This window comes from Hibiscus syriacus, unplaced genomic scaffold, assembly GCF_006381635.1.
Source record: "Hibiscus syriacus cultivar Baekdansim isolate YM2019G1 unplaced genomic scaffold, ASM638163v2 tig00116951_pilon, whole genome shotgun sequence".
NCBI lineage: Eukaryota > Viridiplantae > Streptophyta > Magnoliopsida > Malvales > Malvaceae > Hibiscus > Hibiscus syriacus.
The window spans coordinates 2,341,618-2,485,796 of NW_024063482.1; the positions used below are offsets into that span (position 1 = coordinate 2,341,618).

Genomic DNA, 144,179 nt, shown 5'->3' on the forward strand with positions numbered 1-144,179 from the left:
GTAAGCTTGAAAATATCCCAAGCAAGGATGCTTAGAACCTCGACGGAAGCTAGACAAGAGAACTAGCACAAGAAGGAAGATAAGAAAGCTTTGAGAGAAGAATGCTCTTATGATTTCTCAAAGTGAATGAGTGAGTACAAATGAGGAGGGGATGCCTCTATTTATAGCTAAAGCTCCCCTCAATGAATGGCTAAGATCTAATTACATCGACGATCGAGATTAAATCTTACCTACCAAAAACAAGTGGGCATTATCTATACAAATTTAAATGCCACCTAAGTCTTTGTGGCTTCTAGAAGGTCTAAAACACCACTTGGGCTGCTCTTAATGGGCTAACCTCGGTTGTGGGCTCGTGGTCTATGACATTAGTACAATACTAACATATGTATTGTTATAAATTTGTGATTTATACAGATCATGGTTGATTTGCAATTGAAGCAAGTCAAGTATAAAAAGGGTATATTGTGGACAATAGTGAGGCAAAAATATTTTGAAAGATGTAAAGTGTCAAGGTGAGTGCAATACATGCATGAAATTATACATGGATGTTTTATACATCATAAGGAAGACTTGCGATAAGTCGACCTTGTTTATATCAGCATGATATTATGTCATTTTTATAAATTGACATGACATTGAGATGTCACTGTATGAAATTATAATGCATTGATTATGGAAAATGTGATATTTTACCATGAATATTTTTGGGTATGAACTGCCCCATTGTTAAATTATGATAATATACTTTGCCATGGATGATCAAATAAAATTGACTATATGCTCAAGTATGTTATTGAGGATCAGTGGTATTAATGGCATGCCATAGAGTCTAGCAGCTGCAATATTAGGTAGTACTAGAATGTCTAGAGAAGACACATAGTGCAGGCCTCAAAGTGTCTAGCCAAGACACGGTACAAGCACTACGATGTATTATTAGGTGAGCAAAGCTCGACCTCAGCACTTCGGTGCAATATTTGACTCCTATATCGGGTTTCTCATACAGTTATACTATGGGCTATTAGTTATGGTTTAATGGTTAATAAATTGTAAGTATGCAAATAAGCTTACGAGCTTATGAATAATGGAAAATATATTGATAAAATAAGCTTATGAGCTTATGGAATTTAAATGGTAAGTAGTTTGGTAAAATAAGCTTACGAGCTTATGGGATAAATGGTAAGAGATTTTATATTATTTTGATTATGGTAAAATATTGGATATGTTAGTAAAATGATTTTATGGAAATTGATTCTTGACATTGAAAGTCACACATTAATTGTATTGCACTGTTAAATGTTTTAATTACCTCACTAAGTATATACTTAGCGTGTGATGATTTTCACGCGTAGGTAAAAAGCAGAATAAAAAGTTCAAAGTGATATCAAGCATCGAGAGGTATATTTCAATATCAGTAAGACATCCTAAGATGGAATTTGATTTTAGATAGTGGCATGTAATTTGAAAATGTTAAATTTATTTGTTGAATAAATTTTGGAAATTTTTATAGTGATGAAAGGTTAATTTTTATGAATTTATATGTATTTTCGGAAGTTACTGTAGCAGTTACTGTATCGTGAACAGTAACCACGTTTTTAAGCAAAATTTCCAGAATGATTTTGGGGTACCGATTCCCCCAACAGGGAACTGATTCCCCTACTGTTCATCGTCATTGTTCACTATTCATTAAAAAAATCTTTTGAATTAAATTCATTACAACAAAGCTTAATTTTTATGACATGATATTTTTATAATATCACTTACCATTTTAAGAAAATAAATTTTAAATCGCAATAGAAAATTGGAAATGGTTTTAGAAATTTGGATAACATCTATAATCTGTATAGGTATAATTATACGGGTTATGGGTGTTACAAAAACAGTCTCTTGAACCTTATCAGTAGGAGATTGAGACATATGAGGATTTCTTTTTTGGACAGAATCATCAGTGAGAGGTAAAAGTTGAGTAACAGGAGAATTTTCTTCACTAGCAGAGAAAATAGAGGAACTAAAGAATCATCTTTGGAGAGTTGCTCATGCTGACTAACTGAAGCTTCTCCAGAATGGCTAACCTTAGGATTGGAAAGTTTCTTGGAGGAAGAAGAATCATGCTTTTGGTGCTGCAATTCTTCTTGACTATCAGAAAACTTAGCTTCTATGTTAGTAGTAGAGTCTGACTTTTTTCGCCAAAGTTTTGATGTGGTAGGAGCAGTAGATTGTTTAGCAGGGCAATTTTTCTCAGAATAACCAAATGAAACACATTTGCTACATCTACTTGGAAACCAGGGAACTTCAACATAGATTAGAGTAGTTTGACCATTTGCAAGTTCCACTTTAATAGTTTCAGGAATTTCCTTATTAGCTCCTATCTCTACACAGACCTTAGCATAGTGGAGTCTAGTCTTCGAAGCAGTGATAGTGTCCATAGAAATTATAGTTCCTAGAGCACTAGTAATGTAACTAAGGCCAGCTTGAGTGTACAATTCCAGTGGAACATTATACAAGTTTATCCAGATAGGTAAACAAGATAAATCGAAATCCAATCTATTTATATTAGGCTCTCATTTCCTTAAAATTAAAGGCTTGTTAAGAACGTGCCATGGTCCATGTTCAAGGACCTAGTCTCTATCAGAATCAGAATTGAAGGAAAATACATAGAGATTGTTACCCGCTTGACTGACTTGGACTCGTGCCCCTTTCGAATGAATGTTCCATCATAGGTTGTTGATGATTCTTTACAGAGTTGAGAAATTTGGTGCGGCCCCAAGTAATTGACCAACTAAGGATGATTTCCAGTCAGCAATTCCAGCCTCGAAGACCTCCGGAGGCGGGCAGACGATCGGCGAATTATCAGTCGATTTGGGGGGAAAATAAGTTAATTTTTAACCTTCTTGACATCTGAAAAGCTTCTCCGATCCATAGTGAGAGAGGAGACGATGAGCAGAGGAGAGTAGAAAGAGGATACTGAAGGATGGTGGCTAGATCTCCGACGACGCGACGAGGAGACTCAGACTCCGTTAGTCCTGCTAATGTGCGCCTGGAGAGGTTCATTTGTGTGCTTTACCAAAAAATGCTTTTAATTTTACGTGTTATCTTATCACTCCTTTTATGGTTAAAGTACTACAATAATTCACAATTTTAATTTTTACAACCTATCTAATATTAATTTAAATTCACTTTCGAATCAAGGTAAAATTAATCAAAATTAAAAAAAGTACATATTAATTCAAAATTTTAATGGATTTATGATGATTTGAATATAATCTTTTAAGTAGTTAATAGTTAGAATTGATTTTAATAGAGTTGACAACTATTTTAGACCTAAACGGAGAATAAGTAGAATGTTAGACATTTAAAATAAAATTTACCCTATTTATTATAATATTAAAAATTTATTTAATTATTTTAAAAAATATAAAACTGGTGTACATTGAGATGGGTTTAGTAGAAGGCGTTGTGAGCTAGAAGCATCTTCCTCTATTTCGGTCACGTAGACCAATGGCACTTTCAGATATACGTGCCTTCGATAAGACATATTTATTTGATAACTCATCTTATGTGACCAAAATAGAAATTAATAACATTTTCTTTTATTTTAATTAAAAATAGATAAAATGAATATTATTCTCATAAATTGCTCCTTTTATATTTCTTTATCAAATAATATTGGTAGGAATTTAAAATATAATATTAGTAGGAATTTGAAAGATATAATATCAAAATTTAACCTTAATGTTTGTTTGAATAATTATTTTATTCCCTACTTTCTAGATACTTAGGGTGCGTTTGGTTCACGGAATGTAAGATTACCAGTGGGAATAAAAGATTACCAGGGAATAGGATTACGGGGAATGTTGCATTTTGTGTTTGGTTGGTTTAGCAGGAATGTAAGATTACCATGTTTGGTTAAAGGAATAAAAGATTATTGGAATGTATATTTGACCAAATTGTCCTTATTATATATTTGTATAATATTACAAATTGTAAAATATTTATATATTTTTCTTTAAAAAAATTAAATTCATAATATTTATATAATTTTTTTACAAAATTAAAAATATAAAAAATGTTTAATGAAATGATAAAAAAAATTTAACCCCTGAACTTCATATAAAATTTTAATTATAGATTTTTTTTGTAAATCTAAAATAATTTAAGGATAAATTTGTAATTTAACCTTCGTAGAATTTTTATTATTTAATGACATAAGAAGGATATTTTTGAAAAAAAATAAAATTTTAAGGGCATTTTAGTCCAAAATGCCGGTAATGTTACAATACCTAAGGGAAGGGAGATAATGACATTCTCGGTAATATACCCAAAAAAATCTACTATTGGTAATAAAACATTACCGGGAATGAGATTCCCGGCCAACCAAACATGGGAATGTGGGATTCCCACCAAACACCCCCTTAAATGCTTAACATTGTAATTTTGTTCAAAATAATGAATTTTAATTAAATCTAAAATCATTATTTGATTAATTGTCGGCTATATCACGTAAGTAAACATTTATTATTTAGTTAATATTATCTAATAAAATAATATTATATACCATCATCTTATATTCTTATTAGTAAAAAATGAAGAAAATATAAATTACATTTAGGGACTTGAATAAAAAATAATTCAAAAAGAAGTTAAATGCGTAACCACTATGTCAAACTAAAAACTGATATATCGTTGATAAAATTAATATTTAATTTAAACAATAATTAAAACTAATTATCTACTTTTATTAAAATATAATATTAATAAAAATATATTTATAATATAAAATAATTTCAACTAAAGTTCAACGTATATATATTAATCTTGTCAATAATATGATAATTTCTTAATTAATTGTAGTGGTAAAGAATTGAACTTTTTTCTCAATTATTTTTAGTTCAATCCGTTAAATATAATGTATATATTTTTATTTTCTAGTAATAAGATGATGATATATGTTTTCATTTTATTGGATAATATTAAATTATTATATAAAAAATATTTATTGACATGATATAATTAATTATTAGTTAACTAACTATTTTCATTCAAAATAGCTATTTTAATTAAGACAGAAATATTAAAAATTAAAGGATAAAAATGTAATTCTACGTTATTAATTTTTTTTAAAACAAATGGAAATTGAATTAGAGATTTTGACTAAAGATATCTGGTTAGTATTTTGAGAGATTTAAAAAGATGAACAAATCAAGTGATTTAGCATAACAGTGGGCCAAGGTGGAGCATTCTATCCAATGAAACGCCATAAATTGGCTATCCACCCGCCATCTCAGCACCATCTAGATCAACCCAACGAGTGGTTTCCATGGCTGCAAATGTGGAAAACAAATCTTCTCCACATCTCTTTCCAAATATTATATCTATAACATATTTTCAAACCCAAGTTGCTTCATTTCTTCCATTTCATGCTCTGCTACTGACCACAACTGCAAGCCATGGCTTCAGCTTCCTCCACTGCATTATCACTCTCTTCCTCGTCTACCTTCGTTGATCACAAGGCTTTAGCTCGTCAAAAACCTCTTGCTTCATCGCCACAGTGTCTCACTCTTCCTCCTCTCACCTTTCAGTCCCAGATTCGTCCCTCCATGAAGACTCTTTACTGTAAGTTCTAATGAAAACCATGTCACATACATATTTCATATTGTACTCAAGCACTATATCAAATGGAGTTTTAAGTTTTACCCTTTTCTTCAGATCAAAATATGGCACGGAATGTGGTGGTTATGGCCACAGGTACTGAGGCTTCAACGGAAGTGGTAGCAAGAACAACCGAAACTCCAACGGAACTGGTAACAACAACAACTGAGACGCCGGAGATTACCAAGATAGTTCAAGAAGCCGTAAGAGTTTTGTTTCTTTTTGTTCATTTCTTTTCCTATTACTATACATGTACATGTGTATGATTTGGTTTTCACTTTCCAGTGGGATAGAGTTGAGGACAAGTATGCTGTGAGTACACTTGCTTTAGTCGTTGTAGTTGCCCTATGGGGCTCTACTGGAATAATCTCGGTGAGATTCTTAAAACTGCAGATTTGTGTCAACTGATTAAGCACTTGAAAATTTAATTTGTTAAAACTGGGAGTGTTATCTGTAACAGGCAATTGACAGGCTTCCTTTGATTCCTGTCATTCTGGAGCTCGTCGGTATCGGTTACACCGCGGTAAGCCGGTTTCATTCAAGTTTAGTAGGAAGATCAAAGCATTATGTCTGGGAATTTCCCACTTTCTTATGATTCTTTTACTGTTTATGTATCCTTGCAGTGGTTTGCATACAAGAACCTTATTTTCAAACCAGACAGGCAAGTCTCAATTTTAACATAAAAAAAGGGGTGATTTATACAGTTTGATGGTATTAATTTCTTCTTGTTTAAACTTCAGGGAAGCTCTGGTGCAGAAAATAAGCGACACATACAAAGAAATAACAGGAAGCAGCTGAAGTGGGTTGAGAATGCTGCTGAGATGAGGTGTTGCAGCATCAACTTGTGGGAGCTTAGCTTGTTTCATTTTGTTAGCACAAATTTTCTGACCAGAATAAGACAATGTATTTTGGTAATTTGTGATGAGCAAATTGAAATGCATGTATATTTTTTATTTCCCCCGCCATATAGAAATACTTTCTGATGCTAGTAATCACCTTCTTTTGTCACCTGAAATACAGGAAAAACTACATCAATTGTATAAATTTTCTAGTGTGTTTTAGTTTTTGCTTCGCTTCGCTTCATGGTTGAGGTATGAGATCGCCATGGAGGCGTTGCAGGTGTTATTCTCAAATAACATGAGAATTCATCTTCTTCATAGAAGGACTACTGGCGTCTCTGTACATGAGAAGGCTCATATCCTTAAAATCCTGCAGGAAAACTAGATTATTCGAGATTTGGTTCAGTCAACAACTCTCAATGCGATTCCTCATGGAAATCTCCGAGTTGTTCAATATGATGGGGAGACCTTATTCCCTGAGCAGGAAGAAGGGTTTCAGTATACACATATGGTAACAGATACATGTAATGTTATTACTTCTTCTTGTATTCCCAGGGAAAGGTGATCTCGCTGGAGAACATTTGTTCAGCATTGCTTCCCTTGTTATTAGTAATCTTAGAGGTTAAAATCGTTTACATAACTGGGTCGTTAAATTCCAAATGACATGATAACATAAACAAAACCATGAAACCTTAAACAATTATTTTAGACATTAAACATTGAGTGTATCGATATTATCTTAATGTAAAAATAAGTGTCCAAAATATACTCAGTTAATTTATGGTGTTTAAATATTTTTTCATTAAAAAGCAGGTGTCTAACGTTTCGAACGTTTTATCTTTAGGTGTCTAACATTTTTTACATTATATTTTTATGTATTTGAGTTGTAATCGCCTTAAAAATAAGTTCTTTTAATAAAAAATATTAATTTTACTTTTAAGAAAATATTTTTTTTAAAGATATAGTAACGACATGTATCACATAACAGTCGAATTTAATGACATTATAGTTTAAATACCTAAAAGTGTAACGTTGAAAACGTAAGACATATTTTTTACAAAAAAAATATCTAGACACTAAAAGTTTTGGGTATAAACTTTTAAACAATAGATTCTTTAGCACCATATTTTTTTGGCCACCGTTGGTAGTGAATCACCACCTATCACCAATCGTCTTTTATAATAAGATATGTATCAAGACATTCGTATTTGACTCTTCTTTCATTTTTTTATGACTTATTTTCCACGGAAACTAACTAAAGTCAATGGAATTAGACAAACAAACAAAACAAAACTTTACCATTTTTAGGGGTTTTAAGACTTTTTTGATTTGAGAGGTTTGAGGTGTTTGTTTAAAAGTCTGAATAGTTATAAACATTATTTCAAAAAGAAAAAAATATACTTCAAAACTAACCTCATCGAATGGTTACGAAAGAGATCGAAATATTAACACGTCAAACAATCAATACATACATAAAGTTCAGCACTCAAAACAACATCATTTTGAACATCTATAATTGTGCCAAAACTACATTGTTTTGTTGAGTCATCACAATGTTAAAAAAATCTATCTTTGTTATCATATTATTAAATTTAACGATCGATATAATTATAATCAAAATTAAAATTTAATACTTTAATTAATGCAATTTAAAATTTAATGATATAAAAAATACATTGCCCAAGGCTCAAATAGGGGACTCGAGCCCGATCGGGTCGGGTTTTTTTTTAATTTCGGGTTCATATCGGATTCGAGTTTAGGGTGAAAAATATCTAATCCGGAAAAAATATTTTACCTTATATATTTAAGAATAATTACAATAACATCTCTATATATTATTTTTTTTCAATTAAATCATTGTTTTTATTAAATAAAAATATTTTTTATTATTTCGAGTCTGATCGGATCGAATTTGAATTTTATTTCAAAAAATCAAGTTGTGTTCGGGTCAGGTCGAGTCGGGTGAAGGTTGTAAAATTTTTAGATCAAATATGATTGACCGAAATTCAACCTAAATCCGACTCATGTCCATCCGCTCAAAGATATCGTGTATAGTTAACCCAAAAAGTAATTTAAAAGGAATATGAGATTAAGCTATATTTTTTACAATTAAATTGACTTTTATTTCTAAAATGCTAGTAATTGGAGAGTGGCAAATAAATAAATAAATTTCTTATTTGAAACGAAACCCTTATTTTGTCAGCTGTAGACACGAGCCATTGCCTAAAATCAAGGGCCAACCCAACCTATTGTCTCCCATGTTCTTGAAACAACCTTTTCAAGACTCCATGCTTTAAATACTTTATCTATTTAACTACAAGTTTCAAGCACCACTTTGTATTCCCTTCCCTCAATAATAAGACTTTTTCTCCCTGCTTCCACTCCAAAACCCTAACCAAGGTACGTTTCTTCCATTTTCTACTGAACTCTTTTTATCGCTTTCTCTATTTTCATAGATCAAACGTTTACTCTTTATCAGCTTGTGTTTCCATGGCCGTTCCTTTTATTGGATCTTATTCAATCCTTTACTAGAACAACTTATGAGCAAGCTTTGGACTTTGGTTTAGCAAAAAACTTTGCAAAGCATTAGAAGGAAGAATCGGATATTTAAGAAAGTTGCTTCCTTTTTTCTCTTGCGATTATTGTCTTGTACTTGATTGTTGCAGCAGCTTTAATATAGATCAATAGTACTATAAAATAAAGTAACCATCTTTTCTGATACAATGATAAATAAGCATAAAACACCTATGGGTGTCGTTAAAGCAGAGTGTATTGGATCATTTATATCATTTTTCTGCACTCTTTTTGGGTGATTCTTGGTGTAAACTGTAAAGTAATTTTGTTTGTGTAAAATTGTTTTGACTTTTAAGAGGGTATATTATTTTGTTATGAACTTCAGATAGAGATGTTGATCTATTATTAGATTATTGCCTTACTCTTGAAGATCATGGTAGCTTATGTTTTTGCCATCTTTTTTGCGATCTATTCTGTCAGTTGCATGGCATTTATTATCTGAGCAATGGAAAAACATATAGTTTTTTAATGTTGATGCAACCTATTCTTCTTGTGAAAAAGATGAACGGAGAAGATAAAAATGAAGTACAGCAAGTGGAAACTCCGCGTAAACCACCCCGCCTAAACGAGAGGATTCTTTCGTCTATATCGCGGAGATCAGTTGCCGCACATCCTTGGCATGATCTTGAGATTGGTATTTATATAATGAATGAATAATCAGATTTAATGTTATAGCTAATATTCTCCTAATGAATAATCAGAGTGGGGAACTGACCTGTATCGAAAATATTGTCTGCAGGACCTGAAGCTCCAAACATTTTCAACTGTGTATGCATTCTTTCTAATTTTAACAAGTCTAAACAATATGAATCCAATTGTATCCCCAACTTGTTAATTCACTCATATTAGCACATCTTGTTTGCTGATTGAATTTCTTGTTCAACTCAACTGTACAGGTTGTCGAGATACCAAAAGGTAGTAAGGTCAAGTATGAACTTGATAAGAAAACTGGATTGATCAAGGTATGGAAATATTTGCATCTTTGAAGATAAGAGATTCCTATAACCTGTTCCTCAGCTACTAGGCCAAGGCTTTTCACGTCTCCCAAAGATTTCCAGTTTTTTTCCTGTTTATCTGAACATTTGCCTCTATTTCGGCCGAGAACTGGAAATTTTTAACAAGAGAAGAATTTACTTCTCATAATAGAGTCATGGTCCTCCCTAGTTTTCCGTTTCTTGCATATCTTGCGACATGGTAATATTTTCTTACTGTTAAAATGAATATCAGGTCGACCGGATTTTATATTCATCTGTGGTCTACCCTCACAACTATGGTTTTATCCCTCGCACACTATGTGAAGACAATGATCCCATGGATTGTTTGATTATCATGCAGGTAACTTACTAGTAAAATTCCCAACAACTTATTCCTGAATGTTAATATGCACTACTCATAATTTAATCACTATAAAGAATCTTAACTGTTTCATTGTTAACCATTGCTTCTACCACCTGAGCTGCTAAGGAATACCGTGACTTATATCTTTCATTAAGTGTATTGTGCCATAACACTTGACTGCTGCATATCAATAGTGATCTACAAGTACTCAAATTATTTTATTTCTTCAAATAGGAGCCTGTTCTTCCTGGATGTTTTCTGCGAGCCAGAGCCCTTGGATTAATGCCCATGATTGACCAGGTATTTCACTGAAGTTTAAAGCTAACCTTTTGACAGTTACTCCATTCAGTTTGTGTGATATATGCTTCATAATTCTCACCCAGGGGGAGAGAGATGATAAGATCATTGCAGTTTGCGTTGATGATCCGGAATACAAGCATTACAATGACATCAAAGATCTTCCCCCCCATCGCTTGACTGAGATCCGTCGTTTTTTTGAAGACTGTATCCTTTTCAATCTCAAATTACAAACTCAACTCTCAATGTTTCATGTGTTTATCAAAAGAATGTTTGGTTTTGTTCCCTGGTGTGAGGATTACTGCTTTCTTAACATTGCACAGACAAAAAAAACGAGAACAAGGAGGTTGCAGTCGACGAGTTTTTACCAGCAACCGCTGCTGTTGAAGCTGTCCAGTATTCAATGTATGCCTTGAAAAATAACAATTGCACTTCCAAGGATGGTTATGCAAAATCATATAGGGAATTCCTATGTCAAAAGCTATGGACATTCTCACTTTTGGTTCATACATCCTTGGTCATTTATTACTATGCAATTTTCTTACGCTTCTACTGAGGTTATTGTGTTGACATGGTGCAGGGATCTTTATGCGGAATACATCGTGCAAACCCTGAGGCGATAGGCTGGGAAAAGAGGCGTTCTGAACGATAGCCATTTCGCGTTGGATTAAACTGTCATTTGACAAGAAATTATAATTGGAATTGTATCACTACTAGAATTTGATTTCAAAATATTTGGTGTTTATCAGCTTCAACGTTAATCTCCTAGCACCTTGTTAAATTATAAAGCCACTGAGATATTCAATATATGTTTCCATTTTCAATTGGTCTAGGTGGTACAGTTTTAGTTCTTTTGATCAAACGAATACGGTAGAACGTAGTCAATGAGATTCAAGATTCAAATTTCACCATGTTATGATATGATTCGGGGTTATTCCCCCATTATATTTTTAGTCAAAAACAATTCATGCAAAATTAGACGTCATTTGGTTCTAGCTTCTTTTTTTCCCCACAAAAGCATAACATTTATGAATGACAACTCTAAATTATACACCCCACAACCAACAGGGGAATAAAGATCTATGAATTGTGATACACCCCACGACCAATAGGGGATAAAAACCTATGAATTGTGTGATACACCCCACGACCAATAGGGGGCTATTAAAAAAAGAGTTTGGGAACAATGTACCAAAATAATCATTGTCCTCAATATGGTCATGATGAATACCATTTGTTTAAGAGTTCCAAGAGAAGCACCGCAGCAGAGTCCTTAGCCTTCTTAACACTGGGCATTGGCTCGCCTACACATTCATCGGTCCACCCCCTGTCACTGGTATTAACTTTGACAGCAAACGTAAATCTCTTTGCATGGGCCGGCCCCCCTTCACTCACACACCTAAAAATACAATATATCAGTTATCTCTGTTGTCCAAGTACAAAAGGAAGAAAAGGTACCGGCTCTAATTTCTTACCGATAGGAGGGCATAGGCCAGTTTCGACGAAGGCAGATATCATTCAATGTTTGTCTTGTAAATGTTTGGTTGCCATTCTTTTTCCCATTTTCCTCAGCGTTCTCCTTAGCTTCAGCTGTTTCTTTCTCCTTCAAGACAGCAAGCGCATTCCTTGCAGCTAGTTTCTGTGCCATCTTCTTTTGGGGATTCTGAGCAACTCCCACTTGGACACCATCTATGAAAACCTCCACAGTAGCCAAATTGCCACTTCGACTGGCTTTGTATTCCAAGCCTTCAGCTTGTTGCTGGCATCGCTCTTGTAGTTCCCGGACAGGATGCATTGGCAATGTCTCTGGAGTCACCATGGGATGCAACAGAGGTTGAAAAACCTGGAAAGCAAGAACAAATTTTTTTCCTTATCAGATACCTTGTTTGCTGTAAGAGAAGTAGGGAGGAGCAAAAAATTCATTCCCAAACTAACCTTCCAGACAACTGCAGTGTCACGTCCGCTGTCAAGAAAAATGGCACCAGCAATGGATTCAACAATATCTCCAAGTACTTTTGGAGCTTTGCAATCTCCTAAACCGAATGAGTTGAACCCTGGCTTTAATAACTCGTCCTGAACTTCCTTCACAAATTCCCGAATCTGAAACAGAAACCAACAATACCAAAGTCAGGAGAAACCTACCTTTGTGCCAGAAAAGCAAGTTGATTGGGGGGTTAAAACTACCATCCATTACATATGAAAAAATGAAGGAAACAGACAGCAAACCTGTTTCTCAAGAGCACTTGATCCATGCCGAAGGTGCACATGCAGCTGATGCTTTACCGCAACACGTGCGAAGTTTTCATTGTTTACAGCAGCAGCTCGCAAATCAGTCAAGCGGCCTGGAGGCAGATTGGTGTATGTGAAAAATAGATGTCTCGTGATAAGATGATCCAAGACTGCATCACCAATAAACTCCAAACGCTGGTAGCAGGATACTCCAGATGCTGGACGTGAAGCATGAGTTATAGCTTCTACCAACAAGGCCTTATTTTTAAACTTTAAGTTCAATGCACCATCTAAGGCATCAAAGTTTACACTCTTAAGTATGGTTTCTTTAACACTGGATGGCTTCAATATAGATTCCATCTCAACAGGATCGGACTCCACCTGGATCCCAATCCATTTCATGAGGTGGTTAGCTGCACTCTTGCCACCTTCAACATAATATACTCCAATTAGCGCTTCAACAACGTCTGCTAAGGTCTTGCTAGAGAGGACTCTATAAGAACTTGAGTCACTCTCAATCTCACCATCTTCCATATCATCATCGTCAAACCCGTCACCATTTACTTTTCCTGGTAAAACATCAACAGTTGCATGTTCTGGATCAAATAAGGACGTGTTTCCATCTTTTGTATCCTCGTCAAAGACAGGCAATACCCCAGGAGCAGCCCATCTAGATGGTGCAAAGCGATCCGCTTGGATATATGATTGAAGTCCCTTGTTTAGTGAATATTGATACAATACCATGTTACTCACCATTTGTTGCCTCATCCTGGTCAGTTGTCCCTCATGTTTATCGGGATATTTAAGAAACAAAAAGCGACTAACAACCCATTTCAAGTAAGCATCCCCCAGAAGCTCTGCCCTTTCATAGCAAAATGTCTCCTGACATGAAGCGGCAGTCAAAGCTTCCAAAATCTGAATATACAAAAGAAAGTAAATTTATTAAAAGTCCGCTATCATCTGAAAGCTACTCAAAAGTGACCAGCCAGAGAATATATCACGCCTTTGAAGCAGGGACTGGAAATTGTATTATGTGCTTAAGTTGAATTGCAAGAAGCATGCTCTCAACCCTCCTCATAATAGAGGGCAATCTCTGGGCACCTCTAACAAGTGATCCAGGAAGTGGATGGACAAAACACAGCTCAGGAGGAAGAAAAACATAGTATGTTTTGTCAACAGCCTCCTCTGATTCACCTTCATATGGTAAACATATTACGTTAAGCAACAAAAGGACCATAGCAACATAGTACATCTAGATGCATGAAGATATTTGGTAAATATACCTTCTGAGTGATCAAATCGAGGAGACAAGAGATTCTTGCAGTATGAAACACCACGACCTCTTATTAAAGCTTGCCTTTTGTATCTCAACTCAACTCCATACCTGGTAACAATATAGACAGGACTCAATAGCCTAATGCACACTCTGTTGTGCGGGAAGAAACAAAAAGCATATCTGATCTGTAAGGACATTCACTACTATCAGGTAGCATGTGACAAAAGCTCACATATTCTACACCCAAAAGTAGTCAACCATGTCCCTCACGGTGTAAGACATGCTTTTCTATTCTTCACGCACAACTGAAGTTGCATTTAGGTCATCTCATCCATTAAAGAGAAGCAGCAATTAATAGGCAGCCAATTGTTACTTCTAATTTTAATATGTAGGGAAGAAAGAAGGAATTATAAAGGTAAGAAATGTCAAATTCATACTTCTGCTTATAGTAATCAGCATATGAGCTGTACTCTAGAGGACCAAGATAGCCCTCTTTCCTCGGAAAGGAGGTCTCTGCTGTCATGTCATAGCATATTGAATCTACATAAAACCTCTTCCCTGAATGAGCAGCTGTTACTATTCTTCCAACAAGATGATCTGCATGTGTGAAGCCATCAACCATTATCAATTTTCCTTTGGTCAAATCCCCTTCTTGTACCTCAAGCACATCACGACTAGGAACCACCCCAGTCGCTTTAACAACATCATATGGGGCTACGGCTCCTCTGATACCATAAGTAGGATGAGGTTTGTGCCCAAAAGCCAGGCCATTACGCAATTTCCCAAATCCATACTCCCTTCTGTCGCCACCAAGCGTCCTCTCGTTTGTTCCAAGGAAAACATCTGGCCTAGCTCTCTGAAGGGGATTGTTCCATGCATCTGTAGTGATTATATTATCAACCAAATCCCAATCAACTTCCTTTATAGGATCTACACACTTATCGCCAACCACAGGGACAAACAAATATGCCTTGGCAGGATCCCAAGGAGTAGTGGAAGGATCAACATCCACATCCAGTACAATGCTCATCAGTCTTACATGAAAACTTTTAAGGGATGCCAGCTGCACATAAGCAGACTTGTGAGCTATATCATAAGTATAATCTAAAGTAAAAACAGCATAAAAACCACAAATTGTAATCATTATCCAAACAAATTAAACAGCAACTCACCTGACTTTCAGTAATATCTATTGATCCCCTGAAGACAAGAGATGCCTTGGTTATCATGGCTCGAACGATAAATAGATCCACCGACATCGATAACACCTAAACAGACGGATGCTATTCGAAATTACTATCCTATTTACCAAATGCATGTTATGCTTAACATAAAAACAAACAAAATTACCTCTGCATCCAGCTCTTTTCCAAAAAGTACTGCAAAATCTGAGACTTTAGTTAAGAATGAATCTTTTGAAGAGCCATTATTTACACATTTGATTGTATAATAGTAGAGACGAATTAGTTTCAAGTCATCAGCGCCATCTCTTCCATATAATATCCATTCTCCCTGTGGACAAGGAAACTTTTCAATAAACTTGCAAACTAAAATGCATATTAGTTAAAGGACATGTTTGTTTCTCCCACAACATCTTTACCCATAAAAACAAAAGTAGGCAAATCCCTTTACAATACATCTCTACTAGACTTTAGTCTCACCAATATTGGCGGCAATGAATCTAATTCTCATGCAATCAAATATAAATGCCAGATTGCAAATTATGATCCTCGTTTTGTCTATGATTTACAAGCCAAAGTCGGGCATTACTTTTCATAAGGATGTTCGGCAACCAATGTATGCAAACACCAATTCATACTACTATTTTTTTTTTGAAAGACCTCGTACTACTATTTAACAAGAACAAAAGAAAAGGCATTTTGCACTTTCATATGCAGACAATGTTGCAGGGGCATAATTTTGTAGTACTTCATTTTATTATTTCAGTTTTATTTTATAATATTTATTAGTTATTTTATTTATGATAGATGGCCAAGGCTAGGGCAGTTAAGTATTTTTTTAGTATCTTTAGGGTTTAGATCTAGGGTTATGATTAAACTTTCATTGCAAGAACGCTAGCCTATATAAATAAGTTCTAGGCTTTATGGCCAAAACAATTGTTCTTATTAATTTCTTTTGATTATTATAAAGAAACTAGAAGCTTTTTTTAAAACCCTAAGTTTTCTAAAGTTCCATCTCCCTAATCATTTGTCCAGCCTTATTTCTTTCTATTGTTGCTGTTTTATTCCCTAACCACATCAGATATGTATTGAAATAAGGTGTCATACAAGCAACAGTAAAGAAAAATAGACATATGTATCAGTATGTATATTAACATGAGCAAGCAATAAATTGAAAATAAGATAAAAGAACATTGATGGTCATGGGAAGTCAAATCCATGGAGGACACTAACCTGGAGTATATCTGCTACACCTTCAGGATAGAACTCTCTATGTCTAGCAGTTCCAGGAAGTGGGTCTCCTTCATCATTCTGCTCAGCCTTCTCTGCTTCTTCGCCACTTCCTTTGTCTGGCAAGAGCATATCAGTAAATGCTCCCATCTCATGGAGCTTCTTGCAAGCAGCCAAACATACAGCCTACATGTTACAAATGTTATCAATATGAGGAATACCATTTATTATATGTTTGATAAAGAAGTAGATAGTGGCAAGACAGCATGCCTGCTGGGCAAGACGCATAGAACTGCACATGGGACCCTCAAGCTCTTCAAATGGTGCATTACATGGGAGCTGAAGCTTGCAAGAATATTCAATTGGACCCCCTGGCTTCTCATGCTTCTTCATGATAAACTCGGGACGGAGTATTGAATATCTAAAAGCCAAAAGAGATGGCAAAGTAAATGAACAAACGACAAAAGAAACAGCAAAAAATGTCCATATCTTATAATGAGTACAATACCTGTCACTGGGAAGCTGAGAGCAGTAAAAATGAACAAGTCCAACAGCAGAATTTAAGCTAACGATAGCACCAGTTGATTCGACCTGGTACACCATACCTGGCACCCTATCCACTGAAATCAACCTCGAAGTATCCTTCAGATGACTAAGGTCAGTTCTCTGAATTGCTTCTTTCCGCAAGGTCTCCTCACTATTCCTTGCATTCCTTAGGAATGTAGCATGTGATACATTTCCTCTGTAGACAATACAAAAGTCAAGTTTGTCTGATCAATTATGGCAGAAAGAAAATGCTTAAAGACCAAACCCAACACAAGTACCTCTCAATCATCAAGATGTAATCTGACCCAGGCTTCCTTGCACGACCCCTAGACTGAATATATGCCAAAACAGTTTTCGCAAGATCAAAACGAATAACAACATTGCATTGCCGAATATCCAATCCTTCCTCAGCAACACTAGTCGCAACTAACAATGTCACCTAACAGCAGAAAGAAAAAAAATATTTTAGCAAACGTCTACAATTCCATGATTCAGATCTTTCATCAACTGTAGTGAGGAAACATGAGATATGAACATACACGACCATCGCGGAATTTAGCAATTGTATCCTGCATTTGTCCAGTCCGCATTTCTTGACTATTGTTGTGCCCAATCAAACTAGCACACCTGATGAAACCCAGGGATGGAAGCTCAGCAAAAACCTGTTCATTCAAAAAGATTTAACTTCATTACTAGGGTACTGCAAAGGGATGAAATATATCATTGAACATGATAAAACAAGTCAATCCTTTTACCTTAGGAAGAACTAAAGCAGCCACAACTCGCTCAACAAAGATGATCGCATGAAAATCCTCCGTGTGCTGATACTTGAGTAGTATTTTAATCAAGGACTGTACTTTTGGGGTCACTTTACCATCTGCTACAGCCGCTCCAATTACCACATCCACATGCTCTCCACCGGAGACAACTGTGAGAAAACGTTACATGAGTTGAGAATACACACCAAAATGTTCTTAAATTATCTTCTGTTTAGAAATACCTTAGATGATAAAAAAATTCCTTAGGAAGACAAAAAAACAAAGCACAAGCAAGTCAGCAATGCATGTGGTATCTTTTACTTAATTTTGTGACAAGTACATATTCAAAGTTAGCAAAGATCACTTTGTCTTGAATCATCTAGGTAAGTTTAAGCCGATTGCCTATATTCAGCCTTTAGTTGATAAATCAGTTTTTCAAAATCAGGAACAAATCAGCCTCAAATTGTGCTGGCAAAGTAACAAGAGAAAAGTAGACAATTAAACAAAAGATGCACCATGACTGTCAGGGAGCTCTCCTTCCTCAATCTCGTCAGGGTCAGTCCCATCTTGAGCATTACATCTCTCTGCTTCTGCAATGTTCATATCTTTTTCAGCAACGGCTCCCTCCGATAATTGGCATTGTAAGAGAGAAACGACTTTGTTTAGGTAAGATTCTTGAAACTTGACATCAAGCTGGTAGTTTGCCCTCTCATCATTTTGTAATGCTGTCAAAAATGACTGTGCAACCTGCGAAAAGGAAAACAAAAGAACCAAGATCATTTTTGCACAACCACTAAAATAACTTAATTACTTTAAGAGATAATACCTTGTAAGCACACCATTGACCCAATTCACCAAGTGCATAATTAATGGCCCTCAACTTTTGTATCAAATTAGCAGCTCCATCACTTTCTGTTCTTTCAGATACACCATAAACTTGGTGAAGCTCTTCCTTGGCTCCTGCATCTCTAGCTCCCATGAACTGCCATTTACTTCTTCTAGAGCTCGACTGTGCCGCTTCTTCAACTGTCTTTTCCATTTGTTTTATTTGTTCATGAAGGGACCATAAACTGGCTGCTTTGTCATACTCTACCACAACTTCTGAGGGCATTGGCACATGTTTCTCAAGTTCCTTGCGGTCTTTTATTGTACAGACTACAGAATCCAGCTTGCTTTCTAGATTACGAATCTTTATTGCACAATCGACTTGACTTGAAACACCTGAATATATTCAAAAATATGTTTAGGGGGGTGGAATTCTTACAATAAACTGAAAGAAAATTTTTCAAGAGAGTGTGAGACGCCCTTAGTCTTGATGAAATATAAATTCGAAGAAGCCATCGCTAGAAAATAAAAATATACCCTTCAAGTTAACAGGAGAAGCAGTCATCCCAAAAACAGAAGGTCTCTTCTCCTTTGGTGTTGTATGATAGAATTCAGACATAACCAGTGAATACGGATGTTTCTTCACAGCATGATGACACTCATCCAGAATAAGAAGATTGATTGCTTCCATTTTAATTATGCTGTGCCTCAAAATATTCAGCAGAATTTGCGCTGTCATAACCAAAACCTGCAAGAAAACATCAATTCAGCAAATTATATACACAAAATCATATATGCAAAATCAACATCTCCCAAAGCCTAGCGCAATGATAAAACCATTCTGGGATATGGATGCTAGACAGTCGACTAAAAATTGTTCAATTACATACAGACTGACAAGAATTTGGCAGTACATAATACCTTGTCAAGAGAGTTTTTTTTTTTAATTTATATCCATTAAAGCTCCTTTTAGTCAAATGTTCTAATAAGGGCTTTACCTTCTTTCCCCTCTTTTTTTTATTTTCTAAATGGGATAATAGTATACCAATATTATTACTACCACTTGATTCCAATACAATACAGTAGGCGTACAAGGATCTTGCTAGATTTGAAAACTATATCAATATCATCCCATTCCTTCAACAAAATTGAGCAAAATCCCAAATCAGAAATTTACAACTAAACTGAAGAGGTGAAGCTGGGCAATAGCAAAAGTATTAGCACATATTGAACCTATAACATTTTGCAACGCTCATTATATTGTCAGATCTACAAGTTACTAAAGTAACATACTGCAATTTGCTTTAGTGCCGACTAGCATTACAATAAGGATTAAGGAAATTACTTAGAACATTGAAGAAAAGCTCAAATGAAGGTAATGCAGGAATTTTCACAAAAAGAAATTGAGAAGCTACCTGTTTTGTTTCAAACTCACGCTGCCACCTACGAGCATCCCAGAAATCCTGACCCATCTCCCCACAATAATGGCCTACTTGGAAACCAGTTCGCTCACGAATAACTTCAGCTTGCTGGAAAATGCAAATAAAAGATAATCGGAACTAAACTCGGAAACAACAGAACCGACAAATCTTAAAAGAACATTAAACTTCTACAAATTCTACTACCTGGTAAACTAGTGGAACTTTGGGAACCAAAAAGACAGAGAGCACTTTTCTGTTCTGTTTTTGTAAATCATCAGCAATACTTTTGATGAGGAGAACAGCAATGAGTGTCTTCCCTGCCCCTGTTTCAAGAAATGCAATTGTGTTTTTCCTTTTTGCCTGTTCAAGAACATCCAATTGATATTGACGAGCTTGCTCCTCCAAACCTTTTTCCTTTGGCTGTTCAACTTTCTTCTCCAACTTTCCATTGGACTCCTGAGTTTTTTCATTAGCCGCTTTCGCTTCTTTTTGCTGATCTGCTTCCCAAGTTCCCAACTTAAAAACCATCTCATTGGAACCTGACCGATCCCTCTCCCAATAACCCCTTGGTTCTCTATCTCTCCCATCCCTCCTATTACCACCATAATAATGTTCTCTTCTCCTAACATGCTCTCTATCTCTCCTAACGATATCATCCCAATCACGAACCCTTTTTCGAGCAGAAGATCTCTCCCTTTCCTTGGGGTAATACTGACCTCTACTAGAATACTGCCTATCACTCCTGCAGCCTTTCGTACGAGCCCTCTTGCCACATCTCTCTTCACTATCTAAACCCCTATCCCTTGACTCAGATGACCTTTTATCATCTCGATGAACTCCATTATCCTTAGTAGAGTAATCAGACAAATTCGAATTACTACCATCACAGTTCTTCTCCTGCCCTTTGCTTTCAATGTTGTTCTTTTCAACACCATTAGGTGTTGGAACCAAGTTCTCAGGCAGATTCTTGGAAACCAAAGAGAGCTCATTGGTACACAATCCATCCCCTACAACGGAGTCATGGATTCCACTTCCGTTTCCATTGACAACAGAGCTATTACAGTTACTTTCCACTGCAGGAAGGCCACCGCCGTTTTTGATGCTATCGAGAATGTGATCAATCCCACCAAAGAAATCTTGACTGGAAGTATTGTCAACTGAGTCTTGGACTAGAGGGGCATCGAAATCAACAAAATCGTTAATCAAGTCACACGGTATGTCCTCGCAAGCATCCAACCAGTAAGATGACCCGTTGCCACCAGAAACCCTACCCTCATCCTCCATTGATCAATTACCCAGAACTAAAACACTCCCCACTTCAAGACAATAAACAAAGAGTAAAACACCCGAAAATAAACAAGAACCAAAACTATAAAGAAAACCCAGAAGAAAGAACAAAGAACTGGGGGAGAATAAGTAGGATCTTAATTAGGTTTTTGACAGAAGCAAGAGTTTTTATAAAGATTCTGTAAAAGAAAAAAGAGAGATATAAAAAGAGTTAGTGAAGACACAGATTAAGAGTAGATAGACCGCAGGAAACACGCAAGAAGTATATAGTTAAGGACGGGGATTCATTTGAAAAGAGAAGAAACGGAAAATTCATGAGAAAAAAAAACAGAAAACCCCCACCTAAACTTTTTTGTGTGTGTGATTCTTAGATTCCACGGTCTATCAACGCCTATTCTGTTATCTTCCGTTTCTCTCTTTTATTTTGACTCCTTCCTTCAAGCGTGCGCCTTTTCTCAGTTGCTCCTTTCTTTGATTCTTCTGGGTTTTTGCCTATGTTTCTCTGCGAAACAACGATGGAGAAATAAATATAAAGTATTGAAGAAAACCCCCCAAAACTACGGTTTTTTTTTTCTTCCTATGGGGTCTTTACGCAATGTTTTTTCACTTACAATTTACACAGAAACTTCGGTCACTTAGGCGGTTCTGTTCTTTTAAGTTTTAACTCTCTCAAACTCGAAAGTACAGAGAAACAGTGATTTCAAGTCATTAGACCAATGATTGTATGCCACGTTTGTTCCAATAAGGTTTTCTGTATTACGTGGAGGTTTCTAATTGGATAGTAGAGTAGGGTTTTTGAAACTATGCTGTTTCACACTCTATTTAGTTGCGTTACCGTGGGGAGCGGGGGGGCGAAGTTGATTCTTTTCTCATTTTTACTTAAGAAAAAAGTAAAGACACGTGTCGAACAGTTGGAGTCCACTAGTAGAATCAAAGCGAGCAAAAAGATAAAATAGACCTATTACTGAATTGGTTCCTCTATAAAATAATCATTAAAACTATTCTTTTTTATATTTATTATAAATTTATAACAATATCTTCTTATAACTTTAATATTTATTGTATTTTTTTAAAAAATTAATAATTAAAATAATTATTTAACAATATTAGATCTGAAAAAAGTTGGTCAAAGATGATGGAACATTCTCAGCCGTTTGATTTATTCTTCAAAAAGAAAAAGGAGAATATAATTAGTTTGGTCATGAAGACTTTGATCCTATGCCCTAAGATCTTCCCGTGTGGTGGCCTTTGGTGTAAGTGATTGGGGGGTGATTTTTTAAAATGTGGGCCCCCCTGTCTTTCTATGGGCATAATAATTAATATTTATTTCTCACACATTCCATATGAGAAATCTTGTCAAATCTGTACTGTGTGATTTTCAGAGATATTGCATTTCAACATGTATTTTAGGACACGAATGTTTGTTCTAATTTATTATTTAAAATTTTGAATAGTTTATAAGAATGCGTCTTGTTGAAATTATTTCAAATTATTTAATATTTATTGAAAAATAATGAATTATTTGGATTTAGTTATTTAAATAAAAGTAAAATAGTAGTGAGGCGGATTGGTTATTAATTAGGGGATTAAATGGATGTGGGGAATTGTGAAATGTTAACTCTTTCCTCTGTCTAAAACCTCAGACCAGATCACCATTTGATGCCTTGGGACCAATTCATGATTTATTTATTATTTTTAATTTGTCTATGATAAATATAAATTATATCTAAATACTCAAAATTATTTGATATTAAACATTTATATATATATATATATATGATGTTTTGATTCGAAATCTAAATAAATAATAATAATTCTTTAACTATTAAAATTATTTAATTCGTGTCATACTTATTTATTTATAGATGGGATAGTGAAAGGGAACAAAATTAGTGGCAGTAGATATATTTTGTGTGAGCGCTGCAAGAGATGCATTGGAGCAGAAAGATAAGATGCAAAGTAATAGGTCATTTTCATGAAACAAGTTGACATGGAGATGTGCTTGCTGAAGCTGATCAAATGTGATTGGGGAAATCAATTTTAAGTAATGTGGCAAAAAAGTTGATAATGAAATGTCATACCACCCATTCACTATTTGTACAACAAAGCATCAAAACTATACATCTATAAACATCACACACATCAATCTACATGATACATACATTGTGACGCGGCTATAATTTTACTAATACTGTGTGCCGCCTTAAATTTGAATGAATGTTTGATTGTATGATGAGATAATTATGATATATATTATATATATTTATAATTGATTGTCCTTATATTCAATGTTATAATAAATTACAGACGATTAAGATTAAACCATATCGCATCTTACACAATTCATTTACATTAAGTCACTAACTTTCTTATTAATAATATTATTTAATTAAGGACAAATGACGTTAAGTTAAATTTGTTGATGAAACAAAATATCATTATTATATAAAATACATAAATATATATATTTAATATTTTTCAAATAGATGTATTTGTTATAGGTTAATGATCTATATTCGGAGTTTATGATTGTCTTTATTAATAATATTATTTTTTAATGTTTGAATTCTTTCTTTAAAATACTTAACGGAGTTGGTTCAAGTGGTAAGTAACTTGATATCGCTTAAGTAAGTTTCGAGTTTGAGTCATTGTGTATACAGAAAATCTCTGCTAAGAAACTCACTCACCACAGTTAGGTGTATGACTCGGGTCGGTCTGGATTAGTCAAGACGAAGCCTTAGAAACCGAGAGGACAACCAAAAATAAATAAAAACTCTCTTTAAAATACAATTTCCTTATTAGATGACTATTGTATTCAATATCCGTAATAAACCTTTAAATTCATTTTGAAAAAGGGGGGAAATAGTTTTAAATTTGTTAATCATTGTAATATACAATAACAAACGTAAAATGTTATATGAGAAAACAAAATTTTAAAATTTTAGAGAAAAATGAATTTATAAAACTTAATATTTTCCTAAAACGCTTCAACGACTCTCTATGGAGATTTGAATTTCTTTTATTTTTTTATTGAAAATGACATCTTAAGAAAAATACATATTAGTATTTTAAATGACATAATTAATAGTTTTAATCATTTGAAGTAGCTAACAGAATTAAAAAAAATAAAAGGATTAAATTAAAATATAAAAACTATACCAGAAATTGAAGCATAGCAAAGGAAGCAAAACCAAATCATCAGGCCACTTCAACGTATTCATTTCATGGGTTAAAAACAGCATAAAATGGGTTCTGCGTCAAGTTGGGCCCCGTTGCACACTTCAGTGACCACTACCAGCCCGTTGGTAATAGGATGTTCTAACTATTTAAATTTGAGTGTCAACTATATCAGCTTATATCAATATATTCAGATATTAGGTTATGTCGGTCGAAAACGATTTTAAGATAAGAGTTTAATTTGCACTTGTATTCTTTCACTTACGAGGACAAAACTCCTACCACTACAACCATAAAGTTATTATTGATTTCGATTTTATTAAAAAGAGATATTAGAATTTATAATATAAATGTAAATTAAACATATAATTAGAATATTATTTTATAACCATTTACATAAAAGAATTAGTCATTTGAGATTATACAATGACTAAACAAGAAAAAAGATTTAAAAAAATTCAAAAAGTTCGATCAAAAGATAGATACGAACATATATGGTTGCATGATAAAACGAATTATAATAGGGGATCAAATTACTAAAGACCATCGATACTAGTAAATTAGAATCGAGCATTGTGAGAAAACTATCTACGAACACAAATAGCGTATCTAAATTCAATCCGATGGTTCAAAGCAAGAAAGATCAACATAATAATAAATAAGTGTCATCTTGATTAGTTGAGATACGTCAAATCTAACCCAAAGAAAATAAACGAAAACAATCCATCAAAATTGATAAAAAAAAATGTACAAAAAGACAGAGAAAATATACCGTAAAGATTGGTGAAAGCATATAATAAAGGTAGAGGAAAATGTATCATAAAATTATATATAATAAAGAGTGTTATAAAGACATAATTATTAGAAACTAAAAATAACAAAAATACATATAAATGCAACATAAAATAAAGAAAAAATAAATAAAATCAGGGGCCGACAGTTAATATTACAAGTGATGTGGTCGTCTATCGATGAAAAATGAAAAATTAAATACAACGCTAAAAAAAACCTAGAGAAAAATGCTAGGTTATGATAGTAAGATTCGAAGAGTAATAGTAAGGTCTTATAATACAAGGTAGAAGGAAATTATTAGGTAGTGAAGTCATGGTCACGTAAGATACTTTTTGGTTTTATTTGGCAGAGAATTGGGGTGGAACTAAAATATTATCATTTTATTGGGGTTCGACAGATATATTAAGCAGTGGCACGTTTAATTTGGACCACCATTATCTTCTGACATTATGTTTCTCCCTTAAACTTTGCATTAAATCTATGCTAACTAGGCCATGCATGCATATATGTACATACAACCAGTCATCATTCAAAACCCAAAATTATTGTTCCTCTTCATAATTGTATGAACTTAAACTTGTTTCAGCTTTTTTTTCTTTTTACTAATTTAGTTGCTAAGTAACCAAATATTGATTCTTTTTCTTTCATGGTTGGAGTGGACATTGATGACTCATCAAGGAAGCTGGATAGGATGTCTAAATGGGTTTGGGCTATTTACTCGAATATTATATATGGGTGTTTATTGGATTAAGTGATAAGAAATTTGATATATTTTGAATTAAAATTTTAAGTTTAAATTTTATGACGTTGAAAGAGTTGTCTTATTTTAGGGTTTTGATTAGGGATAATCATTTGACTTGGACTAGAGAGGTTTTGATTCGTCTTGATTTTATATGGTTGGTTTTATTTTTGAAAATTCAAGTTTAGGTAAAAAAAATTTAAAGGATGAGATCGAGTTGAATCGATACTCAATTTAACGTAAAAAATTATATGATCCAACTGATTCAAGAATAATAGTATAATTGATCTCTCTACCTATAAGGATAATTGTTATTCAAGAATAATAGTATAATTGATCTCTCTACCTATAAGGATAATTGTTATAATACTAATCTATGTACATTTTTTCATTTATGTCCCTTATTTTACCTAATAAAAACAAAAACTATATATATATGGCAAAATCCACGAGATAATGTTATCTAAATTTTTATTTCACGATATAATGCTTTGGACATATTATTTGCTGAGATAGTGTGAATTCTACAGTGAAGCCGTAGGTCGCCATGCACTCCGGGCGACCAAGGAGTGAGTGTGGGCTATCCAGAGAGCACCAAGGAGTGCGAGCTATCCAGGGAGCAGTGCATGACCCATGCACGTCGAATTTTCTTTGTGTAGGTCGCCAAGCAGTCCCGGCGACATGGTAGGTCGCCATGTATGCCCGGCGACCAAGCTGGCGACCAAACTTAACAATGCTCCCTCGTGCATACGTTGCATCCATAGCTGGGAGATTGCAGCCAAGATTTAACCCTCTGTTCCCTCATGCATGCGTTGCATCCATAGCTGGGAGATTCCTGCATCTATAGTTGCATTATTACAGCGTTAATTTAGTTGTTAAATGCAACAAATATTGTTGTTGAATTGCAGCCTTTCAATGCTCAATAGTTACACGATTCAATGCTCAATATTATTTGCTTCAACAGTCAAATTTAATGATGCTCTCCAACGCTCATTTGCTTTATATAGAGGATATGGGGGTTTAGGGTAAAAGCATAAGCAGAAGCAGCACATATAGAAACTTTATCGAGAGAAAGAAAATGAAGAAGAAGAAAAGAAGATAAAGGCTCAAACATTCTTTTTTTGAGGTAATTTTTTATTGTTTAATTTAGTTTATTATATAAAATTATTAGTTTGTTAGCTTAGGGTTTAGGGTAAAACTAAAATTTAGTTAATTAATTTGTTAGTATAAATTATTAGTTTGTTAGTTTAAGTTATATTATATTAGTTTGTTAGTTTAAGTTATATATTATATTATATAAAAAATTAGTTAATTAGTTTCTTAGTTTAAGTTATTAAATATAAAAAAATTAATTAATTTGTTAGTATCTTTAAACATATATTAGGTTGTTTGTTGAAGTTATATTATAAAAAAAATTAATTAGTGCTTACTTAGTTTGTTATTTTAACTAAGTTATATTATAATAAAGAAATAGTTTATTAGTTTAAGTTATATTATAATATATTATATTATATAAAATTAATTTGTTTAATTTATTGTTGTTTAAAGAAATATTTTGTTTACACATACAGGGCATTATTCCACAACATTTGCCCACGTACAGATTGATTCGAAGAAAGAAACAAGAAAGGGAAATAAAGGAAAGGAAAAAGGCACAAATAATCGGGTAATTTATTATTTTTTGTTCTCCATTTTTAGTTGTTGTGTATGTGTAAATTAGTTAGTTAGTAAGTTTATATTAGATAATTTGTGCGAGATAATTTCCGTTTAAAAAAATATTGTGTTTAAAAATATTTAGTGTTTTTAAAAAAAAATATTTTGTTTAATTTATATTATATGTGTAAATTAGTAATGAGTAAAAATTAATTGAATGAAATAATCCGGCCAACGCATTATCTCGTGAAATAATTCTTTCGAGAATATTATCTCGACAGTTTTGCTTAACAAATGTGTTTGATATTTTAAAAAAATAAAAAAATATTATCAAACTAATATTATTATTAGTAATCATTACTAAATGATTATTATCAAATATAAATCATTAAATATTTATAATAAATAATTATTAGTAATCATGACTAAATCATATTATTATTAAATCATTAAATATCAAATCATTATATTAATAATAATTATTAAATCATTATATTAATAATAATTATTAAATCATTATTAGTAATATTAGTAAGCAAACAATCAAGTTAAATAACAATTTTTTTTAATCGTTAATATAATAGTATATTATATTATATTTAATTATTTAATGATTTATGAAATTATCTTATATAATTTTTTAATATAAATTTATTGATTTTTTTATTTGTAGAGAAAATGAGTAATAACTTTTTCACGATTGTCCATTATAATGACAAATTATGGAAAATGAGGTCGGAGTAGTTTTTCAGTCTGAAAAACCAATAAATATGATGTTCAAAAAAGACATCACATTTATATAAATGAAGCATAAGATATAAGAAAAATTCGAGCTGCAGTTGATGGTTTGAGGTATAGGTTTATGATATGCCTCAACCCAGTCAGATATGTTGCAGTTCCACTTAAAGAAGATGATGATATTGGAACCATGGTTGGATTACATGAGTCAACCAATATAACAGTTATTGAGTTATTTGTTGATGTGCGTAACATATGTGATGTTCCTGGGTCATCAAGAGGTGTGGCTCAAAAACCATATGAAATGACTTTATATAGTTAGCTTGAGGAGCCAACATAAAGGTTCCCGAACAGTTTTATGGCACTATTGGAAAGTGTAAATGAAGTCGGAGGGACATCTGCAGCAGCAGAGTATGAGACGAGAAACATACCAGAATTGGTTGTTGATATTGATGCTGAAAATCGATGGGGGAGAAATTCATGATGATTCAAGCGAAGATAAAGAAACCGAAGAACCCGTTTTGGGCGACGATGAAAATATTTTCGGTGGAGGTGCAATTGATGAAGTTCTGGCACCGTATGAAGCTACTCCTCACATGTACGAGATAGACTATGATGCGATGAGGGCACCTGAATTCCCAAACATGCCACATTTACCTCCGTACCAAATGATTGAATCATTCGATAATTTTGGTGAATTTTCAGTTGGGGTGCAGTTCAGAGGAAAAAATGAAGCTACCCTGGCGATTAAAGAGTACTGCATCAAATGCCATGTTGATGTCCATGTTGCAGAGTCCAATCAGAAAACCCTATACGTGAAGTGTAAAATATGGCTCATAGTGCAAGTGGAAGATCTGAGTGTCGAAAAATCAAAGGCACGATGTTTGGGTCATCACGAGGTACAATGGTCAGCACACATGTTTGCAAAACTCCATCGAACAATACCACCGACTATTGGACTCCGATGTAATATGCGAATACGTGAAGGCGATGGTTGAAAAGGATCCAAGGATATCTTGTTCAGTGTTAGCTGCATCTATTCGAAGCCAATTTGGATATCAAGTAAAATATGGCAAGGTGTGGAATGCGAAGATGAATGCAATAAAGCTGACGTATGGAGATTGGGATACATCGTACAATGAGCTACCACATTTGCTACAAGCAATGAAGCGATTTATCCCAGGAACCATAGTGAAGTCTCAAACCATGGCCGCATATGACGAAGAAGGTCAACTTCTGGCAGGGAAGAAAATATTTCATAGACTATTTTGGGCATTCAAGGCATGTATTGAAGGATTTCCATTTTGCAAACGTATGATCCAAGTAGATGATACGTGGTTGTATGGTCAATATAGGCATGTACTTTTAATGGCAGTTGCTCAAGATGGTGAGCAGAATATCTTCCCAATTGCATTCGCCATTGTTGAGGGAGAGACAATAGAGGCTTGGGATTTCTTTATGACCAATCTACGTCAATATGTCGTTCGTGAAGATGGAGTTTGATTGATATCCGATAGAGGAACGGGTATTTTGGCGGCAATTGAACGACCAGGAAGTCGTTGGATACCTCCATATGCATATCCGACATTTTGTATCCGTCATATTGGCAAGAATAGTATCGACCAATTTCATAACGCACACATTCATAGCGAGATAGTCAGCATGGGTAAGTTATGCAAAGTTGTGCCACATTATTAAACTCATGTGACATTACCACCGGCATCCCATTTGTTTGGACCCCGAGTTGCATTGCCACATCCTCCAAAGTTATCATACATTCGCCACACGACAAATGAAACGTGTGTGTTTCTGGTCTCCAACGTTCAATCAACGCACTGATCAAACATGAGACCAACTTGTAATCTCGCACAAATGTTACATACCAAAATCCAGCCTCTTACAAGTTTTCTTCTATCAATGGGTGTGGCTTGGGCACTTTATGTAGCCAAAGACGAAGGACTCGCTGCTCGTCCTCCTGCAATTAAATATTTCAAAAAATTTATCACAATCATAAAATAATATTCAAATATTTATTAATTATAATTCATTAAACAAATATTTTATTCACCATTATTCCCAAATGACTTGAAATATGTTCATTGTCAAGTCTCAGCAGTGGAATTTGGTCAGCCATTGGAATGAATCTGTAAAAAAAAATTAAACAACAATATTTAAAAAATCATTATTATAATCTAATATAAACTAGCTAACTAACTAATTTACAACACAACAAAAAAATTTAATATAATAACTTATAATATATTAAACTAATAAACTAACAAACTAAACTTTTTAAAATATAAGTTAAACGTAAATTTCCCCTTAAACAACTAATAAACTATTCTTTAATATAACTTTAACTATTCTTTAATATAACTTAAACTAATAAACGATTTTTAATTATAATTTACTACTAAAAAACTAATTAACTAAATTTTGTATATAATATAAATTCATCAAACAAATATAACTTAACTATTTAACTAACACAAACTAATTACATATTTTTTTATATATAACTAACAACTAACAAACTAACTAATTATTTTTATTAATATGTAACTATCAAACATACTAATTAAATAATTTTTTATTTCTATATGATATAACTTAAACTAACAATAATATAATTTAAACTAACAAACTCATTATCTAATTTTTTGTTTTACCCTAATTTATAATAATAAACTAATTAACTAATAATTTATAACAAAAAACTAATTTAAATAATTATTCTTTTATATAACTTAAACTAATAAACTATTTTTTTATTATAATAAAAATTAAACTACTAATTAACTAATTAACTAATTTTTTTATATAATATAAATTTAACAACCAAAATATATATAACTTAACTATTTAACTAACTACAAACTAATTAAATATTAGACTAACTAACACACTAATTAATTATTTTTTTAATATATAACCATCAAACAAACTAATTAAATAATTTTATATTTATGTATGATATAACTTAAACTAACAATAATAAAACTTAAACTAACAAACTAATTAACTAAAATTTTGTTTTACCTTAAACTAACTAACTAATTAATTAAAATTTTGTTTTACCTTAAACCATAAACTAACAAACTAATAATTTAAAATAATAAACTAATTTAAATAATTAAAAAACTTACCTCGATGTTGTCTTATCCCTTTCTTCTTCTTCCTCGTTTCCCTTGCTCTCTTCTCCCTTTCTTTCTTTTATGTTTCCCTCATTAACCCCATCCAATATATAATACAACCACCCATCTCGTTTGCTTCAATTATTCACCCTCAAATTGTCATTCACGTGAGTTGAAGGACTGCAATAATGCAGCAATAAGGGCTGCAATAATGCAGTAATAAGTCCTGCAATAATACAGCTGAATTCACGCTGCATGGGAGCAGAGGCGCAGCGAGAGCATACCATAGGCATGCATGGCGACCTATCCCATGCCACGTACGGCCCATGCAAAGCACCAAAGCAGAGCAGTAGCTGCAGAAATCACGAGGAGCAACGTTGGTCGTCGGGCGTGCATGGCAACCTACAAGGTCGCTGGGAGTGCATGGCGACCTACAAGGTCGTCCGGAGGGCATGGCGACCTATGTGTTGGGACGTGCATGGCACATGCAGACGTTAAATCGTCCATTATCTCTGTGCAGCTCGCCGGGAAGCCATGGCGACGTAGTAGGTCGCCCGGAAGGCATGGCGACCTACGGCCAACACTGTGAATTTCACTCTATTTCAGCAAATAATATAGGGAGTGCATTATCTCGTGAATTATTTATTTTGAAAGCATTATATCGTGAGCTTTGTCATATATATATATATATATATATTTTGTCGAGTTAGGTGTGGATTAAATTATGTCGGGCGAAACTTAGGTCAGATCATCCCTAATTTCGATCCAGTTCACGGTATAGTTGGAGCTTGTGCGATTAGGACATCAAAGATATATACAAGACCTAAAGGAAAGAAAGAAAGAAAGAAAAACCAATTGTCTCCTATGTGTAAAATTTTGGTGGAAAGAAAATAAAGAGTTAGGTGTAAGAGATAAACGAGGGCAGCTTGGGTAGCTCGAAGCTTTATTGAGCACAAGATATATTAAGGCAACTAAAGGAATAAAGAAGAAACATGGCAGCATGTGAAGTGATTAGCTGCCCCAAGACATAGACAAATGAAGAAGAGAGCTTTTACCCAGAACAAAAAAATCGCATATACACAGGCAATTTATATACACGCATCTATGTTGAGTAATTATATCTTTGTTGCAAATTCAAAGGGATTTCCAGTTTTCAAGAAAACTAAGGTCCATCAAACAATTGAAGCATGAACAGACAGCATATTTATCTGCAACAGTGGCTGTTTATGAAGAGAGCTACAAGGTATAGCTAATGGCCAAGCAAGATGGGGGAGTATCTGATGAGAAAAATAAAAAAGGAAAGCGACGAAACAGGCAGACTCAACGGTTTTCAGAAGGCAGCTGGGGTGGGCCATTACACTACTGCTCTAGTACTAGTGTGGAGTTCATACAAGAGAAAGTAAACAACACATTAAAACAATTAATCTTTAAAACTGTAGAAGCATAATAGCATTATATGAAATTTTGTGTATTAGTGAATGAATCTTATAGCTTACTTTAGTTTTCCCTAGAGTCTGGGGCATGACAGATGTTGCAGAAATCGTCAAATCCTCAATGGAATGGGATAGCAGTAGTTGATGGAGACCCATCCATTTGATGCTTTTCCTTATGCAGTAGCAGCAGCTTAAGAGCAAAAGTATAATGCAATAAGATAACGGCCAACTGGACTATATGGTTGGGGGGGGGGTGAGGAGAGTGGTCCTAACCCTCTGTGTCTATATTACATATATAAGCTGCAACCCAACAGTTGCAACTCTAAATAAAATTTTACCAGACAGTAATAACAAAAAAAAAAAAAGTAGTGGTAGTACTTACAACACTGATTAACATTAATTTTATTGACTGTAAAGAAACAAAAGAAGATGGTGGCGCATGAAGCATGAGGACCTTTCATCTGAATAAATGATAAAAGAGAGTGGAAGAGAGAGGTCCCCCCATTTTAGGGTTTTTTGTTTTTTTGAAATAGGCTGGCTAATGCTTTAGCTTTAAAAAGAGCAGGCTAAGTAAGCAGTGAGAGAATCACATCCCCTTTCTTCTCTGATTATCAGCTTAACTCATGAGATTTCCTCGTAAGTTATCGGTAAGCGTTACTTACTACCTGTTTCTGTATGTATGTATGTAATGTATGTATGTATAAGAGATGGTGTATTGGTGTTCATATGCAAAGTGTTCAGGGAGATCATATGAATGCAGTGTACTGTTTTGACATTTTTTGAGACAGCTGGCAACTGCTGATATAAGAGTACTTTGCTGTGTTTGCTTTTGCAGTTTCCTTACTCATAGATGTATATATCCTCCTTTAGATTGCCTGCTTCCTCTATCATCATGTGCCTCAATCTATACCCAGTCTCCAGTTTGTTTTTTTCTGCATTTTTTGTTACAAACATACCATACAAATTTCATATAAAATAAATTGTACTATCATCAGAGATGAAATACATGTGTATATAAACAAATAATTAGGTCAAATGTCAAATTGAGGGAAAGGTTAATTCCAATATTTTATCTTTATTTGGGTTTTTCCTTTTTTTCTTTAGAGTCTAGTGATTAAAATGTAGTATTTGTTTAAAATATATCTTAACTATTTACAACATATATTTTATAGACTTATATGCTCGAACCTGATTTTTTTTAAAAAAATATTATTTTTTATCACTAAAATTGCTCAATAATTTTTTAAATAGTTTATCTTGATTCAGAAATAAACCTACTAGGTAAAGTGTCATGATGAACTTGTTAACCCATTGCCTGTGAGATATTTGTTGGCCAGTATCTGTATTTTAAAATGTATTTAATTAGAGTTTAGTTTATTACCAATAAATCTTGAAATTATAGATATCTAAAATTGATTGCTTCTCAAAATGGTACAGAAGAGTGGGGCTAAGTGTCTGGTTGCTACAGTGAAAAACTGGCATGCCAAGTCAAAAACTGCGGGCAGCCAGCCTTTAAACTTACACAAATACAGCAAATCAATTATTCATTTATCTAAACAAAAAAACTATAAACTGTGTTGTAGTAGGTTGATCTATATAAATTTATGGTCGGATCTTCTCGATTCTAATTTAAAAATTGAAAATTCTCATTTAATTTTGATTCATTTTAACATTTGGTGATGTTTCACTTATCTTGAGTTTTGAGTAAAAGTTGGTCTGCAGTTTAACCTAACATTAATATTTTTAAAAAAAAAATTATTCTGTATTTATCCCTAATATCTCAAATTAGGTTTGGTTAAATATTTTTTTACTTTAAATTTGATCATGCTCCAACCCGATTCTCTCATTCATAAAATGGTAGAAATTAAGCATTTTAGTTGCAATTAAGTGAAGAGGTGAGAGTCTTACAGATCGCTGGTTCTCAAAGGTCTTCAATTACCAGACAGGGGAACAGAATATTCTGTCCTATAACCATCCACAAATTTTGACATTGCTACACCCATTTATCTTTTTTTTTTTTGGATAAATGAAACTAGATACTATTGAATTTTAAGTAATGTATCATTTATATCATTAAATTTTAAATTAGTTCAATTATAATATTCAGTTTTAATTTTAACTTCAATAATATCAATGGACCGTTAAATTTTATCAGACACGATGATATAGACTAGTGACGGAGCCACAACTTGTTGAGGGCGGGCACATGACTATCCTGAAATCTGAATTTTTTTTATTATACTTATTTTACTAATGGTGTCCACTATGAAATTTTATTTACGTACACCCATTAACAAAATTTGTATTATTAACATATGTGCGCACACCCTAAAAAAAAATTCTGGATATGCCACTAAATGATGTTTTTTAGACACTGAACTTTAGAGATATATTGAGTTTGCCACCAAATTTTAAAAAGATATAAATTTTATGCACTCAACTTTTCAGATTGCTGCTGGTAGCTACTCGTTGCCCATCAGTGATTTTCATTTGTATCAAGATCGATATCAAAATGTCACATATCACTCCTTTTTCTTCTTATCGTATTGATTTTTCATAAAACTCACACAAAATCGATGAAATCTATCTAAAGATTCGACGTGCTAATACTTCAATCTCCTCCTATAGTCGTCTGGTAAGGCTAGTTTTGAGGTATATTGTTCGTTTTCTCGAAATAATATTTCTTATCATTCAAATTTTCGAACAAATACCCCAAACCCTTCAAAATAGAGAAAAGCTTTTTGTTTAATTTCATTAATTTTAGATATTTCGTGGAAAATCAATCCTAGGAGAATAAAGAATAGTGAAATACAAACGTTTTAATGGTGATCTTACTACGAAAGTCTATGTGTGTTGGATGACGATTCATTGCCGGTGGTGGCTGGAAAAGAACAGTGACTAAAAAATGAACTATTTAAAAGTATAGTGATAAAATCGATACATCTCTAAAGTTTAACGTTTAAAACAACATCATTTTAAGCATCAATAGCTGCAACGGTCCAATAATTTAACTGAAATCAAAATCAAAGTTTAGAGATATAATTAAAACAATTAAAATTTTAATAGCATAATCGCATTAAGTTTAATAGTACGTGGTCTACCCTTATTTTTAATAGGATTCGTTCATTGTGTACGTATCTAGATAAATAAAAATTTATTATTATCGTTTACTACATTATCGTTATGAAATTCAAAAACATATATTAATAAAAACATGTTATTAACTGATAATTTCAATAACAAAAATTGTAAAGTTTGATATATTAACTAAGTCAAGCACTTCATCTATCCTTTTGGCTTAAGAAGCTACGTACTTTAATACCTATCTATAGTCCATGTATTAATAGCATTCACCAAAGTTTAATTTAACATTAATCACCCAAAGTACCAAGTTGCAATATGATCCAAATCTTATTATTATTATTATTTTCAATTCAAGTAATTAATCCACTTGTCGTCTTAATCGAAGACAAAGACCGTTAAAAAAACATCAGTAATTTTTGGTTCTTTTTGCAGGACCAGCACACAATGAATGACCGAAAGTCAAAACTTATCGAAACCTAACTAAAGAAATGCTGGGTTAAGTTAAAAGTAAACAAAATTTAGGGTAAAGCATGTTGAATGTGAAATTACGTTGCTAGGCTTTTATCTTAACAAAGCATGGTTTTGAGAGTTGAACAACTGGAGAGAGTAATGTAAATAATTCCATGTAAAGGACAAGCTCCCATACATATTTATTCCCCCCACCTTCTGATATATTTACCTAAAATATCAATTCATGTACTTTCTTATTTATAAGACGAGTAATGAATTTAAAAATATTTTTAAAATATATATATTAATCATAAAAAAATTATTATACAGATAAATATGAATAAAATTTCAGGATGAATTTCAAGATGAACACTTATTTACCTTCACGTCTCATAGATCTTACCCTACACATGGTTTAATGTTAATTAAAATTATTGATTTAATTTGCAGATGCCGTTTCGGGAAATGTGCATAAACCATCATGCTTAATTCTTGAATGTGTTAAATTAGGAGTAAGATTTTTTTATAATCATATTGTATTTCTTTAGGTATGATTATGCTTCATGATTATTCAACGTGATTATATTGGCACAAAAAGAAGCCTAATTCCTCCACTTTCTCCTTTCATTTTCTGCTTTCTCTCTAAGCCAAATGCTTAGGTCAACAACGAGAAACAACTCTTCCCTGCTGATTCTCCCATGGCTATAATTTGTCTTCTTTAGGGTTTTCTTTTTCCAGATCCAAGAAGAAGGCACCGACCCTCAGTCGGTTTTTGTACTTAGGGACCTGTCTCTTGCTCCCTTCGCTCCTCAAAGATCTAGAACAAACAAAATCATAGTTACCCAGAAAACCGGTATTTGCAAACTCAGGTCTAGTTTTTAGTTTTATTTCATATGCTCCAACCTTTTTTTCCTTCTATTTTCCCATCAATCTTATACTTGAAGTAAAATTTGGTGGTGGAGGTATGAACTTTGTGCAAAAGTACTCTAATTATCGAGATCAGTGAAGATGACGAGGAAATCTTAAGAGAATTTCCCATCAACTTGGATTCTTTTGAAGATTTTTGCTATCGATTTCGGACAAGAAACTAGAGAGGTGATGGAGTTGTCACTGGGGAGCAGTAGTATTGAAGAATCGAATACTGCAAGTAGGTCTATTGAGAAAGAATATATGTTCGATAAAGTCGTCACGCCCAGCGATGTAGGCAAGCTGAACCGCCTTGTTATACCGAAGCAGCACGCCGAGAGGTACTTCCCCCTCGACTCTTCATCGAACGAGAAAGAGCTGTTATTGAATTTCGAGGACAGGAACGGCAAGTCGTGGCGGTTCCGGTACTCGTACTGGAATAGCAGCCAGAGTTATGTGATGACCAAAGGGTGGAGCCGTTTCGTCAAGGAAAAGAAGCTCGATGCCGGTGATATCGTGTCGTTCCAGCGCGGCGTCGGGGACTCGGAGAAAGACCGGTTGTACATTGATTGGAGGCGAAGGCCTAATGTGCCTGATCCCGCAACGTTTGCACATTTTCAGCCGCAGAATCAGTTCAACTTCCCTCAATCGGTCGGCCGGTGGGGTGGAATCTACTCGCTTCCACAAAGCTACGAGCCTTTGCATCGGTTGAATTACAGCATATATCCTTATAATCATCACCATCATCAACAACAACAGCTACTGCAACAGCAGCAAGCAGTTACTTATGGCAATGTAGCGCAGTACCATCTAAGGTCATCATATGGATCATATCATCATCATCAAATTCGGGCAGTGCAAGAAGGGAGAAGAGATCCAATGGTGATCGATTCAATACCAGTTGTTCAGGGCAATACAACAGCGGCTAAAAGGCTAAGGCTCTTTGGAGTGAACATGGAGTGCCCTACTCCTACAAATGACGAATCTTCCTCGGGGCATGATTCTCCTTATAATTTCCCTTCCTCTTCTCTCCAATCAAGACTGTCCAACAATAATATCCCATTCTCCGGAATGCAAGCTGAATATTCAAAGAAAGGAAAATCTTCCTTGTCCTTTGATTTGGATCTATGATCCATTGAAGAGAAAATCACAGTGAAAGGTTGCATTTTCATTCTTTTTTTGTTTGCTTTCCGAAAGGCACTGGATTGAGGAAAGAGGGTATTGAAAAGATGAGTTTTTTTTTTAATTTCTTTAAATATTGTTTAAGTACATGAGTTAGTTGAGGTTTGGGATATGTGAAGAGCTAAAGATGAAAGACGATGCAACACATGGAGTTGAAGATTGTGTATAACACATATACAGATTTATCAGCATATTCCCAACTTGTTATTATATAAAATATCATATTTTTCCATTACTAGGTCCTGCCCTTTCCTTACTGCATCCCCAGATTTCCCCCAGTTTGATTGGTGTATATATACACACACATATATGTATATATTATTTGTTGCTCTCTTGTTTAGTTAACTTATGATCATCTGTATATGTTCTTTCCCTTTCCCCTCCCTCCCTCCCTCATCCCTGACTGACATCATTACTTTGTGCTGCCAATGCATGGTAGCTGTTGTATGTATATTATATAATATATAAATATATATAGCTTGAAAAAAGACCTTTAGTTCCCCCCCCCCTTTTTTCTACTATTTCTTTCGTTTCTCCATGTTAATTTAATAGTGTGTATATATATATACTTGACTTGTTGCTGCTGAACATCTAAGCTGCAGGCATTGCAGCAGGTAAAGCACAGAAAAGCCGCAGCATCTGTAAAAGGTATTATCTGTATTCTTATTGATAAGTTTTTTTGAAAATTTTCCTACATATAAACCATTTGTTTTTCAAGTTAGATTTTTCCTTTACTTACTTTCTTGATAATTGGTGTACCTTCTCTCTACAGCCATGATCAGATGATCTTGTCTGGGCTGTTACACACAGAAAAGTTCTCTTGTCTATTGAGACTGGACTTCGCTCGATACTTGTAAGAATTCATATATATATATATATATATAGCTTTGTTTGAATACATTTACATATATATATATATATATATATATGTATTCGCTTCAAATATTGTCAGCGCATTTATTAAGTAGTAATCAATGCACCAACCTAATGAGTCTTTATGTATTGGTTAAATTACTTGTATGGGAACTCTATCTCTTACATAGTTTGTTACTGGTAAAGTTCCCATTTTTACATGTTCTTTCCGGTGATTTGCAGCTCCAGGTAATGCAGTTTACTAGGAAGATTAATTAAAATAGTAATATGACATTAAATATAGCTCTACAAACGCTAAAGTATAAGTTTTGGATGGATATCCATACGAGCATGCTGAATTGTTCAAAATATTGATTAATAAACATTCCGGATCAATTTCTTTCACTACTGGTTACTGAGTGATACGGCTTCAGAATTGACAAAACAGTAGTAAAGCATTAAAATGCGCTGAACTCAGCCTTGTCCTTCTGTAGTTTATTAGATGGAAAAACGCTGCTGGAATCAATGTCATTCAGATGAGTTTCCACTTTGATATACTTATTTCTAGCTTTGTTAAGGGCATCTGTTAGAGGCACTGTGTCTCAATTAGAAGTATTGATGTTTGCCTTGGCCTTAATGAGTTGTAGTTTGACAGGTTTTTGAAGCCATCTTTGATGTCCTTCAGTCATTATGAATCATGCATTATGCTATGGCCATAATTGGTAACTGGATAATTCTATATTTCTAAGATTAATAGGTCATTTGCATATAATAACCATTTTCATTTTTATGAAATACTTGTGTTCAATACTTAGATATAGATATACAATCTCAACATATCCTTCGAATATATAGAAAAACATCTAAACATATCCATATTTGGCACTTACACTCTAGTTCTAATAACATAAGTTGACATAGAATGTTGGAACAATATACACTTATATCTAAATTGGTGATAGACATACTTAGTAATTTAATAGTAATATGGAATACTCGACTTTTCATAATGCAACTGGCATTCATTATGCATGTAAATGCTAAAAAGTTTCATTTCAAGAGGGTTAAAGGCCGTTCTAATATAGTTTTGCTTAGGCCCTAAAAGGTAATCAATATTTAGGCTTATATTTATTGTTTCATTAATTTGACAGATCGAAAGGAAAGAAAAAAATACTATATATATATAGATAACTGTTTGGGTTAAATTGACATGGAAATGAAAGAAACTTCCATTTAAAAATGAGGTTAAAACAGTATTGTTTTGCGTACTCATGGCCTTTCCAGACTTCCCTAGCATTGCAGCTTCATACTGTATACATATGTACTAGAGACACAGACTGCCTTACAAAATTGCATTTCATTTGGACTTGGCTGCTAACTGTTCCAACACACAAACACACATATAAAATTTTAACAGAAGATATTTCAATGTCTTCATCGCTTTATTCTTTGTTCTGAAAGATTCCAGTTTCATTGGTATAGGAAATAAGATATAACTAGTTTGTAGAGCATGGGATATTGAATCCTTTTAATCACTGCGTTAGCTAAAAACATTCAACATGAAATCATGTGAGTTTATTGTCTAGATGGTGATTCAAACATCTGTATGTACTTGTTGTTAGCCAATTGACAAAACACAAGTTTGTAAACGTGACTACTTGAACTCGAATCATTTAAAAAGAATTATATTTTCTTTTACCATTGGTATCACTCAATGAATTCTAAATTGTATTAGGGTATATATATTAAATATATAGTATGATACTAAATAAGATAGCCAGCCAAGATGGGTGAAATTATTGTTAGAAAAGGATTAATTAATTTCACAGTCCAAAGATTCCTAGCTACCCAGAAATATAAAGAAGAAGAAGGTAATAATAATAATGGAAAATCCAGCACACCACACCCTATAAAGAGAGCTGTACATATAGGTTAGGTTTAACAGGCAGCATAATTGATGATGATAAAGATGCCGCATGCATGTGCAAGGTACGAAGAAGATAAAGAGAAGTTTCTTTCATTTCTGATTTCACTGTTCAACTTTTACTTTTACTAGCATCATTTATCTGTTCTTTATTTCTTCTTGTTTGAAGGTTAAAAATTTCTTTCCCCATTTTGATAATGTTTGAAGCTGTTGCCTGCAGGAGGTGAAAGTAAACGTCGAAACTGTGTTTTGGTGTTGTATCTGTATGCAGGTAGGTATAGGAAATTAGGAAAAGGATGGTAAGCTGAAAGGTTGCATAAATCACGTTGTTGTTTATCTTCGTTTTAATGGCATAAGTTTGATAATAATGGATATTGGAGGGGATATGTGCCTACATTCTATGCATTTGAACCTACCATTTTTTTTATACTAATAAAGATATTATTTAAATTAATACTAAATTGATATATATATATATATATATATATATATTATTAATTTAAAAGTAAAATGTTTATACTATTTATATTTAATATATTAACGATGAAGTTTGCAATAAAGTTATCTGTATTTTAATTTGCTAAATCAAATAGTTAAGAATTAAATATTTTTATAAAAGATTATTTAATTCTTAAAAGGATTCTGTTAACAGCCTCTTGAATACTCTTAAAAAGTTATTAGCTATTGCATTGAATATATTTAAATGGACTTTTATTAAAAATAATTAAATTCTTAATAATTATATTACAATATAAAATTCTAAAATATTCACCATGATTAGAAAACAAATAAAACTCAAATCTTAAGCATAAATGTCATTTTCCAACAAAATTAAACTGAAAAACCGAGACAATACGAACTAGTTCATGCAGTATTGGAAAGGATAGCTAAAGAGCAGTAAATATACGGTCAGAAACAAAACAAAAGAATATTGGTGGGACGGTAGTGCCATAATCGGATGAATTTACAACATGGGGTGACTCTATCATGCCCGCAAATGATAAGCTAATCCCTTCATTGCTACAAAAACTGGGAATTCCATGCTTCCCAAATTCCTCAACTGAAATCCATTCATCAAACAATTCCCCACATCTGTTTCTTGCGTAGCAATCTACTTCTGAAAGCTCTTCTAACCCTTCAAACACTTGATCTTCACCCAAATTTGACAACTCCTAAACAATGGATAACCAAATTTGATAGTTAAACAGACATAAAAAAAATATCAGAAAGAAGAAGAAAAAAGTACGTACTTGTCCGGAAGTGTAGCAGTGAGCTCATATTCATGCATGATCTGCAAAATTAAATAAGAAAACATTAGTAAATGGAATTGTAGAAGATGGTGTCTGAAACTAGAGTAACATGATGTAATATGAAAAAACTTGAACCAGATAATCACAGCCGAGGTTTTCGTTGTGTAGGTAGTAATGGTGGAGGGTTGGAAATCTGCTGGATGGAAATATATATATATATATATACCCTGCCATACTGATGTTTCTTTTTTCCTGCAAGTAGTAAACAAGACGCAGAGAAAGAAACAAAGGATAAAAACAATTAATATAAAGAAAGGGAGGGTACTGTCTGAATGAAATGATAAATTGATGGTCAAAACGCAAGGACGAGGAAGTGAGGTAAGAACTGGACTTTATGTAATCAGCGCTGTGAGAAAGCTCCTCCGAAACTACGTTATTTGTTGTGCCTTTGGGCCATAAGGTTCCAGTTTCAGGACTGATCAGCAACTTGGGGTGATGCTATATGCTTACGTTTTTTCTTTTGCCTTAATGTCAAAATTCAACTCTAACTTCCTTAAAAATTAATCCCTTCGACCTTATTTCTTTTATTTTAAAATATTTTAATTTTCAACGATTCATTTTAGATTTAAAATAATATATAATTAGACTAAAATTATTAATTGACTAACGACAAAGTTATCTCAGACATTTTCAGGACCCTGAGCGAAACTAAAAAATTAGGTCCTTATAGAATAAAAGTATATTCTATTATTTTGAACAATTAATTTAATATTTCACTAATAAATGTTAGAAAAATAATGAAATTAGGGTCCTAAATTATAAAATTAAAAGGTGAGATTGAAAAAAATTAGGAGTTTCAATTATGAAGGTAAAAAGTGAGATTGAAAAAAATTAAGGGCCTCACTTATAAATATAAAAAGTGTGATTGAAAAAAATTAGGGGCCTCAATTATAAATGTAAAATGTGAGATTAAAAAGAATTAGATGCCTCTATTATAAAGGTAAAAAATGAGATTACAAAAATTAAGGACCTTAATCATAAAGAGAAAATAAAATGAAAAAATTAAGAGCATCGATTATAAAAAAATAAGATTACAAAATTTGGGGCCTATAAAAAATGGAGGCCCTGAGCAACTGGTCAGAATGCTTCCCTTAATAGTTGACTCTAAAAGCTGACCCTATTCCCATATATAATGGGGTAAGAGAGAGGTAGGGTAGTAGGCTGCCCCCAACGCTAGGTTGAAAGCAACTTCCGTAGAAGACCTCCAACAATTATGAAATTGCCCACCGTAGGACTCGATCCCACGACCACAAGGTTAATAGTTGACTCTAACCAACAGTTAATATTTGTTGATGGCATGTCACTGTCATATGTCTAAAGTAATAACGTATCACATGTCACGTGTCTAAAGTGATAACATGACATGAAAATGGAGCTCATACCACGTCATCACTTTGGACACATGACATGTAGTGACATAACTTGGCGATAGAATTTAGGGGGTAACTTAAGACTTTAAAAAATTAGAGGTTTAAATTAAAATTTTCAAAATTTTTGAAAGGTTCAATTTATTTTTTTTCAAAAAAATTGGGGTATAACTAAAATTTTTGAAAATTTGAGAGGCTTAATGAGAATTTTTAAAAATTATGGGAGGGTTTAATTAAGAATATTCAAAAAATTTAAAGCTTAATCTGAATTTCTAAAAATTTTGTGGGAGCCAAAATATTTTTAAACAACTTTAAGGGACTAAATTATGACATGTGTCATGTTATTGCTTTAGACACATGACATGTATCACGTTGGTGTTTTAAACATGTATCATATGCAATGTCAACGCTTTGGATACATGACTTGATATATCAAAAGGGATTGATGAGAGCGATTGTTCTCTAAAAATTTTAAATTTACATATAATTTAGATATTTTTTGTATTTTTATTGATAATTTATTTTTGTCCCCTAGAATTTTATAACTTCATCCCGTCATTATCCCATCCATTACTCTTGTAGTATGTTGATGAGGTTTCCCGACCAGGTAGAGCCTGGAAGTGTATATGAGAAAGTGAACAATCCTAGATAAATGCAGTGGTACATAATATGTATATACATTACAATTAATCATAATTAAAATAACATGGTCTTGAAGATACTTAGGTTTTTAAACTTAACTACAGATACATCAGCTCATTGTAAGGACAAGTCTTTATAAGATCATTGTTCCTATTTCCATCACAGATGAGACACAAGCATAGCGATCTAAACCATGCGTGTCTTACCATAATGTAATGCTAGATTCACACACAACTCTAAAACTATCGAATAAACATAACTTGCCAAACAACAAATATGAACAAAATAGAGCCTACTATCACATTTCTAACATATACTGATGGTGGGTTCCGTTTGCCCCTTAGCTGGGACATCTCCACGAAATTGAAAGAATTTTTCCTACTGTTGCCAGCCGATACTTCAGATCTTGAGTTCAAGACCAATTTGGTATTCCTGTCCCGATCCATTTTAGGGCTTTTGTTGGTTTGCACAACTGATTTCTTGTTTTGGACTGGCTGAACAACAGGACTATGTATGCCACTCTCTCTGGTCTGCAAAAGGAAAGCGGGTGGAGTAAACAACAGTTAGTAGAGTTGTAAAGAAAGCTTTGTTATTTCAATCCACATTTGAAGTGGTTAAGTTTCCTTCTACTGTTTAACTAACTTACCCTGTCTCTGGACACTACTTTCCCTGAAGATTTACCCTGTAATTGGACTCTTCTTGGATACCCCTGTGCCACTGACTTGTGGGATTTTGGCTCAGGTTTGCAGGCTCTTGAGATAACTGACCTTTCCTCCTTGACCGATTCAAGACCATTGATCTCATAGGCTGTAACTGTTGCCGATTCAACCCCGGAATCCATTATCAGGATCTCATCATGATGAACACCAGTTTCCATTCGCTTCTGATTGAGTCCTTCCGAATGGCCATGGTGAGTTTCATCAGGCATATGAACTAGTTGATCACACTGTTATACAAGACACAGAGGTTATGTCAAGTTTTCCAGTGTCCAAATATGAAACTCAACAAAGATGCGAGGAAAACAAAAATAATTATACTGCCAGGACTGCAGAAAAGCAACATTGTATGACCTCTTCAACATGTCGACACAACTATAGACTTTCTAATTCCCTGGAGATTCCTAATACACCGTAGGAGAACATAATTAGAAACTCAAAACTGTAATAAAATGTGACAGTGTCAGACATTATTCAAGCAATTGTTCTCCTACAGTACTGACTCAGTTTTTAGGCCAACTCTCCAACGGTAGCTACTTAAGATAGTTTCTTTACCCATGCATTGTCCCATTTAGGGTCAGTGTCGTGTCTATTCCCAGCATAGTCTGTTGCCCTGTAATCAAGGCAATATATGTGCTCAGCCTCTACATTGGTATGTTCTTCTTGGTTACTGAAGAAAGAATCCATGAATTCCCTTTCTTCCTCAATGGTGTCGAATTGAAGTTGCCACTCATTTTGCTCTTCATCAACCAATGCATCAGGCGGTAGGAAATCCAGATCCTCAAAGGAGATGCCTTCTTCAATCATGATCTGCTCATTATTGACACTGGCTGGAGGGAGATCATGTGTGCCCCTGGATGGTGAGAGATCAGAAGCAAATATTCCCTCATCTTCCATCTGCATCTGCATCTGCAAAGCCATTTCATAATCCATACTCTCGGACTGCGGTTGACGAACCACCTAAGTATGAATCATTGATAAGCAAGCATTAATTTCTGTAAATGCTGGCTCGACACACATGAAATAAAGTTTATTTGTTACTCAGAGAAAAGGCTGATTGTAAGTCATGTTCATTCTCACCTCCATAGACGTAAACCAAACAGCATCTTTGGGGGAACTAGAAGCCGCAAAATGTGCACTTGTCTGACCGACATTTGAAATCAAGTTTTCAGTTTTCTCAGCAGCATTGTTCCTCAAGTAGCCGACCACATAACTATTATTCTAAGTAAATTGAAGGCCAAAAAAGGACCAAAATGTTAGGAATTCTCTGCTACCAGTTGTTTACCCAATTTTAACAAATTAAAGTTGCAGCTTTCTACCAATTGTACAGCGTACTAAAAGAATGCAGATTAATGCAACAAACTACAACTTTAAATCCTAATTTGGCAAGATTAACAGGAAGCAATCAGCAATCTACAGAACTATTTACATGATCTTCATCAACTTCAGTAACATTATAGGGAATTAAAGTAAACAGAACCATAAAAAGCTGGTAACAAGCCATCATATCATTCATCATATATACACATGTAAACAGAGCAAAAGCTGAGGATGGATTTGTGTATGTGATCACGAAGATTACCGCATTATGAGGAAGGAAGTCGGAATTGGCGCGGAACTCGTGCATGACCCAATCGGTTTTGACACAACTAGGGGTACGCCCCGTATAAAAAACCAAAGTCTTCTTGGTACCAATCTGCCTACCTCCATAACTCACTGGCCGATCCGCACCCGTTGATTTCCAGAACCCAGAGTTGGTTAACCTGTCCATTTTTTTCTCGGAAATCTTGTTGAGTTTGTAGAAGAACAACCACTCTGGATATGTAGACTGTACTAAAGACACGGCTGTCCTCTCAAAATGAAAAAAAAAATCAGCAACCAAAATTTTCAAGATTAAAAACAAACAGTGATAATGGGAAAATATTAGTTTACCAGGTAATTGCCAGGGCTCATACTTGAGGAGGTCGACCTCTCTGATATGGCGAGTGGTTTTATGATCACCGATCATCTTATTCTTGAGGAAGAAACTGATGATTTGTTCATCAGGTGGAAGGAATCTGAACCCAATTTCTAGGTTGATGTTCATGTTCTTGATCGATCCTACCTTATTACTGCACTACAGAAGAAAGGGGGGTGCCAGTGTCGGAAGCAGGTGAGAAAGTGGAGTGTGTGTGTGAAAGTGAGATGAATTCGAAGTGTACACTAATACAAACCAAAGCATTGACTCGCAATCTTTTATGGTCTTCGGCTTGGCTTATTTGTGTGGTCGGTTAAATAAACGATCGGTTAAAATTTTGACTAGTAATATTATATCATTTAACTAGAAATATTATCAAGTATAATAACATATTAGGTAGCGCTTATATAATGTAATAGGTAGCGTTTATATAATAAAATAAGCATTTAACCGGAAATATTATCAAGTACAATAACATATTAGGTAGCTCTTATATAATGTAATAGGTAGCGCTTATATTAATCTATTTTCGAAGTAAACCGATATATTTATACTGGTAACATTACAAATTTACATATTACATTATTATTATCGGTTACGATGTTTTTTAGATCGATACAATTTTAAATGTATCGACACTTTATGCTTGCACCTGGTTGGACATTCATATTTCATTCTGGAAAAAAGTATCGACACAAACTAACAACGTGTCGATACATTATTTAGACCTATTCTCTCATAAAACCGGTATATTTATACCGGTTACATTGAAAATTTACCTATTACATTATACTTATAGGTTTCGATGTTTTCGGGATCGATACATTTTATAAATGTATCGACACTTTATGGTTGCACCCTTCTTGGCATTCATTCTGGACCAAAAATATCGACACAAATTTATCAAGTGTCGATACTTGATGCTGACCTATTTTATCATAAAACCGGTATATTTATATCGGTTACATTGTAAATTTACCTAATACATTATAATTAGCGGTTTCGATGTTTTTGGGATCGATACTTTTAATAAATGTATCGACATTTTATGCATGCACCTCGTTTGTGCATTCATCCTGGACAATAAGTATTGACACAAATTACACAAGTGTCAATATATTATGTTGATCTGTTTTCTAATTAACCGGTATATTTATACCGGTTACATTGTTAATTTACCTATTACATTATAATTATTCTTTTTGATGTTTTTTGGGTCGATACTTGTATAAAATATATCGACACATATTTGGGTAGTTATTGTACATACCTAAATATGTACTACGAATTTAATGTTGTACCCACCCTTTAACTACCACTACCAATACCACATCCTATTGAAAGCAGCACGACTGAAACATATTCAATGAACCTTTGCTTACATCTCCATCAACTCCGGGACCACTGAACTTGCACAACAAAATTTTTACCATGGATCATACTGATGAAGACAATGTTAAGCCAACCGAGGAATGCCATGAAGTACATAATGTTGATGAATCTGACAGATTGGTTGGTCATCTCTTCTGTTCACGTGATCAAGCTTGGTACTTTTACAAGGGATTCACACGGGAACATGGGTTTAGTGCACGTAAGGGAACAACACGGCTTGACGTGGAAGGAAATGTGAAGACATAAGAATTTTGTTGTTCCAAAGAAGGGTTTCGAGCATCAAAAGTCAATATTGTTAATCGTCAACGTGTTCATACACCAGACAAGAACATGCTGTAAGGCTAGAGTCGTAGTTACAGCAACAAATACAAACGATAAGTGGGTTATAAGTAAGTCTTATCAGGAACATAATCATGCATTGTGCACACCTGCTATGACACCATTTATGCGTTCTAATAGAGCTGTAAGTAAGGCTGATATCGACGAGACAACAACATTGAAAGAGGTCGGTGTTGGCACGTCACAAGTAATGAACTATTTAACGCAGCAGGCAGGGGGCTATCATAATGTTGGATTTACACATAAAGACCTCTACAATGCACTTCAAAGAGGTAAAGCAAATGAAATCGTCGATGGGGATGTGAATGCAGTTATTGCCTACTTTGATTATAAGAAATATGATGATCTCGGGTTTTTTATGACATACTCGGTAGGCGAATCAGGGACATTATATAATCTTATTTGGTCGGATTCTACATCGAGATCGGATTACACATGCTTCGGTGATGTAATTACGTTCGACACAACGTACAAAGATAATTTGTATGGTCGACCAATTATGCCTATTGCTGGTGTCAATTATCACCATAACACAATTGTGTTTGACACTGCCATAATCGCTGACGAGACGTCTCAATCTTTTGAGTGGGTGCTACATAATTTTTTAGAAGCCATGATGAATAAATCACATATTTCAGTTGTCACCGATGGGGATAGGGCAATGCAGAGGGCTATCAAATCTGTTATCCCTTATGCTAAGCACATATTATGTTCTTGACATCTTTCTCGCAATATACAAGTTAACATTGGTGACCCAAAATTTATAGCAGCATTCTCAAAATGCATGGCTTCCTGGTGGAAAACCGAGGAATTTGATATTCAATGGCGTTCGGTTGTTTCAGAATTCAACGTCGAAAAACATCCATGTGTGATTGAGAAGGGAAATACACGACATTTATGGGCACAAGCATATCTAACCGGTCATTTTTTTGCCAATATTCGTTCAACACAAAGGTGCGAGTATATGAATGCTTCACTAGCGATTGCACTGAAACACAAGATGACATATTTAGATGTTGTTCGTGCAATTGAAGATGAAATTAGTAGAATGCGTATGAACGAGTTGAAAGCGGATTACTTAAGTTCCCATATGAAGCCCTTCCAAATCACAAAACTGTTCGACCTTGAAAGCCATGTTGCTGCGATTTTTACCCGCGAATCTTTTCGTGCGTTCCAAGATAAACTTCTACGGGAGACATTGTACCGGATTGAGGCAGAGATTCAGTCCTTATCAGATGAATGTCAACATTATATTTTATCAAAGTACAAAGAAAAAAATAGGAAATTTGAAATTAGTTTTGATTCTCGTACGAAGACCCTAATTTGCTCATGCAAAAAATTCAAGACTGTTGGACTTCTGTGTCGCCATCAACTTCACATTTTGAAGCACTTGAATTACACATATTTGCCCGAGACTTTGATTCAAAGTAGGTGGACTAATGATGCGAAGGCTTCTACAGCCAGTTATGTTGACTTGAATGTGTCTCCAGAAGTGATGCAAATGGCACGGTTCGCTGCTTTATGTTCAACGTCAAGTAGGTTATGCTACATTGCATCAAAGACAGACGAGTCTTTCAAAACCGCAAGAGATGAAATGAAAAGACTAATAGAAGAATTAGAAAACTCGTTTGGTTTGAATGATTCAGTCAACCAGAGCATTGTAGTAAACAACGTTCGTGACCTTCAACGAAAATAACGCAAGCGAAAAGAAGTACCGAAGAATAAGGTCGAGAAGATAATTAGGCAATGTGGGTACTGCAACGGTGAGGGACATAACAAACTAACATGTCCTCAAGTCAAGCTCAGTTTGAGTATAATGTAAATTATACAAAATTAACCATATATTTACAAAAATTACTCTCTTAGTCTATTTTTATTGTGGATTATGAGACCGTTTAATATTTCATCCGCATCATCACATAAATGCCAAACAATCTGTAGAGTATAGTCTCCCGCAATCATGGTCGGAATTAGTTCTGTAACTGGGATTATCCAGGTTAATCATGTTGACAGCATAATCAATAAAACCTGGGGTTTATTTACAAAGTGTCGTTACATGTTGTAGACATATTCTCTCATAAAACAAGTATATTTATACATGTTATATTACAAAATTACCTATTACATTATAATTATGGGTTTCGATGTTTTCGGTATCGACACTTTTAATAAATGTATCGACACTTTGTGTGTTCATCCTTTTTGGCATCCATTCTGAAAAAAAGTATCGACACAAATTTAACAAGTGTCGCTGCATGTTATAGACCTATTCTCTCATAAAACCGGTATATTTATACCGGTTACATTGTAAATTTACCTATTACATTATAATTATGGGTTTCGATGTTTTTGGTATCAACATTTTTTAAAAATGTATCGACACTTTATGCGTTCACCCTTTTTGGCATCCATTATGGACAAAAATTATCGACACAATATTAAGAAGTGTCGATACATATTATAGACCTATTCTCTCATAAAATCGGTATATGTATACTGGTTATATTACAAAATTACCTATTACATTATAATTATGGGTTTTGATGTTTTTGAGATCGACACTTTTAATAAATGTATCGAAACTTTATGCGTGCAACCATTTTGGATTGACACTTTATGAAAATGTATCGACACTTTGTAGGTTCACCCTTTTTGGCATCCATTCTGGACAAAAAGTATCGACACAATACTAATAAGTGTCGATAAATGTTGTAGACATATTTTTCATAAAACCGGTATATTTATACCGGTTACATTGAAAAATTACCCATTACATTATAATTATGGGTTTCGATGTTTTTTGGGTCGTTACTTTTTATATATGGATTGACACTTTATGAGAAACTTTAAGTTTGAATACATTATAGAAAACGATTATAAATATACTGATATTTCTAAGTATGAAAACTTTGTTGTGGAGATCATAGAAAACATTTCTTTAATAATGTGTTTCGATACATTTGCACGCAGATGTAAAATACATTAATAACTAGTATTGATATTTCAACAATCCCAAATGTATCTGTATACAGAAAAGCAAATATGGAATAATTAATGAAAATATACACACAATATAATCAAACCAAAAGATACATACACAACAATGTTCAAATAATGTACCGACAACGAAATTAATCCGATGAAAAAGGGTTATTTCTAACAAAGTCCGGAACATTAGGCGCCTTCAACAAATTTTCCAAATACTCTCGTATGTTTCCGCCTTTTTCTGAGGACATACATAAATAATTTAAATTATCAAACTAATGAGATGCAATTTTATTAACAATAAAATAAATTCGCATAAGCATGAATAAATTTGTGTCATATCTAGAGCACTGTTGTTCGAATGGGAAGCAACGTCAAAGGTATGTGGACATATCTAATTGTATTTCTATATAAACACATAAATTGTTAAAATAATCAATGTAGGAACACCTGTTTAACTGGAAAAACATATTGCATAAATGGAACTTACCGAATTATAAATCATTTTTTCCGCTAAATCATCGACCAAAAGTGTATTTAGCTCGTTAAAATCAGGACACGCGTTCCAAACATCATTGAGATCTTTACAATAGGTAACATTAACGTATGTTTTGCATTTTGCTTGATCCTGTTCACAAACAGTCGAACATAAATATGTAGGAATCATAGACAAAGAAAAGTCAGCAAATTGTAATGACATTCATCTTACCCAAACGAATAGAAAATGCTCAGAAAATAAATGTAGTTTCTCAATTACATGGTCGACGTTATGCATGAGATTGTAATCAAATTTGAATGTTAACATTCAATTGTATATTAAAGATTTTGGCTATAGTAATTCAATTGCTCAACAGTTCTAACCTCATCTTGGAAGACCAAATGGCAACAACAAAATTGTCTACACAAAATTGCATAAATTCAAATAATCCTGTTCTGAGGACAACATCTACAACATGAAGAAAATGATATTAAAGTTCTATGCTTATATGTTAAAATAATGGATACAAAAGAATAGAATTAAAACCTGCAGGCAGTCTTGGGATGTATGCAAGGGCACCATTGAGATCAAAAATTAAAAGTTTTCTTGAAGGCGGCGTTGTAGACACGATATACTTGTTTGGATCATCATCATCATCATCATCGTCATCTTCATCTTCATTGACCGATTGGTTGTCCACATCTGTTAAAATAAAATAAAATATATTTCAGAACGTGTAAATGTTTAGAAACATAAATAATGAATTACCTAACTCGTTTGATGTCGTTGACGTAATTCGTCACGTAACATGGAGACTTCATCGCACAATGATGAAATATCGGCTCGCATTCCACTCACAAGGGAATCAATATGCTCCCGAAAATTGACCATGTATTCCATCACGGTCTTAATTGTGACATCCTCTCTAACTGGAGCTTCTTCCATCATTGCGTCTCCAATTGGTTGCTTGTCTTCATGGCTAATGGGGTCCATTTCTTCCCTCTCTTGATCTAATTCGACCTTCTTGACACGCTTCCAACTGAGTTTTTCAACAAAATCATATCCCTTTTTTTAATAAATAACATGTCAATCTTGCGGGTTAATCGAATAGGGGCGTCATACGAAAAATCAACTTATTTCTTCTTCAACAGATGGGTGATGACACATCCATATGGTAGTGAAGTTGAAATTGTTGCTCCCTTTGTGACCATATATACAATTGTATTAAATATCAGTTTAGCAATGTTTGGAGCTGTTTTGGATTTGAATTTATACTTTGCTATCCACCAATAATCGATGTCTCGAAGCGTTGAATGTTTTCCCCACTAGGTCGGATATACCATGTGAGCATTTTGTGAAACACTCTCGACTCTACATCTAGGTAAATTTGGCTATTTCTAGCAACCCATTGTATTGTAGTATCTAAATTATTTTCATTTGAATCCCCTTTATTCTCGACACCTAGACCCTCCGCAATAGTTTCCGGAGATATATATATTTCCTTCCCCATGACATGGGTATTAATTCCTATTATATTAGTCTTATTAGGCTTGTGCTGTAAGGAAGCATTGTTGTAGAAGACTCTAACTAGGTTTGGGTAATATTTAGGTTCTACACCAAGGAATTTAAGCCAACCCCAAGATGTAAATGTAGATTTAAAACTAAATGCATATTTATCATCAAACAAGAAACCCAGGTCAATGACACGTTCGGGACAAATCTTCCTTACTTTAAAACTCGTCTGCCATCTTTGTTTCTCCATATCGGATCTAAAGTGCAGAGTTTCGAAGGACCTGATTTCCTCAGAAGAATCGTTTGTTTGAGAAGGAGGTTATGGTTGAGAAGAACTGGGTTGAGAAGAGCTTTGAGAAAGACCACGCTTCTGACGTTGACGTTTTGGAGCCATTTTTGGTGTGGATGCTATTACAATGGAACACAAACACATTCAGGAAAAAAAACTCCAATATACAAATCAATCAAACCCATAAAATATCGATAAATTTACCTGAATATATGATCGTCACTGTTATGATAATGTTAGTATTCGTCGGAGATGAAGAGTTCAGAAGCATTTAGGTTTAGGGTTTATCGATTTGGAGTTTGTATCGAATAAATAATGAAGGGGGGAAAACACGCGATATTTAAATTAGTATCGACACTAAATTAAAAACGTGTCAATACATGTTGTAGACCTATTCTCTCATAAAACCGGTATATTTATACCGGTTACATTGAAAATTTACCTATTACATTATACTTATGGATGCATATGTTTTTGGGATCGATAATTTTTATAAATGTATCGACACTTTATGGTTGCACCCTTTTTGATATTCATTCTGGACCAAAAGTATCGACACAAAATTAAAAAAGTGTCGATACATGTTGTAGACCTATTCTCTCATAAAACCGGTATATTTATACCGGTTACATTGAAAATTTACCTATTACATTATACTTATGGATGCATATATTTCTGGGATCGATACTTTTTATAAATGTACCGACACTTTATGGTTGCATCCTTTTTGGCATTCATTCTGGACCAAAAGTATCGACACAAAATTAAAAAAGTGTCGATACATGTTGTATACATATTCTCTCATAAAACCGATATATTTATGCCGGTTACATTGAAAATTTACCTATTGCATTATACTTATAGATGCATATGTTTCTAGGATCGATAAATTTTACCTATTACATTACACATATGCTGACTTATTTTTTGGAAACTTAACGTTTGGTAATCATAATGGACAAAATGTTGGAAACAAATCAGTGTTTATTAATTTTTCAGTAAAAAGTCTATTTTTACCAACTACATTATAAATTTACCTTTTACAACAATCTCCATATATCGTACGTATCAACATGACTCTTAATGTGTATAAGAAAATGTACAACAACCTACTGGTAACTTTTCTCATCTCATACATAATTACATTCACATACAAAATTATAAATCTTATACAAAATTATAAATCATATAAAAAATTAACCCTACATTTACATCATTGCATCCTTTTGTTATTCTTGTGTCTCGTGGCAACTTTTGTTATCTCCTGTCTTCGTTGATTTTGATTGTGGCTTACGAGATCGTTTAATATTCGAGATCGATCTCACTCTCCAACAACCTATATTCAAATTGTCAGAACGTTAAGTATTGTAAACCACATCATTCAATCTACGACTTTTAACAATTTTACCACAAACAAATTTTTAATTCCACTTACAAAATCAACAGTTGCCTCTGTAGAACCGATCGATTCCATCCACATCATCACATACATGCCGCAATCATATCTGTTACAAAATTTGAAAACCATACATGTCAATTATGAATCCTGCATAAATTAAGCTTTCTATTTATGATAACATCTCATACCCATTCAATTGTTTATTCTTCTTATGCTCCACAAATTTGAAATTTTTCAAGGGGAACTTTCCTAGAGATCCACAGTATTCAACCCAAATGCGTTTCTTATTATAAAAATCTAATATTTTAATCTGCATTAAAAAAAGAAGAAGTTGTGATCCAAAAAAATTATGCATTATAATTTACATAATGTCATTTCATACATGTAATACCAATCTCTTAGCATCCTTCACTCTCTGTTTAGCTGCTTCAGATGTAAACATACTATCATATATTGTTGCAACACGATCTACCATATCCAACACCAACAAATACCAATGTGAATTATGGTAGTTTATTGTGATCATGATCTGCAACAAATTTCACACCCAATTTGAAAAAATTCAACATTCTATATCCAAAAACATCATTTGCAATTGGTATGGTGTCTAACCTTCTCACAGTCGGTGAATTTCACATAGTTATCCAATATGAGACCCCAAAAGATAGCAATACTCTCAACACTTTCTTTGTTGTTGGCATCCAACGCCTGTTGCAGAATATATGTATGAATCATTAGGATTAATATGTTGTCATGAAATATTTAAATATCACTCACAAAGCAATATATTTCACTTACCCCGATTCTAACTCACTATTCCATAAATAATCACAAATTGCAGCTTCGATGTCATCAATTCCGCTTGGAATATCCGCTTTTTCAACCTACAATTTTACATACAAAATTTTGTCACAACAACATGATAAAGATCAAATTAAGTTTTCTTTTATTCAACTTACCTTCTGCTTCTTCTTCTGGGGTGCAGGACATTCCGAATCTAAATCTGCTGCTATAACACTCTCTGGTGTATAAATGACATCGACTTCCTTCCTCCTCATTTCTTCCATAATTTCTTCTACCTCCTCCCTCTTTTCTTCTTCATATTTTTTCAGTTTATCATTTTTTTGCTCTACATAGCTCTTCATCTCTTTTATTTCACCCTTCAATTGATCTCCTTCATCCAAGTATTGATCAACCACCCCCTTCACCCCCCGTAAGTTCACTCCTCAATTCCACAACCTCCTTCACCACTCCATCAAATTTTTCACCCGTCACCATCTTAAGATCACCCCTTAACACCTCAACTTCTTTCACCACTTCACCCCTTAACATCTCAACTTCTTTCACCACTTCACCCCTCAACACCTCTACTTCTTTCACAACTCCATCTATTTTTCCTTCCACTTCCCCCTTATGCCTCTCAAGTGTATCTTCGACTCTCTCAAGTTTCTCTTCGACTCTTGATTATCTTTGCATTATATCAAATTGGATTTTTTTGATATCAGCCAATTCAGACATCAAAATGTCGAAGTTACTCTGTTTTCCCTCACCGTCATCCCCCAATACAACCATCTCTTCTTTATTCTCCTCTGCCTCTTTTACCTCATTGCCAATAACCTTCAAAATTAAATTACAATATTAAGACATTGATTATATTCTTAATATTATTTAATTACATATATTACCCTTTCTTACTTCCTCAATCTATCCAACTTCAACTTCGCCATCACTCTAACCACCTCTTCCTTCCCCTATGCACGGATGCGTGCCACTCCGGTTCTTTCATAAGTCGGCACTGCCTCACAGCCCGACCAAAAATCGAACAGTGCAACCTGAGTTTATAATAAAATTTATAATTTTATATAATAATTATACTATCATTTTATATAAAAACACAAAAAAGTTCTGCAACTCATTTACCTCTAAGATTGCTATGCACCATTTGAGGTATCTCTGGTTGCCCTTTTTAAAGGTGATTTTGATTCAATCAATCTCGAATGAACATATTCAGCCCAATTGAATTCACCATTCAAGCCTTCATCGCAAATGAGCTTCATATAGTCCTTGTTCGTTGACGTATCACCCATTGGACAAAGAAAGATACCGACAAGGTACAATAGAACTCTGGCCTTCAACTCATCCCCCCGTAAGATCCACTTTTGATTTCCTCTTCAATTCAACATATGTCTCCTTTTGCTTCAAACCATATTTGGAGGCAAGTGCTTTCAAGTCCTTACTCTTACAGACTTCTACAACACTTTTGCCTTCATTTTCTACCCCCAATACGGCTGCAGCACATGGGATCCCAATAGGAAATGAAAAATCACCATACTTAGTAATACATTGTTTGATATCAAATTGTGCCATCAAAGATCGACACAATTCCCTCCAAATAGGTCGATCTCTTACTCCTACCAACGATACAAAACCTATTTCTCCCAGCACATTCAACTGACCATTCTCCTTAAGGTGTTTAATTAATGAATTCACCATTTTAATGCTGCACCTTGTCGACACTTCCTACATTTTTTAACAATATATAATGTTATAGTTCTTATATATTTTGTATCAACGTATTTACAAGTTTAATGAATACCTTATTTTCATGTGCTTTCCTACGTTCTTTGTATTCTTTACTATCATTCATTGACTGTGTGATGTAAGGTTCCTTTTCAACATCACTCATCGAATTCCATTTGGACCTCACATCTTTTGTCACCTAATATTAAGCATCAACGTTTCTTAATCAATACATTAATACTAAATAATACTTAATGTCAATTTCATTTTACATACCGAACTGCTCTGTGTGACATCTTCCTTCATCCTTTTGCATTCGGCCATACTGTCAATATTTAAAATTTGTAATCAATTTAAAGTTCTTAAATACTTTAATCCAATTACTATTTCAACAATAATAACAAAAAGACATTGATACTTACTAGAAGTACATATATCTATCCTTTGGTTGCTTTCGAGTCTCGGCCTCAATTTCAAAGTCATCTGCGCCACCAACAATTTTTCCACCCATTGACTCCATTTTTCCTTCATATATTAGTTTACTCAAATCAAATCAAATACTTGTTAAATACACTTTATTTAATATACAAATATAGATAATTACTCTTGTGGTAAAACGGTTTTCTTCAAAAGAATTTGAATGGCCATTACAAAGTGTGTCGGCACATTTATACAACCTATAATATCATTTTCTACTTATAATATTTAATAAAAGTATCGACATTTATATTTTACCTTGAATATCACTTTCTACCTGTAATCGGTCTCAAATGCTTCTTTACTCCAAAACCCCAAACAACACATAAAAACTCTATTTGCGATTACTGTAATAATTAAAAACTAGGGTTTCGACAACATACTTTTCGATTCGACTGCAGCAACAAACAAACAAACTTCGCTTTAGAAACGCCTTCTGAAATGCAGCAACAATTACGCTTCGATTTCAAAAACTCGTCCGTTCTATCTATTTTCAGAGGATATTTAGCTATGGCCTTTATATTTTCATCGAATATGTTATTTATATTTAATCGATACAACTACCAAAGCGTCGATACTTTTATGTCAGGTGTCGATACTTTCGATAGGATAATTTCCTATTTCTCTGAAATTATCGATAATTTATTACACGTACTTATGAAAGTATCGACACTTTCAATATATTCGATAGCGCTTTATCGATTTTATCATTTTGATACCGGTTTTATCATATTTTTACCTGTTATATCGTTGTGTATCGATACATTTTTATAAAGTATCGACACTTTATAAGCGCTAAAACTGCTTCTCTTTTAAATTCACAAAGTGTCGATACTTATATTAAAGTACTAACACTTTAAATATATTTGGTAGCTCTTTACCGATTTTATCATTTCGATATCGGTTTTGTCATATTTTTACTTGTTATATAGTTGTTGATCGATACATTTTTATAAAGTATCGACACTTTATAGGCGTTAAAACTGCTTCTCTTTTAAATTCACAAAGTGTCGATCCTTATATTAAAGTATCGACACGTTCAATATATCCGGTAAGGATTTACCGGTATTGTCTTTTCGTGACCGGTTTTATCGATATTTTTACATGTTATATTGATATGGATCGATACATTTTTAATTTGGATCGACACAAACCGACAAGTTAAATTTACCCGTTGCCAAATTTTTTAATATTTCTTCATGACTTATACCTACTACATTATTATTATTCAACATTTCTGATAACGCTAAACCAAATTTATTAAATATCTTTTAATATATTCGGTAACACCATATATTAATCATATATTAACCTACTCCTGAGACATTCCTTAATTGGGGAGCTTAGTGAGCCGCTGAGTTACGAGTTTCCACAAACTCATCAAAGTACATGATTCTGTTTGTACCAAATTGAGTCCCGCATCCTATAAAGTAATAATTGCGTGATAGAAAGCCCTACTGTTTTGGATTCATTCATTTCAATCATCCAATCCACTTTTTTGGCAACTCCCTTTGAGTTACATTGCATACCATACACATCTTTTTTACCACGTGATTTTTGTCCAAGGTTGATCTCATGTATTATTTCAGGTTTATGTTCTTATGTACGGTTGTGCCCTTCTTTTCTTGTCTGTAACAATTTAAAATTTAATATATATATATATATATATATATATATATATATATATATATATGTATATATATTTATTAAAAGCTGATAAATATTATACTTATATCATGTTCGCGTTCGTATATTTTTTTGTTTAATTTGGTTTGTCTCAACTGGAGCAGCTATGAATTTTCATGAACACTGGAAAATTGTAAATAAAAAGAATGAAGATTAGATTACTTGAAAAAACTGTTTGCCCTAACCTAACTGGCGTTTCCATTTTCTTATTGTTAGGAAGTGATTACAAATGCCAATATACACAGGAAAGAATGCATTATTATTCATCTCAGTTGATATATTACATTTATAAGAAAAGGTTAGGCTCATCAGCTCCCATTAACCGTCTAATAAACTAACAGTCATAGCTAACCAAACATAACCGCCTCCTCATGCACGTGTTTTACAGCAGTCTAACATTCCCCCTACTCTTCCTTTTCTCCTCTTGACAACAACCTAACATTCCCTCTACTTTTCTTCTTCTGTTCTTCTGACCTTGAACATATTATTACAGCAAGTTCTAAAAACTAATTACAACTAATTTCTAACATTCAACCTTCTTGATGAAAAAATGAACAATTGAATCGAAAGTGTTGATGCTTCCTTCCGTTCACTTGAATCGAAAGTGCCGATGCTTCCTTTCGTTCTTCTTGAATCGAAAGTGTCGATGCTTCCTTTTGTTCACTTGAATCGAAAGTGCCGATGCTTACTTTCGTTCTTCTTATTCACCTTCATTTCTTTCTTCTTCATCCTCTTTTACGAGGTTCCTTGACATATATTTTTTCCTTGGACACTTGGTTGTGCAGCTTTCAAGTCTCATGACACCTTGGAAATCCACATCTGCTGGAAGGTGCTAAGTGATGCCACATGCCATGATTCTCATTTCTTTTAGCTTCAGCAGAAATGTTACGCTGAGTTGGATCATGGAAATGCATAACTCCAATATTCCAAGGAGTTGATGCTGTTGTTGACACATGTATATAAACTAAATATATCAATGGGTTGTTTACGATAAAAAATGATTACACTAATTTATTCTAGCCAGTGTTAGGAAGTGACTACAAATGCCAATATACACATGAAAGAATGCATTATTATTCATCTCAGTTGACAGCCTCCTCATAACCGAACATAACCGCCTCCTCATGCACGTGTTTTACAGCAGTCTAACATTCCCCCTACTCTTCCTTTTCTCCTCTTGACAACAACCTAACATTCCCTCTACTTTTCTTCTTCTGTTCTTCTGACCTTGAACATATTATTACAGCAAGTTCTAAAAACTAATTACAACTAATTTCTAACATTCAACCTTCTTGATGAAAAAATGAACAATTGAATCGAAAGTGTTGATGCTTCCTTCCGTTCACTTGAATCGAAAGTGCCGATGCTTCCTTTCGTTCTTCTTGAATCGAAAGTGTCGATGCTTCCTTTTGTTCACTTGAATCGAAAGTGCCGATGCTTACTTTCGTTCTTCTTATTCACCTTCATTCTTTCTTCTTCATCCTCTTTTACGAGGTTCCTTGACATATATTTTTTCCTTGGACACTTGGTTGTGCAGCTTTCAAGTCCCATGACACCTTGGAAATCCACATCTGCTGGAAGGTGCTAAGTGCATAACTCCAATATTCCAAGGAGTTGATGCTGTTGTTGACATATGTAGAGCAGGATTTTCAGCGGGCGGTCGAGGCATTTTGTTCTTAGTTGCATTCGGTTGAGCTAGAGCCAGTGGAATTGGAGCAACAAAGGGTTCTATCTCCCATGGTGAAACCCTATCAGGCCTCTGAATAGAGGTAGGCTCATCCCATTGTACCTTCAATGAACGCCATTTTGAATCTTTCCAGTGAGGAGAAAAGTCTTCAACTCCAACAATTGTTCCAGAAAACCTTCTCTCATGAGAATCTTCCCCTTCACATCTTATCTTAAATCTCATGCCAACTGCAAACTTACTATTAAGGGCATCTAAATATTTGTCCAACCCAATGATGAACTGACTTGTCCTTGGCTTATAGTAGACAACAAAGAGGGACTGAGTTGAAGCAGCATGAGATGTAGTTGCAAGCACTCCTAAGTGCATATTCTGACTTGATATCACTGACGACGTCATGTTGCTCTGTTGGCGAACTACACACCTAACTCCGACACGAAGCTCCCCATTCTCTCCTCTTAGGAACACAAAGGAATCACCAGCGACTAATCGCTTTGAAGTTACAAATGTACTCCATCCTGTTGTCAACAAATGCCTCCTTGGTTGGCCTCTGAATATATGCTTAAAGCGCCACTCATAACCATGAAGATCCTTTGCAACCAATTCCTGGGTTGGCGTTGCCTGGTTCATGTCCAGTGGAGGAAGGCATTCAGTGGCATGTTTTCGAACAGAAAACCCTCCATGGGTGCTTGTATCTGAGGCTGTTAAAACCTTGCAGAATGAGTGGACGGTAGGTCTTTGAGGCTCAAGAGTGCATTCATCAGGAGTTGTTGGCTCAGGTTGATTCGGTTCCGGCATATAAGTTCCATAACTCGATATACAGATCATCCCTTCCATTTCCTTCAGAGGATACATTATTTTTCTGCGAAAACACTCCGACTCTATTCACCATTGAACTCTATCTAACTCACCGAGTCAAGAAACAGTAATAGTAGCAGAGCAGCAACCATTCTGTTGACTATATTCCAAAACACTTGAGGAAGCAATATGAATTGAACTGGTCTGAGTGGCTCGGTCAGGCAATTCAACAAACAGATTATAAGCGCAAGCGGAAAAAAATATTCACACAGCAAGCATAAACCAATCTGAGCAACACAGCATTAACGACGATGACAGAACATCCGAAACAACGATTTAGAGTAGTGAGATTCAAACTAACAAACCATTGAAGTTGATAAAGAAAGAGGAAATCGACAATTGAGAAGAACAACGAAGATCCATATTCAGATCAGCAACCACATCCGTTAATCAAATAGAAACACCATACCAGAACTACTGAGAAACCACCGTCTACGCCAACAAGCACGATGAACTAACAAGAACGCCCTGAGTTACGCAGCAAGAAAACAGGAGACTCCAGGAACTTATGGCGATTGATACCATGTTAGGAAGTGATTACAAATGCCAATATACACAGGAAAGAATGCATTATTATTCATCTCAGTTGATATATTACATTTATAAGAAAAGGTTAGGCTCATCAGCTCCCATTAACCGTCTAATAAACTAACAGTCATAGCTAACCAAACATAACCGCCTCCTCATGCACGTGTTTTACAGCAGTCTAACATTCCCCCCACTCTTCCTTTTCTCCTCTTGACAACAACCTAACACTTATTGATGTTTGTTCGCCATCAACTGTACAAAAAAGAATTCTATTTCCAAAACTACTTCCCCTTTTCTTTTGTTTTCCATGTGTGACTACACTTGTCTCCTCTTTCGTGCTATTGTTTTTGCCGTGTGCTCCTTAGCTTAACCGGTGAGAACAGCGCGGTGAGCCGTGCATGATCGGATAGATGGTAGTTTCAGGTCATATCCCCTTTTCCACTTCACGGGGGAAAAGCATCGCATTCTTCACCGCAAAACCGATGGCTTCCTTCGAGTCCTCCGAGTTGCTAACTTCATCCTTATGTACTAAACAAATAGAGTTCCAAATTCTCTACAGCAACAATGTCAACCAATTATAATCAACCCTTTTATTCTATGGAGTTGAGCATTAAGATTCAATGAAAGACAGTTCAATGGCACATCGAGCGATTTATAGGCCATAGTACATAAATCTGTAACTAGGACAAGCATTTAGGGATGTACACGAACCTTAAATTCTTCATAGTCAAGAACGCCATTTCCATCGAGGTCTGCTTGGACCCAAAGCTCTTTCATCTCCTGGAAACTTAGTCCATATGGAAGACCGGTTAAATTTAGCTGTAGATGGTTAGGAAAAGGTGAGAATTTTCTTTTTATCACTCCCATTCGAATAATTGTTCCAAGGAAGTAAATGGAAAGTACCTGTTTAAGTGCATCGCAGAAAGCCGAATACGTTATGTAGTTGCCATTGTCGCCGCCCCTTAAAAAGTTAAAGGCATCTTTTTTATCCAATGAAGCCTTTTGAAGTTGATACTAGAACCATGAAAATGGAAATTAAATTTTAAATGTCAATATGATAATATGACCTAGAAAGACTACATTCAGAACAACAATATAGTATGGAACTGCTGAACTAACCTTTATTATACCGAAATCTGCTTCAGCCCAACTTATCTTCAATGGTTTTATTATACCGTACATAAGAATTAATCCGAGGAACCAATAATACAGATTATCCCAAATGTATTCTCCACCTTTGGTATCAATGTATCATAGCAAATCAGGTGACATGTAATTACCTTGTGAACCCACTCGAATTCTCCACCTTTGGTATCAAATGTTCCATGCTGGAGACTCACCAACTTTAGTGTAAACCGGGGACCACACTCCTGCAAGTTTCAAAGAAATCATTCCCGGCCAAGTAAACAGTTTATATAAGTGCAACTGCTATATTATCGACAATCCAAAACAATGTAAGGGTGGTAGAGAGTCAGAGATATTTCTAGAAGAGAAGTTCACTCAAATGATGGATGATAATCCTATAAAAAGGGTAAAAGGGTATCCATAAACAATTAATAAGAGAAATAGAGAAGCAAGCAGACCTGAAGACGAGCAATTACTTTTTCTATACTGATGGTCTCACCCTTGGTATCTTTAGACTTTTTGTCTTTTTAGTCACTCTGTTTGGTCTCCTTGGTTTCAAATATATACCCGATTGCACAAATAGACATTGTGTCACAAAATTATACAATCATCATTTACAGAACATGCAATTCAGAGGCTAGAAGGCCAACCTATGCTGTCGGAAGAAAATGAAATCTCGTTGATTGTGAAATGTTACAACTCGCCGATTGCGAAAATTAGGAGATTGTGGAAAAAGTGACTGAATTAGCCTAGACATACATATCAACACAAAACAAAAACTTAGATAGAAAATCCCAAGGAAGGAGAAGATATGATTGGAAAGGAAAGACAAATATTTCACACAAGAAAGTATTTTAGTTTCCACCCGATAAGACAATAAAGGGAATGTGGAAGTTCAAGCGAGTTCAAACATTAGAAATAGTAATAGCCTATAAAAGAGACCGATATGCAACCTGCCAATGCGATGGCCCAGGCGTGTTGTGAAGTTATTTAACACTAGCTCAGGCTTATGACTGGTAGGATTTCCATGATTCTACAAGAGCAAAATCACGGCAATTAGAATAATTATTATAGTAAAAAAAACTCCATTCTAAGAAATCCAACATTTTTTACATGAAAATCCAGGTCCATTCCATAAAACAGAAAATAAAGGATATCTTCCACAAAGTACAAAGAATCAATGCGTTACCTTTATATCCTTCCTCAAAACCAAACTGGAAAGCTTGAAATGCGCAGTAGGCCCATAAGGCAACCCAATAACTAGAAGAGCATCTACAGATCCACACCAACTAGTCAGCTATATTTCTCATGAAGTCACCATATCAAATAAAGTCCAATGGCACAATCCGAATAACAAAATTGCGAAAAAATTCTAATCGCAAACCTGTTCTCTTCTGTTGGTGTGAACTACCATAATAGATGTGAATTCCTTGTTATTCGCATATTCCACGATCTGCAATAACATGAATATATAACTTTCATAAAATGACCTAAACTAAATGCTCCTTACTAACCTGATTTCCTAATGTCAACATATAACAGAATAATTCAAGAAAAGTATCAAGAGAATTACCTTTTTTAAATCGTATGTTCCTCTTTTAAAGTAATGAGCATTTGGGATCACCGAAAGCAATTCGTTATAAAAGCAGCCCCCCTATGATAACATATTATCCAGAATATTTATCAAGACAAAAAAAAACTCATCTAAAATAAGTTTTATATCAATGCATAGTTTAATCATTAGTGAGAAATAAGTAACATAGAAGAGCATACAGTGGAATTGAAACGGCAAGTTGAGACTAATATCTTTGGTGTACGATCTCGCACTAAACTCATCAGCGTCATTACCAGCAAACAACTGGAGAGATAGAAAATATTATTTATTTCCAGATTTCAACATTTTATATATTATAAGACAGGAATTTTCCGAGAAAACAAAACCAATAATTTACCTCTTCAACATCAGGCATGCAAACAGTCTCGTCAGCCTCTCTCCTATTTTCAATAGTGCGAGGAATTTGCTTCTGTGGAGGCTGCAATAATAATACTAACAATTTCAGAAACAGTTTGCTCCATTAAAACATAGAAAAATAGAAGAGGAAACCTCTTCTCCAAGTTCAATAGCGCGCTTTGCGGCGGAATCACCAGCTTTAAGCTTTTTGCGTTTCTCGAGCTTCTTTTGGTGCTTGAGTTTGGCGTGTACAGCTGATCTCTTCTCCTTGTTTTTAATGGAGGAAGGAAGTATCTCGCGCTTACTGTTTTGAATATCCTCATCTCCTTCCATCCCTTCGTTTTCAGCATTCTTTCTATTTCCGCCCATTCTTACGTCTTCGTTGTCGCAAACAACACTGATTCGCACAAAAAGATAAGTGAGGGAAGAAAGGCGGCAAAGGGTATCTAGGGTTTTTGGTCTTCAATCTTTTGGTTTGTTTTTCCTTCAACTTCTGGTTATGAAGTATGAAGTACTGATAGTTGATAAGGCACAATAATAGTCATGGGTAAGTCCATTTTACATTGAATTCGAAAAATGTTTTTTTAGGTTAAAAGTATTTTTAGTTTTCAATAAAAAATATTCGATATCAAATTTAAAATAAAATCTATAATTCTAGTCTCCATTTTTCATTTTTTTCATTATATTATATTTATTTTATAATTTATAAATTTTATTAAAAGTAATTATACATTTAATAAATTATTTTTAAATTTTGAAATTTAAAATTATACATTTTATTATATCAATTTAATTTTATATCGTCAGATAAATATTGATATTATATATTACTGGTGTTTTTACTCAAATATCATCTAATAAAAAATATTTATTATTTTCACATTAAAAAATGATTGTTTTCAGAATTAATACAATCAAATCTTCATTCCTTTTTATTTTAATTTTAGGTTTTTTAAATTAAATTGTTAATAATATTAATATTTATATATTGCTTTTTAAAAAAACATAATATAAGGCCTTATGTATTTAATATTCAGGTTTGAACTCAAGTTTGAACTTCAATCAAGTTAAGAATAAGAATATTTTGAGTTCAAGTTTTTTTTTAGCTTGAGTCGAGCTTTCATATTTTATTTTGATTAGAGTTTAAAAGTTTTAAGTTCACGAGCTTTCAGGTTGAGTTGAATTTTAATTTTTTATTTCGAGTTCGAGTCGAGATTGAAAATTTTATGCTCGTAAATTTCGAGTCAAATTGAACTCAATTTTATATCTTTTAGGTTGAATCAAATCAAACTCGACTCAACTTATTATAATCCTAATAGAAAGCAACAAAGGAAGAAAACATATTAAGAAAAAAAGGAAAATTGAAATCTTATTCTAAATTACTTTGGGTATGCAAAACTACAAAAGGACTTTAATTAATATTAAAGTTTAGAGGTTAAAATAAAACTTAAATTATTTCACTAATGTGTTATATCATCAAAGATCAAAATTTAAGAAAACAATATAAATAATTAAAACTTAAGTTTTTCGATTTTGATGAATCAAAATTACAAATATAAAACGTACCAGTACCGTTTTGGCAGTTTACCCTTAAAATTGTTAAATATTTATAGTGTGAGCCGGAATGTGCAATTTCTTACTATGTCATTGTAATTGTTTCCTCAATCCGATATTGCAATTTCAATCTCTGCGCTATGCCATGCGCCATGGAAGAACCATCGTTTCTTCACTCTCCTCTCCTCTCCTCAAAAACCCTTCAATCCATTTGGGCAACATCCTTCTTCTCGCATCTCTCACTAAAACCCTATCGGAGTCTGGAACACGAAACCTCGATCCAAACTCCATCCCCCTATCCGAGCCTCTGCTCCTCCAAATCCTCCGCAAAAATTCCCTTGAAGCCTCAAAGAAGCTCGACTTCTTTAACTGGTGTCGCTCTCTCAAGCCAAACTTCAAACACTCGGCCGTCACTTACTCCCACATTTTCCGGATCCTTTGTCGATCTGGGTTCGTCGAGGAAGTCCCTAATTTGCTCTTCTCGATGAAGGAAGATGGTGTTGTTGTTGACTCTAATACCTTCAAAGTCTTGCTTGATGCTTTTATTCAGTCCGGTAAGTTCGACACCGCCCTTGAAATTCTTGATTATATGGAAGAATTCGGTGCTTGCTTGAATGCTAGTGTTTATGATTCGGTTCTCGTGGCTTTATGTAGAAAAGGCCAACTTGGTTTGGCTTTATCTATATTTTGTAAGCTTTTAGAAGCTTCTAATGGGAATGATAATGGGGATTCCATTGTTTGTTCACTTCCTGGCTCCTTTGCAATTAACGAGTTGCTTGTTGCTCTCAGAAAAGCTGATAGGAGAGCAGAATTCAAACAAGTTTTTAATAAATTGAGAGAGAAAAAGGAGTTTGAATTAGATACATGTGGTTATAATATATGCATTCATGCTTTTGGGTGTTGGGGTGATTTGGCTGCTTCTTTGAGCCTCTTCAAAGAGATGAAATTAAAAGAAAAGAGTTTGAATTCCGGTTCATTTGGTCCTGATTTGTGTACCTATAACAGTCTCATTCACGTGCTTTGTTCGGTTGGCAAGGTGAAAGATGCTTTAGTTGTGTGGGAGGAATTAAAAGTGTCTGGTCATGAGCCGGATGAGTTTACTTACAGAATTCTTATACAAGGGTGTTCAAAATCATACAGAATCAACAATGCAATGGAAATTTTTAGTGAGATGCAGTATAATGGGTTTGCTCCTGATACGGTTGTGTATAATTCTCTTCTAAGTGGATTATTCAAGGCCCGGAAGCTGATGGAAGCATGCCAGCTATTTGAGAAAATGGTTCAGGATGGTGTAAAGGCCTCGTGTTGGACTTACAATGTTCTGATAGATGGTTTGTTTAGGAATGGCAGGGCCGAAGCTGCTTATACCCTGTTTTGTGATTTGAAGAAGAAGGGACAATTTGTTGATGGTGTCTCTTACAGCATTGTCGTGTTGCAGCTTTGTAGAGAAGGTCAGCTTGAGGAGGCACTACAATTGGTGGAAGAGATGGAAGCCAGAGGCTTTCTTGTCGATTTAGTTACTATAACATCACTCTTGGTGGGATTTTATAAGCAAGGTAGGTGGGATTGGACGGAGAGGTTGATGAAGCACATTCACGGTGGCCATCTAGTTCCAAATGTTCTCAAGTGGAAAGCCAATATGGAGACTTTAATGAAAAATCCACCTAAAAATAGAAAGGATTACACTTATCTGTTCCCATCAAGAGGGGATTTTACTGTGATGGGGAGTTATGCTGGCCAAGCAATGGGCAGTAATGTTGATTCTGAAGATTGTGATGAGAAGGATCAGGAGATGTCATTCATTGAAAGTGATCAGTGGTCATCGTCCCCATATATGGATCAATTAGCTAATCAAGCAACTGAACATTCTTCTTGGTTGTTTTCACTGAGAAGGGGGCAAAGAGTTAAAGAAAAGGGGATTGGTTATTTTGATGTTGATATGGTGAATACTTTCTTATCTATATTTTTGGCCAAGGGAAAACTGAGTTTAGCCTGCAAGTTGTTTGAAGTATTCACCGATATGGGTGTGAATCCTGTTAGTTACACATACAACTCCATTATGAGTTCATTTGTCAAGAAGGGATATATCAATGAAGCTTGGAGTGTCCTGAATGAAATGGATGAGAAAGTGTGCCCCGCAGACATAGCTACCTACAATCTTATAATTCAAGGCCTGGGGAAGACTGGAAGAGCGGACATCGCAAATTCAGTTCTAGAGAAACTAATGAAGCAGGGTGGTTATCTTGACATAGTTATGTACAACACCCTGATCAATGCACTGGGAAAGGCTGGTTACATCGATGAAGCTAGCAGACTCTTTGAACAGATGAGGTCTAGTGGGATAAACCCTGATGTTATCACTTACAATACACTTATTGAAGTTCACACCAAGGCTGGTCAGTTAAAGGACGCATACAGATTTTTGAAAATGATGTTGGATGCAGGCTGTTCACCGAATCATGTTACGGATACCATTTTGGATAATCTAGGAAAGGAAATTGAGAAACTGAGGCTGCAAAAGGCATCTATTGTGCACGATAATAACAATGGGGATGATACCTAAAGAGTTATTGAAAGGTAATTAGAAGGATAGGTAGGGAATTTCGGGCAATGGGAAAATTCTGTTCGTTCTAATTGCATGGAATTGTTGGAAGTTTCGATTTTCTTTATTTCAATTACAAACTTGGAGTTACATTGAAGTTTGTCATGTGTAATGTGACTTTCTCCATACGAATCGAAACATAAGAACAAAATTGGATTTATTCCTTGAATAAGAATGAATTGAATTGGTACAATACTCCAAAGAACCTCATTCACATGGATGAGAATTGAGGAGAAGAATGATATACGGGGAACCCAAAACTGTCTGCTTTGAATGATTAGAACAGACCACACAATACAGAAAATCCCAGCAAGACAAGCCAGACTATGTGAACCAAAAGCAGCACTTGCCCGGAACACAAAGTGCTACCTCCACTCCCAACTTCACAAAATCCTAGTTTCGCCACGCAGGTACCAGTGCATAAGGCATCTTCGCAACAGCACCAGTACATGACGCCGTTGACACCGCATACTGGCTCCGTTCTGAAGCAATTCACAGGGCGTGATGCCGGCTTAGTGAACCTTGCACAGACTTATTTGCTCTCGTCGAATCTACCGGAAGGTAATCGGAGGACCCCAAATCAACCGGGGCCAAACACACTAGCGGTAGCCAGAAACACAAGAAGAGCAGGATGGTGAAGACGGTGGCGTGAAGCACGGCATGTGGGGGTTCAATTGAAAGTATTTCCTGCAATCAAAAATTGAATCCAACCCCTACCGCCAATTGGCTTCAAACTAATGAAGATTTAAAGACGCAAGGTGGATTGAGGAGAGAGAAAAGAGGCGCGAAAGTCGTGGAATCAACGTCCACCTGAAATTTCCCCTTTTTTCACATGTGTTTTCAAACCCCTCCCTTTAAGTGTAATTTTTTGTGTCTATACTTTTGTTGTATTAATTAAGCAGTAAAAGAGATCACGTGTTTCGTATTTTTTAATGAAATGAAATATTTTAATTTTCTTTTTCTCTGAACAAATATAGACATCTTTGTAAAGTCTCCTTAATATCAATCTGCTGATAGAAATGTATATAAACATCTCGCTATTAAATATATAAAAATTAGCTGACCCTTATTCTCATATATAATGGGGTAAGAGGAGGTAGTATAGTAGGTTGCCTCTAACACCAGGTTGAGAGCATGTTCCGTGGACACCTCCGAATTATGAATTACCCACTGTGAGACTCGATCCTACGACCCCAAGGTTAATAGCCTTGTGTTCTGATATATATTATATCTAAAAAAATAATATTTTTAACATTCAGTCATAACAAGTATTGATAAAAGTTGAACCAACCTTTGAGTGTTAGAGACAATGTAAATGCATTAAAAATAAAGAGTAAAGAATAGAGAAAGGTTTTCGAAATCAGTTTTAAATTTAAAGATCAAGGAATTAGGGGCTTAATCTTTCTAACTTTAAAATGGATAAAAATCAAAATTTAATTTATTTAATTATAAATTGATAGAAATTCAAAAATATTTAAGAACGAACCGAGGGTTAATTCGATAAACTTAAACATTGATAACGTATACTTTTTTTATGTGGCTAAATAGCATACACAAAATATAAATATAACTATTAAAATCATTTAAAATTAAAAATAATAAAAAAAATATAGTAAATAATAATTATAAAAAAGAGAGTTAGTTTGGGCAGCTGGTTGAGAGAGAAATGAAAAGGGCGGTAATACTGGGCGGTTAGGTAACCGCTCCAAAGTCTGTAATTCATAAAGAACATAACCCACAGTATTATTCACTCTTAAATCTCCTTCTGCTTCCCCGATCATTAAAATGCATTACAAAAGCATTCATCATCCTGTAAAGCTTGCCTCTGTCGAAACCAAATCTTTCCATTTCCTATCTTTCGAACCCTACAAAGTAAAGAATCTTCTTTCTTTTCCTTTGATTATATAATAGGAAAGCAATTTGTTTTTTTATAAAATGCTGTTTGATTCATCCAAACACATGTTTAAGAAAGAAACCTGAGGAGGAAGAAATCTTATGTTTTTAAATGTATTAGTACGTAGTTTCTTTTATTATAATTAGGTTCTAAAAATGGTAAAAAGGCTTTTATTCTGCATGTTTTTAAGGAATCTCCAAAGACTTGAACTTGGTTTTTCTTTGGAGGACAAATAAAGTTGTTGATGTTGGGTTTTTGATCTTGTTCTTGGAGCCATTCCTTGCTCCATCCTGAGGCAATTTTATTTCATTCATTCTTCTTTGCTTCTTCTTCTTCTTCTTCTTCTTTTTGTATTATAAGATTTTATGTGGTCGGGTATAGTTTATTTTGATCTTTCTTATATTGAGATAAGGAACATTTTGATTGAAATTTTAGGTGAGAAAATTACCAGTTTTCAAGCTATTGATTTTGTTTTATTGTTTGAGCAGTCCTCAAGATAACAGAAAAGAGCAACAAACAGGAGAACTGAACAAGTGTCAAGAAAAAGGCTTGTTCTTGAGCTTTATGTTCTTTCCTTGAAGAAGAGAAATCTTTAATAGAGGGGGGGGGGGGAACAAAGAATGTTGGGTTCTTTCTCTGCTCCATCATCAAAGCCGCCACCATCCTACCAGGAAAGGGTCATGTCATCTTCCTTCTCTCATAATGCAGTGAGAATTGGGCAATGCAATAGTTCTTTTTCCAGTACTCGGATCGACATTTCTAGGAGGAAATGTGTTGCAACCAAAAGATTTTCCACTTCTGCTGTTCTGGCTGATGTTGCTAAAGGTTTCATGGTAACTTCCTTGTCTCTTGAGTGGTTTAGAGCTTATAATCTTCTAGCACTTGGAATTAGATGATTGATGAGTATAAACTTGCAATGCAGGCTTTCAGGGAGAATATTTTTCCGAAAAAAAGAGGCAGATCCTAAGACTGTTGCCTCCATCATTTTAGGGGGAGGGGCTGGAACTCGGCTCTTTCCCCTTACTGAAACAATGGCCAAACCAGCTGTAAGTTAATCTTGACATATTTTATGCAACCTTTGAGTTATTGAATATATTTTGCCTAAACACCTCTAACATTTACCGTCTCTGATGTGATGCTCCACATGGTTTGTTAGGTCCCCATTGGAGGATGTTATAGGCTGATTGATGTCCCCATGAGTAACTGCATCAATAGTGGGATTAACAAGATTTACATCCTCACCCAGTTCAATTCTCAATCCCTGAACCGCCACATTGCTCGGACATATAATCATGGCAATGGTGTGAACTTTGGGGATGGGTTCGTCGAGGTAGGTTGAACAATTCCCAAGTGGTAAGATTCATCTTCTAAACCAGATCAATGTTCCGAACTGTGGAAATGCATTATAGGGTGGTTGTCTCTTGCTCTCTGCTACATATGCTTCTAATTCGGCACCTTGTCATGCAATAGGTATTAGCTGCTACACAAACACCTGGTGAATCTGGAAACAAGTGGTTCCAGGGCACAGCTGATGCCGTAAGACAGTTCTTATGGTTGTTTGAGGTATGACAAGCTGCCCTATCTTTTTATTTCCTTCTCATTGGTCTGTGCTTTGGAAGTCGGAATAGAAATGCTATAGCATGCTTTTTCAACAATGAAAATTCTTGAGTTCACAAATTTGTGGTAACTATTGCAGGATGCTAAACTCAGACATATCAAGAACATTTTGATATTATCTGGCGATCATCTATACCGGATGGATTACATGGATTTCTTGCAGGTGAACCATAGCTGCTCACTTGATTCTTTACTTTGCAATGTTGTCTTTTCTCATTAATTCCTAGGCTTTATTAAATGTCAATCTCTATTGCAGAAGCACATTAATTCTGGTGCTGACATATCTGTTTCTTGTGTCCCTGTGGATGAAAGGTAATTAGAAACAAATATTGGGAAAAAAACAAAGAAAACAAAAGGACTGACGTAGGGTAGTCCAATAAATTGTTTACCAGTGACAGAAGAAAATGAACAAAAGATTGATAGTTTTTCAGTTTATTGTACTTGTATAAGATCATATAACACCGGTAAAATGATATTCAATACAAAGAATATGAACAAATGCCTTGTCCTGCAGTCGTGCCTCTGATTTTGGATTGGTAAAGATCAATGAAAGTGGACAGATCGAGCAATTTCTAGAGAAACCCAAGGGTGAAAGTTTGAGGTCAATGGTTGGTACTTGTCCTTTGTTCTTATGTATAGATTTTGATTTAGATCTTAATCAGGGTCGTGGTTAAGTTGTTGGAGGCCTGTGCAAATTCTTGTAAAGGGACCTTAGATCTCGAACTTATTTTTCTGAAATAATAAATGATTAATTTTATTAACTTAAAAATCTTATAGATATACTCTATTTCAGGATCCTGTGCAAATTTGAATTTGTTTTTCCCAAAAATAAATTTGTTTGTTGACGAGATTCGAATTTAAGATCAACAAAATCACAGGCTCAATGATCTAATTACTGCTATATATCTATTTTTCTTCTTCTTAATGACAACAATTTATAGATATACTCTATTTCGGGGCCTCTGTTTTTTGAGGTCCTGCACCGTTGCGCACTATGCACTCGCTCAACCACGCCCCTGATCTTAACCATTCAACTGATTCTTGATACTTCTTATTGTAACAGCAAGTCAATCCGACTGTTCTACGATTAACAGCTCAAGATTCAAGGAAAATGCCGTACATTGCATCAATGGGTATATATTTGTTCAAGACAGATGTTCTACTGAAACTACTCAGGTAATATTAGCCAAAGCAGTAAAATATATCCCATAAACTGCATCAATGTTCTGGTTTGCTTCAACCAGGAAAGATGTTCTTTCTTTTTATTATTTTTCCTTCTTTAGGTGGCATTATCCGGAAGCAAATGATTTCGGATCTGAAGTCATTCCACTGGCTATGAAATATTACAATGTTAAGGTACGCTTTCGAAAAGGTTGTCCATGATCACTGTTACTTAAATGTTGAAACTTGTCAGAGCCTCTAAGTTGCAGTTATTTGTACATGGCAGGCATATTTGTTTAAAGACTATTGGGAAGATATTGGAACTATAAAATCCTTTTTCGATGCAAATTTGGCCCTAACAGATAAGGTAGTCCTCTTCTAAACCATCCCTGCAGTTTTTCCTTATCCGATTTTACGTTTAACAAGCTGCAACTTGTCTCCATGCTTAAAGCCCCCCAAGTTTCACTTTTATGATCCTCTAAAGCCAATCTTCACCTCTCCTCGGTTTCTACCTCCATCAAGAATAGAGCAGTGCAGGGTAATAATTTCGTTTCGGATTCTAGTCTGATAAAATGGCATGACTATGATGCATGGAATGATTATGAAGTCACCCCTGCTTATTGTAGGTCGTGGACTCCATAATTTCACATGGCTGCTTCTTGAGAGAATGCAGTGTCGAACATTCCATCGTGGGGGTTCGCTCAAGATTGGAACATGGGGTGCAGCTCAAGGTAACTTCTCCATTATTCATTCATTCACTCACTATATCATATAACATCGTTCTTCTTACTACCGATTTAAAATCACGAACTTTGAGCATAATCAGCTTTAACGGAGCCAATTAGAAGCCAAACCAGAAAAATCTCGAACTTGCCTTAGATTTTATAACTATCACTGATTGTCCAGGATACATTGATGATGGGTGCTGACAATTACCAAACTGAAAAAGAAATAGAATCCTGTTTAGCAAAGGGCAATGTTCCCCTAGGCGTTGGCAGAGATACCAAAATCAAGTAAGCTAGCTTTGAACATACACATATCTTACTCGATATATGCATCAGTGTTGGAACATTTCTTGGACTGGTTTTCTTCCTGCAGGAATTGCATAATAGACACAAATGCAAGAATTGGAAAGAATGTTTTCATTGCAAACAAGGATGTAAGTACATTTAATCTATTGGATGAACATGTTTGAGTACCAAATCATGAAAAGAGAAATATAAGACTGATTTACATTGTCTGTTCTGGATGAAATGCAGAATGTGGAAGAGGCAGATAGACCATCAGAGGGATTCTACATTCGATCAGGAATTACTGTAGTGTTAAAAAATTCTGCAATTAAGGATGGAACTATGATTTAGTACCCTTTTTTTTTAATTTTTCTGCGGGTATAATTTAGATAAGTTGTTGGTGAGGTTTATCTAGTTTTAGTTTTCATGGATCGGAATGTTTATTTCATAACAAATAAATATATGATTTAGTTGTAGTTGTTGGCGAGGTTGATTTTACAATACCATAAGCAATTTTAAACAATAAATGGACAATCATATACATAATACATACCAACAAATAAGCTATTTATTTATTTATATGAATGCGAACAATATCGAATTAATGTTGCATTTTCATTTTTTTTAATTACTGTTATTTTTATAAATTATATTTCATCAAAAGAGCAATTTATATTGAAAAATACACGAATCATGATTAAACAAACAAACAAAAGTGCATAAGCAAAACCCAAAGTCATTTACATCTTTAAGCTATCATAACAAAGTTGAAGCAGCAGAAATAACAAATAAAATATTTTACAACCAATATAATCACTTTTAGAATGTATTTTCGAAGATACAATATTCTTGATAAAAGATAATAAATTTATTTCACTTAATTTGAACATAAATTGGATAGAAAAAATAATTGGAAATAGAAATGGTTGTAGAAACTGAGAAGAGATATTTTATTTAAGCTGTGGATCCCTGGACAAGAGGGGATCCGTTCTCTTTAAGTCTCTAGTTTCCTCTGTTATCGATGCTATTGCTAGAAGGGCTTGGAATGGCAGAGCTATCAATAGGTGGCTTAAAGGTCATCAATCGGTTCACTTAACTTACTTGTCTTCTATCTTGACCACTTGTTTTTGTGGTGAGATAATTGTGTGGTTATCAACCACTATGTTAGTCGACGTCGAAACCTTACATTTAAAGATAAATGATTAGAGACAATCGTATCTTAAAATTTTAAATTATTATATATTTTGATTTTTTTATATAATTTTTTATCAATAATATATTTTCACTTCTTAAAATTTTATAAATTTATTCCTCATAGCATAAAATTCTTCGTCCATCTCGATATATATTCAAGAATTCTACTGGCACGCTCCTTCAATTACAAAGCCTTTGAGCACGGAACTCCGCAGTACGAAATGTTGTAATGGTAAAAAAATATCTTTGAAGTGGTGTGTCAAAAACTTTTTTATATGAACTTTTTTGAGGTGAACTTAACACGAATTTGCACAAGTTGTAAAGAAGTTTTTGACCAGTGCATGTTGGTTTACTTGATAGCCACATAATGATTGATAACATAATATTTTGCATGTACTGTAACCGTGCATGTAAATGTTGTGAACAATTTATATGTACTATGTTGATTGTATTTATCCTGGATTGGAGTGACACGAAGACTCACGTGCATTACTCCAACAGATTATTTAAGCCGGACATTGGCAAACTTTATTCACTTTGAAGGAAGGAATGAAACTCAGAAAACCTTTTATATTTCATTGGAGGAGTATCATTATTGCAACATGCAGAGTTACAAAGCACTCATCACTTTCTTTGCTTCTTCATGAATCGACAAAAGGTTCGTCTTTATCTCCATAGAAAGCCTGCTCTCAACAAGCTGAACAGGCAACCACATCTTCGGCTTAAGATCCACCGAATATGAAAGCGTCGTCTGAAATTCTACACCGATAATGCCTTCACATTTTCCTTCATTAAACTGCATAACACATCAATTAAGTAATACAGTCATTAGCTTTTGGAATACATAACTATGCATTTACTTGTTAAAATCGCTGACGGTAACACTAGTGACAAACATCATATTTATCAGGCCATCAAGCCAGAAATATTTGGTCGCAACTCGCAAACTATAAGTCAAGACCTTAGAAAGAAGGGAAATTGTGAAGATGCCAGTGGGAAAGATGGCGAGAATCATTAAGTATACTTCTCAAGCCAAGCCTCCAGTTTTCTAAACATGGATTTCTTTAGACCGGCTAAATGCTGTACCATATGATTCTATAGACGCAACCCTAAAGAGAAAAAATGCACGAAAAAGCAACCGTGGACACCAACTACTGAGAACTCGAAACAAACCAGCAACATCAACTTAAAATGAGACAACAAAAATTACAAAAGTAAAACTGTAAGTGAAGTGCATTTTTTATAAGATCAACAAGTGCTAAGTGCGCCTAAAGCCAATGCAAATCCATTATATTATATGGTTTAGTCATTTGCAGCGGAGGAAATATACTTATAGCACGAACCAATGGCATAAATAAGTCTGAGGGCAGAGCATGGATCAAAATTGTCTCGATTTAGCAAGAAAAAAAGAACTCCATTCAGTTGATCTAAGGTTTCCTTTAACAATGAGATGTGATTTTATACTTCCATGAAAAACAAATTGAAAGACAATATTTAAAGGCACTGAAACAGCTTAAAACCAATTAATTCTCTACCTGTTCGACCAACCATGTTCCTTCAAAAACAATAAAGTCACCTTCAACCATCTTAAATTGAATCTCACGCTTTTTCCCAGAAGGCAAAATCTCAAGATCTTTCTCATAACAATCTATAACTCCTTTCGCATTAAATTTCAAACCCAATGGCAAGTTTTGCTGTCCAATCTATTGAACGGAATGACTACAGAGATTACATCAATAAATCATATCAATAAGTAAACGAAATGGGAGATAAATGATTTACCTGATAGAGTCGAGCAAATTTGTCTTTCTTTTCGACAACTTTGCTGACGGTAAGAGCCGGAATAACATCGGACAACTTCTCATAGTCCGTCAAAATGTTCCAAACGGTGTCGAGGCTGGCTTCAATCCCAATTTTGGACCGAATTCTACGAGAACTCCTTCCAAGTTTTGTTACCTCCACAAAGACACCATCTTCAGATAATGATTGTGTCTTGTCATCTGAAAGTACAAACCCATCATCGTCAATGTCAAAATAAACATCATCATCCTCATTTGTGTCGGAAGTGGTGGCATCGGAGTTGGAACAAAAAGGGCACGGGCTGAATTTGGAGAAAAGAAACCTGGGATAGGGAGTTGAGAGGAAAATTAAGGCGGTAGTTTTGTCGGAGGTCGGTGGGTTGAGAAGGAAGCGGGCGGAGGTGGGGAAAGGCGCGAGTGAGACGGTGGAAACAACAGTTAGTGGAATTGGATACGCGCGCATATTTTGTGTAGCTTAACTGAAATACCACAGCCCCATATTTTTCAGTGCTAGAGATTTTTCCAGGGGATTTCTTTCCATCAGCCGCTCCCTTTTAAGAACAGCAACGTCTCGAGAGGTAGAAAATGGTACTCGTGGCCCAATAGTTTTATATCGTTTGGGTTGGGGAATTGAACCCATAAACTGAATTTGGGTCAGTTTTTTTCATATTTGGATTGAAAATCATAATTGAAAAAAAAAATACTCTCAATGTTTTGTTATGCTTTTTTAGATTTTAGATTTTCATGTTTTATTTTAAAGTAAAATATCTAGTTGGATAGAAATTATTAGTCAACAGATTGTAAATGCTTGTCTATGACGTGTCAAGTCATATCTATATAAGATAATGACGTGGCACATATCATATGTACATAAGTGATAATGCAACACATGTCATGTATATATAAGTGATGACATGATAAATACTATATGTGGTGATGTGATACATGTCATGTCACTATTTTGAACCATGTGACTTGTTATGTCAACAACAAGCATTAATAATAAGTCAATTAACGATTTTCATTTAATTAAGAGAAATTTTATTTTAAAATAAAACGTTGAGGGCTAAAGTATTTCAATAAAAAGACCTATTAAAGAATAACCATTTTATCAAGCATTAGAGTTGAATTTTGACCTTATACCCTCGTCTTTTTCCAACAAAGAAATAGCTAAAGAAATAATTTTGAAGAACTGATATTCATTTCTAAAATGTACAAGATCATTAAAAGGTTTGAAACAATATGAAAGCAAGTATGAATTTGCACCTTGAGTTATGGTAGGTTTAGCAGTGCATTGGAGAGACATCGTGGAGCTTCGACTCTTGGATCTTAAATCTTAATAATGGCGAACCAAAAATTAAATTGTGATCAATTAATATCTATATTTCCTAAACGTCAACCCAATTTATAGTTGATGACATTACTTGCAAGTTCTACAATTATAATGATCCACTCCATCTTTGGAGTAATTCTCAAGGATGGTTTCCCACTCTACGACTAATCTCTACATATTCTATTTTTTATTTTAACAAATAAAATCATTTGCAACTTCTTTTAAAACAAAACAATTTAATGTGCAATTTTACTATTTTCAATAATAATTAAAATATATAGTAAAATTAAATCCATACTTATGTTTATGTTTATTGAATTATTATTATTGATAAAATATTTACGTTAGCATGATTCTATTTGAAGATTTTGTTGTACACATGAATATAACACGGTAAAAATTAATTAAAAACAACAAGGGATGGATCGTAGGGGTGTTGGTGCAGTCACACCCGTTAGAAAATTTAAATACCCTTATATTTTAGATTTTTTAGATTTTCTATTAATTATATAATTTCGTACCCCTTAAATTTTTAATATAATTTTTTAAATTTGTACTCTCTGACATAAATTTATGTGTTCGTTCCTAAAAACAATGTAATATGAAAAATAACATGACTATAACATAATAGTAAAACATAAACGTAGAGCAAACACATTTGATTAGTTGGTCAAACTGCTCATCTTATTCTCTCATATTCCTTTAGGTTATAAGTTCTATACCCACTAGAAACACTCTAATTTTTCCCCTTCACCTCCTTTCTAAGTAAAACTGAGATTATATTTAGAATTTATATAAAAATGAAAACGTATTTACATATGTCAAATTAGTAATATAAAACATAATTAAAATATAATATCCCATAATAAGTAATATAAAAATGAATATTTTTTATTAATATAGGATGAATATAAGGTAGTATTTATTTAAAGAATTTTAACCTTTTGATATTGTACGCTTATACTCTTGCATACATAGTACTCAAACTTGAAAATCTTAAGAAATAACAATAATTCTTTAACTATTGAAATTGTTTGATCGGTGCATCCATATGGTTCTTTGAATACAAATATAAGACAAAAATACAATAAATTAAAAAACTAAACTTGCCTAAAACAATATTTTTTAGTAAGATAAAGATCTCCAAAATCTTAATTGCATAATAAAATATTATTATGGTAAACACTACACAAATTATTATTATGGTTATTAGTAAGATAAAGATCTCAAAATCCTAATTGCATAATATAATATTATTAGGAAGATAATCACTACACAAATTATTGTTATAATTATTAATTTTTTTAATGTAACGTAATATTTTATTATGATTGTGATTTATCATTATATATTAAAAGTGAAAACTGGTACCAATCTTACAAAAGATGAAGACTCCAGCACATAAATCACATGTTTATTGATTAAAGCATTAGGGAAAAATATTAATTCTAGTATGACAAGCTATTGTTTTCCTAAATCATACGATTGGGATCCCTTAACTTGTTCTTCAAAAAATCATTCAATGACAACTGTGCTATTCATATATGAGCATTTTTTTTAAGGATCATAATATTAAATTTTATGATATAATCAAAACTTAAGGTTTGGGATAAGACTATTTAATATTGTGTATATATGATATATTTTTGTACGATGTTTAGTGTATTTACATGTTTAGTACCTAAACTATTATTTTTGTTTTATTTTAATACCTAAACCTTTTTTTAAAACCATACTGAACGTTTAGTTTGAGTTTCATTTTGGTACTATGTCGTTAAAAACTTAACAGTGATGTTGACGTGTCACCATAAGGTAATGTCACATCATCATTGAAAAAATACAAAAAATGTCACGCCATCGGTTCTGTTAATTTTTTAACTACGGGGTACTAAATTGAAACCTAAAGTAAACATTAGATATGACTTTAGAAGAAAAATAAAGTTTGGGCACTAAAATAGAACAAAAATAATAATTTAGATACTAAACGTATAGTTTACCCTTAATTTTTTTCACTCTTAAATTAAAAAATATAAGTATGTTTGATCTCACGTCTTTTTACATAATATATCTGTTTTGTAACCCATTCAGACCGATGCGGATAGCCCGATCCGATTTGGAGTGTCACATTAGGGCCACCGGAGCGACCCACCGAAAAAAATAGCAGAAAATTTAAAACTTTTCTTAAAACATGTAAACTCATAAAATCATTTATGAGTACAAAATAAAATTTATCAGTATTCGAAATAAAATAGATTTTCAAACTCGTATATAAAACAAAATACAATACATGCCCCCTAATCACATGTACCATACTCTGCAACAATGCCGGAAGAGTTCCCTTACTGAATTCGATAGATGCACTGGTACAATTCTTTTAACCTGCAATGGTGAGTAATAGAGTGAGCTTCGGAAAGCTCAGTAATACAGAACTACCAGATGATGCTACATGACATGCATATAAATGGAAAACCATAATTTCCTTATTGAATCAAACGTATACCAATTGCGGAATAATCTGGAGTTCCATTAGTAGTTCATCGAGTAGAAGCCATGAATCCCAGTTCATAAGAAACCTTTCATACTATCACGTTTTCATGAGGTCGAAAAGGATGTCTAGTGTGTTCCATCAGTACGATAAAACCATAATAGGTACACTAATTAAATGATAGTTCAGTAAAATCCCATAAACCATATTGTAGTGGAGCTTTTTAAACTCTTATTTTAAAACCATCTTACAAAGAGTTAACCTAAGGGAACATCTTAGGGCCTGAGAGCCTATCCAAGAAAGTTTGGGGCCATGGGGCCTACCTAAAAACACATCTTAGGGCCACAGGGCCTACCCGAGAATGATCTCAGGGCCACAGAGCCTACCTAAGAGTCACATTAGGTCCATAAACATTTTTCAGCTTGATCAGAGCTGTACTTTACAAATATGTATCTCCAAGATACAGTTTATACAATGATACAAATCCATAAGCCATCACCGTTAAGTCGGTGCATCCATAAAACAATAACCATATATTTCAGTGTACCACATGTTAAAACAATAAAACAATTTTTAAAATATAAGGAACACACTAGAGAATCCAAATATTTTTCAAATGCATTTTGAAGTTATCAATAAGGATAACATGAAGTTGGCAATTTGATCGAATTCCAGGAATAAGATCTTATTGAAGAGAATCGATTTCTAACCGATCTAATCATACATTTCAGATTGATACTTTAGAATTCCACTAAGTTTTCATGTGCATCAGGAAAGCGTTCAGGAACCTTTATACATAATAATTCTAAATTTAGATTTTCTGCAAGTGTTTCCATTACTCAAACAATCAGGGGTATTCAGGAATATACTTTGAATTCATAGGATTTCAGCCCAATTGAACCAAATGAGGTATTCAGAATCTTTTCATTCTGCGTTACTTACGTTTTCAAACATGACCGAAGTGATTTTAGATGAAAATATAGAATCGAAGATTCAAGTCAATTACAATCTATGACAATCGATCGTATTATCAAACAACTCGAGTTACACAACTCCCAAACTGATGCATGTCAATAAGCCAATTCATTATCCTTCCAGTGTATTCACTCTTTAATACCATAATGCATATCGATAGATCATCCCCATAATCATCGCTGAATAGATCTTCCAACGGTTTTTTTTTCATTTCCACGTTTCAACGATATAAGGAAATACGGACGTACTTGATTCATGGTACAACCCATAAGGACAATTCATCATGTAAGTTCAACAGTGTTTCCAAACTCATCCAATCAACTATTTAATCCTTGATCATTGAGGTTACTTAGTTCGTTTAGTAAGCAAGTCTATCCCGGTTTCTTTAGAGTTTTCCAGAATAATTGAGACGTTTATGAATTTCAAATACATGTTGTACTTCATTTCAGTTCAATTTAGTCATATACTAAAATCGTTTTGCTATTCATGATTGATTTATCTCAGGAATAGCCACTTCTTAATATCGAATGCGCTCTAGTGTTAAGCTGAACTGAGTACTTCCATAATTTTCATAAATCCAAACTTGGGGAAACGAACTAGCATTCAAGTGGTACCTATGCCATTCAAGTACTGATATAGCACTAGTATTGTTTGACCGGCTTAAATTGTGTTCCATAATCTTTAAGAGCAGTACAACATCCATGTTTATTTGAATTTCTTAAATAATCCAAGAGATTTACTTAGTCTAGGACATAAGGGTATTTTGGTCTTTTTTTATGCTCAATGATCTTCCATTCATTTCAAAGCTTGAGGATATCCATTCAGTCCTGGCTTGGTGATATTCTTTAATCATTTCCATTACAGGGGTATTATGGTTATCTCACAAATCTAGAATATTACAATCATTTCCTTCCGTCCGGTCTTATTATTTAATTCCAATTTATCATTTATGGCAATCCCTTCTAATTATTCCGACAAAATATCACCATCGATAAATTATTATTCTTCATGTACTTACTCAAATCGGAGATTTCCAGGTTAAATGCCTTCTCAGATATTACTAACGAATTATCAAAATTTTCCATTCAAAAATAAGATCTCAACAATCAAATCAGTAATTTATCGATTTAAAACAAATTCTCATGTTACTACCTCATTCAAAGTCAACTCAGACTATTTTTACCTCTCAAGGGCATTTTCGTAATTTCTTAACCATATAATTTCGGTATTAACTCTTAACGAAAATAATTATACTTTAGAGATCCAATCATTAATTGCTTTCCTGAACATTCTTTGATCTCGAAATGATTCCTTAACAGACTTTTAGTATCTTACATAAAACCTATTGGGTTAAAATCCGGTTATCCAAATTTTCTAAGCAAACTAGCATTTCTTTTGCACATCTTTAGTTTTCTCAGATCAATATATCCTTTCAAAGTTATTAGTCAACTTCCAAGGACAATTCTTGTCATCTTACAACATAAGGATATTTTCGTAATTTTACCCTACCGGAATATTCTCATAATTTCCCATCCAAGTACCTTTGATGAAATAATTTATATGCTACAAATCCATGATAACACATTTATCACTAATCACATAACTCATAATTTAATTCTAACAATCCATCCATTTCTTATATCAGTCATCTGAGCCATATTCATTTACCGAATTTTTACTATATTCGAATCGTGTGTAGAACTTCATTAATTACACATATGAGACCAAACATTTACATTCATGCATTTACCAATACCAACATGTTCCATAAAGCATGAAAATGTAGTAATGTATTACCTCAATTTCCGTGTCATACTGATCGACCATATAAATTCTATTCGAACACCCTCGATCTTTGATTCAACTTCTAATAATTCCTCAAATACATAATAATAGAAATTTCATAAAAAAACGAGACTTAATTCTGAAAAACGGATCGAATCATGTGATAAATAAGTGAAAAATAGCTTACTAGGTTCGAATTTGACGAAACAGACTTCATATTCGGATTCAGGACGTCGAAAAACATAAAATATGACTTTTCAAAAATTTTAACTTTCGAGCTTCCAATTCTTTCTCTCACGATCCCACACCATCTAAAATTTGAATTTGAATCCAAATAAATTTTCGTCGCCATAAAAATAACTTATTATAAATCCTTTCTATAATAGAGAGACATAAATGAAAAAATTAAAAACTCAAAGGCCAATTTAATACTTAGCTACCAAGGTAAGTGACCAAAATAAATCTTATTCAAACCATTAGACAACATTAATAACTATATAGAACTAGAAGACAAGGTTGAATTCTCACCAAACTTGGTTGACCCATATTGTGATTTACCCTTCATCCTTTATTAACTTTTCACCAAAACCCACGTGATTTTTCATATTGAAATCATAACCCCTTTTTCCTTTGTCTTCAGATCACATTCCTTTTTGTTTTCCCTTAATTTTTGAATTTCCAAGAATCTCCTGGATCTCGTTTTGTCTCTCTTAAAAGGCAATACAACCTATCCTTTCTTGGGTTTTGACGGGACAGTAATAGTAGCCGTAACAGAGCCACCGTTAGCAGCTCCATCATCTTCCTCCGCAGCCTCAACCACCTCGGTTTGCTTGTTGGTAACCATGACCACCACAGAACTTAGAGTTGTTTCTTCTTCTCTTATAGCCCGATAAGATTGAACCCTTTTTGTTACTTAGAAGATTTAGTACGCATATACTTCTCATCTGCCTCCAATATTTACCGTAACGTGCGGACACGACGTCTTTGTAGTCGTATAGAAGTATATGTAAGAAGTTGCGTTTGGTCTGTTTACGAATGTGAGATCATGAGTTTTGGTGATCTCACGGACAGCTTCGGCGGAGGACACGACGAGTACGGGGACATTGCCGAAGTGGAGCGACATGAGAGGGTCGAATCGTCGAGATAAGACAGAGTGAGCGATGAGGTAGCGACCGTTGTTGTAGAGATTTCCGATGATAGGCAGTTTCGACGGCGACGGCGATAAAATTAGTTTTCTTTTGCCAGTTGGATGAATCAAGACGATGAAGATGATGACCAAAAATGAGAAGAACAAGCGACATGAATTCTACAAGATTTCATGTTGCTGTAAAGATTGCAGAAAAGTTGGCATGTCCAGTACCATTACACCAATTATTGTATATAATGGAGTTTTTAGAACAGACCAAATGTTCCCAGATTTAAAAATGAATATTATAAAAAAAATCTCATCAATTTGTGGTTCCAAACATTTTGAATAAAATAATAAATTCACATTAATGATGGATAGAATTCACGTGAATTCAAGAATAAACTAAACCCAAAGAAGGCAAAATTATACTTAAAGTCCTCAATCCTTTTTAAAATTATTTGTTAACCCAACATTTTAATCAAACTACTTCTATAAATATCATATGAAATTTTAACCCTAAATTGGGGTGTGACAGTTTTAATTTGATTTAATATGTAAATATATATTTATCTATAAGGATAGATATATGATTTTATGTTATGAAACATAATTATAAAAATTTAAGGGTAAAAAATGATTATTAATAAAAATGTTATGAAAATTCTTAAAGTATAGGAGAAGTTAAAAATTTGGACGACCACCCACGAAACCCATATTATTTTAAAATATATATCCTTCTTCTATTCATTTTTAGAATATTTAGGGGCGAACTGCCGTGAAACCCCCAAAATTTTGAGAAATTTACATTAAGTTCTTTATAATTTTGAATAATTCAATTAAATTTTTATCGTAAAAAACTTTTAATATTTTTAAATAACGTTTTCAAAATTTTAAATATTCTCACTAAATCTTTTTATGTTTTTGAATTGAAAAAATAACTTCAGTGACCGAAAATGCCTTATAATATACGATTTTAATCAATTTTTTTTGGATTTGCGAAAATGACCAACAAATTTGCAACACGAATTCCAATTTCGCAAATCAATTTCCAAATTCGCAACACAGAAGTCAAATTCGCAAAGCGCGTTTATTTTCGCAACGCGTTACGAATTTGAAAACCGCGTTACGAATTTGAAAATCGCGTTGTGAATTTGAAAATCGCGTTGTGAATTTGAAAACCGCGTTGCGATTTTGGAGAATCGCGTTGCGATTTTGGATAATCTTTTGGAAACTGTATTGCGAAACTGGAGTTCGCGTTGCGAATTTGTTGGTTATTTTCGTAAATCCAAAAAAAGTTGGTTAAAATCGTATATTATAAGACATTTTCGGTCACTAAAGTTATTTTCTCTTTTGAATTTGATTAGTTCCATTATACCTCTCATATTTTTTAAAACTTCAATTACACCTCTATTTTTTTTTTGGAAAAAAATTAGTCAGACCACAAATTGTTTTGTCGAGATCAGACATTAATAATATTATATATATAATATTTATACAATATAAATTAAAATATAAAGATAAAAATAGTATATTTTCTTGTCAATCCATTGTGTTATTGTGCATTCAATCCCAAACTCTAGATATGGTTTTACTACATTTTTAATCTATTTCCTCTTAATTGGCTTTCAACCCCATAAGTTTGGGTTTAGTACACATATAAATCTTAAAGATACAATAATACATAAATAACAATAACATAACCATTTCCTTGTATTCCAATTACATGTAAATATTACTGACGGGGCCATTTTATTTAACATGAATGCTTCCTATGTGACATAATAATATAACAAGACCAGCCTCCCTGGGAACTGAAATCTAAGCAAGCACCGTCGTTTCAACTGCAGCTTGTTGGATGACTTGGTCCATTTGCCCCTCTTCTCCATCCCATAATTCAGGTATTGCTTCTTTGATGTTGTGGATGTTACGTAACACATAATCTGCTTCGGGCAATGGTGTCGAGCTCCCGACCTGCCATCATTATTCTCGCATGTTAACCATCGGCATATAGGCAAGTTTCTAGGTGCTGCGATCGAAAACGAACTCATATATAGCTTACTATGACTGTGTGAAGCCCTGCTGCTTTTCCGGTCGCAATGTTTCGAGCACTATCATCGAAGAAAATCTGGAAAAAATACTAGAAAATGGGAATCCGTGACTGTTAAAGGAAGAAAAGAAAACTGTGTTCAAGGATTGAGTGTCTACTGTTTTCTTTGGGTCGACATTGGCGAGCTGAATAGCAGCTTCAAATGCTTCAAGCGAGGGTTTACAGAGAATTGGTGACTTATCAGCAGCATCCATGAAATCAGGTTGTTGAAGAGGAGGGTTAAGTGTTTCAAAGCATATGATGCCTTCAAAACATTCTTCCAAGCACAGCCCTTTAAGAACTTGTTGCGCATGTGCCTTGTCACCATTCGTGAAGATCTAAAACATCAACAAACATCTTAGAACAGACGACATATGTTTTCGTCCTTTTGTCATCTGTTCACTTACTATTTTCCTCTGTGGCATCGAAAGTAGTAGGTTTCTTAACACTGGATCTGGCCTCAGTGTTTCGTACGGTAATCTTCCATGAGCATAGGCATGAAACTCGTCGTTGTCGAATTCATAACCCAGAGCCTGAAATTTCATGAAAAAAGAAGCTAAAAAGCATAAAAGAAACTGACAGAAGCGAATTCAGGACAGAATAAACTTGTAAGTAACCTTTAACCCAGCCATAGTTGTTCCATATTCCCTGTATAATTCCAAGCACATTCTTGGTACTTCACTTTCTTCAATATCAAGGTATTTCAACATGAATTCTGCCATTAAAGCAAGTGAAATTGCTTATATCATAACAAAAACCAAAAAAAAACAGAAGGAAAAAAAATGAAAAACAATCATGTATGTGATTTATGGCCTTACCTTCTATGTTCTTGCGGCAAGCCAAGTTGAAACCTATACTCAAGGGGTAAAGAGTATCATCCAAGTCTGTAAATCATAAAAAAAACCCAAAGTCATAAATGGTTCTAAAAAAGCCCGAAACCAGAGGACGATCTGAGGAAAAAACTGCTACATGACACGATCTTGTTCCTAACGATTAAGAGATTAACCGTACCGAAGAGCAAGCATTCATATTTAGCTCCGGTGGCTCTCTCAACGATGTCCATCTTCATGAATGCACATAAAAGAAAGAGCTATGGAAGAGCAATAGCTAAGGACTTAGAGCTTAAGCATATATAGACAAGTTAGCCTTGTGTCCTCATGTGGAGAATGATAGCATATTCAGCAAATTCCACTTAGATTTTGATGAAAGCAACACAATCCCATTAACCGAGGGAGATGAGTCTCAAAAAAGGCACAAACTTATTAGAAGAAAACAATCAGCAAATCACAGTCCAATTTTAAAAAAGCATACACCTAAGAGTAATGGAAAAACTGTTCTGGTGCACGATCTAGTTGTGGCTGATAGGGGTGACCTATATATATATATATGAACTCAAGGATGAGACATCATCGCAATTGAATGACGTATTGATGCTGAAATTGGCTGATGTGGTGAGCATAATTTTATCTCTGTTTAGTACACGAGTATGAATTGTCTACTCACCAAATACATGAAAAGTAAGTTACCTGTCATTTTCTGCTATTGTTGCTGATTCGCTGATCTAATAAGAAATCAAACTTTTACTGATTAGGCATCCTCAAATAAAATAAAATTCCGTAGGTTCCAATGTATGTTGGCCACCTCAAGATGTCACTTAATTAAAAAATACATTTAATTCATGACGAGTAGAAAATGATTATAAAATATAAAAAATTAAAATTTTATGTAAAGATTCTTAAATAGAAAAGAAAAAAATTACTAAGGTCAAAAAAAAAATACAAGATAATTTAAAGAATTTGACTTTAATTTTAATTATAATCCCTATTATCTATTTATAGGTACAATTATTTGATTTGTACAGAAATTTTGCTTACTTAAGCTATGTTTCTTACTTTTTAATTAACTACTAATAGTAGAAATATGATTCAAATAGAATTTGGGTCACAATTTTTTTTAATAAAACTCTAATATTCTTCATCTTAATAATTCGAAAAGTATAAGGATTTCAAGACAAAAAAAAATCAAATTCCACGTAAATCTAAACTACAAATATTATTCAATTTGACAAACAAATTATCTACCTTAAGAACATATTAATCACCTCTTTCATGAAATCACTCAAGAGTATTAATCAACAATTATTTTCAACTGGATATAAATCTTTTCTAAGTTACAATATACGAAATAACTTAGTTTTCACAGTATTAAGCTCATCATAAGTATCAACTTTAATGAAAATTGTATCACCACTAACAATATCATGCACAACACGATCCTAATTATAAATGACAATTATATCTTTCTCGTTGTTTATCTTTGTGATTAATTAATTGGACTCTCTTTTTTCTTCTCAAATTCGTTATGTCCATGGTCTTGAACTCTTTTATACTTTTCATAATTGTTATGCCCACGACTGTTAAGTTTAACACAAAATCTTTTTTTATTTAGTCAAGATGTTTTCACTTGTAATGTTGTCATCTAACAAGGAGGAGGAAAGATCAACTGCATCATCTAAAACTATTAAACCTTATAAAAACATAAAATTTGATAACCTTTATCTATCATTTCATCACATGAGAGCCCTTGCAAAATTTCATGATTAACACATCAACGTCTCTACAAAGGAATCAACCTACTCTAATAGCCAAGACAAATAACCTCTCCTTGGGACTTTAGATGATATAATAGTTCCTAAAAATTATATAAATTATTGACTTTATTTAAATTATCAAGTAATAAAGTTGTCTTTTGTATAATAATCAACCTTATAATACAACTTATAATTAGTTTAGACCATTGGTAATCAATGAGTCGGTATTTTCTTTTCATTTAATCGAGTTAAATCGCTAGGTAATTAATAATTCGATTTTTTTTTATAATTTTATGTATTTTAATTTTAAGTAATTTTTTTATACATTTTATAAATTTTATAGTTTTCTTTTCTTTTCAATGATTTTATCTGGAAAATATTTTTTTATTTATTTTTATAATTTACACCTAATTAAATTCTTATTATCTAAAATAATCTAATGAGCCCTTACGAATGACATTTGTCACTATTATAGGGCTCGTTAGCCATTTAAGCAAAAAAAAATAACAGTCAACGTTAACAAAGACTTGATTGATTAAATTTCAATTATGAGGACTCAATTAAGTGTGAAAAATTTTATGAGAACTGATTTTCATTTTTTTAATTAAAGAAATACTTAAACTTATAAATTATTAAAATATTAAAAAAATTAAATATGATTGTAATCAACGAGGGTGCTAAAGAGAAAGTGGTCTGGTTCCCTAAAAAAATATTTATCCTATAATCGTTTAAGAAATTGTGTAATTATAAAATAGTTGAATTAAAAATGTATTTATTTATAAATTCATATTGGCTTAATAAAAATCTTGGTTGATTTTTTTATTATAATCTACATTTAAAAATGATGCTTTCTTTGTATGAATCAAGTTACTTTAGTGGTTAAAAAGATAATTTTTTTTTCTTAAAGGTTTCAGGTTCGAGCACCGGAAATTACAAGGGTGATTGAGCTTTCATTGTCCAATAGCTATGAATCTTTAGAGCAGATACTACTTTATAATCATCCTAATAAAAAATTGTTGCTTTCTCTCTCTAATTTTTCTTCTTTTTTCTCGTTGAATCATTCTCAATGTGTTATTTCATACTAACTAATGGTAGATAAGAGATCCGTAAGGCTTAGATTGCCTTTTGGGCTGTAAGCCCACTAGGAATTAATCTTTTTTTATGTTATATTAGCCCATTGTAATATGTATAACTTATGCCATTTTTTTATAAGTCTTGAGAGAATATAAAGTAGTATATGTCGAAACGATTTTTTTCTTAAAGGTAAAAAGGTGAGATTTTGAAAACCACATTAATTTATCTCGTTCAATCGATATTTTTTAAAAAAACAGATGCGATTTTTAAAAACTCTCGTTTCGAAAATTCTGGATTTTCTTTACGATCGAAAAAATACGGTTCAAAGAGTCACCACCAATCTTTGATTAGGGTGTGATTGGGCACCCAAAAATATTTGTTATTTTAAATAAAAATTAATTTTAATTAAAATAACAAGTTAAGATCTGTGTTACCAAAATCCGAGTTCGGGAGTCGGTTACGTGCAGGGAATGATTAGCACCCCCACAACGCCCTAAAACGGTACCTAGTCGATTAATTAATGTCTTTGCATTGAACTTTACAAATTCGAACTTAATTTGATTTTTGATCCCATAAAACAACGATGTAAATTTAAAAACATTCAAAAGCACTCAAACAAATTAAATTAACATTATCGTGTCGTTTTAGAAAGATAAAGAGTGTTCAATTATTTATAAATGTCGAGACCAGATCTTAAAAGCTATAACAACCTTTTCTCGATAAATTTAAATAAACGAACACTTCCTTTTCTTTCGTTCCCAAATTTTAAGCGAAGAATCGATTTTTAGGTTTCACTTTCGGGATACACTTTTATTTTAAAATTATTAAAAGCGGACCTCAAATCAGTTATGACTACCCACTTAAAACAATTTTAAATTAAAAGGGTATTACCCTTAATCCAATTATGTGATATGTCGAGTTATGCAAATGAGGCTATCATGTAAATTATGCAAAAAGTATGTCATGCCAAAATTAATTAAAAAACATTAAAAATATCATACAACGTGACATACAAAAAAATTATATACGTATATTTTAATTACAAATTATAAACTATGCCTATTAACATACAATGTACAAATATGACTCAAATATAAAAACAAAAACATAACATGCTAAACTAAAAATTTAAAAAGTATATATACATAAATGTAGTGACTAAATTTGAAGAAATGTAAAATTCGACATACAAATTAAAACTAAAGTATGGATTAAAATGAAACATGCGCATAAATGAGGAATCTACACCCAAATAATCTAATAAAATTACAACTAAAATTAAAAATGAGAAAATAGCTAAATCAAGACAAACATAAATGATTAAATTCAAAAGCAGTCCTAAAGGATTATCTAACATAACACATCTAGTAATCAACCCATTAATTAAGCAAGCAATGAAACTTGATAATCTTCTCATAATAAAGTCAAGTGACCTAAAAAGAATTTTCCCAACATATGAACAATAGTGCGGTTCCACTTCCAAAGTTCTGATTCATATTAAAAATTAAAAAAAGAATAAAAAGAATAAAAAGAAAAGATCATTTGTTTTCACCTTTGTTTTATAAAAGTAGCGGACCTTTAAAATCAAGCCCCTCTGTTTTTTTCGTCGACACGAGGGATCTTCGTTTTTGGTGACCCACGTTCGAATGAAAGACGTGAAAAGATAAATCCGAGGCTTTACCTCACCGGTCTACTGCTAGGTTCAGGTAGAAACAAGCGAGGTTCCCTAGATCCAAAGATTTACACTCGAGTAACTTGGATCTCCGATTAACATTTCATCTCCGACGAACAAGTAATATAAGTGTCTATTTTGATCCAAGATGGTTTCTTTCTCTCTAAATTTTACTATGAAGTTCTTTTTTTTCTGTGTTTTTTTTTTGGTTTGATGATGATTTTTCAAATGGTTTTATTCCACTACTCGACACCTTGCTAGTTCAGATGGCCTTTTTGCTTTGTGAATCAACACAAGAAAATAATGCTCATTTCTCTTTTTTTTTCGTTTTCAATAGCTAAGGATGATTTTATCTCTTCGAATAACTCAAAATCAGGTTGTATTCGTTGTTTTCCCCTCCCTTTTTTTTCCAAAACTGATCTCTGGCCCTTTTTTCTTAATATCTCTCCATTTTTTTCCGTTTCCTCTCCCTATAAAATCTATCTAAAACTCCCCCCTTTAGTTGATAGATTCCAGCGGTTAATTACCCCTCAAAAACTGACTCTTTACAGTTTTTAATTGCCTAAGTTTCGTGCTCCTCCACTACCAATAATTGATCCATCTTTTGTCAACTCCCTTATCACATTTATTAACTTCCTATAACCATTTTACTATCCAGGTTTCAAGTGGACTAGAGTTCACTTTGCTGAGGACCATTAGACTTGAATTGGGCCTCAACCTAGTTGGGCTTTCTTTAAGTCTGTCATCACTTCGAGTCTTCTCCGACTTAGCCCCGGACAAATCGAGTATCTATAGTATATGTTCAAATAATTTTAATCATTTAACGATAATGGTTCATGCCCTTGCATATGTGATATTCGAACTCAAAACCTCAAGGGATAATAATATTTATTCATAATTTTTATTGAAAAATAATAATTTTTTAATAGTCTGAGATTATTATAAGATAATATTTATTCAAAATTTTACTTAACCATTAAAAACGTACATATTTTGTAAACGTAATTACTTGAATTTGAATATAAACTTTAAAGATAATAATATTCTCTTTTATCATTGAAATCACGCACTGAATTCATTGAAAAATAATACTTTTAACTTCTATTTTTTATAAGTACAATAAAGTTAAATAATTGAATGGATTTTTTGGGGGTAAACTACGCTAATGGTTACTAATCTTTGAGTATTTTTTGTTTTCACCACTGATATTTCAAAAATCATCAACCAGTCACTAACGTTATCATTTGTTACAAATTGGTCACTCAATATTAACAACCGTTATTGTGGCTGATGGAAAGCTGACATACATATTAACTGTTGATTTGACACCGTTTGACCATTATTTTGACCCATACTTCTCTTCCATCTCCACTTTCTCGTCTCCATACTTTTTTTTTAACTTAACACCCATCATTTTCATTTGTCTTTCTTCTTCAATATGGGATAATTTTACTTAAGGGATATTACGCATGAATTTTATTCAATATGGGTTTTGAGGATTTTACACATTAATTTTATTTAACTTAAGGGAATAAATAACACAATTTATATCCTCCGAACTCATTTTACATTACCCATGACTTGATTATGATTGAATATAGGGAAACAAGAGCAATCACTAACTCGCAAGAGGAATGCAAAGAGATCCATTATTTATTTAAATGACAAGCCAAAACAATGAAAAACTAAATTCCGGTTGGATTTTTTTTCAAGCATACAAGGAGATAATTACAAATGGATGCAAAACGGTTTATCCTATCAATTGTCTCGATGAAAACGGAGAAAGGAGGAAAAAGGATACACGCACATACACTGGACAAAAAGGGGAAACCCAGATATGAAAATGCATTAGCAAAGTAAAGATGAACATTGGAAACTATTGACGAATCCTTATAATTTTCCTATGAGTATTATAATAAGAGACTCCAATTACTTGCCTCTTTTCATTTGTAGGAACCTTGCTTGTAAGCCTGGCAGTTTGCGTGGCATCCTGCTGATGAAGCCTCAGGGGTTGCTCGAAGAATCTCGCATAAGAGGTTTTGGCATTCACTCTGTAACACATAATGCAATAAATGTTGATAAATGAAGATATATAAGTTCAAGTAACTATGCCAAAATCACTACCCAAAAGCCAACACTGTAACCCCCAGTAACTTGAGATACTTCAGAATTAAGGTTTACATTTGTTGAAAGTGACTTTTTTGTGTTTGGGTCAATTTGTAGGGTAGATTTCGACTGAATAAGCTCTCCAACAACAACTTGATTACTCTTGTTTCCTCCGCTTTGTTCTTTTTTTAGAGATGGAATACTAAGATTGACGGAGAAAGACAAATAAAAATGGTGGGTTTTGAGTTAAAAAGAAGTATAGACATGAGAGAGTGGAGATGGAAGAGAAGGGTGGGTCAAAATAATGGTCAAACGTTGCTAAATCAGCAGTTAACATGTCATGTCAGCTTTCCGTCACCTACAATAATGGTTGTTAGCGTTGCGTTACCAATTTGTAATAAATGATAAAGTTAGTGATCGATTTATAACTTTTGAAACATCAGTGGTGAAAATAAAAACTTACTCAACCATTAGTGACTGTTTACATAGTTTACCCCTTTTTTGTGTTTGTAATTCTATCTTATTAGATAAAATTTATACCGTTTCTGTTTTGAATTCAGTGCTTGGGGTTTGAGGTCCAGATATTTGATTGCAGTTAACTAGCCTGCCTAACACAATTAATTTGAGCTTTATTTTTTGGGTAAATTATATGTTTAGTATTTCAATAACCATTTTTGTTATGTTTTGCTTATATAATTATTTTTTTAAATTATATCTAACGTTACGTTTTGGTTTCAATTTGATCATTGACATTGTTGATGTGGCATTTTTTATTTTTCACTAATGATGTGGTATTACCTTATGCTGACACATCAGTATCACTTATAATTTTTTAACAGCGGGTGACCATAATGAAACCAAAACTAAACATTAGGTATGATTTAAAAAATAATAATTGGGTGAGTAAAATGAAACAAAAGTAATAGCTGAGGTACTAAATGTGAAAGTCACCTTTTTTTATTGACGATATAAAAACCTATTTTAAATTCAACATGATGAGTATTTGATTATCTTTTTATAGTATTTTATTTTGTTCCAACTTCCAAGTTCTAACTAACAGGCAATAATAACATACATGCTGAAAACTTTTTACCCTTTGGAGGCGTCATTACTTTGAATTTTGGTGAATAATTTGTCAAACAACGTCATGATTACACTTCTTGAACTCGGTTGCATGGAAACGAGTTTGGAGATTTCAATTTACTTTGCTTTAAAAACGGGGTTGAAAAAAGGTTTCCTGATAAAAATATACCATTGGCTGCAGGTGATGAAGCAAAAGATGCCCTCCATGACTCATCCAACCCAGAATTATTGGAAGAAAAAAAAAACACTGCAATTTTGGGTTTTTTGTGCTGCTTTCAGTGTAGGATTTGAATGGATTGCTGGTAATATCTGTTTTCACTTTTGAAAAGCTGGTTTAGCTATTGACACTGGGGATGAATGGATGATATGAAGAGCAAATGATCCCTTTTTTTTCTAATCAACAATTGGTTACAGATAGAGAATTGCAACATCCCAATGCACAAACATGGCCATATGCAACAGGGCAAAGAAGAGTAAAAAGACACTAAAACAACCCTTATTCAGCAATTCTACCCCACAATCGCACACAAAAAAAGAGAGGCTAAATAGAATATTGTTTTGCTCACAAATGGTCCAAAAGCAAAGGTGATAATTTTTTTGTAACAGATTCAGAATCTATATACACCAGAGTGAGTTAAAAAGAGAGAGAGAGAGAGAGAGAGAGAGAGAGAGAGAAACTGTGGTACACACCTGATATTGAGAATGCCATTTTTTTTTACTTTTTTTGGCAAGTCAAAGAGAAGGGTTCCTTTCATATATGGCAAAGGAGAAGCTAAATATGTCCATAAGCTATTGTAAGTCTTTGGATGTCCTTAGCACACAAATCCGAATTCTGCAAAGCCTCTTGCTGTTGTTGCTGCTGCTGTTGATTAAAGGACCACATGGTGTTTGATGAACTATTGGTGAAGAAATCGGTTTCGGATTTGATCTCGATGTTGCATAAGGATTGTGTGGTTTGGTTCTGCAAAGCAGCCGCCAATAACAATGGATTGTTGAGATACTCTGGCCACTTGATTTCATCTCCTTGGTTTTCCATCAAATGGATTGGATTTGGAGCCTCTTTCTCCCATGAGTAACTGTTGCTCTCGAAGAATGAACTGCTGCTTTGTAGCTCGGTGCTGCTACTGCTATGAGGAGTAAACGAGGCCATCGAATGACTATCGGAGGAAACGGTGAGAGAAGGCTTGAAAGCCATGGGAGATGAGAGAAAAGAAGTCGTCAATGGTGGAAGAAGTGACGACATGGAACTCGAACAAAATTCGGAATCGATATCGAAACTTTTGTTACTAGTTTGAGTGAACCAGAGAGTAGTGTTCGGGAGTCGAGAATTGGAGGTATAGTTCAATTGATGAATCGGAAACGGGCTATCCATGAACAAGTCCTTGCTGCTGTTGATTGTGTTGGAGCAAGGAGAGGCGCCTTCCATCGAAATCGGTCCCTGTTTCGGATCGTCGGTGTTGAGGTTCAATTCGGTAGATGCACCAGAAGCCACATCCAGGCTATTTGTGGATTGTTGAATGTTTTTGTCTTCACCATTTTCAACCGCCGAGAGGGGCTTGTGAGTTACAGGATCAATGCCTCTCTGCCTAAGCTTCTTCTTCAAACAAGAGTTCCATAGATTCTTGATTTCATTGTCGGTCCTTCCAGGCAATTGTGCAGCTATTTGGGACCACCTGAAAGTTGAAAGAATTTTCTTATAGAGTTCTGCATAAAATCCAAAATCATGAGAGATAACAATAATACCTATTCCCCAGAACTGCATGAAGTTCAATTATGAGATTCTCTTCTTCTTGAGAGAATGTGCCTCTCTTTAAATCAGGTCTCAAGTAATTAATCCACCTTAATCTGCAACTCTTTCCACACCTCTGCAGACCTTCAAAATTTTCTCATATTTTTTCAGAAACAATTCATGTGGAAAAAAAAGATCGCATAAATTAGGTTACCACTTACCAGCTTGTTTAGGGACAGCGCTCCAACAGCCATGGCCATACCTTGTGATATGCCTCAAGAGCTTCTCATCTTCTTCAGGTGACCAAAGACCTTTTCTAAGCTTCTGCTTGTAACAGCAAGAGTGCCTCCCCATTTCAAGACGAGACCAAATGACAATGAGGAAGAAAACCCCTTTCCTAAAACAGCAAACTTTGCTGAATCCTAGGTGAAAAGAAAAAATTGTCAGCAAAATAGCAGTATCTTTGCAATGAAAAAGAGAGAAAGAAAGGGTTTTTGAAATAGGGCGGCTAGAAAATGAAGTAAGAGCTGAGAAAGGAAGTTGAATTAATATAAGAGGAGGGTGTTCACAAAGAAAAGTCGCATTCAATAAGGTGTTACTATATAACTTTATATGTATATATTCATGTGGACCAACTGCGGGTGTCCATCACCTGAAAATTTACCATTTAGAAACAGAGAAAAGAAATGTCCCACCATCCCTGCAAAAGACATTAATTCTCAAGACCTTTGATAGGACACATGTAACTCGGTCTATTGAACTCGTCTCAACTCATTAGCCAATATGAGGAAAAAGAAATGAAGAAAAAGCAGAGGAATATATGCAAGTGTTTAATCCGATCAGACGTGTCACTTTAAGGCTACCGAAGCGACCTATCGTAAAAATCTCGGAAAAATTAATTTTTTTATTAAAACATGTAAAATCTTTAAACAATTTATAAACACAATAGTAAAATTTAATAATACTTAGAAATAAAACAGATTCCAGACACATATATAAAAATAAAATAAAACCTACATGTCCCCTAATCACATGCACCGTACTTCGCAAACATCGTCGGTGGAACTCCTTACTGACGTCGATAATTGCACTGGTTAAATCCTTTTTACCTGAAAATAGTGAGTCAAGAGTGAGCTATGGGAAGCTCAATAATAAAAGATTATCAATTGATGCTACAGGACATGTAGACAAATGGAAAACAATAAAATTTCCTTGTTGACTTAGACGTATACATGTTTTCGGAATAAGCTGCGGTTTCACTGATATTTATTCGAGTAACATGCATGAAGATTTCAGTTCAGAGAAAACATTTAGGGAACCAGATTTAGAAGATTAGAAAAGTGTGTCTAGTGTGTTCCAACTAAAACCGATGAAAAGATATAATTTTTTTTAAAACAATAAATGTTAAAACATGTTTTCAAAACCATAGTGGAACTCTCCAATCGTACACCGTTTTGCAGTTCCCTAAGTACACAACAAAGGGAGTCAGCCTAAGGGAATGCCTTGGGGACCGAGAGCCTACCAAAAAAGGTTACTCGGGGCCACGGAGCCTACCCAAGAAGGATCTCGGGGCCACAAGGCCAACCCAAGAAAGATCTTGGAGCCTAACCAAGGGTCGCCTTAGGTCTGTAAGGATTTACCAGTTGGATCAGTGATGAACCTCCATACTCTATAATCCCACCAATATAAAAATCCAGTAGAAATTAATTTTAACCGTAAACCATAATATATGGATCGTGATCCAGTAGAAGTCTCGTAAACGTGACAATGAAATAAACCATGTAATTGCCCTCCGCCCGTACGCCATATGTAGTCCCATGATTAACCCAAAGAGCATCAACACATCATTACAAGCTAAAATCAATTCAAACATCAACCACAAAACCTTTTGAAAAAAAAAGAAAAAGCTCGAAACCCTTACCCACATTGGCGTCGACGACGGGGCAATTTTCAGACAAGGAGATCAGTCGGGTTAGGAGTGGACGACGATGGGGAACTCAGTGACGACGGCGGTGAGGCGAGCTAACAACCGAGGTGGACGAAATTTGCGTAAAATCAAATGACGGGGGAATAATTCCGACAGGGATTTGAGCTTTGATTCACGACGGAGGGAGGTATTTCACGACGTGATAAAGTTCGGGCTTTGGTCACCGGCCGATGCAGAGTCGAATGGGGGTAGCAATGGTCGGACAATGAGGTTTTGGGGAGGCCGGAGAGGCATTAATTTAAGGGGGAAATTTAGGGATTTGAGTTATGAAATTGGGGATTTTGGGGTTTCATCGATAGGGTAAGTTTATTTTCACTGACCAACAAAATGAGATAATTCGGGTTCAAGTCCTTAAATTTCCCACAATTTCTCTCTTGATACGACTTTAATTAGACACTTAAAATTATTTAAAAAAATTACCCCTAAATTAAGGTGTGACATGTGTGTCATCCTAAAGGTTATCATAGCTATTCGTAGACTAAAGAGTTACACAAATCTATTTGTCAAACTTTAGATTAGGTTATGGTAAATCACGTGGACATGTTAGATATATATATATTGTAACAACCCGAATTTTTTTACAAAAATAATATTTAATTGAAATTGGAGGTTAATTGTAAAAATTGGCAAAAATTGGGGACTAAATTGAAAGATTTTAAAATTTGGAGCTTGTGTTAGAGTTAAAGAAAATTCAGGGACTAAGCCCTGAATTTACCCAATAAAATTAGGTGAATTTTGGTTATATATGTTATATGCGTAGGTGGTTTTCTGCTTCAAAACAGAAAACCACCACCCCAAATTTCCTTTCCCCTACGTCCGTTTCCGACCCAGATCTAGACGCCGTCCGAATTCCGATTGTCGTTTGGAAACCACCGTTGTGTTCATAATCGAGCGAGGAACAAACCCTTCAATTTAATTGAAGTGAAACGCTGCCAAACGTCGGTAATTTACAGTCAAAGTCTTGACATTTTTATTAGCTCTATTACCGAGAAAATCTTAAATTCACCGCCGATCGTTGCTTCATTTACGACACCTCCTGCACCATCGTGTTCCTTGTTTCGTTTCGAGTTCGCCGGTGTCAACCTTGTTCGCTGTCGACGGCGGCGCGTGAGGAGGTGGAGCAGTCAAAGATTCGGCCGAGTTGAAATCGAGCTCTCCGCCGTTCAAAAATTTGAACCGATCGTTGTAAGTATCTCGAAATCGCTCAAAATAATTTTTAGAAATTTTTCCGGGATTTTTAGGGCCCCGGAGGAGGCCTCACGCGCCGTCGCAGGGAGAGTGGACGCTGCTCGAAATCGGTTTGACCGGTTTTCAACCGGTTTTGACCGATTCGAACCGTTTTGACCAGTTTGAACCGGTCTGACCGGTCTGAACCGACCCGAACCGACCGTTGACCCGACCCGCCCCGACCGTTGACCGTTGACTTCCTTTGACCAAAACTTAAAATGGCTTTGACCGAGCATTAAACGATCGTTAATCTTTTCCGAGTATACCTATTCTGATAGTTTTTGACGTCACGAATCCGTTTCTAAAGTCCGTTTCGTCAAATTCGAACCCGAAGGCCTCCAAATAGACGGTCAAAATGGTTGACTTTGACCAAGAATTTGAATTTTTGGAAAGTCATACTTTATGTTTTTCGACGTCCTGATTCCGATTCCGCAATCCGTTTGGCCAAATTCAGACTCGAAATACCCCAAATTGACAGTCAAACCCGAAAAATGCTTATATTCTTAAGAAGTTTAGCTTTGAACAATTAAATAGGATTTGAGACTGATAAATTATTATTGTTTGAAGGTACAAGAGACTCTTCGGATCGTTCGACAGCTCGACCCAGCTCTTCTAGATCAGTTAAACCACGTGTGCTAGTATTTACCCGTTCGAAAACTGTAGCAGAGCGTGGTGAAACCAGCAATCAGTAGATTTGCTATTTGAACCTATTGTTGAGGTATGTTCCCTACTTATTACTGAACTGTTTTATTGGTTTTAATATGTGGTACACCGAATTCATTGGTTATTGTTTTATAGATGCACCAATTTAATGTGACAATTTATGGAATATGGCTGCTATCTAATTTTTGTTTTGAAATGGTATATGATTACCATGTTTTTGGATTTATGGAATTTATATCACGGTGCAATTGAATTTTGGAATTGAATTACGATGGAATAGCTCTGATCAAGCTAAATGGGCCTAATGTGACTCTTGAGGGCCCCAAGATGTTTCATTAAGTCGGCTTTCCTTTGCTGTATGCTTAGGGTAAGCTATATGGACTTATTGACTTGGGCTTAAGGATACAAGCTTCATAGCATATCCTTAAGTCGGCTTTCTTTTTGCTATGTGCATAAAGTAAGCTATATGGAAAATAATTTTGGGAACTACTGATGGTGTACCAGAAAAGGGTTTAAACTATGATTTTCAAAAGTTAAACTCTTTTATGAATTTGTGAGATTTACTGGACTATGATTTGTACCTCTTATGATTTTATGGAAATGTTGGGACACACTGAGCCTAGCTCACCTTTCGAAAATGTTTTTCCCCTTTCAGATACTGTTGGTTAGATACCTCGGTTCGAGCACTTGGAGGATCAACATATCTCTTGAAGTAAATCAGATTGTAATGTTTTTATTTTGCAAGTTGACTTTATTTTGGTGCATGGACCTTATCTTAAAATATCCGATTTTATAATGATGACTCTTTTGTTATTACTATTCGGTTTATTGTGATTTTGAATTTGAAGACATGTTTTAAATTAATTTATTACTTATTGGTACTATATTTATGAGTTAGATTTTGATAGTATAATTTGTTTATAATTTTATGTTATTTATAATGTGATTTTATATTGATGGAATAACGGTTTCGGAAAATGTCTTTAATAATCATAATGTGATCCACTAGACTTAGTCGAGACGCATAGGCCGGGTCTAGGGGGTTACATTGATTGGTATCAGAGCTTTTGGTTTTTAACCCTCGGACTGTGGATGAGTCCACATTGAAAATACAGTTTTGAAATATTTTACAAAACGAGTTACTAAGGCCATGTCACAAAGTTATTAAGATTTTAACTATGTTCGAGACTCCAAGTGCTTATCTAACCTTAAGTTTATCTTCTGTAGTAATCTCAAGATCTATCAAAATGAGTGCTAGACGTGGTCGTCGAACTAGCCGTGGACGAGGTCGAGTGGCTAGATTTGCAGATCCGATTGATGAGATACGAGTAGATCCCCCACCTCCGATAGGTGATCCTGCTCCTACGACCCCAACGGATATGCCACCCACCGATGGTATTGGCATGACTACACCGATCATAGGAGCGACCGATATTGAGTCAGAGTCTACTGGAGTTGCATTGGATGAGAATTTTAGTAGACAGTTTCTGCAGTTAATACAGGGAGCAGTCAGAGCTACTGGTGTTGTATCTGAGGTTCCTATTTCACAGACGTTGATTGCTAATGGAGTTAGAACTTTTGGGGGACAGATTGGTGGAGCTCCTACTGAAGCTGAGGATTGGCTCCAGGATACAGAGAGACGCATGGATCAGTTGGGTTTGGACTCAACTAAGAGATATCTGGGTGCTGTAGCAATGTTAGATGGTAATGTCTACACTTGGTGGGAGTCAGTGACCAGTAGTGTTCCTACCGATCGTTTGACCTGGAATTTCTTTAAAGATCGTTTTCGGAGTCATTTTCTGGGAGAGCGCTACTTAGCTCAGAGACGACAACAGTTTCAAGACTTGGTTCAAGGAGACATGACTATTTCTGAGTATGAGATCGAGTTCTTGAAGTTGCTGAAGTATGGATTCAGTATGGTACCTACTGAGAGAGATCGATGTCGTAAATTTGCTCTTGGACTCAGATACGAGCTGCGTAGGCAAGTTGTAACCCATCAGGATGAAATATTTGATGTGCTGGTGGGCAGAGCCAAAGATACTGAAGAGGTAGAGGTTTTAGCTTCTGGTAGAGAGCGCGTTGATCAGGAACGATCTAAGAAATTTTCAGGCCCGATGGAGTTATCAGCACAGTACGGGAAGAGGACTCGTACTTCAGCCCCTCAGAGAAGTAATACACGTTTCAGGCCATCAGCATTCTCACCGTTAGTTGGCAGTCGAGGCGGTTTCTCGTCGTATTATCATGGGTTCCTCTGTGAGTTTTGTGGTAAACAACACACATGAGAGTGTCGTAAGAAGATGGGTCTTTGCTATCAGTGTGGATCTAGTGGTCATTTTTGAAGGGATTGTCCTCAGCTAGCTTCGTTTGAGCAGACCGCTACTCAGACTCCTGTGCGTTCGCAGACTACAGTACAGACTCCAATTAGAGATCGTAGTCAAGGAAAGACTCGAGGATCAGTGTCCAGGACAGACAGTAGAGCCCGACCTCAGCAAAGTAGAGAGCCAACAGTTTCTGAGGCTAGACAACCAGCCTTGGTTTATGTCACTAGACGTCGTGATGACAGAGATGAGCCTGAGGTTATTGCAGGTACATTTACTATTTATTCCATTCCATACTTTGCACTATTGGACAATGGCTCCACCCACTTCTATGTATCGAGATCAGTATCTTGAAACCTTCATATTCCGATCGAGAAGACTAAAAATACTGTTACAGTTACAAGTCCAGTAGGACAAGCAGTATTAGTGAATAAAGTATTCTGGCGTTGTCCTCTCGAGGTTCAGGGAGAAATTTTTCTCGCTGATCTTATGGAGCTTCCTTTAGAGGAGTTCGATCTAATTCTTGGAATGGATTGGTTGAATAAACACAAGGTAAAGCTGGATTGCGAATACAAGCGGGCTACTCTGAAGACTTCAGATGGTCGGACTGTTGTGTTAATTGGTGAACGGCGTGGTTATCTCTCCAATATAGTTTCAGCGATGGAAATTGATCGTATGATCCGGAAGGGATTTGAGACCTTCATTGCTTGTATTTTGAACACCAAATGTGCATTGTCCACGATCGAGGAGATTCATACAGTTAGCGAGTTTCCTAATGTTTTTACAGAGGAGTTGCCTGGGTTACCTCCTGATAGAGAGGTAGCGTTCGAGATTGAGACTTATCCGAGATCTTCACCTATTTCTATGGCACCTTATCGTATGGCTCCAAAGGAACTTAAGGAGTTGAAAGTCCAATTGCAAGAATTATTCGATCGAGGATTTATCCGACATAGTACTTCACCATGGGGAGCTCCAGTTCTGTTCGTGAAAAAGAAGGATGGGTCACTAAGATTATGTATTGACTATCGGAAATTGAACAAGATGACGGTCAAGAATAAATACCCACTACCCAGGATTGATGACTTATTTGATCAATTGCGAGGAGCTACTGTATTCTCTAAGATTGATCTTCGTTCGGGGTATTATCAATTGAAAGTTAAAGGATCTGATGTTGCAAAAACGACCATTCGCACTAGATATGGTCATTAAGAATTTTTAGTGATGCCTTTTGGTTTGACGAACGCTCCTGCAGCTTTCATGGATTTGATGAATCGGGTGTTCCGACCATATTTGGATCAATTTGTGGTGGTCTTCATTGACGATATTCTGATCTATTCTCGTACTGAGGCAGAGCATGATGAGCATTTGAAGATCGTTCTGCGGACTTTGAGAGAGCATCGTCTATATGCCAAACTAAGCAAGTGTGAGTTTTGGCTTCAAGAAGTGTCGTTTCTGGGGCATATTATTTCTGCGCTAGGTGTTCAGGTCGATCCCAGCAAGATAGAGGCTATTATGAATTGGAAATGACCTAAGAACGTATCTGAGATTCGTAGTTTCTTGGGCTTGGCTAGTTATTATCGACGTTTTGTTGAAGGCTTCTCGATCATTGCTTCTCCTTTGACAAAGTTGTTAAGGAAGAATGTGTCGTTTGACTGGGGCGAGGCACAACAGGAGAGCTTTGAGAAATTAAAGGTGGTTTTGACTCAAGCACCGGTGTTGATTCAACCAGAGTCCGGGAAGGATTTTACAATGTATAGTGATGCTTCACATTCAGGACTTGGTTGTGTTTTAATGCAGGAAAGTAAGGTGGTAGCTTATGCATCCCGTCAGCTGCGGCCGCATGAGTGTAACTATCCTACTCACGATTTAGAGTTGGCAGCAATAATTTTTTCCTTGAAGATTTGGAGACACTATCTTTATGGAGAAAAGTGTTACATTTTCACAGATCATAAGAGCTTAAAGTATCTTCTGACCAAGAAGGAGCTTAATTTGAGACAGCGTAGCTGGTTAGAGCTTCTAAAGGATTATGATTGCGTGATTGATTATCACCCTGGTAAAGCTAACATTGTAGCGGATGCTTTGAGTCGAAAGACGGTATCGGAGTTGAGGTATTTAATGGCCAAGATGAATTTATATGACGATGGAACTTTGTTAGCAGAATTGCAAGTTAAGTCGACCTTGGTTGATGAGATCAAGGCTAAGCAGCCCCTTGATAGCTCATTGCTTTCCATCTTTGAGCAAGTAGAGAAGGGGACAAACTCAGATTACGCAATTGATCAGGATGAAGTTTTATGCTTTAAAGGTAGATATTGTGTGCTTATTGATGCTGAGTTGAGGCAGACTATCCTTACTGAGGCTCATAGTAGTCCATATGCTATGCACCCCGGAGGAGATAAGATGTACCGGAATTTGAGAGAGAGGTATCATTGGATTGGGATGAAGAAAGACATATCTGATTTTGTGGCTAGGTGTTTGACTTGTCAACAAGTTAAGGCAGAACATCAACATCCATCAGGTTTGTTACAGCCTATCAAGATTCCTGAATGGAAACGGGAGCGTATTACTATGGATTTTGTTACTGGCTTGCCTATGACTCCTTCGAAAAAAAATTCAGTTTGGGTGATTGTTGACAGACTTACAAAGGCAGCTCACTTCATTCCTGTGCGAGTAAATTATACTTGGACAAGCTGGCAAGATTGTATATTTCAGAGATTGTCAGATTGCATGGTGTTCCATTGTCTATTATTTTTGATCGAGATCCGAGATTTACTTCGAGATTTTGGAAGGCGTTACATACGACTTTGGGAACAAGATTGGATTATAGTACATCCTTTCATCCACAAACTGATGGTCAATCTGAGAGAGTAATTCAGATTCTGGAGGATATGTTGCGGGGTTGCGTAATCGATTTTCATGGTAGTTGGGAGAACTTTTTGCCGTTGGCTGAATTTGCTTACAATAACAGTTATCAGACCAGCATTCGTATGGCACCCTATGAAGCACTCTATGGGCGTAAATGTCGCACTCCAATCTTTTGGACTGAGTTGCGTGATAGGAAAACTTTGGGACCTGAGTTAGTGCGGGAGACAGAGGACACAGTCAGATATATCTGTGACCGTCTGAAAGAGGCATTTGATAGGCAGAAATCTTTTGCAGATCAGAGAAGGAAAGATATGCAGTTTGAGGTTGGAGATCAGGTCTTTTTAAAAGTTTTACCCTGGAAGAAAGTATTGAGATTTGGACGTAAGGGTAAACTGAGTCCGCGATTTATTGGGTCGTATCGTATTTTGAAGAAAGTTAGACCTGTTGCTTATCAGCTCGAGTTGCCTTCTCATCTTAGTCGTATTCATGATGTTTTTTATGTGTCTATGTTAAGGCGATACCGTCCAGATCCAAGTCACATCATTCAGGTTGAGGAAGTAGAGCTGAGACCTGATTTGTCATATGAGGAAGAGCCCATTCATATCTTAGAAAGAGATGAGAGAGTTCTTCGGAATAGGCGCATTCCAATGGTCAAAGTTCAATGGAGTAATCGAGGCCTCTCAAAAGCTACTTGGGAGACATTGGAGTCAATGGAGGCTCAGTTTCCTCAATTATTCTCATAAGGTAAATTTCAAGGACGAAATTTCTTGTAGAGGGGGAGAATTGTAACAACCCGAATTTTTTTACAAAAATAATATTTAATTGAAATTGGAGGTTAATTGTAAAAATTGGCGAAAATTGGGGACTAAATTGAAAGATTTTAAAATTTGGAGCTTGTGTTAGAGTTAAAGAAAATTCAGGGACTAAGCCCTGAATTTACCCAATAAAATTAGGTGAATTTTGGTTATATATGTTATATGCGTGGGTGGTTTTCTGCTTCAAAACAGAAAACCACCACCCCAAATTTCCTTTCCTCTACGTCCGTTTCCGACCCAGATCCAGACGCCGTCCGAATTCTGACCGTCGTTTTGAAACCACCGTTGTGTTCATCATCGAGCGAGGAACAAACCCTTCAATTTAATTGAAGTGAAACGCTGCCAAACGTCGGGAATTTACAGTCAAAGTCTTGACGTTTTTATTAGCTCTATTACCAGGAAAATCTTAAATTCACCGCCGATCGTTGCTCCGTTTACGACACCTCCTGCACCATCGTGTTCCTTGTGTCGTTTCGAGTTCGCCGGTGTCAACCTTGTTCGCCGTCGACGGCGGCGCGTGTGGAGGTGGAGCAGTCAAAGATTCGGCCGAGTTGAAATCGAGCTCTCCGCCGTTCACAAATTTGAACCGATCGTTGTAAGTATCTCGAAATCGCTCAAAATAATTTTTAGAAATTTTTTCGGGATTTTTAGGGCCCCGGAAGAGGCCTCACGCGCCACACGCGCCGCCGCAGAGAGAGTGGACGCTGCTAGAAACCGGTTTGACCGATTCGAATCGTTTTGACCGGTCTGAACCGGTTTGACCGGTCTGACCCGACCCGACCGTTGACCGTTGATTGTTGACCGTTGACTTCCTTTGACTAAAACTTAAAATGGCTTTGACCGAGCATTAAACGACCGTTAATCTTTTACGAGTATACCTATTCTAATAGTTTTCGACGTCCCAAATCCGTTTTCGAAGTCCGTTTTGTTAAATTCAAACCCGAAGGCCTCCAAATCGACGGTCAAAGTGGTTGACTTTGACCAAGAATTTGAATTTTCGGAAAGTCATACTTTATGTTTTTCGACGTCCTGATTCCGTTTCCGCAATCCGTTTGGCCAAATTCAGACTCGAAATACCCCAAATTGACAGTCAAACCCGAAAAATGCTTATATACTTAAGAAGTTTAGCTTTGAACAATTAAATAGGATTTGAGACTGATAAATTATTAATTTTTGATGGTACAAGAGACTCTTCGGATCGTTCGACAGCTCGACCCAGCTCTTCTAGATCAGTTAAACCACGTGTGCCAGTATTCACCCGTTCGAAAACTGTAGCAGAGCGTTGTGAAACCAGCAATCAGTAGATTTGCTATTTGAACCTATTGTTGAGGTGTGTTCCCTACTTATTACTGAACTGTTTTATTGGTTTTAATATGTGGTACACCGAATTCATTGGTTATTGTTTTATGGATGCACCAATTTAATGTGACAATTTATGGAATATGGTTGCTATCTAATTTTTGTTTTGAAATGGTATATGATTACCATGTTTTTGGATTTATGGAATTTATGTCACGGTGCAATTGAATTTTGGAATTGAATTACAATGGAATAGCTCTGATCAAGCTAAATGGGCCTAATGTGACTCTTGAGGGCCCCAAGATGTTTCATTAGGTCGGTTTTCCTTTGCTGTGTGCTTAGGGTAAGCTATATGGACTTATTGACTTGGGCTTAAGGATACAAGCTTCATAGCCTATCCTTAAGTCGGCTTTCTTTTTGCTATGTGCATAAAGTAAGCTATATGGAAAATAATTTTGGGAACTACTGATGGTGTACCAGAAAATGGTTTAAACTATGATTTTCAAAAGTTAAACTCTTTTATGAATTTGTGAGATTTACTGGACTATGATTTGTACCTATTGTGATTTTATGGAAATGTTGGGACACACTGAGCCTAGCTCACCTTTCGAAAATGTTTTTTCCCTTTCAGATACTGTTGGTTAGATACCTCGGTTCGAGCACTTGGAGGATCAACATATCTCTTGAAGTAAATCAGATTGTAATGTTTTTATTTTGCAAGTTGACTTTATTTTGGTGACATGGACCTTATCTTAAAATATCGGATTTTATAATGATGACTCTTTTGCTATTACTGTTCGGTTTATTGTGATTTTGAATTTGAAGACATGTTTTAAATTAATTTATTACTTATTGATCTTATATTTACGAGTTGGATTTTGATAGTATAATTTATTTATAATTTCATGTTATTTATAATGTGATTTTATATTGATAGAATAACGGTTTCGGAAAATGTCTTTAATAATCATAATGTGATCTACTAGACTTAGTCAAGACGCATAGGCCGGGTCTAGGGGGTTTTATATATATAGTAGTTGACTAGAAAAGTTGTATCTGAAGCATGTGGCTTGTTGGAGACTCTGATAAGTAGAAATGCATGTTTGAAGACTTTGATTGACGGAGTGCTGACAGTTTAAACGAATCTAGTCTGATGAAGACTTGAAGATTTCCAGAGACCGTCCTCGAAAATATAATAAATATACATATCAAAAGGAAATAGGATGCAGTCCATGCATTGATCTATGATCTTTTTGGGGGATTCTTGAGAATGATGATCACTTTGAAAAGTATAATCATTACGTGGAAAGAAACAAGTAAATTTCTTTGTTCATGTTCTGGAAATTAAGAATGTGTTTCCTGTTTGAGATGAATTTGAGTGGAGTGTTATAAATTACCAAACTGGCTAACTCCACGAATATTTTTCTACTCGGAGATTCAAGACTCATTCATAATATTTTTCCAGTCTTCTCCCCTCTCATTAATTGAAAGATGGAAGTGCTTTCTTCTCACGCCAACCACCAGATTTGAGAAACCAATTAAAACTTCATAGATTTGCAGACGTTGAAGCTTTGAAGGTGACTGATTAGTTTGTATATTTTTCAGATCATGCAATAAATTCCTACTACATCATGTAGATTTATTTCGTTTTTAGTAACATCAACTGCAACACCATTCATTTCTATTCGATATGTATTCCAATAAGGGCGAGAATCAAATTTACTAGATATATGAAATAATATATTTTTTTTAAATGCGTTACTATCACATACTTGTATGATAGCTATTTTTCCCTAGATTGGAATATTATGGTTTCTCGGTTCATACTTTTTATGTTCACGCCTTTGAGAATATTTTTCTATCGTGGTAAAGTTTAAGCGATTAAAAGAAATGTTATTATTTTTAAAGATTTTATGTTCGAACAGTTACGTTGATTTGTGTACATTCATTATCAATTAACTGATAAGATCATAAACATATATTTTCTAAAAAATACTCTGATATTTGTACGAGGTCAGTTTGTGCAAGAAAGCTTACTTAAATGTTCAATAAAACAAAGCTCAGCAATAAAATAAGTAAACAAAAGATTCGTTGTAGAGATTAGTTTCATAAATTAATTACAAGATTTATATTATATATGTTAATAAGCTTGATCTGGACCACATTTGCTGAAATTTTATTATTCGGCCCAGATTTAAAATCCATAATCCAGAGGCAGCAGCTAAGAAGGAAAACGAAATTAAATTTAAAATGAAGATATGATCAACACCACCAAGAATAATTAATTATTTTTTTTATTATTATTATTTATCAAATGATTTAACAAGCGTATGACTGGAAAGATAACAATAAATTCGTGAAATTATTCCAAATCATTAGCTGTCCGTCTCTGGCGGCGTGGCCCACATTGTAACGTGAAACCCATGGGGGAATCTTGATAAAAAGATTATTCATACATCAATTGTGCATACGATTTTTTTTAAAGGTAAATTACATAAATAATTCCTTGATTATTGACTTTTCTTTTAGGTAAAGTAAATAAATAGTTTATTAATTATAGAATATTATTTTGTTAAATTCTTTAATTATAAAAAAATATTTTATTGAATCTTTTAACTAGTAAAAGTTATAAAATAATTATTTGATTATTCATATATTTTAAATTTGATCTTTTCTCTTGAAAAATTGATTGTCATCTGAGTTGTACGTTAACATATTGACTTAGATATGATAAAATTTGATTATAGAACCGTTTGAGTTGAATTTTGTGTATCAACTCTCCATTTACATTATATCAGCGAGTCGATGCTTAAAATATTATGTGATCGAGCCAGCATTTGAAAGCAAAGATATTGTCAGTAGGTATCATTAAAATATAATTTTATCATATCTCAACCAGTTAGTTAATATCTAGCTTTAACCATCAAATTTTTTAACAGAATAGTTGAGATTATATTTTAACTTTAAATAATCGATAGACTCAATAAAATAATACTTCATAATCGAAAAATTATTTATGTAATTTTCCTTTTTATTCATATTCTATCGAATCCAAAAATAATTGCCTCAATCAAAGGTGTTGTCTGTCAAAATATTATCAAATTCTTAACATTAAATCCCTTTATAGAGAGCTCAAGTTTCTATCTCATCTAGTGTACTTTTTTCACATAGATTTTTTCTTCTTATCGATCATTGTTATAATTTTACGATTAAAATAATTCCGGTGAATTTTTTTAAAATAATTTAAGATAATTATAAAGTAATATATATTTAAAATTTTCTAATAATAAATATACATATTTTTGTTCAAATTTATAATTTTAAAAAATAACCTTTTATTTATTACTAAGACCACTCATAAATTTAAGAAAAATATATTGTTTTTTCCCCTTCAGAATACTGAGATTGGGATCAAAGGCAGATATAGAGCTCGATAAAGGTACCAGATGGATCAAACGGTTTAAAATGATTTTATGGAGTCAACCGGTGTGCATAGAAAATTGGGATAGACCCATTGGATAATGAGCACAACATAACATCTGTATCTGCAATTGCTACACACTGTACAGATGACAGATCTCCACCATCGTTGTGGGTCCTAATTGTCTCAAAAATTACACAAAGAAGCATAATTGAAGTGAATTTTTTTTATATCTAATTATTTTATCATTTCATAAATTTCAAATAAATTAAAATAAAGCATTTAATCGAATCAAATTCAATTAAAAGAACATTTTTAAATAAATAAAATTAATAAATTTTATTTTATCGGTGAAATTTAACTTATTTTTAAATCAAATCAAATCAAATAATATAAAACTTGAATTAAACATAATTAGATAAATTTAAACATATGAACCTAAAACTTTTTTGTCTCTATGAAAAATCCTAAATTAAAACACGCAATTTAATAATGAGAAAATAACCTCAGTGACCAAAAATGCTTTATAATATGCGATTTTAACCAACTTTTTTTGGATTTGCCAAAATGACCAACTAAATCGCAATGCGATCGATAATTCGCAACGCAATCTACGGTATCGCAAATCAGTTTCCAGATTCGCAACGCGAACTTCGACTATCGCATTGCGATAGTCCAAGTTCGCGTTGCGATAGTCGAAGTTCGCGTTGCGATTTTTTCCAAATTCGTTGCGATAGTCGAAGTTCGTGTTGCGATTTATTCCAAGTTCGTTGCGATAGTCTAAGTTCGCGTTGCAATTTATTCCAAGTTCGTTGCGATAGTCCAAAATCGTAACGACTGGTGGTATTGCATTTGTTTCTTAAGAATTTTATCTAAAAAGATAGTATTCGCGCGGACGTGTCAAAGACACGTATTACCACGACCCGAGACGAGACGAGACGAGACGGACGGACGGACGGCGGCGGCGCGCGAGAGTCTCCCTTGTTCTCTATCACTCAACAAGGAAGTGGGAAAGCCAAGCCTTAAATACCATTCCCAATAGTATTTCCAATACTATGTGGGATTGAGCATTACAAACACTTATTTCCAATACTATGTGATTATTCAGGAAACAATTAACAATCATGCACCTTAAAACAACTGAATCAACAACCAATTGTATTAGTATTATACGATTAAATATGTCATAATTAAAAGTCAATATACAATCAATCGCGATTATTGCAATTTTAAGCAAAACATTCAAAAAAAATTAGAATTGCATTAAAACTAAACGAACCACAAATACTTTTCATACAAATACTAAAGTCATTAACTATAATTCACAAATAATATCACTATTTAAGGCTCAATCCCACATAGTATTGAGAAGAAGTGTTGGTAATGCTCAATCCCACATAGTATTGGAAACACTATTAGGAATGGTATTTAAGGCTTGGCTTTCCCACTTCCTTGTTGAGTGATAGAGAACAAGGGGGACTCTCGCGCGCCGTCCCCGTCTGTCTCGTCTCGGGTCGTGGTCGTGGTCGTGGTAATACGTGTCTTCGACACGTCCGCGCGAATACTATCTTTTTAGAGAAAATTCTTAAGAAACAAATGCAATACCACCAGTCGTTGCGATTTTGGACTATCGCAACGCGAACTTCGACTATCGCAACGAATTTTGAATAAATCGCAACGCGAACTTCGACTATCGCAACGCGAACTTCGACTATCACAACGCGAATTTGGAATAAATCGCAACGCGAACTTGGACTATCGCAACGAATTTGGAAAATCGCATTGCGATAGTCGAAGTTCGCGATGCGATAGTCGATGTTCGCATTGCGAATCTGGAAATTGATTTGCGATACCGGAGATCGCGTTGCGAATTATCGATCGCATTGCGATTTAGTTGGTCATTTTGGCAAATCCAAAAAAAGTTTGTTAAAATCGTATATTATAAGGCATTTTTTGTCACCGAGGTTATTTTCTCTTTAATAATATATACAGGGGTAGGATCTAATTACATTCAATATAAAATTAAGAACTTATACGTTTTTAAGAATGTTGGATGAGAGAAATCAAATGTTAAGATTAAAAAAAATAAGAAATGATAAAATATTCACTCAAAAAAGTTAATCGGTGTCTTTGATTTCTCTCATCCGACGGTCTTAAAAAATGTAAAATTAAAAGTTTTATATTGGTGTAAGTAAATCATACCTCATTTATATATATATATAAACTTATTTAATAAAACGAGAGGAAAATAGACACTTTAGTATAATTTATTTAATTAGTTTAAAGTTTAAAACTGTCGTGTAATCATCCAAAAATATTTTGAAAAGTTAAAATTTTAATTAACTTAAGAATTAATTACTATATAATTTAAAATTTTGGAATATTTATAGTTTTTTTAGTTTCTATATTTTTGAAAATTTTATAAGTTATTTTAATATTTTATTGAAAAAGATTAATTTGATAATTTCTAAAATTGACAAAAACTTAAGAGAGATCTATTTTAATTTATTAGTCAAATTTTCATTTATTTAAAATAAAAGTTTAATTCAATTCCATTTAAACTAAAGATAATCAAATTAATTTTAAAAACTAAATAAAAATTATTAAACTCAAATCTATTTTTTAATAGTATGGTTAAAAGGTAATATTTATTCAGAACTTTCTTAAGTTGTTGACAACGCACACACTTATGCTCGAACTCAATTCTTCGGAAAGATCAACATCTTTTAATCAATCCCGAATCAAATTTTGTTTTCTTTAAATTAAAACTGTTGACGAAAACGGGTAAAGAAAATAAAAGAACACGAGAATTTTACGAGGTTCGACATTGTGCTTACGTCCTCGGTGCCTAGGCGGCGCTAGAAGTTTTATTCAATGATATTTTAGGTCTAGGTTACATCTCTATTTATAATAGAAAACACTGGTACATAATTACAAAATCAACCCTGTACCGTACCGCAGGGCTACGCCCCCGCACCCCCAACCCACATAATTCGTAACCCCACAACGAGACTTTCTTTGTAAGGACAGTTGATGTTCGCTTCGCGAATATCCTACCCCTTGGAAACTTCAATGTGGGTTGGGTTACCTTGCTTCTTTAGTAACTCGAAAACATTCAACAAGTCCAAGCAATGCTTGGACTTGTCTGTCGTAACTGGCTTGGTGAACATATCAGCGGCATTCTCATCAGTATGTACCTTCTGAAACAAAACCTCTCCGGATGCAACCAACTCTCTGATCTTATGGAACCTTACATCAATATGTTTAGTTCTAGCACGATACACCTGATTCTTAGCCAAGTGAATAGCACTTTGATTATCACAAAGCAACTGAACTCCACCTTGTTGAACACCCAACTCCTTCACTAAACCAGTAAGCCATAAAGCTTCTTTTGCAGCTTCAGCCGCTGCCATGTACTCAGCTTCAGTTGTAGATAGAGCCACAACAGATTGAACAGTAGACTTCCAACAAATAGGCCCTCCACCAAGAGTAAAGTCATACCCTATCGTAGATCTTCTATTATCCAAGTCACCTGCATAGTCTGAATCCACATATCCTACAACCAAAGGATTATCCCGCTGACTCCCAAAAACAATTCCATGTCCCACAGTACCCTTTAAGTACCGAAAGATCCACTTGACTGCTTCCCAATGTTGCTTACCAGGTTTAGACATGTACTTACAAACTTGACTAACAACATGAGCTAAATCAGGACGAGTACATACCATAGCATACATCAAGCAGCCAACAGCATTAGAATACGGAACCTTTGCCATATCTTCAGCTTCCTTATCTGTCTTAGGGCACTGTTCTGATGAGAGCTTAAAGTGATTCGCCAATAGAGTGCTAACTGGTTTCGCGCTGCTCATCGCAAACCTTTCTAGCATTTTCTCAACATAACCCCGTTGAGATAGCCGCAGTTTCCTTGAGTCTCTGTCCCTGCAAATTTCCATTCCAAGAATTTTCTTTGCAGCACCTAAATCTTTCATATCAAATTCCTGACTCAATAAAGTTTTCAAACCGATAACATCATCCATGTTCATCGCAGCAATCAACATATCATCAACATACAGTAATAGAAAAATAAAAGAACCATCATCAAGGCTCTTAACATAGACACAACAATCATACTACTCACATCGGTTGTAGCCAATCTTGATCATATAGGAGTCAAATCGTTTATACCACTGTCTCGAAGACTGTTTCAACCCGTACAAAGATTTCTTCAATCTGCAAACTAAATGCTCGTTTCCAGGTTGAGTGAAACCTTCAGGTTGCCGCATGTAGATCTGCTCCACTAAATCACCATGCAAAAAAGTAGTTTTAACATCCATATGCTCTAAATTCAAATCCCAACTAGCCACCAATGCAAGTACTGCTCGGATTGAATTCTGCCTGACCACAAGAGAAAATATTTCATCATAATCAACTCCTTTCTGATGTGAAAACCCCTTCGTTACCAAACGAACCTTGAACTTCTCCCCCTCTTTTTCTGTTACTGCTGGTTTCTTCTTATACACCCATTTGCAACCAATCAACTTCTTACCCTCAGAAAGGTGAACTAACTCCCATGTGCGATTGTGATTCAAAGACTCCATCTCCTCAACCATGGCTGTCATCCACTTGTCGTTTTCCTGACTAGTAACGGCATCATGAAAAGTAACCGGATCATCACTGCTAACAATAAGTGCAAAAGATACCAAGTCTTCAAAACCCAATCTGTTCGGAGGCTTTATATTCGTCCGTCTCAACCTGTCTCTGGTGAGACTATAATCCTGCAAATCATCCGTAGTGGAACCACCAGAAGTCGGTTGAGAAGTTTCTGGTTTCTCAACTGGAAACTGCTCGAAATCCACCACTGTCGTGCCTTGCTTCTGCTGTAACATGGATTGTTCATCAAAAATGACATCTCTACTAATCACAACTTTCTTCGCAACTGGATCCCAGAACTTGAATCATTTGACACTTTTCTTGTAACCCAGAAAAATGCACTCCTTCGATTTTTCATCAAGTTTGGATCTCTCATCAGCAGGTACATGCACATAAGTCGGACAACCAAAAATCCGTAAGTTATCAAAACTAACATCATGACCAGTCCATACCTCTTCTGCAACTTTCCCAGCCAGCGATGCCCTTGGCGATCTGTTGATAAGGTAACACGCCATGTTAACAGCCTCAGCCCAGAAGTGTTGGGAAGCCCCGCATTCAACGCAAATCTGGCTCTTTCATTCAACGACCTGTTCATTCGTTCCGCAACACCATTCTGTTGTGGTGTCTTGCGCACTGTAAAATGCCTCTGAATCCCATGCTCCTTACAGAATGTAGGAACTGTGAATCTGTGTACTCCATACCATTGTCAGACCGTAAACACTGATTTTTTCCTGTTTGGTTTTCTACCTCAGCTTTCCACAGCTTGAACTTCTCAAAAACTTAGATTTCTGTTTCAAAAAATACACCAAACTTTCCGTGAAAAATCATCAATAAAAGTAACATAGTACCTAGATCCCCCAAAGACGATGTCGTGGAAGACCCCCATACATTAGAATGCACATAATCAGAATCCCTTGAGTTGTGTGCTTCGCAGTCTTAAAACGGACTTTAGTCTTTACCAAGAACACAATACTTGCAAAATCGAGCTTACAACTTTTCACACATGCAACAAGTTTCTCTTGTGTAATTCTGCCATACCACGTTCACTAAGATGAGCAAGGCGCATATGCCACAATTTTGTCGTATCATCACAGGACTCAACAGAGTGAACTCCACCTGCAACGGTACTCCCTAACAACCTGTAGATTTCCCTGCAGTCATCTTGCCTTTCATCACAGTCAATGCTCCTTTAACAATCCGAATGGTTTCCCTATCCTCGTCAGCTTTAGGGATAAAACCATTCTTGTGCAAAGTGCCCAAGGAAATCAAATTCTTCTTCAAGTCAAGGATATGTCGAACACCACTCAACGTCCAACGAAGCCATCGTGCATCTTAATTCTGACATCACCAATACCAACAATTGCAACATCATCATCACCCCAATAAACCGAACCAGAATTACCGGCCTGTATGTCGAAAACCATTCCCTATTTGGCGTGATGTGATAAGAACATCCAGAATCAAGAATCCAAGCATTCGTCAATTGTGTCGTTGAATAGAAAGCATCACCCTCACTGCAATCAGAATTATCATCCTCGACCACGTTCACAGACTTGGATGAGCCATCACGCTTCTCATCAGTCTGCTTTTTCAACTTCGGACAGTCTCGCTTCATATGTCCCGCCTCCTTGCACTTGTAACAGTGAATCGTCTTCTTATCCCTGGATTTGGATCTGGAATTCCCTTCCCGGACCCTGCCTCTCTGGCTTCCGTCCACGATCTCGATTACCCTTGACATATAAGATATCGGCTTGAGAGTTTTTCCCCTGCATTCTGCTTCCGCTGGTTGTGAGCCAACAAGGCTGGGCAGTAATCTCCTCAACGTTGATAGTCTATTTCCCATATGTAAGTAGTCACCATGTGTTTCGTAAGAGGAGGCAACGAACACAACAGAATCATCGCTTTGTCTTCATCCTCAATTTTCACATCAAGCCGAGCCAGATCAGAAACGATTTGATTGAAGACATTCACGTGTTGCGCCAAATCGTGATCGTCCTGCATCTTCAGCCCATACAGTCGCTGCTTCAGATACAGTTTTGTTGTTAAGGATTTGGACATAAACTGACTTTCCAACTTCCTCCAAATTTCGTCTGGAGACGATAGATGCATGACGTGATACATGACCTCGTCCGCCAAGCATAATCGATCGTTCCTGCGCTGCTGCAAATTCTTCCCATCTTCCTCATCCATCGACGTCGGCTTTGTAGGTCGCAAAGCCTTCAATCCCTTGCTGCGCAATAGATCCTTCACCCTCATTTGCCATAATCCGAAGTTACCCTGACCATCGAATTTTGCGACTTCGAATTTTGCTCCTGTCATCTGATACCAATGTATAAAACTTATGAAATGAAATTTCTAAACTCTTATGCTGATGGAAACTAAAAAAATCTGTGAAATTAATCTTATCAGTTTAAGTATATTATGCTGATGGAATACTCAAGCTACTCCACCGACACACCTATTATTTTTCATGTCTAATTTTCTATTAAAAAAATAGATATATCAATTTTCTAATTTGATTTATTCATTTTCTTTGCAATACAAAAATATTATTGAAATCAAAACTCATTATTAAATGTTTGTATAAAAAGTGCATGTCAAATTAGGGCCGTAAACGGGTCGAGTTGAATTTGAGTATTATTGAGCTCGGCTCGACTCGAAAACTTTAAAATGGAGTTTGATTCAGTTCGTAAGCTCGCGAACCTAAACTTTTCAAGCTCGACTCAAATTCGAGATCATGAACTGAAGCTCGAAATAAAAAATCTTAAGTTTAACTCGGAAGTTTAAACTCAAACTCAAACATGAACCTTAAGTACATGAAATCCCTTATGTTGCGTTTTAAAAAAATCAACATGTAAATGTTAATTTTATTAATAATTTATTTTTTTAAATAATGTATTATTTTTTTGAGTTGTTCGAGAGCTTTTTGAGTAGAGTATCGAGTATAAAGTATCTTGTTTCGGCTCGTCAAGAACTCGAGTCGAGTATTTATCAAGTTTTAATCAAATTGAGCTCGAATAACTCACAATCTATCTTGTCTAATTTACAACTATATGCCAAACTGATTTTGTTTCAAAATATTTAAATAAAATAGATATTATGACTTCTTTTCTTTGGCATGGAACATACTTATTGCTCTTGGGCAAAGGTAATTTGCTTTTGAATTATAAATTTAATATTCATCTTTAGGCTTTTATAATCGAAACCCATGCCTCTTTAGGGGAGGCAAGTAAGTGCCCACAATTCATGCAATTAGGTAATAGTTAATATTTTTTTAATTTTTTTTAATAGTCTCACGAATATAAAACAATATCTATTTATAATTTTTCTTATCATTTTTAATACACACACCCTATAAATAAAATTGTTTAAATATTAAATTTATCGGGAGAACAACACTCCTCTCAACTAGTGAGGTCACTCGATATGTTCAATAGTTTTTGTTTTTCTTAATAGTCTGGTGATTATAAGATAATATATGTTCAGAATTTTTTTTAATCATTAACAACGCATACACATATGCAGACAAACCGCTTCAATTTGAGACATCTAAGGAAAATAGCATTCCCTTCAACAAACCGCTTCAATTTGAGACATCTAAGGAAAATAGCATTCCCTTCAATCATTAATAATTAAAACGAGTAACAAATATGTTAAAATGTATACTTAAAATTTTTAAATGAAACGTTATTAAACTTTAACAATCATTCTTTTCGATGTGACCAAATATTTATTCGGATTTCTTAATTAACAAACCCCTAAATAAAATTTTCGAATAACAAAAGAAGGTCAAACTATATCACTATATCGCAAGGATGACGTAATGTATTTTATGACGGAGTTAGAGGTCTACTCGTGAAATTCGGTAGGTTGAGTGGTCCATTTGATTTAATAAATGATCTTTTAAATTTTAAACAGAACTAGCTTGAAAATGGTTTAAATAATAAAAGAACATTGGTTTAAAGTTGACTATAAATATATTTCTTATAGAAGCAACTCGCTGTCTCCAATGTACACATCACAAATAGGCGAAGTCTCTGACTCGAACCCTTGACATTTAGTAAAAAAATATGTTATCAATTTATTTAAAATAATTTTTTTCTGAAACGGTTATAATTGAGGAGGAATAATTGATGAAGTGTTATCCAACCATGAACACTATTATATTTGTGTGTTATATTGCTTCTTCTTTTGTTCTCAATTGCAACGGCACCCTTGACCTTAACAATGTCCAAATTCGCTTATCATGTGCAGCAACATGAGCTGTTTCCTCATAATTCATAAATCAATTTTATTATGTAGTTAATGATAATCGATATTCCCCATCGACCTTTCTCTTTCTTCTTCCTTGCAGCTTTAATTTAGTTTTCGTACAACATTGACTAGGGCATTTTCCAGCTCCATCCTCTTTCATACATAGAACTTAGAGTTTGCCAAAAAAATATATATTGTAACATCATTATTGGTTTGTGAATGTATCCAAGATTCAGTAATGTTGTAACAATTTTTAGTTTTAATTGTTTTTTACGGAAACATATAGTTTTATTAAAAAAAATGAAATATTCATAAGGCTTAAATACACTAATGTCCTCTAAACGATACCATTTGTATCAAGTTGCCCCTTAAAGTATTTTTTTGGGACATTTTGTCCCTTAAAGTTTAAATCATTACCTCAGTTAACCCAACCCGTTAGCTTCGTTAAAAACACGTGGGTAAATTACATAGTTGGTCACTCAACTATTTATGCGGTTATGTTATGGTAACCAAACTATTTTTTTCCAAATCATCACTAAAGTTTTTATTCTGTTTTGGTCACCTAATTCGATTTGATTTGATTTTTAATTTTTTAACATATTAAAATTCATTTATGTCGTATATTTTTGTACTCGAAACATAAATTTAACTTATAGTAATAAATAATATTATAACATAAATAATAAATAACATATTAAGTTGTCTGTACTTGAACTTTTAATAAAAGAAATATCAAATGTTATAATATTATTTATTATTATAAATTAATTTATGTATCGAGTAAAAAAATATGTGTAAACTAAACATATAACTATGACATTTTTCTCAAATCGTTAATACAAAAAACTAGCCACTTAAGATTGTAGAATGATCATACAAGAAAATTGTTGAAAATCTAAATAAAAAGCTCGAACAAAAGAAAGATACAAACAAATCTAACCACATCAATAAACGAATCACAAAAGGGGATCAAACTACTAAAAACACTGACAAACTACACATCAGTATCGAGCGACGTGAGAAAATTATCCACAAACGTAAATTACGTATCCAAATCTAATCCAGAGGTTTGAAGTAAGTAATATCAACATTGATCAATCGAGGCTATGTCAAATTTAACCCTTGCGAAAATAACAAAGGTCGAAAACGTGTCAAAAGATAAAGAAAAACATACCATAAAACAGAACTGTTAAAAATTTTAATATCTATAACATAACGAAAATGAAAATAAAATATATCAACAATCCGAATAAAATGATAACGAATTTAATAATATATTTGCTCGGGCCTCACTCCATATTATCTCTACTAACTACCGAATTAGTTGAGAGATGACAATAAATAAAAAAGGAAGAACGGCAATTAAGGTTAAAGACTAAAGATTAGGCAATGGCCTACAAGGAGTACAATCAAAAATGACATGAAGAACAAAAGCAAAGGGGGGTGCGACTAAATCAGATGTCTAGGTACATTGCTTGCACGAGTGTGCTAATCACTAAATACACCCTAAAAATCAAATTTTAGGTACTTTGTTTATATTTTGTCCCCACCTCAACTTGCTGAGCTGCCCCTCTCTCTATATGTAGCCACATTTAAACGTTTCCCACTTCATGTTTATCCCTACAAGGGAAAAAGGGGCAAAAAAAAGAAGATTTTAGGGTAAGATTGATAAGATTTGGAGTGTTGGGGTGTGATTTAGAAGGTGTATATGTGACATTTTCCGAATTAAACCATACCCATGGGGCCATCAAGTTAATAATTCTCCTCCTTTCTGGTAGCGGATCCACAACTATATGAAAGTAGACACGTATTTATCTTAAAATTCAATTTTTTCAGATTAATTATTCATTTTACTGATGTTGCTCATCCCAAAAGTATTCGACACAACTCCTTACAAGGTTTAAAAATAATGCCAAAAAGGTAAATTAAGATGAACAAGAGGAAATATACACACATACTGCCTTATATTCGTCGTAATAAATAAAGAAAAAGCCCTAACAAAGGGTTCAAATATAATGCCAAAAAAGGTAAATTAAGATGAGCAAGAGGAAATATAGACACATACTGCCTTATATATTTCGTTGAAATGAAGAAAGAAAAAGACCTGACAAAGGGACCCAAACAGCCCAAAAGGGGGAAGTTCCAATGAGAAAAGGTGACCACCATTTACTCAATAAATGTCACGTTCAAGAATGTTGAATGCAACATTGAAAGGGGAGGGGGATGAAAACGTAGGGGAAGCGTCTCTCTGTTTTTAGGGCTCTCCTTGGAACACTTGTTTTTGGGACCCAGTTCATTAACGCAGACTTCTCAAAAAAGCTGTGGATATTATCGTTTTCGTTTATGATTATATGTAGACGACAGTAAGCCTCGTGATCATGTCCTCTATATATCCTTGGGACCGACCCTCCGTTGTCGAAAGTCTCATGACTTGATGTTTCCTGCATTCAATGTAAATTAACCATACACATCCGTTGTAATTTTTTTATACGTCCAACCTCATAAATTTTAAATTTTATATCCTCTCGTTAATTACAGTTTTAAGATATAATCATCAATAGATCCATATATTTTAAATTTATTATTTTATAATTATATTTATTTATTTATTTATGAATAATTATCAATACCCTATATATATTATACCAACATTAAGGACATGCATAGAATCACCATGCACGATTAGAGAAATAATACTCTCCTTATTTTTCATATTTTTTCCAGTTCGTTTATTTTTTTATTCATTAAACAACTATTTGTGTACGAACCAAACAATTTTGATGATAAAAGAATTGTTATTATTTTTTGAGGTATCAAGTTCAAGCACCATGATATCAGGAGTATAAGTGTTCAATGTCAAATAATTGTAAGTTATTTTTAAATATATACTAATTTGTACTTACCTCATATTAATAAGAAAAAAACTATTTATGTATTTCTTAATCCAAATCACATAAAATGAGTAATGAATTATAAAAAAAATACCATAATCTCATTTCTTCCGTGAATAATTTTTAAACAAAATTGAGATCAAAATGGACTTGAATTTTCTTTTGAGAAAAAGGGGTGGAATCATGGTATAGGGCTGAATGTTTCCTGGAGGCCATTTTCAAAGAAGATGACGATAGAAAGGTAAAGTAAATAGTAAATACATGCATTGTTTCGAGTTTCCAGAGAGGACCATGTCATATCCCAGGATTTAGTATTATATATTGATTGTCGGCAAACCCTTCTTTTTTCCCTTCACTTTCCAGTGATGGAATATTCTCTCTCTCTCTCTCTCTCTCTCTCTCTCTCTGTGTATGTGTGTTTGTCTGCCATTATTTATATTAATTAATAGTTAAAAATAACAATTAATTTGCACTTGACAACTACAAGCTTTTCCTTTGGGTTTTTAACTTTGAAGAGTTGAATAATATTTATTTATTGGTGTGGTAAATCTGTCAGCTGTTCCATGGACAAATCTTAGCTTCTGCTTTGCCTGCCATTCAAATCTCCAGTAGCTTTCGTGCCCTGTTTCAATGGATATTCCTTTAGGCTTGGTGGGTTTTATTATATCATATATTTCTATACTCAACGGGAAACAATCATATCCATGTAGAAACACATTAAATAGTTACTTAACCTAATCACTCCTATCTGTTTGCATAATTGAAATTAATGATTATCATAATATTATTACCAAGCCCTTTCATTATTATGTATGCAAATATGATGCAACTCTTTCAAAATTTCCAACTACACACAATTAATGTAGGATAGAATAAACTATTATATGCATTTAATTTATGGTAAACTATGTATTTAGTTACCCAATCAGTACTTTAGTTTTGTTTGTCATACAATTATTTTTTTAAAGTTATACTTAAAATTATGTTTTAATCACGTACTATTAAAAAACTAACGGTGGTGTTGACATATTATCATAAGGTAATGTTACGTCATCACTAAAAAATATATTTTTTGAGTTGGATTAATTATCGAAGCCTCAAAACTAGAAGTCCTTAATAATTCATCTAGAATGTTTTTGTTTTATATATAAAAAACTATATACATATAAAGATGATTAAGAGTGTGCTCTAAGTTTTTGTTTTATAAGTTAGGTTGTTAAATAAGACTTGGTCGTGGGATCGAGTCCCACTGAGGGCAATTCATAACGGAGGTCTTCCACGGAAGCTGCTCTAACCTGGCGTTGGGGCAGCCTACTATCCTACCTCCCTCTTATCCCATTACATATGGGAATAGGATCAGCTAATTTTAGAGAGATTAAATTTAAACAAATTTTATGATTCAAACACATATGAGATAAGATAATATGAGTAATTTTAATCATTCGGTTAATTAATAAATCTATTATTTGTTAGTATTTATTTACCATTTTAATAAAAGATACTGTTAAGAATATTCCGTCAAATGTGTTTTCTTTAAGATTAATCAAGTATTATTATGGAGTTGAGAACAAAAAGAGCATAGAATTAACTAATACTCAACTTCAGAAAAAAGTACGGAAAGAGAAAGAGAATAGAAAAAGAATCTGTTCTGAGATACTTTTGAAGAAGAAGGGTGCATGATATTTATAATATATGCATGTCTAAAATTAATAAAAAAATATTATGAATATTGGGATAATGGAAACCTGAGCGTTACAACATTATGCATGCGAACTTTTGATATAAAATAATTTAGGTTAATCTTCATGTATATTATTACATTTAATATGAAATCATTAAGTGACTTTAATTGTTTTCATTAGAGGTTTTGAATTCGAACAATTACATTTACATCTTATAATTACCATGAATTATTTAAAAAAATTATAAAACATGATTAAACTCATTACATTTCGAATGGTTTGAATCTATTTTAAATAATAATGATTTGGATGAAGAAAGTGGTAGAATAAAAATCATAGATTATGTTTTCTTTTATTTTAAGGAAGAACAAATTAAAATGAGTGTCCTTATGTTGTCTTAATTAATTTCTAGCATTATAAAATCAATATCAACCATTAATTATTAGATCATTAAGTAACAATTTTTTTTTGGTTTGCAAAATCAAAAGGAAAAAAGAAAATAGAATTTGAGTAATGTTTGATGGAATATTAGAGAAGATTTGTAATCAGTAAAGTGTTTGAATTATAAAATGGCCATGATCTCTGTGTCTTTGAACAAAAGTAGAGGAGGAGGGTGCCTCAACGTCACATTATCTTTTTTATTTTTAGTTTAAACTAAAATCTTTTCAAACAACCAATCGACAAGAAATATCAACTATCAATGTGGGATAATGGGAGCAGACGTTATGCTAACTCCTCATTAAACCCACTAATAGTTTTACAGATTAAAGTTCTTAACTCGTGAACCCATTAAGCGATCTTAATGATTTAAGAGATTGTTTTTTTTTAGAGATTTTAGTTTCAAACAACTCTATCTGTAGGGTATGTGTGCGTTGACAATGGTTAATTTTGTTTAAAATAAATATTACCTTGTAATCACATCAAATTATTAAAAAAAATCTTTAACTCACAAACCCTATTTTATAATTTACTCGATTAAGACCCCCTTGTTTTTAAGCTGAAAGGAAGCATATCACGTTCCCCTCTTAAGTGCCTAGAGAGCCCTTTGGAGGGAGGGTCTATTCTTGGTGACCCTTAATGTATTCCACTAAACCAGTCCCATTAGGCAACATAAGCACATGCATTTGTCAATAAACATCTCTATTAAACACTCAAAACTAGGATTGATTTGAGCTTAACTTGTACCACCTCACCTTATCTTCTCAAATCATATTATGAGCAATTGATTGAATATTCTGAATCTTTAAAATGAAGTTGAGCATCATAATCACTAAAATAGACAAGCCTTAATTTAAAGGACATACAAAATTTTATGTTATGAGATAAATTTATTAAATTTTAGAGAAAAAAATCATATTATCAATATAAAATATAAAAAATATTCATATTATATAAAAATTTAAAACTTTTAAGAGGACGATCGCCTCTGTCAATCTCTCTCTATCCCTTTCTACATGAATAATTTTTGAGTTAAGTCACAAAATATACGTCAAACTGGATTTAAAGAAATATGATGGGAGACTTTACTTTAATGAAAAGGAGCAAAAAGCTTTGGCAAGTTGATTAAAACGCCCTTGTGGAGCTCTGTCAAACTAGATCCCTCTTTTCTTCTCCATTAACTTTGAATGATTACATCTCCCTATTTTGATCATAGTGTAAAACCATAGTCAACTTTCATTACCATCTTTTTAAAAATAATTATGTTTCATAAATTGATTTTAAAGTTGTTTCTTTTAGTCTGCAGCTTTGTTTTCCAGGGTGTGATATGTACCCTTCATTAATTTCGTTTTCAAAAGCAATAATTAAGAATGGGAAAGATGGAAAGAAAAGGACAGGTTGATAAATATTTTCCTGTACGGATGGGTACTTTTCGAATTACACCGGAATAAATTTTTTTAATAGTTTAGGATAATTATAAGATAATAATTGTTTAAAAAAAAGTAACCATTAATAATGTATGCACACCCTACAGACACAGTTACAAGAGATCTCAAGAGAGAACAATACTCTTTTTAACCACTGAAACTACTTGATGATTCCTGAAATATATATTATTATTATATAATCATTACATTTAATTTATTAATGAATAATCTTAATCAAACATAATTTAGAATCCTGATTGGAAAAATGAATGGATGATCAGTTTTTTATTGGGCTGAAAGTGCTGCGTTAAGTTCTACAGAAAACTTAGAGGCTGCACAAAGAAGACCCAAATCCTAATAGCTATAAGCCTAACTATGGTGGGATTTAGCAGTTTAAATACCTAAAGACTAAGCCGAAACAAATTGGATCCTCGCCAAATCATCGCAATTCATATGAGACCATTGGACAGATCAACACATGTTGATGGCCCATATCAAATTGTACTAAAATAAACATTATTTTTATAAACTAAATATAAATTGAAATAATATATGTATTATAAAAATATTAAATAAATAAAAAAATTATTCTAAATTGAACCTTAAACCATAAAATTCATATTGAGTCCATGCGTGTTAATTTTAGAGATCGATTATGAAATTTGAGTTAATTTGTGTCAAGTGCAAAAGGTGATGGGAATCTTCAAAGAAAGAGGTAAGATTAAAGTTACCGATTTAAATAATTATATGAAATACATCATAAGTTCATATTAGGTGTATATAATCATAATTGTGTTTGTTATTGTATGTTTGCTGTTTTAGTGTTGTATGTGCAGGTATTTTACTTAAAAATGTGCTTGATACTAAATCGATCATAAATTGAGATTTGACAAACTTAAAATCTATAATACCTTAAGAAGTTAATTGCCATATATAAGAAATGTAAAAATGTTACATATGTAATTGAGTTTCATGCTAATGTAATATGTGCCAAGTGATACATATATAGATAAATCGATGAATCAATAAATAAAAATGTGATCATATTGTTGTCACGGTTAACTTTTATCAAATATAATTGATATGTCGTATAATTTATAACGATTGTATAAGATTAATTATATCTGAAGAGGAAGAGGGATGTTGTAGTGCTTATTAAGCCCTACAGGTCTCGAGGAGGCAAGGGTTACACTTGAGACTTCAACTTACTACCATTAGAGAAGGGATGTTAGGTTTGTGTATCTGAATATATTAGGTTAGCATGAACTAAATTAATTAAAAGTAAGCTTAAAAATCATTATTATGTTAAAAGGAATAAAAGATGAGGTAGATAACACGTGACTTCCATGTTAGAAAAAAATAGTTCATGTCAACATAGAATCATTCACGTCGCCTTAATGTCTTTTACTAAACGTTCAAGTGACCAAAATAGGATCAATTAAAAAATTTAATGATCAAATTGAAATCTTTATAGTTGTGTGGAAAAAAGGCTAATATTACAAATAAGTACTTAAAGTATGTTATTTTTTATTTAAGTACCTAAAGTGTTTTTTGGTCAAAGTAAGTACTTAAAGTTATGTTTTTGGTCAAAATAGGTACATAAAGTATTCTATCTATTTCATCTAAGTTCAAAAAATTTGACAAGTGGCATTACTTAAAGACTACTTTAGGTACTTATTTTGACCAAAAAGATAAGTTTAATTACTTACTTCTAATTTTTCTTCGTATTTACTATGAATTATTGGAATTTTCCTATTCCAGGTTGTAATTAAACAAGGGTAGAAGAAACAAAAGCGTGACTAATCCTTGAAGAAAAAACAGACGGCGGTGATTAGAAGGATTGGGCTCACAATGATGATGATAACGAAAAAGTCCCACAATTCAACGGACATTGTCGGATGTGGAACCTAATCACATGTACAATATGCACTAAATTTTAAGTCTTTATTTTCAAGACGGACGTGTCTACATTAGAAACGCCAGAAATTTCCTGTCGGGGTCTCTTTATAATAGTGTTCAACCCAACAAAGACACCACATTACTTTTTATCCTTTAGTTCCTTGCTGATGAAAAAGACCAGAGTGATAATTGGTAATATATTTCGTTACATCACACCAAATAGCATGTTTATAGACTGATTGATTTTGGGTTAGAGGGATGAACTTATAAAATTTTAAGGGTGAAAATAGATTATCAATAGAGAATATATCAGCCTCCTCGGTTCATCCCAAACATATTGTGGGGCATGGGAAAGGGGTGGTGGAACAGGAAAAGAAAGGGAAAAAAAAGAAGAAAAACCTCACCGTGTTTGCGGTGCATAGAGAGACGTGTGAGAACCATGAAGTAACAACAACAGCCCCTGGGCAGAAAGATGATCGTAAGTTAAAATAAGCAAACACCATAAAGACAAATGCCAACAATATTATGGTTCCCACAATAAGATGGAACGCATTCCTATATGGAACATTCATTTCTATTTTATCCAATAACCAGAATAATGAGTAGAAAACCGAAAAACCTTCAGAAAACACATGTGGCAAAGGGCAAAATCTCTGTTCACATATACATCCAACAAACAGTTACTCCAAAGAGCTTTCTGCAACGCTATCATGTTAATAGTTCTGTGGTGTTAGATTCTATACATTTTCATATCTAGAGACTAACATCAACCGCTCTACTCAAGCATCATGTGCATCAAGAACGCAAGTTACAGACTATAGGCCGCTCAAATAATTGGCAATGTCCACTATTCCAGATGAGGTTCTATTGAACAATTAAGAGATGAATGATCAAGGGCTAAGTAGAATAAGGTAATAGGAAAATTTTAGGGTATGCAAAATTTACAAAGTCACTTCTTAGTTCCTGGGATGAATTAAATGCCAGCCTTCTGTCCTCTACCAGTTTAGTATATACTGTCTTTCAACCCCTCAGCTATTACATGTTTCAGCTGGAGCATCTTTTCCCTTGCCGACTGCATTAAGTTAGGATGATAACATGTGTTAATCCAGATAGAAAACATTCAGTTATAAATTAATCATAAAAAAGATAAAAATAAAAATCAGCTCAAATTTATAACTAAGGATTTAGTACTATAAAGCAGGGTCTGTATATGCTATCTTACGTATGAGGACTCAACATAAAGTGGGTAGCAGATATCAACTGAAAGATCCTAGTATAAACTCTTATCAATTATACTAGGCTTCTTATTTTATCAATACGATAAAATAAGCATATATAACAGCATAGATTTGGGGCCCAAATGACTTTACCACCTAGTGGCTCCCATGTAATGTACGTCTATATTCTACAACCAAGCATTTGGCCAGTAGATGATCCACATGGTAGGTGGACTACACACCATAGCTGAATTATAGAAAAATTATTGCTGAACTTTTAAGATGAAAAGAAACAAGAATTTGCCTCGTGAACGGCTGTGATTCTTCTTTCAGCATTATTAAGTTTGATTTCAGCTGCTTCTTCTACGTGCATGAGAAGCTTCTGGTGTCCTGAAAATATGAGACAGATTCAGGTGTGCAAGATGCACCATAATATTGTTTAAGCATAACAGTAGCTTGATACATGCATAACACTGTCAAACATGAGCCTGTAACAATATATCAAATTATAAATTTAAGCATTTGTGGCTTTTCTGTTTGATACGGAATCATGTTAGAACTTTCAATGCTGGATTGTAACCAATTTTAAACTTTTGCAGTCTCTAATAAACGCTTTTGAAATATGAAGATATAGATGTGAAGATTGTAAATACTATACCCCTGAATGCAACCACTAATACCAAGTTTTGGAAGTGCAAGTATTCAAACTTCAAACGGGACCTAGAACACCATGTTATTTTTAAAATCATGTATAAAATTTTCCTTCAATCCTTGGTTTATGATTGGGATACATCACAATATCCTTGGTGATTCCATATCCTTTATGAAAATTACTTTATCCAAACTAAAATAGCCTTGCATAAAAAATCAAAGACTGAATCAAGAGTCCCAAGAAATATGCCATGTCCACCAATTAAAACTTTCAAATAAATTTAGCTTCACTTCAACATCACATGTCAGTGTCGAAGGACGTCATCTTATGATAGAGCAAATGGGGTCATATGTTAGTATGCACTCATCACATTTTGGGTTAGACAAAATGGAGAAGTCCAAAAAAACAAGATGCAATGATGTAATCATAGTTAAGGAATTTATTCAAACTAAATAAAGGTGTCATACTTTGTTTCTTCATGATTCCCTTTAACTCAATTTGGTGAGCTTCCAGCTCCTCAAGTATGCTATTACAGTCCAAGAGATGATGATGGATATCCTCTTTGAACTTTTCAAGTATATGCTTTAATTGCTTTTGTTGTTCTGCGAAGAAATTAAGCAAATAAAAAACTTCAAGGCCTTCTTGAGATAGAGTTTATTTACAAACAAAAATAACTAAATACAGAGATTTCATAAGGCCAAAAGCATTCATATATCAAGTCTATCATAATAACATTGCAAATTTGTAAGAAAAGAAAAGCTGAAACTTTGTTTGCAAGATTACACTAGTATGGTTTGCTTTCAACCACATGTCAGTAATCATCTTTTTACAGAAAATAGGAACCTAGTCATGATTTTATTAGAAGTATGTGTGTTCTCAGTAAAAGCATGACTAGATGACTAATGTACCAGGACTAACTACAAGGAAATAGCATGCCTCTCAGACAAATCCTCGCCAGTGATGCCAAGTCCCTAGACTACTACTGCTACCAAAGTGGACATTCAAACACCATGGCTAAATGTAATTGTAGAAATAAAAAACTTTTCTTCTCAAAATTCTTTCATCTCTAGTTATCTACAGTAACTCGTTGTGCCAGACCATTGAACTACAAGTAAATAGGACTTATTTGGGGCTGTTAATATGTAACACCAATATCAGAAAAATAATAGTCTAAGACAAGTAAATAGGACTTATTTGGTGTTCTGAAAGACATGTCTGGTTCGATTCTTGGCTCCTTCAAAGAGACTGCTGGTCCGGGGCCTCCAACTTTGATGGAATTGAAAGCTATCCTAAAGGGTATAGATTTTTATGAATCTATTCGCCATAGGTTTAAAGATAGATTGATTATCGAGAGTGATAATAAGGTGGCAATTGGCTGGGTTAAGGATGTTGTTTCATGTCCTGTCGTTTATGTTCAAATTGTTAAAGTTATTATTCAGAAGCTTAGAGTTTGTGAAGGTCTTATTAGATGGGTTAGTAGGACAGCCAATATAGAGGCGGACGTCCTAGCTAAGGCTGGTATTGGTTGATAATTATGTTCTGTTAAGGGCTGTTTCTTTTTGGTTTTCTATCTCTTGAGGGAGATTAGACCTTGTATTACTTTGTAATTATTTGAGGTTAATGAATTCCTAGGGTTCTCTTTTCCTCCTTCCGCTGATTAAGGAACTATCTTCAAGTTCCATTAATCATGAAGGGGATTTTTAATGAGGCCTACTATTCCTATAAAAAAAACATTATACAAATAAGCACTTTCTAAATACCGTTAGGACCGATGGCATCTAACTGCAGCCAATTAAACTATTCAGTTAAATCAAAATGGTCACCTTGCAATCCTATTTCCAGGCGTTTCCTTTTTGTTTTATTCAGGCTAATCAGCTTCCCTCTGAAACAATATCAAAACAAAGGTAAGTATCAACATGTTAGATATGCAAACAAAGGTAAGTATCAACATGTTAGATTTGGAAGGATTTTAGTTTTAAATACATACACATCAGATTCAATCTCAGACTGAGCATTCGACAACAGTGAATTAATCTCCTCAGAAATGGATATCAAAATATCAGAGGACTTATTTCTAGTAATTGAATCCATTTTCCTTTTAAAGGTTTTTAAAGCCGAAGCAAACAGTGTTACGGCCCTGAAACAATCAAGAATGAAGGTGATCGTCCAATAATATCAAAAGTTATTTAGTAATCTTTGCTTGGATATAAATTAGAACCTTGTCAATTCATCCCCTTGGTCCTGTTCTGAGGGTTCCTGGAACCAAAAACTTTCTCCAATCCTTGCCCCTTCGGAGAAAAATAGAGAAGAAACTACTTCAGAACAAAAGTGATGAGAGATAAGAAGAGCATGTAGATCTTTTTTTTTTATTATTATTAAGAGCATGTAGATCTTCAAATGTTAAGAAGCTGTACTTTTTCTAGAGGTTGTGGTGGGAATGCATTCACTAAGTCTGACATCTTCACGAAACCGCTTGATTGCAGAATCCATGGAATTTGGTTTCTCAGAAACCAAAGTGTCTGGTGAGATCAGATTTTCTGTATGACCTTGACAAAAACATCAAATAAAGAATCAAAGGATCTTCCATTAACAATGGAGAAGAATATCAGAAAAGAAACGAAATTAAGAATATATGTTGATGCATAGCACTATATGCATTACAGACTGATTGGAACTTTTGAGTCACTTAAGATATGGGAACAGAGAAATAGAGTCCAGTAGATTAATCAATCTTGGAGAAATAGCGTTATGTGACAAAGTTCAATAATTCTTCTAAAAAAGGCTAATTAGTTATGTTATAAAATTAACAGATGTCAGAAGGGTCTGCTCTAAACGGTTGTCTTTTGGGGGTCAACTTGCTCTAAACTGGTTACTAAAAGAATAACGAAGTTTCCAATCACAAGCCATAAGCATAGGTGCAAATATCAAGAAGATAAATCAAAAGTTCCAAAATATAACTGCAACTTTTTTATCTTTCTACTTTTGAAACATGCCCCCCAATTATATCAAATCAGGTGGAATTTCTTGTGAGCATGTGAACCAGAAGTGCACATATGAAAACTTATCATCCCAAACAACTGAGTATTTATAAGTGACTAAAGGTAAATCATATACTAAATGAATTCCTCCAATAAAATGTATATAGCATGTTTCAAGCAAGCATTTTTCTACTTACAAACGTATCTTTTAATAATGGGTGAACCATCTTCAAAGCTCTCTGACAACCTCTCTTCTGATGATGATTCAGAGTGCACATATCTTTTAGTATGTTCAACTCCCACATCAGAATCCTGAAGAATAGTTAGGGATATATATGAGTGAGCTTGTGAATTTAATATATTACTGACTGGTCTTGAAGCTTGGAAAGTCCTGGAGCTCCTGATATTTCCCATGGTAAATTCTCTCTCTGATGGTACAGGACTGCGTGCACGTTGCTCTGTCTCCACAGTTTTTGGTTTTGGACTTGGAGAAGTGTCTAACATAGGTGCTTTAAATCCAAAAGTTGGACTTTGGAAATTATCTGGTGTGCGAACAACATTCCTCAAAGATATATTACCAACATATTCTTGTTTATCCCCTTTCTCTAGTGATGTTGGATTGTCACAATAAACCGACTGGTTTTTCTTGTTGGTCACTGGAGAATGAAAAGAGTGCTTCTCTAGCACATTTTCAAAGTTTTCTCCTCTTTTCTTATTAGAGCAGCCAGGAAAGCTTTCCATCTTATTACCAAATATAGATGTCTTCCCTGATGGCACTGGAGTTTCACTCGTATAAGTTGTTTGCTTAATCTCATCAGATCTATCCCCATCCGTAAAACAGATCTTGCGTGGATCAAGTTTAGAACTTTTCTTCTCAATCTTCTTTTTCCTAGACAATTTTGAGTCAGTATTGACAGCACCATGTAGCTTTCTAGATCTTTCTTCTCTAAAAGAGAAGATGCTTTCTCGATGTTTCTGCTTGGAGGATAAACCAACTTTAGTCTTGTCTGTTTGCACTTTGGTTGGAGCTCGCTTTTGGGCCAAAGAACGGGTTACTGGTCTCTTAATAGTCTGATCAGGATTCTCTGAATCAGTTTCTATAGTATCTGAATTTTGTCTGGGGCTTTACAACTGTGTCTCTCATGTGATCAACGCTTAACTTTGCCTTTAAATTATTGCCAGTTACTTTTTGAGCCTGTGAACTAGATAACAGGCTTTTTGGTGAAGAAACATTTCCCAATAATTCTTGCAGCTTCGTTTTCAAAGTTTCTGTTTGTTTGTTTTGTGTTTTATCTGCTTTGCTCTCAAACACCACTTTATCCGACTCAAGGACTTTTCCTGCATTTGCAATATTGAACTTCTCCACCTTCTGTGAGTTGCCATCATTCCTGCATTCATCAAAATCAAAACTATCCGGCTTGCTACTAACATTCTGTGCATTGAACGTTTGATTTGAGAAAAACTGAACTGAATGCATAATTTCGACATCCTTCACTTTTTTATGTTTCTTCCATCCAAGTTTGGAAGAAGCAGTCTCTGGAGCAATAGATTTTTCATGTACTGATCTAGGAGTAATCCATGGAGATTTAACCTGCTCAGTAGTTTCAGTTTGTTTCCCTTTGGAAGATGTAACAGCTTCCCTTTTGTTTTTTCCCTCCACAGAAATTCCATTGGCAGATTTTATTTTTTCTTCGTTTGGCTGTTTAGACTTATCTTCCTCAACGGCTCCAAGTTTTCTCTCAGCTATGGTATCTAAGACTATCCCTATCGAAACCTTTCTAGATTGGCTGGATGGATGACAATTGCTGCCAAAACTTCGACAGTCACCCATTTGATCCTGAAATATAAATTTGTAGGGCATCAACACTAAATTTCTTACAGCAACTCCAATAAGTTACTAGAATTGTGAATTCAGCAATAAGAATACCAGTTCACTGTAATTAAATTTCTATTGTATACCTATGAGAATAAAGCCAAAGTCATTTTCAAGAAAATTAAAAACCAAGCAACATGCATCAAGGAAAACTAGACCTAGAAATTGCAAGAACTACTAATAGGAAAATCAACGCCCAGAAATTGAATATAAATTGTAAAACAGTTTAAGTACTACATGTTCATCAAATATTGTAAAGTTAATGTCAGACAAGTAAACTTATAATAAACAAACACTGGTAGCAAAAAATGCATTCCTGTAAGTTAACGAGTACAGAACTCTCGGAGCAATTTTATCTTGAGATGCACAAAATCAAGCTACTATGAGATGCAACCTTTAGAGTGAACAATTTTAGTTTATAAAGGAAACAAATAGCAAGGTACATCTCTAAAATTCTATTTGGTTACTGAGAAATTCAGCTTCACTTCTTCAAATTTACGGATCATCTCAAGAGATCTCTCTATTTTTTCAATGAGATGCCGGTTTTAAACTTTAGGTTTTATTTCTCGTCTGATTCTGTTCTCTGAAACTAAACAAAACAAAACGTTAGGCAAAAATGTCAAAGGGAATTATCAAAAACAAATATTCATGCAGCTGAAAAAACCAAAGCTTCCCTTGCTTCTAAGAAAGATAACAGTGAAACCAAGGAAATTAAATCCAGTTTACCACCATCATAATTTGGACAATAAAATTTGAAAAATAAAAACCAATATTATAAATTCGTAAGCCGAGTGAGATCTCTTAGATCAACGTATCATACAGAATCTACGAAACCCTAAAATAAAAATAAAAAGAAAGAGATCAAAGAGATCGCCGCTATGAATTCACAACGAAGTTATAATTAAATCTAAGAGATCACCGCCAATAATTGAAATTGAGAGAAATGTATTTTCTTACAGATCACTTCTCTAGCTGATAGTTAAAGAGCGCTGTAGTTTGGGGATTTCGAAGTCGAAAATTTGGAAGAAATCAGGTGAGGTCAAGAGTTTGCGAGTGTGGAAAAGAGGCGGGAAAATTGAAAAATTGTTCTCACCTTGAAATTGCAAATCCAACGTCCTAATGAACATCATGCACCCTTAAAATATACTGATAGTTTCATATTTATTGAAATTTAATTCGAAGGTCATAATGTAAGTCAAGGTCTAAATATACAACTAACATATATAATATTTAATTCGAAGGTCATAATGTAATTCAGGGTCTAAATTTATAAATTTACATATAATATTTTTATGAAATTATGAAAAATATAATAAATGATAAACGAAATATCTATAAAACTAATATATATGTATATAATATGAAATATTATAAACTTTAAAAGTTATAATTTTAATAATGGAATAATTATTTAGAATTATAAGAGATGCATTTTAAAAAAATATACAAGGACAAGGTGAATATTATCTAAACTTGAATATGATCCGAATCTAAATAATTTTAATTAAATTTAACTTATTTTGAAATTTAAATTTAAAAAATATGTTTATGTAGAATCAAAATAGATCAAAAACTAACTCATCAAATAATCTCAGTTGTTAAAGGAAGTGTTGTTATCTTTAAAGACTTTGGATTCGAGTAGTTGCAATTGCATAATGTGTATTGTCAATGATTAAGAAAAATTTTGAATAAATATCATCTTATAATTCACATCCGAGACTATTAAAAAATCAAAAACTTTAAATTTTAGATTATTTTTTACCATCTCTATGAACTAAAATTGTGAGTTTTTCAAACTTTTTGAGAGGTGGATAGGGTTTTTTTGTTGATAAATTGTAATTTTATTATCCAAATGAGCAAATCATGCTACAAAAAGCATCCCAAAGGGAGTATACACAGCTATATACAACAAAAAATGTTTAGTCTATACTCCAATAGCTACAAAGAGTAGAATTAACATCATCAAGTATATTAATGTTCCTACCAATTAACTGAATTCGGACAAGCTCCTTAATGTTCTTCATAAGTTTTTCCACGTCTCTATTTCTATTTTGAAAGATTCTCCTATTTCTTTCTTCCCAAATCAAATAGATGTAAGCAGTCTAAGCTATCCTCAAAACGGTGGAGATGAGAGATTTACCTTTTCATTCCTTGCAAGACCAATCAAGCCTTGCTTCCCAAGACATATGGGGTTTGCGCAAGTGAGTGAGTTGCAATATTGAATTCCACAGGGCTTTAGCAAAGTTGCAATCAACAAACAAGTGATTTCTAGTTTTAATTTCATCTTTGCAGAAAACACATAATCGATCAGTTTGAATTCCCATCCGAGAGAGTCTCTCACGAGTTGGGAGTCGATCAAGAATAGCCATCCAAGTAATCATACTTGTTTTGGGAATATGAAGGGGAAACCAAACCACTTTGTGTCAGGGAACCTTATTATTTTTATCTCTAATTTCTTCCCATATATCCTTAGTCTTCACAGTGCTTGCATTAAGAATGAGAAGGGCCTCAGTCCTTAGCTTTAAAAGTTTATTTATGCCCCAGCTGTTAGTAGGACTTTCACTCAAGTCTCTAAAATCTTTGTTCTTCATCACATAATTATTAATCCAAGCAACCCAAAGTGAACTTTCTCCAACAAGTATGTTTCGAATTTGCTGAATCATGCAAGCCTTGTTCCATGATTTGATATTTTTAAACCAAGGCCTCCTTCAGATTTAGGGCATCAAATATTTTTCCAACTGATTCTGGCTCCAGAAGCTGCTTGATCAGATCCATTCCAAAGAAACCGAGCATAAAGTTGGTTTATTTTGTTAATAACAGAATGAGGAAGAATGAATTGTCTACACCAATAGTTGGAAACACTAAATAGAACAATTTTGACCAATTCAAATCTTCCAGCATACTTGAGAAGTTTGCCAAACCAATGATGCAGCTTAGATTTGATTCTGTCAATAAGAGGCTGACAGTCCTGAATATTAAGCTTTCGAGTGACTAAAGGTACCCCTAAATACCTTACATGTAGGAAACCTTGTTTAAACCCAGATATACATTTAATAGCCTCAAGATTCCTTGGAGAAATTCCAGCAGCAAACAGTTCAGTCTTACTAACATTTAACTTTAGACCAAACAAGCTGTAGAAATGATTAAGAACAGTAAGTATACCAGCAATATAATCAAGGTTTCCTTTGCAAAAAATTAAAATGTCATCTGCAAAAGATAAATGCGTGAGGCCAATTTTTTTGCATTTTGGATGATATCCAAAGATTCCTCTAGCAGCAGCAATATTAAGGATGTTAGAGATGATATTCATGGCAAGCACAAATAAAATTAGGGATAAAGGGTCTCCTTGCTTTACCCCCTCCAACCTTTGAAGTATCCTATCAAGCTACCATTTAAGGAGATGGAATACCTGGCTTCCTTAAAGCAAGCTTCAATCCAGCTTATGAAAGTGTTTGGCAATCTAATAGCAATAAGAATATCTGAAATAAAGTCCAAGTGAAGAGAATTAAAGGCTTTTTGGAGGTCAATTTTGAGGGCACACCTTGGAGAAATATTTTTCATTTCATATCCTTTCACAAGTTCTTGAGCAAGAAGTGTATTGTCAATTATAATTCTTCCTCTAACAAAAGTAGTCTGGTTAAGAGATATAATGTCTGGCAGCAGCATTGTCAATCTTTTAACAAGGATTTTAGAGATAATTTTGTACACTACTGAGCAGCATGAAATTGGTCTAAAATCCTTGACTTTGCTTGGATTGTGAATCTTTGGAATCAAGGCAATAATGGTTGAATAGAAGGCAAACATAAGATAGGTTTCCTGTAAGAAAAATTTGATAGCATTAACAACATCTTCTCCAACCACAATCCATGTTTTCTTGAAAATGATAAGGATGAACCCATCTAGGCCAGGAGATCATTTCCTTGGTTGAAGATAGCTTCTTTAATCTCTTCAGAAGTGATGCTCTTAGTAAGGTCAGAGATAGCTTCATTAGACAAGTTGACTTGAAGTAGATTTTTCAAGAAAAGAGGATCAATATTTTGAACACAAGGATCAGCAGTTCCAAGCTGAGCTTTAAAGTAATCTAAGATTTCAGAAGCCATGTCATCAAAAGATTCCAACCTCTGACATTGTTCATTAATAAGCACCCTGATAATATCTCTTTTATTTTTGTTAGCAATGACATAATGAAAATACTTGGTGTATTTATCACCCTCTTTGATCTATTTGACTTTAGCTTTCTGTTTAAGAAACATATTTTCAACTTCTTTAAGAGCAGTCAACTCTTTTTGAATATTCAGCTCTCTTTCAATAGGACTGATGCCTCTAAGAGTTGAGATTTGAATATTCTCAATTTCATCTTTCTTAATTTTAACCCTAGCAGAGATATTGTTGTAGGAATCCTTGTTTAAGGACTATAAACAAGGTTTCAGATGTTTTAATTTGTGAAACAGTCTCTGCATAGGATTTCATTGGATAGGTTGCTGCTAGGAATTTTTAACTTCAGCAAGGAAATTAGGGTGGTTGGCCCAGAAATTAAAAATTTTAAAAGGTTTGGGGTGATTTGTTTGGTTCTCTTTACTTAACCAGATAAGATCCATACAATGATTAGAAGGCCTAAGAGCAAGGAATCCAACAAAAGACTTTTGGAAAGAATATGACTATAGAGGGTTTATAAGCACTCTGTCAAGTTTTCTTGCAAGGTAATTATATTTTTGCTTATTACTCCAAGTAAATGAAGGACAAGGATGATCGAAGAGTTGAAGGTCATGTACAACATCTTGAAAATCTTGTATATCAAAAGAAAAGTAAGACCCTTAAAGGTCAAAATCAAAACTTTTCTTAGGGTCGGGGTAAGTGTTAAAGTCCCCTCCTAGAACCCAGGGAAGAGAGCCAAAATAAGAATCAAGATCTCTTAGGTGTTGCTAAAGATGTCTCCGAGAAAGACCATCATTGTTTCCATAAATTGCAGTGATGATAAAAGGCTCATTATCGAATTGGCATTTAGCAGTGATGCTTTGAGAAGTAGAATGACAGAATGAGACATCTATTTTTTTTCTTCCAGAGAAATCATATTCTACCATTAGTAGCTGAATCATAATTGGTAATCACACCCTAATCCCCAAATCTAGATTAAAAGATATTAGAAGATTTATCAACCTTGACACGTGTATCCAACTAACAAAGAACATCAACATTGAAAAGCTTAGCTCTATTAAGAACTTTATTCTATTTTTGAGGATTATTTAATCCTCTTATATTCCAAAAGCAAATGATCATTGAGAAGGAGAAATGGGGCCACCCCCTTGGTCATTTTCTACAGAACTTTGTGCTTTAATAGTGTGCTCTTTCTTTTTTAATTTAAACTCTTTAAGATTATTTGCAACCCCTAAGGCAGCAAGCCTTGATTTTCTAACTTGAACCTCAATAGAAGGAGAATTCTCATCTACAGTGCTAAGAATTTTAAATATATTAGTTGATCATTTTAGAGCAACTTTAGATTTTACTTTGAGAGGCATACCTCTACCTCTTTTGGGGATAGGAGTTGTCTTATTATCCTTAATATTGGATGAGATTACTAAAGAAGAAGTTTCTCCTCTAACAGATTCCACAGTTTTAGTAGAGAGATGAGGTATGACATTTGATTCTTTACCGGAATGGATACTTTGGGAAGCAGATGGATTTCTCCTCTAACAGATTCCACAGTTTTAGTAGAGAGATGAGGTATGACATTTGATTCTTTACCGGAATGGATACTTTGGGAAGCAGATGGATCACTCTTAGAAGAAGATGCCATATGAGCTGGGGAAAGAATCTTAGTTGGTAAGACAAAATCTAAAACATTTGGATCAGACTTGTTTTTAGAGGAATGAGTGTGTTGCTGTGATTGTACAGGCTTTTCCATTGAAGGGGAAGAGCATGCCTTAGGTTAATAGGTTCTTGTAAGACTTCAATTCCTTCAGTGGAATTGATTAATTGGTTATCATTCAGGACAGGTTTCTTCCTCCAAACTTTAGTAGAAGAA

General features: G+C 34.2%; 10 protein-coding genes and 3 pseudogenes across 13 annotated transcripts; 5 read left to right on the forward strand and 8 right to left on the reverse strand.

Annotated features, from left to right (window-relative positions):
- Nucleotides 1-5,359: 5,359 nt before the first annotated feature.
- LOC120188602 (protein CURVATURE THYLAKOID 1B, chloroplastic-like) lies at nucleotides 5,360-6,711 on the forward strand. The gene is made up of 7 exons (XM_039191998.1): nucleotides 5,360-5,610; nucleotides 5,704-5,744; nucleotides 5,778-5,849; nucleotides 5,932-6,018; nucleotides 6,107-6,169; nucleotides 6,270-6,307; nucleotides 6,387-6,711. The coding sequence occupies exons 1-7, from the start codon at nucleotides 5,445-5,447 to the stop codon at nucleotides 6,442-6,444; spliced, it is 525 nt and encodes a 174-aa protein (XP_039047929.1). The 5' UTR covers nucleotides 5,360-5,444; the 3' UTR covers nucleotides 6,445-6,711.
- Nucleotides 6,712-8,807: 2,096 nt separating this feature from the next.
- Nucleotides 8,808-11,321, forward strand: LOC120188601 (soluble inorganic pyrophosphatase 1). Of its 2 annotated transcripts, none has more exons than XM_039191997.1 (9): nucleotides 8,808-8,885; nucleotides 9,561-9,693; nucleotides 9,799-9,827; nucleotides 9,956-10,021; nucleotides 10,287-10,394; nucleotides 10,632-10,697; nucleotides 10,781-10,901; nucleotides 11,018-11,099; nucleotides 11,275-11,321. In XM_039191997.1, the coding sequence occupies exons 2-9, from the start codon at nucleotides 9,561-9,563 to the stop codon at nucleotides 11,315-11,317; spliced, it is 648 nt and encodes a 215-aa protein (XP_039047928.1). In that variant the 5' UTR covers nucleotides 8,808-8,885; the 3' UTR covers nucleotides 11,318-11,321. The 2 variants fall into 2 exon arrangements, with proteins under 2 accessions (XP_039047928.1, XP_039047927.1); XM_039191996.1 differs by having other exon boundaries at nucleotides 8,823-8,885; nucleotides 9,556-9,693.
- A 374-nt stretch (nucleotides 11,322-11,695) lies between these two features.
- Nucleotides 11,696-22,002, reverse strand: LOC120188595 (endoribonuclease Dicer homolog 1-like). Of its 3 annotated transcripts, XM_039191988.1 has the most exons (21): nucleotides 21,790-21,997; nucleotides 20,365-21,476; nucleotides 20,155-20,268; nucleotides 19,277-19,487; nucleotides 18,741-19,135; nucleotides 18,430-18,661; nucleotides 17,912-18,084; nucleotides 17,696-17,818; nucleotides 17,435-17,595; nucleotides 17,119-17,352; nucleotides 16,881-17,031; nucleotides 16,614-16,796; nucleotides 15,550-15,711; nucleotides 15,372-15,467; nucleotides 14,637-15,262; nucleotides 14,207-14,307; nucleotides 13,927-14,117; nucleotides 12,921-13,838; nucleotides 12,630-12,794; nucleotides 12,170-12,537; nucleotides 11,696-12,093 (listed from the first exon to the last, which is right to left on the reverse strand). In XM_039191988.1, the coding sequence occupies exons 2-21, from the start codon at nucleotides 21,442-21,444 to the stop codon at nucleotides 11,913-11,915; spliced, it is 5,865 nt and encodes a 1,954-aa protein (XP_039047919.1). In that variant the 5' UTR covers nucleotides 21,445-21,476; nucleotides 21,790-21,997; the 3' UTR covers nucleotides 11,696-11,912. The 3 variants fall into 3 exon arrangements, with proteins under 3 accessions (XP_039047919.1, XP_039047918.1, XP_039047920.1); XM_039191987.1 differs by having other exon boundaries at nucleotides 20,365-21,997; XM_039191989.1 differs by lacking the exons at nucleotides 11,696-12,093; nucleotides 12,170-12,537 and having other exon boundaries at nucleotides 12,726-12,836; nucleotides 12,884-13,838; nucleotides 20,365-22,002.
- Nucleotides 22,003-37,247: 15,245 nt separating this feature from the next.
- LOC120188905 (B3 domain-containing transcription factor NGA1-like) lies at nucleotides 37,248-38,967 on the forward strand. The gene has a single exon (XM_039192281.1). It carries the CDS (start codon nucleotides 37,746-37,748, stop codon nucleotides 38,682-38,684), a length of 939 nt encoding a protein of 312 aa, XP_039048212.1. The 5' UTR covers nucleotides 37,248-37,745; the 3' UTR covers nucleotides 38,685-38,967.
- A 5,983-nt stretch (nucleotides 38,968-44,950) lies between these two features.
- LOC120188904 (NAC domain-containing protein 91-like) lies at nucleotides 44,951-47,677 on the reverse strand. The gene is made up of 6 exons (XM_039192280.1): nucleotides 47,479-47,677; nucleotides 47,129-47,391; nucleotides 46,627-46,767; nucleotides 46,102-46,506; nucleotides 45,477-45,776; nucleotides 44,951-45,360 (listed from the first exon to the last, which is right to left on the reverse strand). Exons 1-6 carry the CDS (start codon nucleotides 47,630-47,632, stop codon nucleotides 45,073-45,075), a joined length of 1,551 nt encoding a protein of 516 aa, XP_039048211.1. The 5' UTR covers nucleotides 47,633-47,677; the 3' UTR covers nucleotides 44,951-45,072.
- Nucleotides 47,678-62,120: 14,443 nt separating this feature from the next.
- LOC120188983 (auxin response factor 9-like) lies at nucleotides 62,121-63,119 on the reverse strand. Its single transcript, XM_039192339.1, has one exon. It carries the CDS (start codon nucleotides 63,117-63,119, stop codon nucleotides 62,121-62,123), a length of 999 nt encoding a protein of 332 aa, XP_039048270.1.
- Nucleotides 63,120-64,930: 1,811 nt separating this feature from the next.
- On the reverse strand, nucleotides 64,931-67,227 carry LOC120188747 (annotated as a pseudogene).
- A 1,143-nt stretch (nucleotides 67,228-68,370) lies between these two features.
- LOC120188744 (pentatricopeptide repeat-containing protein At4g01570-like) lies at nucleotides 68,371-71,691 on the forward strand. Its single transcript, XM_039192142.1, has one exon. The coding sequence runs from the start codon at nucleotides 68,426-68,428 to the stop codon at nucleotides 70,841-70,843; it is 2,418 nt and encodes an 805-aa protein (XP_039048073.1). The 5' UTR covers nucleotides 68,371-68,425; the 3' UTR covers nucleotides 70,844-71,691.
- A 1,705-nt stretch (nucleotides 71,692-73,396) lies between these two features.
- Nucleotides 73,397-76,943, forward strand: LOC120188745 (annotated as a pseudogene).
- Nucleotides 76,944-78,307: 1,364 nt separating this feature from the next.
- On the reverse strand, nucleotides 78,308-80,105 carry LOC120188746. The gene is made up of 3 exons (XM_039192143.1): nucleotides 79,541-80,105; nucleotides 79,294-79,461; nucleotides 78,308-78,554 (listed from the first exon to the last, which is right to left on the reverse strand). The coding sequence occupies exons 1-3, from the start codon at nucleotides 80,018-80,020 to the stop codon at nucleotides 78,369-78,371; spliced, it is 834 nt and encodes a 277-aa protein (XP_039048074.1). The 5' UTR covers nucleotides 80,021-80,105; the 3' UTR covers nucleotides 78,308-78,368.
- An 8,841-nt stretch (nucleotides 80,106-88,946) lies between these two features.
- Nucleotides 88,947-90,685, reverse strand: LOC120188725 (uncharacterized protein C24B11.05-like). The gene is made up of 7 exons (XM_039192126.1): nucleotides 90,362-90,685; nucleotides 90,169-90,234; nucleotides 89,968-90,065; nucleotides 89,758-89,883; nucleotides 89,470-89,688; nucleotides 89,324-89,389; nucleotides 88,947-89,235 (listed from the first exon to the last, which is right to left on the reverse strand). Exons 1-7 carry the CDS (start codon nucleotides 90,417-90,419, stop codon nucleotides 89,083-89,085), a joined length of 786 nt encoding a protein of 261 aa, XP_039048057.1. The 5' UTR covers nucleotides 90,420-90,685; the 3' UTR covers nucleotides 88,947-89,082.
- A 7,576-nt stretch (nucleotides 90,686-98,261) lies between these two features.
- On the reverse strand, nucleotides 98,262-100,171 carry LOC120188793 (transcription factor MYB61-like). Its single transcript, XM_039192190.1, has 3 exons — nucleotides 99,826-100,171; nucleotides 99,619-99,748; nucleotides 98,262-99,548 (listed from the first exon to the last, which is right to left on the reverse strand). The coding sequence occupies exons 1-3, from the start codon at nucleotides 99,956-99,958 to the stop codon at nucleotides 98,648-98,650; spliced, it is 1,164 nt and encodes a 387-aa protein (XP_039048121.1). The 5' UTR covers nucleotides 99,959-100,171; the 3' UTR covers nucleotides 98,262-98,647.
- Nucleotides 100,172-132,262: 32,091 nt separating this feature from the next.
- On the reverse strand, nucleotides 132,263-138,226 carry LOC120188780 (annotated as a pseudogene).
- Nucleotides 138,227-144,179: the final 5,953 nt, after the last annotated feature.

Excerpts from the sequence above, each read along its gene's own strand:
- LOC120188601 (XM_039191997.1), top strand. The coding sequence starts at position 9,561 with ATGAACGGAGAAGATAAAAATGAAGTACAGCAAGTGGAAACTCCGCGT. Across the intron at positions 9,828-9,955 it reads CTCCAAACATTTTCAACTGT|GTTGTCGAGATACCAAAAGG; the intron begins GTATGCATTCTT and ends TCAACTGTACAG. Across the intron at positions 10,395-10,631 it reads ATTGTTTGATTATCATGCAG|GAGCCTGTTCTTCCTGGATG; the intron begins GTAACTTACTAG and ends TTCTTCAAATAG.
- LOC120188905 (XM_039192281.1), top strand. The coding sequence starts at position 37,746 with ATGGAGTTGTCACTGGGGAGCAGTAGTATTGAAGAATCGAATACTGCA.
- LOC120188744 (XM_039192142.1), top strand. The coding sequence starts at position 68,426 with ATGCGCCATGGAAGAACCATCGTTTCTTCACTCTCCTCTCCTCTCCTC.
- LOC120188983 (XM_039192339.1), bottom strand. The coding sequence starts at position 63,119 with ATGTATCCTCTGAAGGAAATGGAAGGGATGATCTGTATATCGAGTTAT.
- LOC120188595 (XM_039191988.1), bottom strand. The coding sequence starts at position 21,444 with ATGGAGGATGAGGGTAGGGTTTCTGGTGGCAACGGGTCATCTTACTGG. Across the intron at positions 19,136-19,276 it reads TTCTCCTGTTAACTTGAAGG|GTGTTTCAAGTCAAGTCGAT; the intron begins GTATATTTTTAT and ends GAATATATTCAG. Across the intron at positions 17,032-17,118 it reads TCTCAGCTTCCCAGTGACAG|ATATTCAATACTCCGTCCCG; the intron begins GTATTGTACTCA and ends TTTGGCTTTTAG.
- LOC120188793 (XM_039192190.1), bottom strand. The coding sequence starts at position 99,958 with ATGGGGAGGCACTCTTGCTGTTACAAGCAGAAGCTTAGAAAAGGTCTT. Across the intron at positions 99,749-99,825 it reads CGCTGTCCCTAAACAAGCTG|GTCTGCAGAGGTGTGGAAAG; the intron begins GTAAGTGGTAAC and ends AAAATTTTGAAG. Across the intron at positions 99,549-99,618 it reads CATGCAGTTCTGGGGAATAG|GTGGTCCCAAATAGCTGCAC; the intron begins GTATTATTGTTA and ends TTCAACTTTCAG.
- LOC120188725 (XM_039192126.1), bottom strand. The coding sequence starts at position 90,419 with ATGAAGATGGACATCGTTGAGAGAGCCACCGGAGCTAAATATGAATGC. Across the intron at positions 90,066-90,168 it reads TTGCCGCAAGAACATAGAAG|AATTCATGTTGAAATACCTT; the intron begins GTAAGGCCATAA and ends CTTTAATGGCAG. Across the intron at positions 89,884-89,967 it reads CAACTATGGCTGGGTTAAAG|GCTCTGGGTTATGAATTCGA; the intron begins GTTACTTACAAG and ends ATGAAATTTCAG.
- LOC120188746 (XM_039192143.1), bottom strand. The coding sequence starts at position 80,020 with ATGCGCGCGTATCCAATTCCACTAACTGTTGTTTCCACCGTCTCACTC. Across the intron at positions 79,462-79,540 it reads AATTTGCTCGACTCTATCAG|ATTGGACAGCAAAACTTGCC; the intron begins GTAAATCATTTA and ends TCCGTTCAATAG. Across the intron at positions 78,555-79,293 it reads GAACATGGTTGGTCGAACAG|TTTAATGAAGGAAAATGTGA; the intron begins GTAGAGAATTAA and ends TGTGTTATGCAG.
- LOC120188602 (XM_039191998.1), top strand. The coding sequence starts at position 5,445 with ATGGCTTCAGCTTCCTCCACTGCATTATCACTCTCTTCCTCGTCTACC. Across the intron at positions 5,745-5,777 it reads TGGTGGTTATGGCCACAGGT|ACCGAAACTCCAACGGAACT; the intron begins ACTGAGGCTTCA and ends GTAGCAAGAACA. Across the intron at positions 6,019-6,106 it reads GCTCTACTGGAATAATCTCG|GCAATTGACAGGCTTCCTTT; the intron begins GTGAGATTCTTA and ends TATCTGTAACAG.
- LOC120188904 (XM_039192280.1), bottom strand. The coding sequence starts at position 47,632 with ATGAACATCAACCTAGAAATTGGGTTCAGATTCCTTCCACCTGATGAA. Across the intron at positions 47,392-47,478 it reads TGAGCCCTGGCAATTACCTG|CCGTGTCTTTAGTACAGTCT; the intron begins GTAAACTAATAT and ends TTGAGAGGACAG. Across the intron at positions 46,507-46,626 it reads TTTGGTTTACGTCTATGGAG|GTGGTTCGTCAACCGCAGTC; the intron begins GTGAGAATGAAC and ends ATTCATACTTAG.